Source organism: Equus caballus, chromosome 1 (genome assembly GCF_041296265.1).
Source record: "Equus caballus isolate H_3958 breed thoroughbred chromosome 1, TB-T2T, whole genome shotgun sequence".
NCBI classification, from domain to species: domain Eukaryota; kingdom Metazoa; phylum Chordata; class Mammalia; order Perissodactyla; family Equidae; genus Equus; species Equus caballus.
The window spans coordinates 52,403,128-52,535,954 of NC_091684.1; the positions used below are offsets into that span (position 1 = coordinate 52,403,128).

General features: G+C 36.4%; 1 protein-coding gene across 2 annotated transcripts; it reads right to left on the minus strand.

The window, feature by feature from the left end:
- Window positions 1-2,464: 2,464 nt before the first annotated feature.
- RTKN2 (rhotekin 2) lies at window positions 2,465-81,141 on the minus strand. 2 transcript variants are annotated; one of them, XM_001502301.6, is made up of 12 exons: window positions 80,766-81,141; window positions 74,169-74,365; window positions 63,281-63,339; window positions 57,813-57,866; window positions 56,346-56,463; window positions 53,479-53,673; window positions 33,665-33,759; window positions 24,536-24,642; window positions 23,467-23,598; window positions 11,814-11,979; window positions 7,635-7,742; window positions 2,465-6,369 (listed from the first exon to the last, which is right to left on the minus strand). In XM_001502301.6, exons 1-12 carry the CDS (start codon window positions 80,823-80,825, stop codon window positions 5,834-5,836), a joined length of 1,827 nt encoding a protein of 608 aa, XP_001502351.4. In that variant the 5' UTR covers window positions 80,826-81,141; the 3' UTR covers window positions 2,465-5,833. The 2 variants fall into 2 exon arrangements, with proteins under 2 accessions (XP_001502351.4, XP_014588899.3); XM_014733413.3 differs by lacking the exon at window positions 74,169-74,365 and having other exon boundaries at window positions 80,766-81,049.
- Between the last annotated feature and the right edge of the window lie 51,686 nt (window positions 81,142-132,827).

Here is a 132,827-nt window from a genome sequence, read left to right on the forward strand (position 1 = left end):
TGTTTATTAAGATGGCTAAATTCAACAAAAATGTATCTATTCGCAAAAACAAAAACAAAAATTTTCTTTTGAGTAAACAAACATAAAAAATAACTTGATACCACACTCAAAAAAGTATCCATTTGCAACAAAACAATCTATTTTGCTATCTTGAAATGTGTTTATGACACAGCATAATTATATATTTACAAGATCTTATGACTCTTTCTCTCCTTCAGTAGTTACATTAAGAGATTACCATATTTCTCAAAGCAAACTGTTGCAATTGAAAACACAATTTTCAGTAAGATTTAGAATAATTTTGCCTAGCTTTCTAATTATCAAACATGCTGGGATTGGTATTTTTTCCTATATTTAAACAAATAAAAATGTTTGTTAACATTTCTGTAATAGTTTATTTTTTGTTAATTGAACCTTAAGGTGCTTTGTTTATTTGCGCACATTGATTAGTAGGCTTCTCTCCTTAGAGAAAGGCAAGTGTTTTTGAAAAGAAATGTGAAATATTTCTGGTCACACTCCAGATTTAGGAATAAAATGTTGAAATAATATAATTGAGCGAGGATTCCTCTTTCTCTCCTCCTCCCCTGAGGTGCTCCATGGGAAAAAATTAAGTAGTGAGGGAGGTGCATTAAAATAAAGAGTCTTCTTGTAGCTAACAGCAACAGAGTATCCTAGGGCCCTAATTTGTTATTAGAGCGACTTAAGCTCTGGAGAAATTCTGTATCAAACGTAAAACTAAGTTTACATGAATGGATTTTTAAAAGAGTACACTGTAATAAGGATTACATGCAAACATTTTAATAAATGTTAGTTATACCAAGGCTATCAAATATTAGTCTTATAATGACTGACACCAGTTCTTGGTTATGTCTTTCCCTGATTAAACTGATTTCACAACACTGTTTACTTCTATCAGAATGCCCAGAGGGGGTACCTAAGGAAAAAAGCTAAAAAAGTTCTTCATGAACTAGTTCTTTTAATGTGCAGAAGTTTTATCAAATGACCTTGGCTCCTTTACCAATCTTTGGTACTTTAAAAAATACATACATAATACTTTTCAATCTAGAGGCTTGACTCACATTTAATTAAAAAATAAAAATTACAAACAATGCCAATTATACAAGCATAGAAAGTAACACACCCTATTTTCAAACGAAATCTTGTGTTTTAAAAATTCAAAAGTGGGTCAGCCTGGTGGTGTAGTGGTTAAGTTCACACACTTCCTTTTGGCAGCCCCGGGTTTGGATCCCAGGTGAGGACCTACACAATGCTCATGAAGCCATACTGTGGCGGTGTCCCACAGACAAAATAGAGGAAGCTTGGCACAGATGGTTAGCTCAGGGCCATTCTTCTTCACAAAAAAATAAAAAATAAATTCAAAAGTAACATCTTTTCTAGTGTTAACTAAGAATACGCATGATCCAGAATAAACCATTTTCACATAACTATTATTAAGAATGAAGCAGTTACAGGTAAACGTTTAAAAATAGTAATGTTTTTGAAAAGTAAGTGCAAAAAAGTCAACTCTATCTATATTATAGATTAAGACTAATAGAACACTGAAGAAAACTACTAGAATATGAGTGGTCATCAGTTAAAGTCTACTTACCATTCAATAATTCACTCTTTAAAAAGACAATGAGTTTTGATAAATTCTGACCACAGGGACAGATATTCTTCCTGCCAAAGCACTTCTCTTCTTGTTCCTGTGCAGCATTCCACCTCTGTCTAATACAGTTGTTCCTCATTCATGGTAACACAGGTGATTATATTCCAATGGCATTTAACACAAACAGCACTAAACTGCCCTATAATTTCATTTTGGACTGAATTAATTAACTTCTCAGTAGGTGGCTGAGGTGCTGAACATAAGCCTCAAGAAATATTTGACTGCTTAACCTACCTTACATGAATTGTCTCTAAATCAAGACAGCTTCCATCTTTAATAAACAGTACCAGGTAAAACACATTTGGTAGGATCCTAAAGGGTAAAGATGAGGCATGTATAATAAATGGATTGTTTTCCACATCCATGCACATCCATTTGAAAGAAGTCGGGGGCACGGCAGACAGTTAAGGAGGTTTAACAAAACTCACTAAGACTTGGCATGCCTGTTATTTTGAAAGACTATTTACTTTGGGAAGTGTGTGTTTATAATAACAAAATGCCTTCTTTCTCCTTGCTGGATGTTTAAATAAAAAGCTTACCACTTTGTAGCAATTAAAAATAATACTATCTTAATGTTATTGTAAGTAATTGACATCCAAGAGCCTGAAATGTAAATGTAACTTTCCAAGACATTGTCTTCAGATCATCAGAATTATCACAATATCATAAAGTATCTATTTTTTCTATTATGTTTCTCCAATTATAATATTATTATCAAGATCTGATAGCTAACTCTTAGTTTCAAGTTTATAGTCTTCATATATCAAGAAACAAATTGAAAGGACAAACAAGGAATGTGAAAAGCCAGCTCATAAAAAGCTGAAATGTCTTTTACTACACGGCATATTTTTCTCTGTCATAAACTTCCGCTTTAGGAAATGAGAAAACAAGCACTTCTTTGACAAAGTGTTTAACTCAGTATTTTTAGATTTTTTGGACATAATTCCAAATATAGAAAACTCTACAGAATCCAGGAAAAAACTATTAGAAATAATTAATGAATACAGTATAGTTGCAGGGTACAAAATCCACATACAAACATCAGTTGCATTTCTAAACACTAATAACAAACTAGCAGAAAGAGAACTCAAGAATACAATTCCATTTAGAATCACCACAAATAGAATAAAATACCTAGAAATAAATTTAACCAAGGAAGTGAAAGACCTATCAATGAAAACTATAAGATATTATTGAAAGAAATTTAAGAAGACATAAAGAAATGGAAAGATATTTTATGCTCATGAATTGGAAGAATAAACATAGTTAAAAATACCCATATTACCTAAAGCAATCTACAGATTCAATGCAATCCCAATCAGAATCTCAATGACATATTTCACAGAAAGAGAAAAAAGAATCCTAAAATTTATATGGAACAACAAAAGACCCCAAATAGCCAGAGCAATCCTGAGAAAAAAGAACAAAGCTGGAGGTATCACACTTCCTGATTTCGAAAAATACTACAAAGCTATAGTAATCAAAACAGCATGGTACGGGCACAAAAACAGACACTCGTATCAATAGAACAGAGCTGAGAACCCAGAAATAAAACCACACATCTATAGACAGCTAATCTTGGACAAAGGAGCCAAGAACATCCAATGGAGAAGGGAGAGTCTCTTCAATAAGTGGTGCAGGGAAAACTGGACAGCCACATGCAAAAGAATGAAAGCAGACTATTATCTTACACCATACACAAAAATTAACTCAAAATGGATTAAAGACTTGAATGTAAGACCTGAAACCGTGAAACTTCTAGAAGAGAACATAAGCAGTATGCTCTTTGACATCAGTCTCAGCAGTATCTTTTTGAATATCATGGTTCCTCAGGCAAGGGAAACAACGGAAAGATTTTTTTTAACTGTGGAAGGAAGGAAGGATGGAAGAAAGGAAGGAAGGAAGGAAGGGGAGCCCCAACTTTGTATTATACCTTTTCGGGGGAAGCGAACTAACATTTAATGAGTGCAATGTCAAAGGAAATGCAGCTAAAGACTTGAGCTCGATTTCAAAGTAACATACAGTAAGAAGGGCCCCAGAAACAGCCTGAATAATTGGGGGGTGAGGGGAAGGTGGTCTTTGGTCAGGCTTCACCTAAATGGCTCTAGGAACAAGGGCGTCAGCCTTGTTTCAAAGTGTCCCATTGAAGGCACAACTGCTAGGTAATTTCTCTATGAATAAATTCTCTTTCTTGCTCAACTTAAATCCTTATTGATATAATATGCATGAGGAGAAATGACAAGAATATAATTTGGAAGTTTTAACACTGGTTTGTTATAAGGGAGGCTTCAACTAAAAAAAAAAGAAGAGAGAGAATGCTTAGATGACAGTTTCAGAAACAATTTGCCTGCAGCATCTTCAAGTTCAATAATTTACCGGCAATAACAGTCACAAATGCTGTCAAAAACAGCAGTAAGGTTTAAAAAATAAACAAAAATTCAAAGAATATCCATTAGATTTTTAAAATGTCATTTACTGAACTGGCAATCACAACAGAAATTTATGAGAGCCTTCTAGTTAGAAGAAACAAATTAATTCTATTTCTTTTAGGTTTTCATACACATGACTGTCTCTAAATTCTATCAGACAAGCATATAGGGTTTCCTTCTCGTCAAACACTATGTCTATCCTGTTGTCGCCAGCCACAGGAGAGCTTTTATATCATTACTCCCTCGAGTCCCAATTCTTACTAGGAGTCCTGGGCAAACACAAAAGTAGCCTGGCAGTTACATCATGCTACACAAATGAAAAAAGACTCTGGTATCTAAAAATAATGAAAGGCTCCATTAAATTAATGTTATTTTTTGTCAAGTGTTCATTTTACTTTGTAATAATGTAGTTCTGATCCAAATTGAGTTCTTATGAGCTTTAAAAAGATCTCCAGAGATTACATGCAGGGCAGTAATTTAATCCTTATATTTTTATCTCATGCAATGACATTTAGGGTTCACTGTGATTTGAGATTTTTAGTGCTGTTGCTGACACCTTATGGAAACTGTTTTATTTGGAAATTCTGATTAGATTTTTCAAATTGTTCAGCTCTTGTTTACAAGAAGCACTATTATAAAAAAATGGGTTTTTTGTTCCTTTAAGGTATTCATCTTGCTATTTATTCCTCACTTGATTTCATAATCCTGTTTGGGTCACTGTGATCAGTTGCTATGGAAATTACCTCCTATGGAAATGCTTCTGATGTCATTATTGTAAAAATAGGACTTCTGATGAATAATATCAATAGCAGACATCAACCCTGACTAGAAAAGGGAAATCTAATTAAAATTTTTAAAAGGATTAATTCTGAAAATTATCACCATGGCCAACTTTTCTGATATTTTTGAATTGGCCATCTGCTTTTTAAATAAGTACTAAATGAATTTTAAGGTGTTAATCAGCTATTCATTTCCCCAAATTCCAATATCACAATGGAAATTAGCACCATGCATAGGAAAATGGAAGTAAAGAACATTTCATCTACCCTTTCTCTAAACTAATAAATGCTATGCCTCCCTTATGAGAATTAATGTCAACAGGATTTCAGGGCTCATCAAGGAAACAACTTTGAATAGCACATTACAAATTCCCTCTAAAGATGAGGAATTTAATACTCCAAAATTTATCCAGGAATTTGAAAGGTCAGTGAGTTAAACAATAGATGAGAGCCAGTGAGCCATTAGATGAGAATTCCAGAATGCTAAGGAGACATTTTCTTGGGTGGATTCTATAATTTGTGGTTTGAATAAAACTTTTGAAACATTCCGTTAGTATTAAAATTCTCATAATGAGAATATGGCTCATATTTAACACATTTTAAATTACTAGACAGTCTCTCCCCAAAGAAATTTTAATGCTTTCTTCTGCCTAGTGGTTGTTCACAGCCTGGTACTAATTTAGGAATAAATTAACCCTTCCAACAATTAGGATATTGTCTAGAAACTGCCTTTTGCACTGCGCTAGGGAAATCACTTATATGATGAAAATCAGAAGTAAAAGAGAAATCCATTTCTTCATTATAAAATATTTTTTATACCTAACAGCTTATTACTGATGTAAATCACTATCATATTTACCTACATAATTACATATTACTATATCTATAGTGTTTCTGAATTAAGCTTCACATTTAGGACTTTGTTAAATGTTTTGTACATATACTTTAAGGGTTTTCTATACTTGTGCCTGCAACCATGATCTAGGGTCCAAAAGATTTTTGATAGATTTCTGCCTTGGAGCTGGCACTGGCTTGACTTCAAAATTGGTTTTCGTATCTGTGTGTCCACCATCAGTTAAACTATTTTTCCTGGTGGGAAGAAGTTTCCGAGGAGCAGCTATTGGTTTCTGTAAGTGATGCATTAGGGTTGATAATTTGGCATCCAACGGCGAGGTCTGAGATACAGTTGTTTTTTCCCAGCCGTCTTTAACCAATTGATCTGTGTTGCTTTGTGTTTTTAAGCTGAATGGAGCTTTACCAGAAGGAGGAAGAGGAGCTCGCCTCTTTTTCCCTTTCCCATCATGTAACCGCTTGCTTACAGGAGATAACACCTCTTTCTGAATGACCACTTGATGACCACCATCAAAGAGTGTGGCCCAATGTGGTGGTGAGGATTCTTCATGCTGACCAATAAGGAACTGTCCGTTTGTCTCTTCAATTTTTTTTTGGATTATATCAGTTAAACTTTCAAGTTTTATAGGTGAATCAATGCCTGTAAAAATTTTAAGAAAAAATACATGGGAAAAAAATTCAAAAGCAGGGCACACTTTACCTAAGTTATTATTTTCCAAACCAATATGCTATCTATAATCGTCATCAAAAGCAGACTAGAATAAGCAAGTAGATTTTTCTTTTTACTGGCATTTACTTGTAAAAATAACCATACCAATAGAACCAAAAAATAAGGAAATTATGTGTGCGCACTGCACACAATGTATATATGCATAAATATAATCCTAAATAAAAATCTAGCTTTCAAAGGAGTGGAGTTACATCAGAACGTTTTTCAATTCAATTCTATAGATTAAATATTTATTAAATAACTTTTCTTGGATTTAAAATCTATCTGACATCTAGGTAAGAGTCGATTCCCTTTTTATAAAAGCCTAATATATAGACTGGGACAAATGTAACTAGATTAGTATTCTTTTCTGTAGACCAGCAAAGTCTCTGTTAATAGGGAAAAAGTCCAAAACCAAAAACCCAGGGAAGCAGAGTGAAGCCCTGATAGCACTTTGGTGATAACGCTACTGGATGAAACATTCCCTGGGAAAAATAAGACAACAGAGATAAATGTCTATTAAATGAATCACTGGTATTTTCAAGTGTGTAAACCCAAATGTATCATTTTTAATCTAACATTTTAAAGCATATGTAAGTGCAGGGACATTGTGGCAAAATGGACTAGAATTTAACATTGACTTGTGCTTGTTCACAACACTGTTCACTGAGGCAATCCTACAAAGATAAATATACTTCCTTCAAAGTATGGAAAAATGGAATATTAATGAGTCGAGAAATTTTAAATTTTCCCAAGTATGAAACCAATTTTTTGGCCTGAAATTAAAGCTTCGATTTATTAATATTCATTTTCAACATTACTTTAAAACAAATTTAAGAAAACACACAAAAAAATTACTAAACATGATTATATTTTAGAATCTGCAAGTTTACATTTTCAGAATTTTCATCAGCTACTCAGCTAATATTTATTTTCAGTGCACTCTTATTCATTTGGAAGCCTTAACATTTTTGTTTGATCTTAAGCATTCAAACTATGAAAAATATGTATTCATTAATTTTGCATTAATTCATCTATTAAACATGAGTTCCTTAGTCTATAATCATCGTCTTTTTTCATTCATTTGACTGTGCCCTGAAAATTTTAGCATTTTAATGTCAATAGAATAAGCTGCCTGAGTATGGACAATGTTGTTTTTGTTATCCTGCAGCTTAGAAAAGACAAACCCCACTTACTCATATCATGGTAGACTGAGGTCGCCTCTTTTGTCAAGAACAAAGGTGGTTTCCGTGGTGACATAATCTCAATTTTCATAAGTTCTTCACAACAATGCTTCCACTGGCCTAAGAAAGACAGAGAAAGGCAGGCTAGTTTAAAACATAAATGTGAAGATGTATATTTCATTTTCAATAGATATCAACACATTTTTTGCTTTGAAAAGTAACAGTGAATTTATAAAGCATTGCCTAAAAGAAGCCACAAAAACACAGCACTACCTAGAATTTCAAAGTCCAAGTCTGGGCATAAAGTTAATCTTTTAAAAATAAAGTTTTATGCACAGATATTAAGCTGAGAGCTCTAAGCTATTAAATAGTGTACTATTTCACCAAATGGTCAATAACAAATTTCTATTCATGGTCAAAGTTTCTTTTAAATATTAAATAAAATATCAAATAAAATTTAAATATTAAATAAAATCGAGTATTTAAGATAGTTGAAAGGTAAAAATCAACTGAAATGTAGTTCCCTAGGAGGAAGTAGAAAAAAATGCAAGGAGTAGTGGTTCTCAAAAATGGTTTTAAGCTGGAAAATTTTAATTAAGAAATAAGAACTGCTTATTTAACAATTATCTCTTCAAGATGATTATCATGCTTTTAAAAAATCATATTAACTAGAAAATGCTGTGTTTTCATATAAGTAAAAGGTATAAAAATCTTATTACTATCAAGACATATGACTCAAAATTCTAGCTGGATCTAATTATTTTGGGAAGAGTACTTTAAATAAAGCTAGTAGGCATTCAGAATAAATAAAAAAAAAAAACTCTTGAATAAGTTGTTTCAATTATTAAGTTAAAATTTTAAAGTACGGATAACATTAATTTTTCTTTTATAATTATGTTTTATTATTTTCATCTTAAAATAAAATTCTCAGATTTTATTTCCGCTGAGTGGATATAAAAAAAATGTAACCTTTCCATCTTTATTGTGCACTTGCAAGCTGGATAAGAACTATGCTAGAAACTATGTCTCTATATTCACATCATAACAGTAAGTTATTGGGCTTCACCATTCTTCTATTCTACCTTACATTAGTAGAAAAGTAAAAGTAATATACATATGTGCCATTTTAGACTGATTTATGATCTATATTTCTCTTCCTTTTATTATAGTCTCAATCTCCATATTCAATATCTAACTTAGTTATTCTCCATGGCTTAAAAATTAAAGATATTTCGTGTTTAGTCAAATTATCTATTCATTTTTCTTGTTTTAAGTCTAATATACTGTGATGGTAATATATGAGTAAATTTTAAATCCATCACCTTAAACAGTTAAGAAACATAAAAAACCTTTTAGTATGTTTTATTACAATGCTAAATATAGAATATGGTAAAAATTTCAAAATAACCCACATAGCAACATAGCAACTCATAAAAGGAATAAAATCTTGAGTTTGAAGCTTCAAAGGTTGCTCTGCAGAATGTAAATCTAGTAGGATCTGAGATCTGATAACTTATTCCTCCCCTCTACTTCCTTTTTTAGATAAATATATAAAAGACAGCTTTTCCTTCTTGGGGGCAGGAAAAAAGGCCTTATCTAATGGAAAAATAATGAAACATTTTAAACTAGCAAACATTTCTCTGTCAAATCTAGACAAATTATAATGTGCAGTATTTTTCTATATTGATAGATGAAAGCTTTTCATTGTTAAACTGGTAGCAGAATACTAATCAGGTTGAAAAATGGAATATAAAGCCACATTATCCCACGTGTTACTGAAGTCAGAGGCACAAATGTGGTACGTTCACTGGTCAAGACTTTACAACTAAAACATTTATTTTACCAGTGAATAAATCAGAATGCAGAGTTATACATGATACCAGTATGCTAACATAAAAATAAAGGCCCAATATGAAATATTAAGTGGGTATGTGTTGTTCACGTGATATCTGTATATTGAAGATGTTTCCCACAATAATATTTATTGTTATAGTGTTGTCAAAATGATCTGTTATGCTAAGCTACTTCTATAACTCAATATTTATACTATTAAATATTTGGAAAAAATTTATCTTTGACTCACCATTCCTGGCTCTACCCTTTTTGATCATCCAGAACAAGCGGCATTTCTCTTTCACAGATTTGTTAGTTCTCAAATATTAAAAATTAGCTCTTACATTCCCCTTGCCTCCTAACGTCCACTCCTCAGGCTGTTCTTCTACAGGCTAAACAGACCTAGTTCCATTAACGTCTCCTCATGATTTCTAATTATCTCGCTCTCCTGATTTTCTACTCGTAAGAGGAGTCAAAACTTCTCTAAATATTAAATTGATTTTACTTTATTCTGCCCTGGAAATCTATCCTCTACTTTGTTCTACACATCATACTTCACCTAAGACCACAAGAGGCTACACTATCTCCAGGAAAGTAAAAATTTTTAAACTACAAGTCAGCCTTGAGGATAGTATAAACACTTCCATCTTTGCTTCATCTCTTTATAAACAATGAATTCTAAAGTGCAAATCTAACTGAATTTGTACTTTAAAAATTAGACTGGCAGATTTTATCCCAAAAGCATTAAATATTAAAGAAGTAGCCAGACCTGAGAACCATTGTCATCACTTTCTTATTAGTTTGACAGTATAAAAATGTCATGAGATTCTTATCCTTGCAACTCCCCATCTTAGCATGATAAATTATTTTGCATAATCTGGAGAACGGAAACATGAGATCATCTGGCAGTAGCTGATATTCAGACTATAATATTCCAACATTTTTACCTCCTTTTACTTCTCCTTCCTTTTTTATGTATGTAAAAATTACAAAATATCAGAATCATTTCTAAAAATAATATAGTCTTTTGTAAAACAGACTAACTCAGAGCATTTAGGAAAGCAGTTAAAATTTTAGCTGTGATCAGCAAACAAAAGGAAGTTGTTGTCTTTTAAGTTACACACCTAAGATCAGCTGAAATTTTAAAGAAATGTAGTGCATGCTGATAAGCATGAACAAGTATTTAAACATCCACTGAATGCCTAGGGATAGTACTTAAGGGAAACAAGTCCTAAAGAATCCAAGAAGGACATGGAGGGAGTCCTCTGGTTCCCTGCAGCAATCTAGAAACCTCTTCCGGCCTCAATTTTCTCATCTTTAGAATAGAGGGACACAATTTCTATCTCACTGGGTTGTTATGAGAAATAAATTAAGCCACATGGTATGTAGAAAGTAATCAATAAATTCAGTTCCCATTTTTGCCCCCTCCCCAACCATCACTGTAATACTTGATCAGGCCATGGATCAGAGTAGGCTTATAAAAATTAACCTGGGAACTGCAGGTATTACCTCTTTTATAAAGTTCCCAAAAACAGCTCATAAAAAGTCCTAAAATGTCTCTAAGACTATTTCTAGGAGTTTCAGAACTAACTTTCTATTGTTTGGAAATGGCTCTACTTGGTAATTTTATAGAAGAGCATTTTAAAGACATAAAATACTGGTTGAATCTAACAGTAGGCTTAGTTTGATTAGAAAGAGCCATTATCACTAGTCTGCATTTTCAATATACAATTTCAATATTTTCCTGTTGATAAAATTCCTTCTTAAATTGAGAATATTAGAACCTCACATCTTCTACATTCTAGAACTCTGTTATATTACTATCACATTGTTTTTATAATCCATGCCGTTGGACTGTATTATTGAAACTGAAAAACCATATGTATGGTTTAAAAAAAATCTCTGGATGATGCCCAAGATTATATTATAATGAGTCTGGAGTTAGCAGAAGGTGACATAAAAATGAGGCTCCTCCTGAACATTTTAGGATCATCACTATCCTAGAGAAGTTTTTTACTCCTCAAATGACTTCTTATCCCTTTATCAAACACTCTGCCTTAAGTAGTTAAATACTAATATTTTGAAAAAATGTGGTCTAGTTGTTTTAGAGACAAGAGGAACTTAAAAGTAAGAGGTAGGGATACTAGGAATTCAAAGGTATACTATACTATAGTCAGTCAGGCACTGGGGGAAGGAGGAGAGAAAAAAGCATGATGATACACTACCTTTTGATTCAAGAGCATAAAAAATTCCTGATACAAACTATAAGGTAATAATATAATTTTAATATTTAGATTGCTGTGTGCATCCTTTCACGCTATATGAATATACTACTAGGAAATCCAGACACTGACTTACTAAGATCAAAGAAATGCTGCCAGAAGGCTTCCATCCATTTTTGAAGATCCTCTCTATTGTCAGCTGTAAAAATATGAGTTACAGCCTGTCCAGCAACAGGGTTGATGACAGAGAAATTATGAATTCTTTTCTTGGCATCCTTATCCATTGCCCGAATTCTGGTTTCCTAAAAATTAAGACAAAATTGGTGTTTTACAAGAAAATATTTCTGTAATGATCAAATAAATGTTTTATTGCTTAGCTACCATGCTTTACCTAATGTAATTATAACTTTATTGCTGATCATTTGAAATTTAAAATAGTAATTTTGAGAATTTTCAATATTCAAATTCAAATACAGAAGGTTTTTTAGGTTTTAAAAAAATGCTTCATATTAAAAATAATTTTTTAAAATATGCTACATATGGCATTTATGTTAAATTACATGAGATAAAAATATAACTTGTTTTGATCTCTCAGTTTAAGTAGGAGTTTGTTGTCTTTTATACACATCTTAAAACTTGCAATAAAACAAATACAGTGTTGTCATAACTGTAACGTGAATTGTGTTAACTATATTTCCAACAATAATAAAACAGAAGAATCAGTAAAGTATGATTCTTATTATAATATTCATTCATAATATACAGTGCTATCAGTTAAAGCAGTAAAACCATAACTTAGTGTTTACTGCAGCAAACAGGTTTTCCTCATTAACATTTATTTCATATGTAACATTCATTTACAAAGCTCATAGCTAAAGATCCATAAAGTAATATAACCCTCATAATGGTAAAAATTATTTTTAAAGTGCTGAATATGACACTCTACAACAAAGGCAATGGTTTCCTTCATGTTGATAGTCCAAAGCTTTTTTCTGAGTGGTACCAGGTATGGTATCGTGGTGATGCCTATCGTGTACATGTGTAGAAGAGAAAAGTATTCCCAAGTCACACATGTGACAAGCCATGTCACAGATAAGCTAGCAACTACATGTAGTTTCCAAGGCATCTTGGGGAAAAAAGCCTGGAATAGTACTATTTATTATGCAAAGACAGACATTTGGCTGCCTGGATAATGACTGATATTACATTATTCTAGAGCAGTGCTATCCATTAGAAATATAATGAGAGACACATATGTAAACTAAGACTTTCTAGCAACCACATTAAAAAAGGTAAAATGAAACTGGTGAAAATAATTATGTAATAATTAATTATTACATTTTAAAATAATGCATTTTATGTAACCCAACATATCTAAAATATTAACATGTAATCAATAAAAAAATTGAGATATTTTACATTCTTTCTTCATACTAAGTCTCCAAAATTCAGTCTATATTTTATAATTATAGCACATCTCAATTTGGACCAGCCACATGTTAAGTACCTAACAGCCGCTAGTGGCTACTGTACTGGGTAGAGCAGTTCTAGAGGAAAATGGTTAAGCCCAGTGTAATGTATGCAGAAGAGTATTTGGCTGGCAGTTACAAAAGCTGATTAAGAGTGGGAAGAAATTCTTCACTTCATTGAGTATGGAGTGAAGAGAAACTGTATGTACAGTCACACACCAAAACCAACATTCACATATGGACATTATGGAAGTAGCAAAGAGTCAGGAAGAAAAGCTATCCATTCCCTGAAAAATGGGTAAATATGAGCAGGTGAACACCACATATACTACATAAGAAGTTCTTTGCTGAAAGGAGAAATTCTTATTCAAAATTCACATGAGAAAAAAATGTATGCTATATAAAGTAGCAACATAACTTTGAAACTTTGGAGTATCACAAAATATAAAGACTGGTAACCATCTTTTTCTTTTTTTTTTTTTTACGCAGGTAATTTTTCGTTTCTTCCTACTTTGTATGTGGGACACCACGACAGCATGGCTGATGAGCAAACCCCGGGCTGTTGAAGCGGAGCACGCAAATTTAACTGCTAAGACAGGGCTGGCCCCCAGATTGGTAACCATCTTAAAGTCAATCTATCCTGTCCTTTTTAAAATGTAGGAATGTGACTTCAGAGGACTGTAATGCACTTATGGCCAGCACTATAATTTTATCATAATAGGGTCTTTTTACACTCCAGTGCCTTGGTAATAAACTTCGTGAATTAATTCTTTTAAGTAATTATTTATACAATATAAAAAAATGCTGCCCTAAGTGGCATCCTTGGAGCCCAAGAATGCATGTAATCAACCTCTTTAAATATAAAGCTTATTATCACTACAGAGAATGACTTAAGCTCTAGGAAGGATCTTTGATGTACTTCTCTATCAGACTAATTGAATGCTGATTCAGTGCAGGGTTGGGAGGGGGTACCCTCTATTTCTGTTAGTATTAAAAAAAAATCCAAACAATAACATATGAAGTATTCTTGCTGCTGAAACTGTGCTTCCCTCCACCCAAATTCATTTTAATACAAATTTCCGACTACCTATTGTATATAGGATTAAAATGGATTCAACTTTCAAATAAGGCAAGTGTGATTTTTATAGATGAATATGTAGTTTAAATAATACCAAGATATCATTTCCAATGAAAATAGCCCTGTAGAAAATCTGATGAACTGGATCATTTATATCCTTCTTAGAAAATATACTGCAATAATATATAAATACTATACATTTCATTAACTCTGGTAACCACAAAAACTGCTAAATTTTTAAAACACGAGAGGTTTTTAAAAGGTGCAAATGAAATGCAGAATAGATCATTTGAATTAACTTCTATATTTTATCACCCCAAATAATTTAACTCAAGGGAAATTTCTTCAACCAAAAACTGCATGTCAAAGAAAAAGTGATTAAACAAAGTTTCTAATACTGTCAAAAAGTTCATGCAAACTATTTCTCAGTGTGGGCGAAGTGTCAATAACAGTGCTCAGGACTTCACTTCTCAAACAAGAAGTGGATTAGAGAAAAGAGGTGAGTTTCAGGACTGTTGCCATCGTGGTCTCACAATGTACAGATGAGGAAGGTATATCTTCTTAGTTGGGTATGAAAGCAAGAAGCTTGAGTACTTTAGCTCTCATTTTTACCGCCTAAAGTATTGCCTGGTATCCACTAAGTAACTGAAAAATATTGGATGAATAAATGAATGAGACAGGAAAAGAACAACTCAGATAATGACAAAAAGTTTTACATTGATAGACTCAGATTCAAGAGGCAATCTCTAATGCAACTCTTTAATTTATAGACGAGGAAACCTACCCAAGGCAAGAGTTTTCTGTTTTACTTTTGCTAATCTCAACCCTTTTAGTTGCTTTGGGAGGCTTTACGGTCAACTTTCACTGATTTGTAGATAGATTTGAGACTACCTGCTATGAAATTTTAATCCTTGGCTGGCTATATTCTTACCAATCAGCACATATTGAACTGCAACCTTCCACTACATGAGATGGTGGGCACCCAGAGAAGGCCAAGTGAAATCAATGACAATATAAACTGAGAAGTAAATTTTGTAACAAAATATAATGAACTCTAAGGTCAAAGGAAAGTTTCTTGTAGGTTGTTCATTATTTTGATTTAAAACTGTACTTCAACCTCTCCATTTCTGTGGTAATGGAAAATTATTAGATCAGGACTAGATCCATGAACTGTTTCTTACCTTACTTTACTTTTGACTATATAACCTTTAAAAAGTCTATTACGTACCCAGATTACGGTTTCCAAATGCTCTTTCTTACTAAAAGGAATCAGAGCTCTAGAGAAATGGCTGATTCCCAGCCTGGGTCAGGAAATGTATTGGATGATCCTGGAACATCTTACGCTAACAAATCAAAGATTACCAGGGTTGATCAAAAAGACTCAAGAGCCAACCTGAAGAGGCTTCCAGTAGCCAAAGATGGGACAATCTGAACATCTATAAGAATAACAATGGTAATGGATTGATGCATAAAAATGTTTTTAAATTGCTAATGATATTTAAAAACTAACTCGTTGGTCACCTTTAAAGGATGCTAGGGAACCACCTTATTGTTTTTGTAACTAATATATAAATCAAGCTCTTATCCTTTCCTGTAAGAATTGTACCTCAACCAAATAGCTGATGAAGTTGAAGTATTCCGGGTAATAAATGAAGAAAGAACGTTAAAATATCACCAGTTTGCAATCCCTAATTAAATAAAAGATCTAAGCAATGCTTATCACTGGATGTTAATATGAGTGGAAGACTCAGACTTACTATATACCTCTTGATAATATTTCCTAAGACATATTCTTACTAACCAACCAACCAACAAACAAGTGCACACCTAAATCTGATCCAAAAATAGAAGAAAAAAGACAACTCAAAGATGCAATCACCAAAGTCCAGACTATGGACTATGGAAAACCATAAGATAAATGACCCAATTTCTTTAATAATATGTGATTACCTATGTTTGTGTGTGTGTGTGTGTGTGTGTGAGAGAGAGAGAGAGAGACAGACAGACAGAGAGAATGAAAGCCAAGAGATTAAGAGATTTGAGACCTAACCAATCAACTGCAACGTATGGCCCTTATTTGGATCCTGATTCAAAAAACCATTGAAAAATTACCAGACCGGGAAAGCTGAATGCTTTCTGGACTTTTGATGATATATTGACTGTATATATGGCTATAAATTTTCTCAACTATGACAACTGTAATACAAGTAAAATGATACAGTATCTAGAATTTGCTTCAAAATAATTCTATGGTGGGGGTAACGTGTGAGGGTACAGATGGGTTCATTTGTATTATTCTCTTTGTAGATTATCTTGAAATTTTCCAAAAAGACAATTAAAAGAATAAAATACGAGTAGATGGGGCCAGCCCAGTGGCACAGCAGTTAAGTGCGCACGTTCTACTTCGGTGGCCCAGGGTTCGCCGGTTTGGATCCTGGGTGCAGACACGGCACTGCTTGGCAAGCCATGCTGTGGTAAGGATCTCATATATAACGTAGAGCAAGATGGGCACGGATGTTAGCTCAGGGCCAGTCTTCCTGAGAAAAGAGGAGGATTGGCAGCAGATGTTAGCTCAAGGCTAATCTTCCTCAAAGAAAAAAATAACAATAAAATAAAATACAAGTAGAAAAAAATAAGTGCCTGCTTTCTTATCTATAATGGAGAGATATTATTATTTCAGTCACATCTTCTTCACAAACATGTTGTAAGGATAAATGAGTTCTTTGAAAGGTGTTTGGTCTAAAGTCTTGTTAATTAGAGATGAAGACAAAATGTTGCTGGCTAAAAACAAGCTTTAGACCTTATATAGACTATAATGACAAAGAAATTATATCTTCACAATACATGGCAAGGAAGGTTTTGAAATGTGTAAAGCATAACCATAAACTAAGCCAAGCATTAGGTATGATTAGTATTAGTGTGATATAATTATTTGCAATTTACGTCAATGAAATCAGATGTAAACTCCTACAGGAAAAGGCTGTTTAAAAAATTATTTTTACCGCATTTAATAAGGGACAATCTGAAAAGTTGATAGGGTTCAGACATTACGAGGACCAATATAATCAGAAGAAAATCCCATATGCTTCATAAGAATTTTGCTTGCTAGGGTCCATGATAAACATAATGGTTAAAAGCAATTTCAAGACAATTTAACAAAGGTATATCACACCAAGGAGTTATTGACTTGTTTAGGACAGATTTTATTATTTATTAAAATGAAGTGATGCATAGTATTTAAATCAAGAAAAGACTATTGATCTCAAAGACCCACACTTCTTTTCCATTCCACTCCCCACCCCATTGGCAATGGATAAAACTCTGGCTAATCAAATGCTTTCTACAATGTATAAGAGAGTCAGTGGCTCCAGTTAAGTACCCCTTATTGAGAATGTCTTGCTCAACAACATTCATAGGGAAGTTTTTTGAAGTTGAAGCAATCACTTTGAAGTAAATCATCCTTTCAAATTTGGATTGAAAAGGGGAGGGGAATAGCTTTTAGGCTTTTCTTTGCCTAATGTGACTATTTCCACAGATGGCTCCCTATGAAAATTAATGAACTGACTTAGCCTTACAGGAAATGCCATTTAGAAGGACAAGAATTATAGTTAGAGAACAGATTCTGTGATCAAAATAACAGAACTATTATTTATATACCTTAGCAACTGCAAAATTTATGCTTTCACATAATTTTTAAAGTAGCATTAAGAAAATTATTATTTTCTAAATCATGAGAGAGGAAAGACAATCAAAAGAAAGGAACTCTGATTTTTATTTATTATTTAACTTGATTAAGCATAAAAAGACCTTAAAGGCCTAGCATTCGAAATATACTAAAAACTGAAATAAAAACACTATTCTTAAAAGTTTTATTTGATGCTTACTCTACATATCAAAAAATACAAAGTTGGCATTTATCAAAGATACTGTTTATGTAAGAATACACTAATAGCATGTGTCCCTTAGAAATTTTCAAAGTAAGCAAAACAATTAAAACATCTACCTTATATTTATTTATTTATTTATTTTTGGTGAGGAAGATTCACCCTGAGCTAACAGCTGTTGCTAATCCTCCTCTACTTTTCGCTTGAGGAAGATTAGCCCTGAGCTAACATCTCTGCCAATCTTTCTCTATTTTTTGTGGGTGGGATGCCTCCACAGCACAGTTGATGAGCAGACCAGGTCCGCATCTGGGATTCGAACCTGTGGAACCAGGCCACTGAAGTCGAGCATGCTGAACTTTAACCACTCGGCAATGGGGCCAGCCCCCATTTTATATGTAAAAGCCAAGCAATTTAAAACACTGAATAGATAAAAATTTATGAGTTTATCATAATATGGCGGGGGTGGGGGGGACAACAGACATGGCATTCATTTGCTACCTCTGCAGGGGATAATAATACTCCAATACATATTGCTAATATCAATACAACACCAATATGTAATACCAACTCCTTACTCTGAAAATAGGTAATTAAAATATTAAACATCTATCCTGTCTTTTCAGAAAGGACAGTAATTCATTCCCAGTTGATGAGAGAAAGTCCTTCTTTACAAAGGAATGCCAGCTAATGTATGTAGAAGAAAGGACAGTATGAGAAAAACATATGCAATCTCCAATGCAATAACCAATTCAGGCAAGGGCAGTCTGGTCACTAAAACCTTTATGTGAAAGACTGTTGGATGACAAAGATATTCACACAGTGCCAAGTATCACCTCACTGACTACTTGCTAACTGTGAAGAAGAAAGCCTACCTTTATACTGGAGAGAGCTAGTGGTCACCACCTCAACCAAGTCACTAAACTTGGCATTGCCAATACTGAGACAAGCTGATATCATGTGCCTCTGAACAGGATGCTCTATAAACTATCTGTCTTTATCCATGAAATATTCTTGTAAGAAATGTTTAAAATGAATATAATCAAGCCTCTAGAACTAATTTACAGTTTAGAAGAAGTACAAAGGATGCACAATCCTTGAATATTCCTAGATTGAAAGCAAAAGCTAAAAGGACATTTTGGGAACGAAGGAAAAATTTGAATACAAACTGGATATTAGATGATATAAGGGAATTATTGTTAATTTGCTTAGTTGTGATAAGGGTATTGCAAATTTACATGTATATATACATATACACATGTCTGTGTGTAAATATATAATATATATATATTTAAAGGCCCGTATTTTTAAGAGTTACATGTTGAAGTATTCAGAGATGAAGTGTCAGTGTTGGAGAGTTATGTTCAAATGGGTCAGCAAAAAATATAGATCAGTAAAGAGATTTTACAAACTTTCAACTATAAGATGAATAAGGTCTGAGGATCTCATGTAAAACACGGTGACTATAGTTGATAACACTATTGTATAACAAACTTTCTGAGAGTAGAATTTAAACGTACTCACAAAAAAGATAAAAAACACAAAAAACCTATAATCCAATAATAATTGCAGTAATGATTACACAACTGTGTATTATTTGTCAAAATTATCAAATTGTATACTTAAAACTGGTGAATTTTATTTTATGTAAACTATACCACCACCCAGCTGATTAAAAATTAAATAGATGGGCCAGCCAGGTGGCATAATGGTTAAGTTTGTGGGCTTGGCTTTGGTGGCCTGGGGTTTGCACATTCGGATCCCGAGTGTGGACCTAGCACCACCCATCAAGACACACTTTGGCGGCATCCTACATAAAACAGAGGAAGATTGGCATAGATGTTAGCTCAGCGACAATATCCCTCAAGCAAAAGGAGGAAGATTGGCAACAGATGTTAGATCAGGGCCAATCTTCCTCACCAAAAAAAATAAATAAATAAAATAAATAAGTAAATATAATATAAAGTGTTTAAACTACCCCACCCCCGCAAAAAAAGATAAAGCAAAGATGAGAAAATGTTAACTGGTGAATCTAGCTAGTATACAAGTGATCATTATAGTATTTTTTTTCAACTTTTCTGTAAACTTGAATAATTTTATAAGTTGAGAAAAAAATGAGTAAAAATTACATTAATAGGAGACATAATTATATAAAACTTGTGTTTTCAGAAGTAACAAATAGATTTCTCGACTGAGATAGCGTTTGACATATTTAAATAAGGAGACCAGTGGCAATCACTGTTAAGAATGAAGTTTTCAGGTGAATGGAAGGGCTCAAAGGAAATCTGAGGTAGAAGCAGGAACTGCAAGGAGAAAAGTTTCTACAGAGAAAGGGCAGGAATCAGTGCTGCAGAAAATTAGATGGTAGTATCACAAAGCTAGAGAATGGAAGATTTTGTCATGAGTGTAATTTCTGATGAGATCAGCAACTAAATTACATTAATTTTCCCAACCTTAATTCTTACCTCACTGTTTAACCTTAAAATTCTCTTTTCTATGTTAGGCAAAAGTTATGTACAATGGAAGAGATATTTATGCCAATAGTTCTCAGGGTCAAATATAGTCCATTTTGTCCCCAAGTCTAAGGCTGAGACTATACAAATTACTGGATTAATCATTTTCCTGTAAATTTGTAATGATCAACTGTGAAACCACCCTGGGATTGCTAAATATGTTGATTTCACTCATCTTAATAATGGAGCAGATTGACTACAGAATCCCATCAGTCTCCAGGCCAACAGCCTTTATTACCACAAGGAAAAATGAGTCAACTGAAAAAAAAAATCAATTCACTCAGGCTATGTAAACACTGTTAACCACTTTTCTGGAATTTGATCCTTGTCATTGGACAAGAAAATAGAGATGCATTGGCTACAATAACAGAGGAGTTCCATTATAACTGTTCTCTTAAATTTAAATGGTGAAGATTCAGTATATGCCCAGGCCATTGCCTATACGTAGATCACGGCTTCAGGCTCAGAATCTTATTTCAGGGCTATTTTTCACTTTCAAAGCTGATTCAATGGGTATGGAGATAGGAAAAAGTCTAATTTTGCCTTCCAAATCTAGTCTAGCCGTATATCTATAAGGAAATAGAAAAACAGTCCATGAATTTCTAAATTTTCCCTAGTCATTAGGAAAAGAATGAGCTATATAATTTTACTTATTAGCTGATCTCTGAGTCTGTTTCTTCACTTGTAAATCACAAATAATATACTTGTAAAACAGGTCTGACATACCTGTTCTGCCTACCTTAAAGGGCTGAGATAAGGTACAATGAATCCCTTGAAGACTGTTTTCAAACAAAACAAATGACTTTAAAAATGTCATTTGTTTAGACTACATTTTAATTTGGTTTATGATTATCTATATTTCATTGTACAACATGTAAGAAAAAAAATTAGTAGGATTCCATTTTTACTATCTAGCTACCTAGTGTAAAACAGATTAGACAAAATCATCCATGTAGAACTCTTGCCAAAACTATTTAACCTGAATGTAGTGAAACAATTAGTCAAATACAGATTTGGAAACTGGCCCGCACTTTTCAAAAGTCTCAATGTAATGAAACACACACACACACACACACAAGGCAGCGAGAGAAGGGCACAATTTAGATGAAAAGGAAACAAACAAAAGAATGGTGACCAGATGGAATTTGTGATCCCAGATGGGGTCTTGGATCAAACAATAAATAAAAATTAGAAAGAACATTTTGGGGACAACTGGGGCAATTTGCTCTATATTTAGATAATATTGTTTTATCAACAATAAGTTTCTTGAGTGTGATAACAATGTTATGGTTATAAAGGAAATGTCCTTGTTTTTAGGAGAAACATGCTAAAATATCCCAGGGAAGAAATCTTGTGCTGTTTGCTACTTACTTTCAAATAGTTCAGAAAAAAGTTTTTAAACTATCTAGAGAGAAAGCAAATATGGCAAAATGTTAACAGCTGAAGAATCTAGGCAAAGGGTATACAGGTGTTCATTATTCTGTTATTTCAACTTTTCTGTATATTTGAAATTTTCAAAAGACTAAGGTGGGGAAAAGTAAATGGTGTATAAACAAAACAAAACAAAATGTTGGCAAGTAATGAAAAAATTAGATTGATTTTCCAATAATAAAATTATATTTGCTTAAACAATTTTCTAAACCAAAATAAACTATGTTATAGTATTGAGGTATATTATTTAAGAGCAGTATTAATCTTTCTAATACACAAAATGGATAAATTAAGTGGACTTAATTACATCATAAAAGGTCTCACTGAAGGATTCCTTTAAGTAAAAAGCAGTGTAATTTCTAAAAGCAGGATATAAAAAGATCAAATGCTATTATTGGAAAAGATGACAGAAATTAACTCAAGTCTTTACAGGTTAGCAGACCAATATCCACATGTTTTTCAGGACATAGAACTTTACAGTTTTCTTCAAAAGAAAATTTAAAAACAAGGTAGAATATGTACAGTTAAAAGATGTGATGGGTCAAATTTTATCATATCCTTTAATTCAACCACTCCAAAGGCAAGCAAAGTACAACAACGAGAAACAATGAAGAGCACTGCACAGGCAGAAAACATGACATTCTGCTCTAGAAATGCCATTGAAGTATTTTAGAGCAAGAATGCCGTAGAAAGGGGGAAAAACTCTCTAATAAACACTAGACTTGGATGACAGATGAAGATAAATTTAAGATCATGGGATAAAAGGAAATAAGTCTGCCTTATATTGAAAAGTTTTCCTACAGATTTTTGGGTGAAAAATTCGTAACGAAACTTTAATAATCTCCTTTGTATCAAACCAGTACGTGTGTGTGTGTGTATACACACTCATTGGATAGACTCTCTAGGTGTGTAGTACTACTTTTGAAATGCAGGGTAAGCACTCAAATATTCTGAACCGACTGTCAGGCTTTCCTATTCTGACAGAAGGTTGGACAACTGCCCATCAATCCTGTAAGAAATCAGAAAGCATACTCAGGAATGTCTTTTTATGGGTTCATTTGAATATTAACTAGAAAGAGCATCACTGTAACAGGAGCTAACAATTTATAAAATCTCTTACTTAAATAAATTCATGAAAAATGTAAATATCCTGTTAATGTGGAGTTACATTCTCTGCTTTAAAACCTATTTACTGATACAGATTTCCAATTTACTACTGTGTGTTCTTAGGAAATATACTATTTCCTTTACTGGATAAGCTCTATAATGGACGAAAAATAGGACTAAATTATCTTTATGAACTAACCTATTTTTAGCAGTCCTCTTTTCTTTATAAGATGGCAACAATGTGAGTTATGGACAAAAACAAACTTGATAAAACGTTTTATCTTTATTTTCAAAATAGCATTTTATTTACCTTATTAATGGACACTACCAAAACTGGTTCCACTTTAGCTTCGATTTCCTCAGGAGTATAAAAACAATAGAGTTTACCCCCTCTTAAAACACAATACAACCTTCTCCAACTAATCAGACCTTCCACCATTTGCTGAAAAAAAAAAAACCAAGAAACTATCAACCTTAAATCAGTATTTATCATCTTAATTCTAAATTCAACAAAATATTTATCAAAATTAAATTAGTTTTTTGAAATTTTTAAATGTGATAGAGTTACCCACTAATTTACTGCACGAGTCAATTAGCCCAAAATCAAGAAGTACGTTAATATCAGAGAAGAAAGGTTTGGAATTCTCAAAAGCATTAAGCAAAATGGAAGTAATAATTACCACATAACTTTTATACACATAAAATCATAAATCAACCGAGTTTTAGAGAAGATACTCTATTAAAAATTAGTGCTTAGAATTCCACAGCAATTCACCTAATGACTCAGGAAAGTTATAAAAATAATTCAATATTCAAAATATAATTTTCCCTTACTGTTCTCAGAACACTGGGAAATGATGACTACCCTGTAAAGAATGCAAATTTTCTTTCCTCTTAATGGAATCTTTTAGAAAAAGATATTGATTCATTGAAGCCCATAATTAATTATTTACTGAATATAAATAACTATAGTTATAAATAAGTCAGGAGTAGGTGGCACAGAGGCAGCTTTGGAAGCCCAGAGGCCTAAACTGTGGCAAAAGCTGTCTGCCAGAAAGGCCTTTATGTGAAAGGTGTGGCGCGGTCTTCAGTTTCCACAAGGAGCCCTCTGGTGCTGATTATCTCGTTACTGCTTTAATGAGGCAGAGGAACCTGGAGAGGCAGCTCCTTAACCATCAGAATTGCATTAGACCCCTCTCCTTCCCACCTTCTCACCCCAGACCGCCCCCCACTACATTCTAGGTCCAACAGTGAGAAAACTGTCATTTAAAAGAAGACTTTAAAAAATACTTCTCAATACCAGAAGTCCAAACAACTGCCAGTATATTAAAATCTAAATTGGAGCTATAACTGTTGTAGGATATTTAAAGTCCTCTAACCTGCTGATTAAGAAATCCTGCAAATGCATCCTCAGCCATACAAGCTGGCTGGGCGACTAACCGGCAGCACATGTTGCCATATAAGGGAAGCCAAAATGAAGACTCCTCTATTTAAACGAGAGAGAAAAATCAAGTTACATATATGTGTTTATTTAAGGTCATTAGACATTGTGATTTTTTCTTTTTATAATTTTTTTTTGCTTTATATAAGAACATAGTAAATGTGCATCTTACTCAAATACTGGTACCATATTCAATGACAAAAATCACATAAGAGAAAGTAGACAGGAAAGGATATTAAACCAATAGTTTATAGCATGCTATCACCTGAAATAAACATGGAACTTTTAATCTCTTGATCTCACTCTATCTTAAAGTTATTAATCAATGGAGGTAGTTCAGGGCATATAAGTAAACTCATTTAATATAAAAAACATTCCAATAAAGTGATTTTTGTATGTCAAATTCTACTTCTTGCTCTGATTTTCACATAATAATTAGCAAAGTGATCCACTGAACAAAGCATTTCAGAGCACAACTTTAAGATAATAATAAACCTTTTGGCCCTTTCTCTTCCCTTACTGAAAAATTCAGTTGTAAGCCATTAGGTGGAGCCCGACCAAGATGGGCATCTGTGCTAGGGAACTGGGGGAGGAGCTGTGGTTTGCACAGCAGGGAGCTGAAGCCAGGCAGGATGAGCAGGGTGAGTAGGAGCACTGCCCAGCACCAGATGTCAAAGCCTGAATGGACTGAGGAGGACGAATCGCATGGGGCACAGCCTAGAGCCCAAAGGGGATCTCTGCTGAGGGGATGGCCTGGCCTGAGGAGTCAGGGCACAAGCAGAGTGAGGAGGGTGTTTATGTGGGTGGCTACCCAATGAGAGGCGTCAAAACCCAAGCAGAGTAAGGAGAGTGTGCACATTTAGGGGTGGCCCAGCCATAGGAGTCAGAGTCTCAGAGCAGCAAGGAAGCCATCCACACATTCAGTGACCCAGAACAGTAAGTCAGAGCTCAGTGAGAAGGGCATCCAAGCAGACAGGCAGCTGGGCACGGGGTGTCAGAGCACAGGCAGGCTGAAGTGGGTATCCACATGAGGTGAGGGTGAGGGCAGCCAGGCTCAGGGAGTTAAAGCCTGAGCAGGGTGAGGAGGGCAGCCCTGTGTGGATTGTACGAGTCTGAGCAAAGTAAAGAGTGTCCACATTGCGCAAGGGGGCACACACAATGGAGAGTCAGAGTCCCAGAAAGAAGGAAGCATCCATGTCGAGGAGGTGGGAGAATGGTTGCTTTCAGGGAGACTGATCAAAAAAGAAAAAGCATTAAAGACAACAGAAGACAGATTTCCTACTGTCAGAGAAAGGAGTTAAAAATGTGTAGAACGAAATCTGTGGTGTTGGATTAGAACTAGATGTATTGGTGTGAACTTATGGTTTTCAACATAGAGAGATTAAGAAATACATGACAAAATATAATGCATATATTTTGAGGGCCGAGGAACAGCAGGACCATAACAGTGACACTTTAATAGCAATGGATATACCTAGAGCCCAGATCATGTCTTCTGAATATTATTTCCACTAAAAAGAACCAGCATTCCTGGAGAAACGGCTGATTCCAGGGCTGGGGCAGGGAAAGTACATGATGAGACTAAAATATCTTGTTATGCCATAAATCAAGGAAGTCCTCAGTGAAGGATGAATATATGTCAAAAAGACACAGAAGCCATCTTGAATGTGCTCCCATTGGCCAAACTGGAGACAATTTGAACCTCAAAAATCTGATATTAACAGATTATGATGCACTGAATAGGAAAACATGAGTCCATATTGATAAAATCAATGAATAAATTGAAAGTCTAATAAGAAATATCATACTTAACATAATTTCAAGGTACTCCCCTCTCACACACAAAATATGTATTAATTACAAAGGGGGCAACAAAAGAGTAACTTTTCAGGAGAGAAGCTTGGCAGGCACCACCCTAATCAAGTGATCAAAGTGAACATCATCAGTAATGGGATGAATCAAAATTACATGGCACCTGATAGGACGCAATGAGAGCATAGCATCACTTCTGTGATATTTCTGCCAAAGACACATATCCTGAATCTTATCCCAAGAAAACATCAAACAAACCCAAATTGAGGAACCTTCTGCAAAATAATTGATGTATGATGTTTAAAAATGTCAAGATTATGAAAGCCAAGGAGAGACTGAAGAACTGGTCCAGATTGAAAGAAACTAAAGAGCATGATACTTAAACGCAATGCATGATTCTGCACTAGATCTTTTTGTCGTAAGGTACATTATTGGGACAATGGGCAACATTTTTAACGGAGTCTGAGGATTAGATGGCAACAATGTCTTAATATTCATTTCCTGACTTGGATAGTTGTAGTGATGCAGCCGGACGTCCTGTTAGTAGGAAATAAGTATTAACATATTTTGGAAGTTCTTTCAAAAAATATTAATATAATCCTTTAATGCAGTGTGTAGGTAGGTATATAGCCTTCATATCTGAATGAAAGGAAAGCATTGCATAATTTATTCTGTGTATCAGGGCATAAATAAAAACCCAAAATATGGCCCTTTGTTCACACTGGACCACACAAAATGATTTTTAAAGTTTTCACTGCACCCCTGTTGGTAGTGCCTCCAAAATAGCTAGCCATCAGCTATTACTATTATTGACCAGAAATCTCAGTAACTCTGGAAAACAGAACATTTTCTGTAAAACACAATTATTTAATATACAGATGCAATATAGCCAAGGTTTGGTACATCAATTAAATGAAAAAGACCAGCCAAGTGAAGAGTACAAAGTAAAACAAAAAGTTTTTATCAACTTACCTGTTCAACATTCTACTATAGAAGAACATGCAATGAATTGTCTGGGACTATTCAAATCTTTTATATTAACACCTTGTTAAAGCTGCTATCTTTTAGAAATAAAGGGTTTGACCTGAGAGAAATAAATGTATAAATACAACACAGGCAATGATTGCAAAATGCAGACATAAATAAATAAGAATCTCCTTTCCTAAAATAGGCAGGAAATGAAATAAAAATTCTATAAAAGCATGGATCTGAGTAATACATCTGAAATCAGCTTTGTGATTTATGAATTTAAAGTTTGAAAGCAAATTTCTTTATATAGCAACCCCAGATTTATGAATGGCTTATGTTCTAAATATCTGTAAGCTGGTTGTTTTTAAGTTAGGATGCACTTCCTAAAGAAATAGGATCATAAATGATTAGTTTTTCAGACCAGTTCATAAACTTTGTTCAATCAATACTGTATCTGGAACCTAAATACCAGATGTAACCGTGCGTTTCTCTGGTAAAATAAGTTCAGATTTCACGGGACACCAAGAAAAATAATTCCTTCCTGATTGCAGTCCTTGGAAAGGGATATTGGACGTAGAATTCCCTGCTCTCCAGACTCCTTGCCACACACCCTGCAATCACCTGCTACTTCTAATCTAGGTTCCCTTCCAGCTCAGGGCCACTACGGAACAAATGTGGAACCACAGCTTCTCTCTAATTCTGATAAGAAATAAGGCATCTAGGCTAGTCACTTAACCTATCTATCAATTTCTCATTTTTAAAAATAGTACCTTCACTTAAGTAAGAGGGTTGTTGTGAAAATCAAACAAGACGATGTGTATACGACATCTAAGATAGCGAGGCACATGATCCACGCTTCACGTCCAGGGCAGTCTCACCGCTTTACCACACCCTTTCCATTTCTCTTGCTGTCTCTCAAGTCCTTGTGCAACACATTTACTCAAAATACTTAATTCTTCTTTTCTAACCAAGGGAGGTGGTAGGACAAGATGAAATGAAACAGGAAGTGAAAGAGCAGTTTGACTTTTCATTGCTTAAAGGTTTTATCTAATTCATTTTCTTTTCAAACAGGGAACAAAATGGAGTTTAAAAACGACAGGAACAACAAAAACAAAACACAGGCAAAAGAAAGAAGCCAGATAACATCTCACTTCCGTGTGAGTCAATCTTCACAATGTGGTTTCATTGTTTTATAAAAAGCATAAAAATTTCTTGATGACAAATATAAACCTTAAGATAGCATTTTGGCTTTTCTCTTCAACTAGCAAGAATAATAAAGTTGAGTTCCAAATTTCCAAAATCTTTTATTTCCTCTTGATTTTACAATATTTGGTAGACACTGACATAACCTTATTTAGGAAAACCCATTATATTAACATAGATTTATATTAAAGAATAAATTAGAGGGTGTTTTTTTTACAAAAAATTTTCTTTTTAATTACAAGCTTTCTTCTTTTTCAAAATATAATTGATTTACAAGATTTTAATTTATACATACTTCTAGGAATATACCTATTATATACAAAGAATTAGGCATATAGTTAGTGTTTCTTAAAATTTTTTCTGTGGAATCTACAAGTTCCAATGTCAGCAGTTTTAGGTCTTTTCACAGTCTTTAATATGTGAGTCTGTATTGTGTTTCTCTAAGAAAGAGGTATACCACACAGTCCCCAAGCTTATTTGCCCGTGAGCATTTTATTAAAGGGGAATCTAGCACCGTCTAATAGAACACGGAAGACAGCTGAGGACTCGCTGCTAAATTGGTGCTTCCTTTGTGAATGCTATTCCTTTCCATAACTTTTCAGGTGAACTGGTTCAAAGAATAGAGCCTTTCATCATAATTCCATTGTCCACTCATCAGTAGTATTTTGAGTCTTTAGGTGCTCTAACAGGAATCCTGCCTGACCAGGAAGCATAGCAGAAACAGTGCAGCCTGTCCTGGATCATTCGTCCTGGATTATAACTGGCTTAACCACTTGCTAGCATGTTATGCTCTCTAAGCTGTATTTTACTCAACTGTAAAATGTAAATGATAGTAAAATGAGGAACTTGGGAAGGTCACAAAGCTGGCCAGTGGTAGGGCTAGAACATGAATCCAGGGCTGATGGCTCTACAGTGCCTACTATTAACCACTTTATTGCAATGCTCCCTTAAAACTATAGCTCAGAGACTAAGAATAAAAACTGCTTTAAAAGTGATTATTTATTTATATGTTATTGTGGTAAGAACATGTAACAGGAGATCTACCCTCAATAGATTTTTAAGTGTACAGTAGAGTATTGTTAACAACAGGCACTATGTTGTACAGCAGATACAGAACTTATTCATCTTGCATAACTGAAACTTCACACCGTTGATTAGCAGCTCCCCACCCCCCACTTCCCCCAGACCCTGGTAACTGCCATTTTACTCTCTGCTTCTATGAGTTTGACTATTTTAGATACCTCAGATAAGTGAAATCACACAGTATTTGTCCTTCTTGTGTGACTAGCTATTTCAATCAGCTTAATGTCCTCAAGGTTCATTTATGTTGTCACATATTGCAGAATTTCCTTCTTTTTAAAGGCTGAATAATATTCTATAGAACAGTGCCTGACACATAGTAGGCACTCAACACATGGTGGTAATATTGATAATTCTAGAGAACTGACACAAATGGGATGACAACAAACTTCATTTGCCAGATTTTCAGATAAAATTGATAATGCTAATAGTATTGCAGACTTCAAGTTTTGTGTGATGGAAGCCTAAATTGTTCAGACCAATCCTCCCACTGAAAACTACTGAAAATGCTGAATCAAATATATTTAAATTTTTTTTCCAGGAGCAACAAAGAGGTAACAAGACTGTAAGAAATTACCAGTACAAACCTGATAAATGAGAACCAGTGAGTTAAGTGAGCACAGAAGCTGTTTTTGTTCTGAGAGCATTTGTTAATCCCAGCAAATCTGAATGTATGATTTAATGATCCTGCACAATGAGGGAAGCAGAACAGAGAACAAATTCTAGGGCTTGAACAATGTAAGCAGTTTATGGGAGATTCTCCTCACACTAAGCTGACATCTAAAAGAGATCACCAACAGGGGAGTGTTGAACCAGAAGTAAACTAACCTCGCTGCCTAGGATGCCCATTGCCTGGAGGTAGGGATGGGAGGGGTCCAGAGAAACTCAGGCATGGTCTTTGGATAAAGTGGCCTAAACTGACAGTTCCTGCCAGAAGCAAATAGAAATAGTAAGCATCAATTTATTCCAATATGTAAACTTTCAGTTACAATGACAAGTGCATGAGATAACCAGACATGCAAGGAACTGAGACATTATGAGTGAGAATCAATGGAAAAAGACAACAGACACTGACCCAGGAAGACTTTATATATCTTATTGGCCGTAGACTATAAAACGGCTATACTTACTCTTTTAATGAAGACCTAAAATATAACGTTAACAGTGTCTGCTGGGAATACAAAGTGGCATAGGAGATTTGAAAAAGTCAAGCAGAACTTCTAGAGCTGAGAGATACAATAACTGAAACGAAGAACTTGGCATCCAGGTCTAACAGCAAATCAGAGCTGTAGAGATAATAAAGGAAATGGAAGATAGTTTATTTTAAAAATCCAAAAAAGAAGTAAAGACAGACAAAAAGATGAAAACTACAGTGTAAAGGGTAATAAGCAGAGTGAGAAAAACTAACAGAGGTTTAACAGGGATGCTAGAAAGAGAAAAGGAAGAGAATGGAGCAGAGGCTGTCAAGTGAGATTTTGTCCAGAACTAATGAAAGACACCATCAACAATTTAAAGAAATTCAAAGAGTTCCAAAAGCAGGATAAATAAAATCAAATTCTAAACCTATATCATAGTGAAACTTCAGAAAACCAAAGACAAAGAGAAAATAAAAAGTTACCCTTCAAAGAAGTGACAACTGACAAATGATTTTCAACAGCCAGTAAAAGAAGCCAGAAGATAGTGGAACTATCTCTTTAATATTCAGAAAGAAAAAAAAAATTAACTGCCAAAGTTCTATACTTTGTGATAAATCTCTCTCAAGAATGAAGCAAAATAAAGTCATCTTCGGACAAACACAAAGAACCAAGAAGTATGACACCGGCAGAACATACTAAAGAACTTGCAAGGATTATACTTCAAGCAAAAGGAAAACAGTCCCAGACAGAAAGGAGTGCACAGAAACAATGCAGGCAAATCTACATAAATACTAAATGTATAAAACATCTTGTAAAATTTAAAAATCCAATAGAATTATAATACACAACAGTGACACATGGGTCAGAGAAGTGGAGTTCCACTGTTCTAAAGTCCTTGCATTGCCTGAGAAACGGGTAAAACTATCTTTTAATTTTAGACTTTAATAAGTATGATTAATGAAATTTCTAGAGGTAATTTCTAAAAGATGAGAAAAAGAATTATAACTTTAATTAGAACAAGGAAAAACTAAAATGATAAAACTATCAATGCTTAACAAGGCAAGAAAGAACAAAAAAACTACCATGGAAGAGGCAAACAGAGAACACAGAATACGATGGTAGATTTAAATCCAAATATTTAATATCATATAATATGGGTTATAAACAATTTGATATTAAATGCAAAATGACCAAACGCTCTAATAAAAAAAACACAAAGATTATCAAATTGGATAAAAATTAAAATTCAATATACAATCCTATTTGAAGAGGCACATCTAAAATGTAAAAGTAGCACAGTTTGAAGTAATAATAGTATTTAATAATTAGTAAGAAAATACACAATTTAAAAATTGTGTGTATCAAATAGTAAAGGCTCAACTTATATAAAACAAAAATAGACATAACTATGAGATCTAGAAAAATCCACTATCATAGCAGATTTTATCATACTTCTCACAGTAATATAGAATATGTAGACTACAACAATTATTTCTAACAAATAATTAGCATATACAGAACATGCCACTGAAACAGGAAATGGACAAACCTACTGGAAGACTGATAATAAAAAACAGAGACGGTACAGAAAACAGTATGAGGAACGGAAAGGCGGGACATCACTACAGGTGCTGCGGAAATTCAATAAAGTGTCACGAAGAAGTGAATGTTTATAAAACCCGAAGTTTAGATTAAAAAATACATATGCATAAAACTATAACTTACTGAAACTGACTCAAGAAACAGTAAACCTGAAGAACCCTATATCGATTAAAAATAATTGAATAAGAAATAAATATATAGTGATATAATCATACAATGAAATACTAAAAGCAATGAAATGCATACATATTGAATGATGAAAGCAAGTCACTAAGAAGACATAATGTGATTCTATCTATATAAAGTGCAAACAAGGAAAAACTAAATTATATTATTTAAGAATACATAGGAGATAAAACCATAAAGAAACATACTAAGCGAATACCATAAAAATTGGGACATATTTACACCTAGGGTAACTGAGGGGAAGTAGTGTTGACAATGTTCCATTTCTTGACACGGTCATCTCATAATTATTTGTTAAACTGTAAACTTACATTTTATGAACTTTTCTCTGTTTTTAATGTAATTTTTTTAGTGTAAAACAAAAAATATTGTTGCAAAATCATCCATCTCATCAATACAGAGCCACCCATCTTTACAGCAAAGGTAGTACATAATTTTATACATTGTTTCAGAATATGAACAAGAATAACCCAAATTATATTTCCAAACTACTTTACCAACACCACTGTATATTTTTCATCATAGATAAAATAATCTGGGAGAATGGAGTGTGCTCGTGCCAAGTTTTACAAACCTTCCTAATCACTTAACTCCCTTATTCTCTTTGCTATATATTTCTTTTGGATAAATTACAATTACCAATATCTTCCAGAGTGAAAAGGGTTAAGATTAATTTAGCCCTACCTTTTCTTATATCCTCTGTTTCCTACCAACAGAAGGGCTGGCTTCCTCAATTTCAAATTTAAAAATAAGACAGGTCTTTGACTGCCAACTAGAAGGATGGTGAAGTCATTAATTTCAAGCCAAAGGCAAGGACTCAGAATATGCAAAACCCTTCTGTTCTCACTAAGCTAGCCTCACAAACAAATCTCTGGTAAATAGCATGAAGGAAAACAAAGTTTTCTCTTTTGGGGAAAAGGGATGGACATATTTGAAAGAATCCAGAGAATTACTCATGCCTACATTATTTAAGTCAATATCCACTTCAGGGTAACATATTAAAATTAGAAATTATTACCATCATCATATATATATATCAACATAACATATATAACAAGTAAAATATAGACTGTACTTACCATTTCCATTAATGGACAAATTATGGGTCTTGAAGCTATCCTCAGCACTTTCCAAGGTAAGGGTAGTGTGAGCTAGCAAATTATACTTTGCACCACTAATAGTGAGAAAGAAGACATGTTTTACTTATTTTAGTATATTTTCTATTCCATAAAATATTTAGATGTTCAACAATGAAAAAATAAATAACCTTATTGCAAAATGGGCAAAGGTCTTGAATAGACATTTCACCAAAGAAGATATACAAATGACCAATAAAAACAGGAAAAGATGCTCAAAATGACTAACCATTAGGAAAACCCAGTCAAAATCACAAGGAAATACAATTCACACTCATTAGAATGGCTATTACTGAAAAAAACAAAACAAAAACCAGAAAATAACAAGTGTTGGCCAGAATGTGAATAAACTGGAATCTCTGTGCATTGCTGATGGGAATGTACAATGGTTTAACCGTTATAGAAAACAGTATGAGGTGTTTCCTCAAAAAATTACAAATAGAATTACCATATGATTCAGCAATTCCACTTCTCAGTATATACCCAAAAGAACTGAAAGTAGGAACTCAGATAGATATATGTACACCCATGTTAATAGCAGCCTTATTCAGAATAGCCAAATAGTGGAAGAAGCCCAAGTGTCCATTCAAGGATGAAAGGATAAACAAAACATGGATACATACAATGGAACGTTATTCAGCCTTAAAAAGGAAGGAAATTCTGACACATGATACAGCATGAATGTACCTTAAAGATATTATGCCAAGTAAAATAAGCCAGTCACAAAAGGACAAATATTTTTTTTTCTATTTTATTTTTCATTGAGGTTATGATAGTTCACAACCTTGTGAAATTTCAGTTGTACATTATTATTTGTCAGTCATATTACAGGTGCACCACTTCACCCATTGTGCCCACCCCCTTGCCCCTGGTAACCACTAATCTGTTCTATTTGTCTGTGTTTGTTTATCTTCCACATATGAGGTGAGTCATACAGAGACTGTCTTTCTAGATCTGGCTTATTTCACTTAACATAATACCCTTAAGGTCCATCCATGCTGTTGTGAATGGGACGATTTTATCCTTTTTTATGGCTGAGTAGTATTCCATTGTGTATACATACACCATATCTTCTTTACCCAATCATCAGTTGATGGGCAGTTAGGTTGCTTCCACGTCTTGGCTATTGTAAATAATGCTGCAATGAACACAGGGGTGCATGGGACTTTCAGAATTGCTGATTTGAAGTTCTTTGAATGGATACCAAGTAGTGGGATAGCTGGGTCATGATATTTCTATTTTCAATTTTTTGAGAAATCTCCATACTGTTTTCCATAGTGGCTGCACCAGTTTGCATTCCCACCAGCAGTGTGTGAGGGTTCCTTTTTCTCCACAACCTCTCCAAGATTTGCTACTTTTTGTTTTGGTTATTTTAGCCATTCTAATGGGTATAAGGTGATATCTCAGTGTAGTTTTGATTTGCATTTCCCTGATGATCAGTGATGATGAGCATCTTTTCATGTGCCTATTGGCCATCCATATATCTTCTTTGGAGAAATGTCTGTTCATATCCCCTGCCCATTTTTTGATCAGGTTGTTTGATTTTTTGTTGTTGAGTTGTGTGAGTTCTTTATATATTATGGAGATTAACCCTTTGAAGGACAAATACTTTTGACTCCACTTATATGAGGTACCTAGAGTAGTCAAATTCATAGAAATAGAAAGTAGAATTAGAGGTTGCCAGTGGCTAGGTGTAACAAGGTGTTACTGTTTAATACAGAGTTTCAGTTTGCAAGATAAAAAAAGTTCTGGAGATAGATGGTGGTGATGGTTGCACAACACTGTGAATATACTTAAATGCCATCGAACTACACATGTTAAAATGGTAAATTTCCAGAGTGAAAAGGGTTAGGAGTAATTTAGCCCTACCTAAATATTATGTATATCTACCACAATAAAAAAATGAAAAAGAAAATTTAGATGTTATAGATGACAAGTTATAGTCAACATAAATTATTAATCAACTTAGCGTGTTTATCTCTTTATGCTATTTTATCTCAAGAAAACCTGTAAGTTACTTGGGTTAACTCACAAATGTTTCTGTAAAGGATCTCCATTCATTCAAAAATATTAACTGAACACCTAATATGTGCCAAGTCCTATGCAAGGTGATGGGCATTAATGGTAAACAAGACTCAGTATTATATCCTATTGCAGCAGGGAGGAAAAAGAGAGTAAGTAGAGGAGTAAATCAAATATTGGCATTTGTAAGTTATAATGCAACTATTTCTACGAAAGGAATAAAAGAAGATGAGAAAAGTGAGGATCTGTGTTAGGTAGGGGAATTGGGAAGGGACTCTGAGGAGGTAACAGATATGAAGTCATAAAAAGATCAAGCCAAGCAAAGAACACAGGAAAACATTCCAAGCAGAGAGAACAGCATGGTCAAAGAGAGGGCTGAAAGAAGACCAGTGAGGCTGGAGCACAGAGTGCAAGTGGGAAGCATGGTACAACACAAGGCTGGGAATACAGGCAGGGAGTAGATCACTTAAGACTCTGCAAGTCTTGGAAGAATGGATTTAATTCCAGGTGTAATGGGAAGTCATTGGAGAGGTTAATAGGAAGGGGAGTGAAGGGATCCGATTCATATTTATTTACCAGGGAGTAAGAATGAATCTCCTTCTGGTTTACCAACTTCAAAGATTTGAGGTTTCTATTTACAGTATGGGAAAATGGAGGGCTTCATTACTAATTCCATTTTTTTTCATTATAATTATAGTTCCCTTTATACTACTTAGTTTAAAATAGCACTCTTGCAAAGTATCTAAAAATTCTGAGGATAAATTTCATATCCTGGCACTTCATGGTGATAAAAAGTGAAGTTGTATTCAATAATAATTGTATTTTCTGTGCTACTTTTATTTTGTTTCAAGACTTTTTCTTGACTTTATTATATATTTTACAAAATAGTAAAATTTCAACATTCAAAATATCAAAGAGCATGTTAAAAAAGGAGAGAGACAGACAGAAAGAGACAAACTTTGGAGAAGAGAAGTCTGCTGGGAATTTTTATTAATTGTGCCAGATGATATGTTTCATAAACATTCTTTGTCTCTTATTAAATCTTTAATAAAATCTCTATTACAAAGAAAAACTAGGTATACGTGTAGCAAGTATGAAATGCATGCACGCACGTCACTAGTGAACATTGGCATACCCCATAGAATGCGACTCCCTTGGAGAACACCTCTTGGGTTTTTCCCCCAGAAGTTTTATCGAGAAATAATTTACATACATTATTATATAAGTTTAAAGTGTACAGTATGGTTTGATTTACCTTGACCTTTTTTGGGGGGGGCGAAGAAGGCTGGCCCTGAGCTAACATCTGTTGCCAGTCTTCCTCTTTTTTTCTTTCTTTTCCCTCCCCAAAGCCCCAGGACATGGTTATATATGCTAGTTGTAAGTTGTTCCAGTTCTTCACTGTGAGCCTCTGCCCAGCATGGCAACTGACAGACACGTGGTGTGATTCCACAACCGGAAAATGAACCTGGGACGCCAAAGCAGAGTGCACTGAACTTTAACCACTAGGCCATCAGGGCTGGTTCCTGATTAGCTTTATTTTGTTTTTTGGTGCTAAGATTCGCCCTGGGCTGACATCTGTTGCCAATCTTCCTCTTTTTGCTTGAGGAAGATCTGCCCTGAGCTAACATCTGTGCCAGTCTTCCTCTATTTTGTATGTGGGTTGCCGCCACAGCATGGCTGCTGACAAGTGGTGCAGGTCTGTGCCCAGGAACTGAACCTGGGCCGCTGAAGTGGAGCATGCCAAACTAAACCACTAGGCCAGGGGCCAGTCCCCTGACTTGTATCTTTAAATGATCTCTCTGGTTGCTGTGTGGAGAGTAGATCACAGAGGCCAAAGTGAAAATGGAGACACCAACTAGACAGCTATTGCAAGTAACCAGTCAAGAGCTGACATAGGATTGGAATAGAGTGGTTGTTGGTGGGGTGGTGAGAAGTGGTAAGATTCCTGATCTATTCTTAAAGTTCACCCAATGTGGACATGGGATTTGGAAAAAAGAAAAGAATCAAAGACAATTCCAAGGCTTTCAGCCTGAGCAACTAGAAAAATGGAATTGTTACTAACCACAATGAGGCTGAGTGAGAGAAGAACAGATATGGTAAGTAAGAATTTAGTTTTGGACAAGTTAAGTTTGAGACTGTTTTAGATATCTAGATGGGTTGTAGGGTAGGCAGCTGTGTATACGAATCTGGAGTTAGGAGAGGAACAAGTATTGGAGAATAAAATTTGGGAGTTACCAGTATATAGATTAAATTGAATGAAAGCTAAATGAAGTCCAAGGACTGAATACTGGGCACAAGCATTCTATCATTTCAGATTAAGTTGAAGAGCAATGAACAAGAGGACAGGTGGGAGCAGTCACTAAGGTAGAAGAAAGACCAGGAAAGTAGTGTCCTAGAAGGCAAGTTAATAAAGTGATTCAAGGTGATGTCAGAAGCATGGCAGAGTAAGCTTGCCCAGGACTGTCTCCCCTCCAACATACAAAAAAAAGGAGCAACCATATTCCAACAGAAAATATCCTAATAGCACAGGAATCCTCAGAGAGTCACGGCAGCCAAATGATGGAGGACAGAGAGACTGGAGCCCCCCTTGGAGGAGCTGGAATGGGGTAAGAAAGAACTTCGCTCCCTCCCCTAAACACTGAGATCACTGCTGTGGGAAGCTCTGTGAGGGAAGGAGTGGGGGAGAGCTCATGCATCCACAGGATCACCCAGGACTCCCTAGCGCCCTTGCAGCCTCGAGAGAAGCCCTCTAACAGTGTGAAACTTTCATGTGGGGTGACCTCATCAAGCCAAGATCCCAGGAGACCAGATAGCAAGAGCTAATCAGGAAACCGGGGACTGCGCACAAGAGAAAGCGCCCCCCCACCACCTGTGCTGTATCACCCCATCTCAGCTGAAGGCAGAGGGCTCAGAATATGCGGCTCTCGACCCCCATCCAGTGAGGATAGGCTGTAACAGCAACCAAATAACGTCACAATGGGAAAAACCTGTGCTTCCAGCATCAAGAAGTTCATCAAAACAGAGAGAAAACAAATACCCAGAATTCTGTCCTGAGGACTCAGAAATGAGTAAACTAAATGACAATGAATTCAGAATACCCGTCGTCAAAAAACTCAATGAGGTAAAAGAGAATATAGAGAAACAAGTCAACAAGTTCAGGAGCTACTTTGCAAAAGAGGTTGAAACTATAAAGAAAAATCAATCAGAAATACTAGAGATAAAAGACACAATGGAAGAGATAAGACAAAATATGGATTCTCTGAATGCACATGTGGACACCATAGAGGAGCAAATCAGCATAATCGAAGATAGACATGTTGAATTGCTCCACACAGAGGAGGAGAGAGAACTGAGACTAAAATGAAATGAAGAAAGTCTCTGAGAAATATCCAACTCAATGAGGAAATGCAACATAAGAATTATAGGTATTCCAAAAGGTGAAGAGAAGAAGAACGGAGCAGAAAGCGTGCTGAAAGAAATAACAGCAGAGAACTTCCCAAATCTAGGGAATGAGAAGGAAATGTGTACGGAGGAAGCTTTCAGATCTCCTAGATTTGTCAATGTAAAAAGACCTACTGCAAGACATATAGTAGTAAAACTGGCAAAAATGAATCACAAAGAAAGAATACTCAGGGCAGCAAGACAGAAGAAAATAATCTATAAAGGAACCCCCATCAGACTTTTAGTATATTTCTCTGAGAAACCTTACAAGCTAGGAGAGAATGGAATGACACATTCAAAACTTTAAAAGATAAAAATCTTCAGCCAAGAATACTCTATCTAGTGAAAATATACATCAGATATGAGGGAGAAATTAAATCTTTCCCAGACAAACCAAAGCTAAGGGACTTCGCAGCCATGAGACCCCCCCCCCAACAAGAAATTCCCAAGAAGGCCCTCACACCTGAAAAAAAAAGGGAGAAATGGGTCACAAAACACAGAGTAAGGGGACAAATAGATAGAATCAGAATAAAATAGCAAATATTCAACTATAGCATTAGGATAAAGGGAAGGAAAACACCAAAAACAAAGACAATCTTGTCACTTTAACCACAAACTCACAACACAAGTTGCAATAAGATATGAGAATAATAACTTAGGAGGGGAGGAGGAAAGGGACTGAATCAGTTTAGACTAAGGCAAGAAGAGGCCATCAGAAAATGGACTATGTTATGCACGAGATTCTGAATATAAACTTCAGGGTAGCCACTAAACTAAAAAGCAGAACAGAGACACAAAAAATAAATAAGGAAAAAATTAACAAACACAGCATAAGAAACTGCAGAAGTCAATGGGTAGATGAAAACACACAGAACGAGAAACAAAGGAAATGTAGGAAAACCGGAAAATGAGTGACAGAATGACAGCATTAAGCCCTCATACATCAATAATCACCCTCAATGTAAACGGACTGAACTCTCCAATAAAAAGACACAGAGTGGCAAGATGGATTAAAGAACAAGATCCAACAATCTGCTGCCTCCAGGAAACACATCCCAGCTCCAATGACAAATACAGGCTCAGAGTGAAGGGGTGGAAGATGATACTCCAAGCTAATGGCAAATAAAAGAAAGCAGGTGTCACAATACTTATATCAGACAAAGCAGATTTCAAGATAAGGCAGGCAAAGAGAGACAAAGAGGGGCAATATATAATGATCAAAGGAGAAGAAGAAATAATGTTTATAAATATTATGCATCCAACACAGGAACACCAAAGTTCATAAAGCAACTATTAACAAACCTAAAAGAAGATATCAAAAATAACACAAAAACAATAGAGGACCTCAACACCCCACTCACATCATTGGACAGATCATCCAGACAGAAAATCAACAAGGAAACAGTGGAATTAAATGAAAAGCTAAAATAGTTGGACTTAATAGACAGATATAGAACACTCCATCCAAAAACAGCAGAATACACATTCTTCTCAAGTGCGCATGGAACATTCTCAAGGATAGACCACATGTTGGGAAACAAGTACAGTCTCTATAAATTTAAAAGAATTGAAATAACAACAAGCATCTTCTCTGGTCATAATGCTATAAAGCTAGAAATTAATTACAAGGAAAAAGCTGAGAAAGCGACAAAGATGTGGACACTAAATAATATGCTATTGAACAAGCAATGGATCATTGAAGAAATTAAAGAAGAAATCAAAAAATATCTGGAGACAAATGAAAATGATAACATGCCATAACAACTTATATGGGATACAGCAGAAGCTGTATTAAGAGGGAAATTCATAGCAATACACACACACCTTAACAAACAAGAAAAATCCCAAATAAGCAATCTTAAACTACACCTAACTGAATTAGAGAAAGAAGAACAAACAAAGCCCAAAGTCAGCAGAAGGAGAGAAATAATAAAAATCAGAGCAGAAATAAACGCTATAGAAACAAAAAAGGCAGTAGAAAGGATCAATGAAACAAAGAGCTGGTTATTTGAGAAGATAAATAAAACTGACAAACCCCTAGCCAGACTTACAAAGAAAAAAACAGAGAAAGCTCAAATAAACAAACTCAGAAATGAAAGAGCAGAAATAACAATAGACTCCACAGAAATACAGCGGATTATAAGAGAATACTAAGAAAAACTATATGCCAACAAAATGGGTAATCTAGAGGAAATGGATCCATTCTTAGACTCTTACAACCTCCCAAAGCTGAGACAAGAAGAAACAGACAATCTGAACAGACCAATCACAAGGAAACAGCTTGAAACAGCGATCAAAAGCATCCCAAAGAAGAAAACCCCAGGACCCAGATGGCTTTCCAATTCTACCAAACTTTCAGAAAAGATTAAATACCTACACTTTTCAAGCTATTCCAAAAATTAGGGAGGATGGAACACTTCCTAACACATTCTATGACGCCAACATCACTCTGATACCAAAGCCTGACAAGGATAACACAATAAAGGAGAACTACAGGCCAATATTACTGATGAACATAGATGCAAAAATTCTAAACAAAATTTTGGCAACCCAAATTCAGCAATACATCAAAAGGATCATACATTACAATCAAGTGGGATTCATACCAGGGACACAGAGATGGTTCAACATCAGCAAATCAATCAATGTGATACACCACATCAACAAATTGAGGAATAAAAACCACATGATCATCTCAATAGATGCACAGAAAGCATTTGACAAGATCCAACAGCCATTTATGATAAAAACTCTGAACAAAATGGGGATAGAAGGAAATTACCTCAACATAACAAAGGCTATATGTGAAAAACCCACAGCCAACATCATACTCAATGGGCAAAAACTTAGTGCCATCCCCCTGAGAACAGGAACAAGACAAGGATGCCCTCTACCACCACTCTTATTCAACATAGTACTGGAGGATTTGGCCAGAGCAATTAGGAAAAAGAAAGGAATAAAAGGAATCCAAATAGGGAGTGAAGAAGTGAAACTCTCACTGTTTGCAGCCAACATGATCTTATATACAGAAAACCCCAAAGAATCCATTGGAAAACTATTAGAAATAATCAACAACTACAGCAAATTTGCAAGGTATAAAATCAACTTACATAAATCAGTAGGATTTCTATACTATAATAACAAACTAACAGAAAAAGAACTCAAAAACACAATATCATTCACAATCACAACAAAAGAGTAAAATACCTCGGGGTGAATTTAACTAAAGAAGTGAAAGACTTATACAATGAAAATTACAAGGCTTTTCTGAAAGAAATGGATGACGACATAAAGAGATGGAAAGACATTCCATGTGCATGGATTGGAAGAACAAACATAGTTAAAATGTCCACTCTACCTACAGCAATCTACAGATTCAATGCCATCACAATCAGAATCCCAATGACATTCTTTACAGAATTAGAACAAAGAATCCTAAAATTCATATGTGGCAACAAAAGACCCCAAATTGCTAAAGCAATCCTGAGAAAAAAGAACAAAGCTGGAGGCATCACAATCCCTGACTTCAAAACATACTACAAAGCTACAGTAATCAAAACAGCATGGTACTGGTACAAAAACAGGTGCACAGATCAATGGAACAGAATTGAAAGCCCAGAAATAAAACCACACATCTATGGACAGCTAATCTTCAACAAAGGAGCTGAGGGCATACAATGGAGAAAAGAAAGTCTCTTCAACAAATGGTGCTGGGAAAACTGGACAGCCACATGTATAAGAATGAAAATTGACCACTCTTTTTCACCAGTCACAAAAATAAACTCAAAATGGATCAAAGACCTAAAGGTAAAACCTGAAACCATAAGGATTCTAGAAGAAAATATGGGCAGTACACTTTTTGACATCAGTATTAAAAAGATCTTTTCGGACACTATGTCTTCTCAGACAAGGGAAACAATAGAAAGAATAAACAAATGGGACTTCATCAGACTGAAGAGCTTCTTCAAGGCAAGGGAAAACAGGATCAAAACAAAAAAATAACCCACCAATTGGAAAAAATATTTGCAAGTTATATATCTGACAAAGGGTTAATCTCCATAATATATAAAAACTCACACAACTCAACAACAAAAAATCAAACAACCCAATCAAAAAATGGGCAGGAGACGTGAACAGACATTTCTCCAAAGAAGATATACAGATGGCCAATAGGCACATGAAAAGATGTTCATCATCACTGATCATCAGGGAAACACAAATCAAAACTACACTAAGATATCACCTTACACCCACTAGCATGGCAAAAATAACCAAAACAAAAAGTAACAAATGTTGGAGAGGTTGTGGAGAAAAAGGAACCCTCACACACTGCTGGTGGGAATGCAAACTGGTGCAGCTACTATGGAAAAGAGCATGGAGGTTTCTCAAAAAACTAAAAATAGAAATACCATATGACCCAGTCATCCCACTACTGGGTATCTATCCAAAGAACTTGAAATCAGCAATTCCAAAAGTCCCATGCAGCCCTATGTTCATTGCAGCATTATTTACACCAGCTAAGATGTGGAAGCAACCTAAGTGCCCATCAACTGATAATTAGATAAAGAAAATATGATATATATAGATACAATGGAATACTACTCAGCCTTAAAAAAGGATAAAATCATCCCATTCACAACAACATGGATGGACCTTGAGGGTATTATGTTAAGTGAAATAAGCCAGATGTAGAAAGGCAATCTCTGTATGACTCCACTCATATGTGGAAGTTAAACATGTAGATGAGGAGAACAGATTAGTGGCTACCAGGGGAAAGGAGGTTTGGGGGGTGGGCACAAAGGGTGAAGTGGTGCACCTACAACATGACTGACAAACAATAATGCACAACTGAAATTTCACAAGGTAGTAAACTATCATAACCTCAATAAAAATTTTTTTAAAAATTAAAAAAAAAAGAAGTGTTCCGAGAAGAGTGATAAATTGTTTTAAATAATGTTGAAAGGTCCAGGAGGAGGAATTCTGATAACCGACCATAGGCTTTGACAACACGTAGATCCCTGTTGACCTCGACAAGAGCACTTTCTGTAGGGTGGGATGGAGGTAACATGATGAAAGCTGATTGAAATGGTCCAAGTGAGAACGTGAGGAGAGGGAGTGAAGATAGGGAGTATAAAAAACTGTTCTGTAAAGGATAGCTGTGAAAGGAGGCAGTAGAAATGAGAGGAATTTCAGCATGTTTATATGTTTGTGGAAATGACAGTGGAAGAAACTGATGGTGTAGCAGAGGAGGGGACATGTACAGCAGGAGTCTACTTGGACCTAGTGCACAAGTAGGTGGCCTTAGATGAGGCAAAGGCAGTTCACAAGGAAGGAAAGCAGCAGATAAAGATACAGACACAGCTAGGCTGGTAGATTTGGTAGACGGAGGATATGCAAGCTCTCTTCTGATTGCGTCAGTAGTGTCAATGATACATGACCACAAAGTCATCAGCTTTGAATAAGGAGTGGAGAAGAGAGGGTATGCGGTTTCAGAAGAGAAAGTAACATGATGTGAAATACTCTGAAGCGATGTGAAGTGGAAGGCTATGGAAACTCAGTAGGATTTTTGCTCAGTCATATTGAAAATCACTTAAGGGTGGTGATCACGTGTGTAAAGTGAGAGCAGTCACTATGACTTTTTTTCTCCAGCTTCCTCATCTATTCCTCATGAGTGCAGGTGCAGAAGAGCTAAAAGTAGGATTTAACCGAAGTTGGAGTTTTTCCAAGGTAAGTATGACAAAAGGAGAGAAATGCTAGGAAATAATAAAATGGTAAATCATGGAGTCTGAGCTAACGTGGCATCAAAGCAGGGACGGGAGCAAGCTGGAAATGCAGGAGGTGGTGGGTAGACTGGGATACCTACTACAAAAATTTTAGCTTTGCAATTATTAGTAATGACAAGATCCAGGGTATAATCAACAGGGGGACGGCTGAAACAGGTGAGAGGACAAGATCGCTGGAGGCAAGGAGGTTATATGAAACTGAGAGGTCAAGGTATTAGATGAATAGTCACATGTATTTCAAGTCCATCAAGAAAAATATCTGAAATGATGGGAGGCAGGGAGAGGGACAGCAAGGGAATGAAGAAATTTTTGGTTTTATTTTTAGAAGTGACACTGTAATTTATTCTCACTGACCACTAAAAACATTTGAGTATTCTTCACTTCAGGAAAAGCATCATTTCGATACACAGTGGAATATAAAATGCTGCTATTGGTGTGCACAGGAGGCAGCTATGTTATAGGCTGTGCCTTTGCACTGAGTGCAGTGGAGAGGCGGCATGTTCAGAAAGCAACTTATGGGGTAGAATAGGCTAAAATTATGTGATGACCAAGGTCTATGTTTAAATTTTTTTCTCAGGCCTTAAGAAATAATTGTGATTAAGACAGCTTTTCCTCAACTACTTGAAGGTAAAGATGTAAGACATTTGCCTCTATTTCCAATGAATGACACATATGAAAATAGCAATACAAAAAAAAGTTAGTGACAACCTTCTCTAAGAATGATTAAATAGACTATGATATAATAGGGCCAATTGATAAACAATGTGGTCATTCAAATATTTATGTGAAGACTCTGTAATAACTTCAGAAAAATGTTGAATGTATAGCATAATTATGAATATCTAAATATCTCCCAAAGCTAGGTATTTAAAAACCTGGAAGAGGGACCAGCCTGGTGGCATGGTGGTTAAGTTTGCGTGTTCCACTTTGGCAATCCAGGGTTCGCAAATTTAGATCCCAGGTGTGGACCTACACACTGCTCATTAAGCCATGCTGTGGCAGTGTCCCACATACAAAACAGAGGAAGACTGGCACAGATGTTAGCTCAGCAACAATCTTCCTCAAGCAAAAAGAGGATAACTGGCAACAGATTTAGTGGAGGGCCAATCTGCTTCACCAAAAAAAAAAAGGGGGGGGGAATATCAGTTCAAAATTAATAAAGAGTATTTGACTTAGGGTGGTTGAACTTTGAATAACTTTTTTTCTCTTCTAAATTCTATTTTTCAAGTTTATATTACTTTTTAATGAAACGATAAATGTGGTAAAGTCATGCCAGGATGAAAACCTCCTCTAAAAAACAGAGACACACAAAGCATTATAACGTTACTACATCTACCTATGTGTAATTTAAGGCAGTTTGACAAGCAATATCTTTTTAAAGGTTCACAAATAATAACTACTCGAGGTAGACAGGGCAGATATTTTGCTCTACATAATCAGATGAAGAAACCAAAGTTCAGAGCACGTAATTGACTTGCCCATGGCTAGCAAGTGGTCTACTGGACAGAGAACCCCACTATACTATACTAATTACCTTTATACTTCATTAAAAAATAGTTTAAAATTAAGGTAGTTTTTATGCTAAAACAGATACATAATGACCATATTTTACTACTCCAAGAATTTTGAGTGCAAGAAACATGACCTGTAAACCTTTGAGTCCAATGTATCACATGATATTACTGCTGAATAATCACTTCTAAGATGATTAAATGAATGAATAAATTATACTCAATAGCTGAGTAATTCGTTAGTTATGTTCGAACACTGCATCATCTTTCACACTACCAAACCGTTAACACCACTGTTCCTCAAAACATAAACGATCCATTTATTCTGGACAAGTGTTAGGACACTTGCTTTGTTAACTCCAATCTAATTTTAAATGTGCTATAGTGGCTTTTTTTAAAAAAGTTAATACACCTTTCTGTCGAGTAAATAATCATTCTCAATTTTACCAGTTTTCACAATGATGCATATTTATACAATGAAGAATAATGTACTAAATAGTTCTCGAGAAGCATAAAATAGTTAATTCAGCTATCAGAGGCACTGGGAAAATCTAGCTAAAGGAATTTCAGTAAGCTAAATTCCACAAATACAGTGAATACATGAATCACATCAGGGAGCATGCTAAAGATTACCAAAAATGTTCACTGTCTTCTTTCAGATCCAATAATACTTTATGATGATATGTCAAGTTACTTCATTTTTAAACCATGACTAATTAAAATGCCAATGCTTCCAAAACCAACAGTGATCTCACTTTTAAAGCATTCTTGTCAGGATAACATTTTCTTACTAAAACATTACACTCATTCCTTCTAGCCAACCCTAATATTGAGTTCCCAAAAGTTTAATCAGCTACATTTTTTTAATCAAATAGGCCAATTGTTATAACATTTTGGGGGGGAGGGGTGTCCAAAAATGTTATGAAAAAATAAATGACTACTTTAAATGGAAGTCTGAAAAAATGTACTCTTTTGTCAGAAACAACAGCTATATTTGGTCACATGCCATATTACTAGAGAAGATATATATTGCCCAAATTTGATGATTTATGCTATTTTGGTTAAAAATTAAAAGCTGCATTAGGAATCTTCTCATTGAACTAGATCACAATTGAAGAAACAAAACTGATCCCCTTATGCTTTCCGATTTCTAACGCTGTTCTCAAACTCCTATCACGATGCTGAAGTGGTCAGTTAATGAAGTTATCAGGTAAGAGTGGTCCTGGGCTATGAGTTTAACTCAGGACTCACACCAGATGCTCATCAGAGTGCTAGTACTAGGAGAACAGGATTTGGTGAAACGTTGTAAAAGGTTTTACTCTTTTAGCCAACTTTAATAGTATAAATAAGCAAAACGGCAGGCAAATTTCATGGTAAATGTTCATAAAGAAAATTAGTGCTTGGATTCAGGTATAAACCAAGTAGAATGACAAATGTGAATAAGAAAACAAACACTTCAAGACAAATGTCAGTCCCTATTAAAAAAAACTTAATACCAATAATGTTATTCTTAAAAATTCCTCTAGGCTTTGAAGAGGAATGCAGGTTACATACAAGTTCTAACATCACTTAGATTATCTTCTATGAAATTATAAACAATGGTTTTAAATTTAAAAATATCTGTCTACATTTTATAATCCCATGTCAAGTTTCTAAACTGCAATGCTTCAGCAGGAGTTTGGGAAAAAAGTTCAGAAAAAGCACTGGTCCTAGAACAGTAAAAATAGTGCTACATTTACTAAATGCTTATTATACACCAAGTTCATGAATTATCTTTTTGAATCTCATAATGATGCTATGGGGTTATAGATTATCACATTATTGTTATTCCCATTTTACAGAAGGAAAAACAAAAACCCAGAGATTTAAATTAAGCTGCCCTGGGTCAGACAAATAATAAATGACAGGATAAAAATTTAAGTATTTGCTGCCAAACAATGAAGTTTTAATCTGTTTGAGAGCCCCACTCATTGTTTTCATATGCTTTAAAGGTGTATGAAACCCTAGAATTATCTCTAAGGAGCCTTCTAAAAAGAAATGATTGTGTGTAAGCATCCTTACCTTCATATGATAAAAGTGAGGTCCAGGGAATAATGCAATTTGTCCAGGACACTACCAGTCCTGTCATTTTTTAAATATGGAAATTTTTCTGCTTAAAAATGTTTTAGAACTACGGGACTTGGGGATTTATCTCAAAGGTCTCTTTCAGCTCTAAAGTCTATGTTTCAACCTTGAAATAAAATTGTTCATTTAATCATCAAAAAGAAATAGTTCCACTACCTTATGGTTGAGTTAAAGTATCTTTAATTTAATTAAAGTACCTTTAAGCCATAATCTTAATCTAGAAGAGGTTTAAGATGGCCTTAATTCTAAAGGAAGAAAATTAAAGGGTCCCCTTCCTCTTTTTTAATGACATTTATATTAGGAGAAACTTACGTCTTCTATGACTGTTTTTCAATGGATGATATCCATTCATGAATCATGAAATCAATTTAATGATTCATAAACAGCATTTTCAAAAAATTAAAAAGAATTAGAATTAAAAGAAAGTCTGATACCTACAAGCATACCTCATTTTTTTGTGCTTTGCTTATTGCACTTCACAGATATTGCATTTTTTACAAATTGAAGGTTTGTGGCAACCCTGCATCAAGCAAGTCTATTGGCACCATTTTTCCAACAGCATTTGCTCACTTTGGGTCTCTGTGTCACATTTTGTAATTCTCACAATACTTCAAACGTTTTCACTATTATTATACTTGCTATGGTGACCTGTAGTAGTGATCTTAAATGTTAGTATTGTAATTTGTTTTGGGGCGCCACAAACTGTACCCATATAAGATGGCAAACTTAATCAATAAATGTTGTGTGTGTTCTGACTGCTCCACTGACCAGCTGTTTTCCTGTCTCTCTCCCTCTCCTCGGGCCTCTCTATTCCCTGAGACAAAAAATATTGAAATGAGGCCCATTAATAACCCTACAATGGCCTCTGAGCGTTCAAATGAAAGGCAGAGTCACACATCTCTCACTTTAAATCAAAAGCTAGAAATGATTAAGCTCAGTGAGGAAGGCATGTCAAAAGCCAAGACAGGCTGAAAGCTAGGCCTCTTGCACGAAACAGTCAGCCAAGGTGTGAATACAAAGGAAAAGTTCTTAAAGGAAATTAAAAGTGCTGCTCCACAGAACACACAAATGATAAGAGAAACAGCCTTATTGCTGATATGGAGAAAATTTTAGTGGTCTGGATAGAAGATCAAACCAGGCACAGCATTCCCTTAAGCCAAAACCTAATCCAGAGCAAGGCCCCAATCTTCAATTCTACGAAGGCTGAGAGAGGTGAGGAAGCTGTAGAAGAAAAGTTTGAAGTAAGCAGAGGTTGGTTCATGAGGTTTAAGGAAAGAAGCTGTCTCCATAACATCAAAGTGCAGAGTAAAGCAGCAAGTGCTGATGGAGAAGCTGCAGCAAGTTATCCAGAAGAACTAGCTAAGAGAATTCATGAAGGGGTTACACTGAACAACAGATTTTCAATGTAGATGAAACAGCCGTCTATTGGAAGAATTGGAAGAAGATGCCATCTAGGACTTTCATAGCTAGAGAGGAGAAGTCAGTGCCTGGCTTCAAACTTCAAAGGACAGGCTGACTCTCTTGCTAGAGGCTAAAGCAGCTGGTGACTTTAAGTTGAAGCCAATGCTCATTTACTATTCTGAAAATTCAGGGGCCCTTAAGAACTATACTAAATCTACAGTGCCTGTGCTCTATAAATGCAACAACAAAGCCTGGATGACAGCACATCTGTTTACAACATGGCTTACTGAACATTTTAAGCCCACTGTTGAGACCTACTGCTCAGAAAAAAGATTTCTTTCAAAACATTACTGCTCATTGACAATGCACCTGGTCACCCAAGAGTTCTGATGGAGATGTACAACGAGATTAACATTGTTTTCAAACCTAACACAACATCCATTCTGCAGCCCATGGATCAAGAAGTAATTTCAACTTTCAAGTCTTATTATTGAAGAAATACATTTTGTAAGGCTATAGCTGACAAAGGTAGTGATTCCTCTGATGGATCTAGTCAAAGTAAATTAAAACCTGAAAAAGATTCACCATTCTAGATGCCATTAAGAACATTCACGATTCAAGGGAAGAGGTCAAAATATCAACATTAACAGGAGTTTGGAAGAAGTCGATTCCAGCCCTTATGGATGACGTTGAGGAGTTCAAGACTTCAGTGGAGGAAGTAATTGCAAACGTGGTAGAAATAGCAAGAGAACTAGAATTAGAAGTAGAGCCTGAAGATGTCACTGAATTCTGCAATCTTATGATAAAACTTTAATGGACGAGGAGTTGCTTCTTATGGATGAGTAAAGAAAGTGTTTCTTGAGATGGAATCTACTCCTGGTGAAGATGCTGTGAAGATTGTTGAAATGACAACAAAGGATCTAGAATATTACATAAACATAGTTGGTAAAGCAGTGGCAGGTTTTGAGAGGACTGACTCCAATTTTGAAAGAAGTTTACTGTGGGTAAAATGCTGTCAAACAGCATCACATGCTACAGAGAAATCGTTCATGAAAGGGACAGTCAATTGATGCAGCAAACTTCATCGCCGTCTCATTTAATGAAATTGTCACAACCACCCCAACCTTCAGTAACCACCACCTTGATCAGTCAGCAGCCATCAACATTGAGGCAAGACCCTCCACCAGCAAAAAATTTATGACTCACTGAAGGCTCTGATGATTATCATTTTTTGGCAATAAAGTTTTTTTTGTTTATTTTTGCAGGGGAAGATTTGCCCTAAGCTAACATCTATTGCTAATCTTCTTCCTTTTTTCCTTCCTTTTCCCCCTCCAAAGCCCCAGTACATAGCTGTGTATAGTTTTAAGTTCTTCTGGTTCTTCTATGTGAGCCGCTGCCACAGCATGGCTACTGACAGATGAATGGTGTGGCTCTGTACCTGGGAACCAAACCTGGGCCGCCAAGACAGAGTGTGCGGAACTTTAACCACTAGGCCATCAGGGCTGGCTCAGCAATAAAGTATTTTATAAGTGAGGTATGTACATTGTTTTTTTAGACATAATGCCACTGCACACTTAATAGACTACAGTATAGTGTAAACATAACTTTTATATGCACTGGGAAACCAAAACTTGTATGTGACTTGTTTTATTGCAGTAGTCTGGAACTAAACCCACAACATCTCTGACGTACGCCTATATATTGTAATTAGCAAGGGCTAAGTATTACTTCATGAAATCTATCTGCTTATGTAGCTGTGTACTCAGTCATGATGTCAAATGTGTTTCTTAGTGTGAGTCTCAATGAAAATAGACTGAAAGCCACAATACTAGAGTTCCAAGGCAGTTTTCATACGTAATATATCTGATATGAAAGGAGTTATTTATATTTTGATGATTGACATTTCCAGGATCTATACCTAAAATATTTTGCTTTTTGTAATTATAGTAAAATTACTGACATGCTAAAGAGCCAACTCTACTAAGACATGCAAAGAAATACTAGGAATGTAGCCTCATGAACAGTTTTCCCAAGAAACATAAACATAAAACTATTTGTAAAGAAACAAACACAATGTTTAAAGAAAGTATCTGAAAGAAACCAGGGTTCTTTGAAGAAATGGTGAGCAGAAAAATACAAAATGACTGTGGAACATCTTGTGTCAGAAAGCAAAGAAGCTACCAGAGATTAGATTGTGTCAAAAGGATGCAGGAATCAGGTTAAGGCTTCCCACTGATCAAAAATGGGACATTTGGCTTCAAAGAGAATAATAACTATAATAGACTAAAACACAAATATATAAAAATTCAAGAATTCAAATAAAACAAAATATTGATCACCTCCATGGTTGCTAGGATATCAACTTATTATTCTAAAATTGGGCAAATAAAAGAATCAAGTATTTTTTCCTCCATCAATTTTTTGCATTTATAACAGAGAGTTCATGAAAGGAAGTTCTTCTTTGAGAGAATCTCAGGTTTAAAAAAAAATGCAGAACAAATTTAGAAAGGTCACCGAATTATAAACCCTAATGGAATAATGAATGATCAGTAATGGCTGCTAAAACCATTAGATAAAAGACTGATAGGGAACTTTATAATGGATGGATCAAGCTGGCAACACCTGAACCCACTGACCAATTTTAATATGACTAAAAGTGGGACAAGGCCTCCTAATGGGAGATAGTAGGAAGTACATATAACCAATATGAAGCATTATTGCCCTAAAAGAGAACCTGAATCCAATTGGTCCTCTAGATCTAACTACCAGCCATAGGAAATACAGGGGATAGAAAAAGATGTTTAAAAAGACCATAAATATGCAATCAGCTAAATTCAAAATATTGGAAATTCTACAAGATCTGCTATCCTCAATAAATAATGGCAACAAAAAAAGTAAATGGGAAACCATTAAAGATTAAAAGAAACTTAAAGACTCACTTAAATGCAAGACTGTAGCCCTTGTGTGGATCCTGATTTGCCCAAAGAAATCACAAGAGGACTTTTTCAGAACTGGGGCAATCTGAATATAGACTAGATATCGATGATATTAAGGACTTATTTTTTATTTTGTTAGGTGTGATCATGGTAACGTGGATTTATTATAAAGGAGATAAAATATTTTTAAAAATCTATCAGAATAAAGCATGGCACACATATTAGAAATCCAATTAGTAGAGTGATCGGTAGCAAACACTTTGACATATAGATAGTCCCTTTCCAAGAAAAACATTTCATCTTTCTGGTAGATAGTGGAATTCCAAATCACTAAAAACACTGTCACCCAATTTCCTACTTTCAAAAGAAGGTATTAAGGATACTCAGTTGGGTAAATGTCAAAACAACCAACTTTTGTTTCTGCTTCAGGATGTTCTTTCCATTTAAAATGTAAACATATACTCTACATAGAATACTTAAAAATGTCATAAATACATAATTATACTATGTCACTATAAATATTGTATTAGAAAACTTACAAAATAGCAGAACTGAAGGACAAGCATGTTTCATGATCTTCTTGAAGCACTGAATTTATTTTCTTCCCCGTAGCTTTACTTATAGATGTCTTCAGTTTTTTAGCTAGTTTTTTTGGTGTGTTGGTTATAGAAGATTCTTCTGTACAGCAACTATATACCTCCACCTTTATCTGAAAGTCAGGCCGTGCTTCATTACTGAAAAAAGGAGCATTGATAATGTTAGAAATTTAACTCAGAAGAAAAAAAAGTTACAACATCCTTTGATGTTTTCAGAACATTCAAAATCAGCATTTAAAACAGGTTTATGTTAATATATGTTAATGAGACAGAATCTCCCTGTGTTTATTTATTATCTAAATGACCTGAGAAAGTCACTGCAATTTCCAGAGCTACTAGCTTCTAAAGTAGGACAGTCTTAACTCAATTTAACTAATATATACAGGCATATTACTTAAAGAAAAGAATAAAATGCCCTGGTCATTTTGTTGCCAAAACTATTTCTCTTTGTCATTCCTTTAATATAGCTATTCTCAAGGTATTGACATTATACATACGACTTCCTGAAATGACTATTCCTTCAAAAGAAAAAGGTTTGAAAACAAAAAACGAAAAAACAAAAAGAAACAAAAGACTGAATTCTTTAGTTTTCAGAGAGTTACTCACAGAGTCCACTCATCACCATGCCCTCCCCCAACCTTTGAACATAATAACTCTAAAATAACATTTCACTATTTGGTTACATACGGGAAAACAAACAAAAAACAGTATAAAGAGACATACTTCAAGGCAGGAACTCCTTGAGGGCAAGTGCTGTTTGGATAATCTTTGTATTTTTAACCTAGCATAAAAGGTACTCAATATATATTTATTAAACCAATATGCAGAAATTCTGCAATTTTAGCGAGAACGCTAAAATAGGCTTTGCCCTTTTTCAGATACAATAAACTACCTTTACCATAAAAGATTGTGTTGGTGTTACTAACAACGAAATACACTTCAAACTGCAAAAGAGGTCTATCAGTAGTAGGTGTTGCCTATAGAGGGAAGCACCATCAGCCTCAGAGATTTTAAAAATACTGCATAGACCTTTAAAGATTTAAATAGCCAATCTATAGTTTGGATAAATCCAAGGAACAACTTCCAGATATTTTTGTAGTTTATTGTTTGGCAACTTCTAAACATACAGTATTCCTGGTAATGACTAACAAATGTCAATATTTAGAGAAAAACCAGAGATTCATAAATATTGAATACTTATTAAAAACAATCATAACAAAAAGCACATTTTTAAGCATTTAGAACATTTGTCAGTATTTTTAGAACAATTTAAAATATTTACAGAATTTCTAAAAAATTATAAATCATGTGTTGTCTTCCCAAGTAACTTGCATTGTTCTTTCCCTGAAGAAAAATTATGACTTTTGTCTTTGTGGTAAAAACAAACAATAGAAAAGTGACGTGAAGAAAAGAGCCCATTAACAGGATGATTTTGGCAGGAAAAAAAAAATTCACTAGCAATAGTTGATAATGGAAATAAATGTTTTAGATAACTAAAGGAAATGATTTTAGTCTCAATTATGTAAGCATTTGGTGATATTTTTGGGATCCTAAATAAATCCCTTTGGTTCAACAGAGCTTGTAGGGAGGCCTGCACTACTGCTAACAACTCAGAATGATGCATTTTATTTTTCTAAGCAACACAATTACTTATGCGACACTGGACAGAGGCCACAAAACACGGTTTGCAATTGTTTTTTCAATGTTATGTGAGGCACAAAACTAGTACTCTCCAATCTCAACTGTACAGCTCCATAGCGGAAAACTGCAAAACACGTATACTGATTTTATTTCAATAGTTAAGTAGGTATTAATATTTAGATATGAAGATAGTAATGTTTGAAACCCTGAAAGAAATACAACACATACTGATTTAGGCCAATAGAACCTTTGAAAGAAGCCAGGAAAAGCTTACGTTAGTTAAAAATGATTTCTATGGCTACCTGAAGAGTTCTTTCTGGTTCTGTATTATGACCACTATAAAACGAGCTTGTAAAAGAGCAGGGGCAATAAAAACAGCCCTGAGGATCACCCAATTTTTTATTGTTTTGGAGAACATGAAAGAAGTACACTGTAAGAAAAAGGACATCTCAAAATTTTACTAAAGTGCTTTTCCTATGGTACATATTTCAGGACTATCTTACAAAGTATTTTAGTATTTCTGTAACTAAATCTCCTATGTGAGATATAAGAACCTGTGTTATGCCCAAATTCACTCTATATAATGTTATAATGAAATTCCACTGTATTCATAGCTTAGTTAATAATGAAATTACACATATTTATAAAAATTAATAAAAATTTATCATATCAAATGAGCCAAATATTTACTACTAATATTACATGATTTTTCATTTTATTTTATTTTCGGAAAATTGAAAATGCAGAAATAGGCTTCTTTTGAGTAAAGTAATTTTCAAAATCAATTTAAACATTTAAAGATCTTCATGCTTCAAAAATAATCCAAAGACCCAGGGGCCGGCCGCATGGTCGAGTGGTTAAGTTTGCGTGCTCCACTTTGGTGGCCCAGGGTTTCGCTGATTCGGATCCTGGGCGCAGACATGGCACCACTCATCAGGACATGTTGAGGTGGCGTCCCACATGCCACGACTAGAAGGACCCAAAACAAAATATACAGCTATGTACTGGAGGGATTTGGGGAGAAAAAGCAGGAAAAAAAAAAAAAGATTGGCAACAGTTGTTAGCTCAGGTGCCAATCTTTAAAAAAAAAGACCCAGTAATTTTGCCTTCTTTTAAAAAAGGTAGAATTTTAGATTATTTTCATTCTTTGAAGATTAAAAAACACTTACAATATAGTTACATTTTCAAAACATATATCTGTGATTTTTTTATCCACAATCACCATGTCAGTATCAAAAACTTCAGCTCCCATTTTGAATAAACAAAAAATGGCATAGCGCTGTGATCCTAGAGAAGAAAAACAACATTTTAAGCAATGATCCATGTGATCAATCACGCTTATGTTAAAAACTACTTGAAAATGAAGAAAAGTAGCTTATAAATATCTGTTAATAGATTCTTATTTTCATACATTGTAATCCTTAACTGTTTATAGCGACTGTTTGGTCAGTATATATCAATACCCTACCCAACTAGAACATAATAATTAAACCAGGGAGCATCAAAAAGTAAAGTTAAAAATATAGGCCTCTTAGCAGCCTAAAGCAACCACCAAACTCAGAAATTTTATTCCTAGAAAACTTCTTAAGCTTTAATTAATAGCAAATGTATTATTATATATATACTAATACTTCTGTCATTTTGGTTTCCAAGTCTATTTAAGAAAAAGAAGTTTTCTATTATAAGAGGTTAAGCGCAGGCACATTAACAACAGCAAAACATTTTCCACCAAACTAACAGCAAGGGAGGAAACCACAAAAATAATAAAAAGTAGACATGTGAATACCAAAAACATAGCTGCTGAGCCTTTTAATTTGGTGATATTTTAAAAAAGTATTAGGTGATTAAAGGACTAAATCCTCATTATTGAGAAAATGTAGCTCTTTAGAAAAACTTATTCTCTATAGTAATCAGAAAGATGTACTTAATTCCCACATCTATTCCTTTGTAAAGTAAATTAAATTTCCTAATTGAATAACAAATACACTAACCTGATTTTGGAGTCTTCATATAAAACTAATTATGCTCAATATGATTCAGTTTTTACAGTATGAGGAACAAAGCTATCACAATAGACAAGAAAGATAAAGGATTATCATATCTTTTCGGCTTTGCCTCTAACAGCTAGAAACCATTTGAGGTTAATTTTCATGACCTAAGCAATACATGGATTTGTGAAGACTATACAAAGCCATAAAATGCTGATGGAGAAAGAAAAATCAGATCAAGCTAAAAATCTTTCCCTCTTCCATTCTGTTAAATAATCTAAAATAACAAAACAAGGCAGAAAAAGATATACCAGATTCTGGTCAAATAGAAGAAATGTTGTCTTCATCTTTACTCCTTACACATTTTCTTTTGTTCCACATGCATGTCCTTTCCCCACAACCCGTTACTTACTGTTCTTGCACAGGTTCCTATCAATGACTAAAAGTACATGAGATATGCATTATCTTAATTAGTATCAAGCAATTACAACATAGTTATACTAAAAATCAGAAAAACAGTTCAGCAAGATTCTGCTTATTCTGTCAAATGACATCAATTTATTTCAGTATGGAAGCAGCTTTTTCTCCCAATAATCACAAATTTACTATACGGTAAACATTTCAATTACCAATTAAAATCATACATACGTTCTTTATTGCTGAAATGATCAGAGTCTTTCCACATTAATGGTATTCGAATATCTATAAGAGAGGGGGAAAAATGACAAGTAATAATTTTGGTAAATTAATTTCTTAGAATGAAATGAACCTCTGGATTCTATAATAGATTCTGACCATTAAAGCAAACATACAATTTATTATTTAAATATTCTAACACAGGTGATATTTTCTCTTAAAAATAGCTTAGACTAGGAATATAAAATCTGTTACACTTATTTAAATAATTTGCTAAAAAACCACCAACTATAATTCAAGAACTTAATTTATTAAGTAAGGTCTGTAATAAGCTTATGCCATACCACTTCCATTTTGACCTATGTTTTTGAAATAGGTGAATTATGGGGTACCCAATGTTAAATTTCTATTTTGGGTAAGCAGTAGCAGCAAATGTAATCAAATACATTTCAAAATCATAGAATAGTAGAAGGAGAAAGGACTTTAGAACTTTTATTCAATATGCAAACTTTAAAGATGAAGAAAATTAAATGACTCGTGTAAGATCATTGGTTTTTGGGAGACCGAGGTCTTGAAAAACAGATCCAAGCTCTTTCCAGTAAGAAGAGGGAACTTGTCTACAAAAGAATCTGCAGATCTTTGTATATTCAAGTTACAAACTGTGGCATTTCCCTTAAGAAAGAAAACTAAAAAGAGAAATGCATTACTTCTTTCAGGCCAAGAAAAGGGCATATGTTCTAAAAGTGATCTAAACATATTTTCTCTCATTCACACATTCTTCAACCTCTAAAGTAATTGCTAACGATCCTTATTCCAGAAGTTAATCTAGAGGCTTTGACATAGTTTTTCCTTCCTAGTTTCCTTCATTCTTCCCTTGACTTTTAATACTAGTTTAACAGTAATAACGATTTTCCTCTGACATTCCTACGCTATCTACACATTTTCAAAGTTAGAGGATCAAGGTTCTTGCAAATAGATTAATATGCGTGAATTACAGTGTAACTCAGCAGAGTAGAGATCTCAAAGGTAAGTGAAGTTGTTTTTAATTCCTGAGACAGTACAAAAACTCCTCAAACCTTTGTGGAAAATTTCTCTGTTGAAGACACTTCCCTGTTACACTTAGGAAGTTTAGGTGCATGTTTTTCATACCTATTAATTATGCCACTTTCAAATAATTACAAATCTTTTTGAACATAAGCTACATTTATGTTGTGCTTCCTTTTCAGGATCCCAGGATCCTTGTCTGCATTTTTGTTTAGAATTCTATTTTTAAGGTTCTTAATGCCTATTTCCAATTTCCTTTCTAGAAAAGCCTTATATCACTCCTTCATCCTACCCTGCCCAACCAGGTAGGTGTGTATGAGTGCCCTTCCCATTGCTGCCTTAGCAGTTTTGATTAAAAATTATTACTTATTGAGTTCTCCTCATGTGCCACTTTACATATATCTCGTCCAACAATAATTTTTAAAATATATTTACCAATTTAATAGTCAAAAGACAGGATTTAATTGTTTAGATTTGCATTTTGTCGATTAACGTTAAGAAAAACGTTAATACATTTATTGGCCAGTTCAGTGAATCTGTTTGTATCCATGGCCTATTTTTCAACTTTTTTTATGATTTGTACTTTTAAGAGTTAATTGTTTAGGGGGCCAGCCCCATGACCCGAGTGCTTAAGTTCACGCACTTCATTTCGGCGGCCCAGGGTTTTGCTGGTTCCTATCCCAGGTGTGGACATGGCACTGCTCATCTAGCCGTGCTGAGGTGATGTCCCACATAGCACAACCAGAGGCACTCACAACTAGAATATACAACTATGTATTGGGGGGCTTTGGGGAGAGGAAGGGAAAAAAAAAAGGATTGGCAACAGATGTTAGCTCAGGTGCCAATCTTTAAAAAAGAAAAAAGTTATTTAATCTATGTGAGAATTTTGGGTATGTGAGGTAAAAATATAAATATTCTTCTTATAAAAATAATTGTCCCAGCTCAATTTATATATTTAGGAGGCCTTCTCCTCCCCACTGATTTAATGATGCCATCTTTATTATATATGCCACTCTGAGTGTCTGTTCCCTGGTTATATGCTTTATGGATATAATTGAGTCATTTATCAATTACTATCTATTCTAATACCAACACCATACTACTATAACCATTGAACCTTTATATTGTACTATGTTAGAAATATATTCTTCCAAAAATATTTTATTCTCACTTGCAAATTTCTTAATGTGAATTTTAGAAATATTTTGTCAAAATTCCCCTTCCAAAATGTTTTATTAGAATTCTATTATCAAAATTAATTTGGGAACTGATAATTTGGTAACATTCTGTCTCTACACAGAGTAGCATGATGCAATTATCTGTACATTTTTATTAAGGTTATTCTTGGAGGTATTTAATGTTTTTGCTTTCGCTGTCTTTATTGTAAAGGAGATCTTTTTTGCTACCATATTCTCTAACGAGTTACCGCTGGTTTTGAGAGCAGCTACCACTTTTTGTATATTTATCTTGAATCTAGCCACTTTTACTGAATTCTTTCTTAATTCAAATAGTATTTGAGTAAATTTCCTTGGATTTTCTAGGTCTGCAATCTATTACCTTCAAATAGTATTCAATTTATTTCTTTTCAATAGTTTCATCTTTTATTCTTACTATTTTAGCTAGAATTTCTAAAATGTGTTAAATTATATTGATATAATAAACATTATTATTTTGTTCTTGATTTTAAATGGGATTGCCTTATTGTCTTATAATTACGACTTGGCTGATATCTTGTCAAAGAGCCTGCTTCTTGCTTGACCGCAGTTGCTGACTCATTTCATTTCACAACTGTCCTTGTTCACAGCTGTTCTTCTTCTATTAGGGTTGTATTAACTATTTACACTACCTTGGAGGAGCATGGGCCCTGACTTTCTTTGCTGGGCATCCACAGCCTGGGGGTCAGTCTTGCCCTTTCCCACGCAGAGCTATGTCAGATCCTCCAGAGGAGAAGGTGGACATTTCTCATCTTTTTCCCAAGTGGTCATGTACTGTTCAGATGGCAAAGGATGTGTAACCCACTGGCTATGTTTCTTAATTCAGCTTCAAATAGTACAAATTCCTTCCAGATTCTAGCAAATGCTTGACTCAGTTTTAGTTTACAGCACTCTTACCTTTGTCTTTTTTTTTGTTTGTCTCCACTGACATTTTAATGGTAAACTGAAATAGCCATAATAGGATGGCTAACTTGATGATATTAGGTCCTAGAAGTCTATCATTTTCAAAAGGGAGAACTGAGGCACTTTTGTGAACTGATTTGGCTTTGGTCATTGAATTAACAGTCAAGGAATAACCTGAGACAATTATCACGATGCAATCATTCGGTGTTTAGCAGAAATAATCAGGATAAATCTCAATTATTCTTTTTACTTTTATAAAGATCTGATCCTTGAGTGGTGAAGCTGGAAATGGAAAACCAGGTATCTCCTGGCGATCAATGTACTCTCAGAAACATTATGAAATTTTTTTCAACATTATGAAATTTTGTTGCAAATATTCATTTTGATCAAAACAAGTCACATTTTCATCCCATCATCAAAAGAAAATGGACTTATAAAGGTGAATTCGTTTTTAATTTCCTTTGTTTTTATTTTTTACAAATACACAGACAAGATATAATTAAGTCTAAGCAAAGATGAAACAAAATTACATATGTATCCCATTTTCTGAGACTTTCAGTTCCTTAATTTAAAATTATCTTTTGGAAAGAAAGAACACATGCAGAAATAAGCTTAATTTCTACACTTGAGTATTTTGTGGTCAGGAAAATAGCTTTTTCTTACTGTAAATGCTTTTACTTAAGGACTCTTCTAAATGTACAGTTATGCTAATACCATGAATTGCTGCAGTCAATAAACTGTTAAGAAATGACAATAGATGTTATTAACTCTATCACGCCATTTGAGTCTTCAACAGCAAGTTAACATATCCCATTTGTGTACTGAGTGGTACTACCTCAGAAGAAAGAAACGAAGGATTATGTTTAAGTATTTTTAGAAAATCTCCTTTAAAGATCTATAATTTCTTCACATTAAAATCTATTGAACACAGTGAACAACTACTATGTAAAAGTACTATGTGCGGCATCAAAAGGATATAAGATAAAAAACATTTTTTAATTTTTATTTCAGTCTTATAACTGGGAAGATAAAAACATGAATATAAATAACTACAAAACAAGCAACAGAGTTTTATATAGTCCAGTTATTTTTCTGAAGAATCTTTTTGCTGAGGGCAATTCCTCTGATTTAGGACAATATGTCCTATGTAAAATTCAGGTCTAGCCTTCCTGTATGAGAATTTTTGTTTATCCATAGAGACATTTTTAAAAACAGTTCCTTGGGTGAGAGGGCCTGAAATGCAGCAGCAGGCTCCCTGGAGCTAAGAGAACAGGGCTTTTGGTCAATGAAACAACCTAGCTATTACTTAAGGACTGATGGAGGTCTGTTGTTTCCAAAATGTACTTATGAGATAAGATTTGTAAAAGGTGCATTCTCTAACTAGTGTATACCTGAGTCAGCCACGTATTCACTTCAATCAGTGGCATCTCCAAGCCATTGTCTTTAGCTTCCTTAACACTTTGGAGAAACTGAGACAACACAGCATAAGTGCCATCTAGTGGTAAAGGGTCTTCTAACTGCATCAGGAATTCAGAGAAGGGAAATCTCATTTCTAGCTGGAATGATAACAGAGAAGGCTTTATAGATGACCAAACAGACCCTGAAGATAATATTGTTATTTCAAAAGCTAATTGGGTGTAAGAAGCATGGGGTGTGTTGACAGAACAGGGAGAGAAATGTCTTGCTAAAGCAGACAGTTTATGTATAGGAGTAGTGGAAGATAATGGCTGGAAAAATAGCTGGGTCAGAATGGAAAACTCTGGGGGGAACAGTTTGGTCTTTCTCCTACAGGCAATGAAGAACAGTCATCCATCCAATCAACTTTCGCTGAGCAATTACTATGTGCACGCACTGTGTTGGCTTCTGGGTATATAGTGATGAACAAAATAAACATAGTTCCAACCCTCATGGAACTTCTAGCCTAGACATGAAAAACATTATTGAAACTTCTCAGCAGGAAAGGAATGGAGAGTCAAAAGACTTGAGTTTGCAGCCCAGCTCAACCACTTACAGGAAGTCCTTTAACCTCTGAGTTTGTAGAAAAGAGCACTACCCTGCTTATTTCACAAAGTTGCACTGAGAAGAAAACTGCATATCATATGTAATGTATATGAAACAGTTCTCCCAAACTGTAAAATTCTATACAAATGAAGAGCATAATGATGAAAAAAGTGTTTTAGAATAAATATTCTGATAGAGGTATACAAAACAAAAGGAAGGAAGAGAATGGACACAGGGAATTAAGAAAACCCACCAACTCTAGAAACTTGCTTTATAGACTTTATTCAGCAATATAAAAACGATCCATCTATAACATACCTGATATGGCAATCTTTCCTTTACATGCTGTTCGTTCCTCACTTTCAAAATTCGCATCACTGTCAAAAGGAAAAAACCTAATGAAAAAAAGATCTTTTCTAATAAGCAATTATTTTAAGAATCTTTCACAAATGCCTAAATATTAAAAACAAACATATATCCATGAATAATAATGATTTCCAATTAATATAAATTGCTTGACTCAAACTTTAAGATGTTTCGTCAACAGCTAGTCAAACTTGAAGATGTTTAGTCAATAGTTAACTGGCTCTAAGAGAGATATAATTAGCCATTCTCTTTGATTTTTCATATAAGCTTTACATTCCCTGATGATTATATACTGGTTTACTCTACAATGAAATTTCATGGTCACCTACATTTATAAACAAGATGTACAATACTTGTCCAGGTCCCAGGATCTATTAACATCCTGGATCACCATTTCATAAATTACATTACTAGTTTCCCAGATTATAGTTGCCTGAAAGAGCTAATGAACTTTCCAATCATGAACTTCCTGCCTAGGAGTACCTTGTCCTCATAAAATCTAACAAATGTCAAAAGTTACTCTCTGCTACATATTTATATGCGGTAATATCATATTTCATTTCTTTCAAATTCCAAAAAGCTAAGCATAAACTAAAACAATAAATTACCTAAGGTGGGAAAGGAAGGGAGCGGCTCTGTAGAGAGAATAAAATGTGGAGAGGAAAATATTATCATGACAATAGAAAAAATCTCAAAGGAAATTCTTGGGATATAAGACACTTCCAGATTTGACTTTAGAATATACTATTACCATAAAAAAAATCTTCCAAAACAGTTATCTCCTCCTAGACCAAATCAATCCCATCCTTCAGTATTTCTCCAATATCCTATTTCCTAATAAGCTGCATTTAGAGATTAGCATTCCATTTCTAGCGTAATATTTCCAAAAGTATTCTTCTTTAAACTTTTTTTGGTCTTTATTTAATCTGGTTAGCTAATTTACTGTTGGTTAATTTAATTAGGTACTTCAAATATGTGATAAGATAGAAACTTTTCATTTGAATACTGTTTGATTCTAAGAGGGCTTTGGAGAAAGACTGGGTGGGAGTTTGAAGTTTATCTATCTAATTTTCAGAAGAGTATGACACCACCTCATTGCATTTCAGTAGGTTTGTTAAAAAGATCTCATACGTATTCAATATCATGTGTCCAAATTTGAAAACAAACTATATCAGCCTACTTTTTTGTACTCCCTTACTGGGTTAAACACACAAGTATTATAGGCGAAATATACCCCAAATTAGCTAAAGTAATTTACTTACGTACTTAAGTTGATAACGTTATATGGGACATTAATATGGTATTTACAGAATCGCACACGAGTTATAACTAAAGTAATGTAGTAAACTTAAAGCCATAAATTCTCAGAATCCTATCTAATTAGTTTATGGTCATAGTGGTATTTAAGTTAAAATAGGGAATTTACTCAGTGAAAAATAAAAGTACTCATTGATTATTTCAAAATAATGTTACATTCAATCATAAATTCAAAAAAGAGTCAAGTACAATATTTTATACTCAAGTTTAGTTTGTCATGTTGGAGAACAGTAGCTTGCTTATTAGTTCATCAGAGTAAAAAGTTCAGTTGAATAGTCTACTATATTTTGGTGAAAATAATACACTTAAAAGACTCACTAGAAATCAAACACAAATTTGAATTTCCTCAAATTGGCACAAGAAATACAATATAAACACAGTTGGTTGGCATTTGTAAGTAATATTTCTAAAAACACCTTCTATATGAGTAATGCATAATACAAATTCTTAAAATACTTACTTCACTGAAAAAATACAAGGAAGCTCTAATATGGTGAGTAATTTGAGTATTATGGAATAGGTCATAGATTATGCTAAAGCTGAGATTCATTAGGTATTATTAAATTGGATTAAACTTGAGACTTTGGCAGGCAAGTGAAATTCTGAAATATTAGAACCACCAAAAGCAAACGCTGAATATTTACCAAAAAAAAAAAATTTCCCCTCCAAACTATGCAACTACCTGGCAGAGTACAGTTTCCTTCTCTGTAATTATAAATTATTTGCAAAGGATTTCCAGGACCAGTCAAGAAACTTATTATATACAAATATTATCAAACATATAATCATACAGAATTAAGTCTGTCTTTGAAAAAATGAGAGATGAACTGAAGTAATTCAGCCTGATTTTTCTGAAGCTTGAATTATTTTCAATTCAAATAACTCCTCAAACTGTTATTTAGGGTGCTAAAATGTGATGTTTTTCTAATTAACCCAAATTGACAATAAAATTGTTAAACATTATCTGTTTAATAACGTGCTACTGTAGCTAATAGTTTGCTACAGTTAAATAAATACTTGTTTGAAAATCTGCAATGTTAATGCCAATTCTAAACGCTACAATTAGTGAGCCAGCCTGAGGAAAAAGAAATAACCACAAAATTATCCAAACAAAAGCATAGCTAAATAACAGTGTATCTTATTCTCATGAACCCAGCTTAGAGTACTATTTTGGTGAGATTTATAAATGCTAATTTAAAAGAAAACAAAAAAGTATAAAAGACAAACTTTTAACTTTGTTTTATTAATTTTATTTCTTCCTGTAGGTAAATAAAATGACCAACAGAGGGTGCCAATCAGCCACTTTGTTGCTCAAAAATCTGTATTAAAATTGACTGAGTAAATACAGATTATCTAATTCAATATTGTTCCATATGAGAATTTAAAATAGCATTTCTTTGCCAAAATTAACAAGCTATAATGAGAAACAGCATAACGATGAAAGTATTTTATATTTTCTTAATGAAGTACTAAAAGCATTCTAAATGAGATTCTATTATTTGAAAGCAGGTTATAACATCCTTCACCTTTTATGCAAATAAGTGAGAACTAAAACACTCAGAAATGCTTAACATGGAATTTTAAACCATCCTAAAACTATGTGGTACAAAATTAATACCGTCATAAGTATCTTATATTGGGAAGATGAGCTTTCTCTTTCAAACCTTGACCTAACAAACTCTTTTCAACAGACAACAAACAACATAAAGTTTTAAAAATAAAATCAATAATGTCTTTACCATACCATGTTTTATTGTAGAAATACCAGGAGTATACAATTTTCACTTGTAACCTATATTTTTTCTTTTCTTTTTTTAAAGTTATAGTATATAAGCAATAAACTAGGCAACTGGAGAAACTATATTGTTATTATGGCATTATTAAAAATCATAATTCTGTTGAATAATAGACATAATTAGGTCCTATAAATGACTTTGACTAGTATTATCTTTACAAAGCCAAATAAAGTATCTCAGAAGTTAAGACAAGAGAGAGATTGACAGGCTGGGGCAGGGGAGAATATCATTGTTAAAATGTAAGTTCTAAGCATAGGGATTTTTTTTTGGTCTATTTTGTTCACTGTTGAATCACCAGTGCCTGGTATACAGCTCAGTGCGTTCTAAGGCACTCAATAAATACTTAGTGAATACTGAATGAAGTAAAATAGGAGATGGTCATTTTGATGGAGCAGGCAGTAGATTTAGTAGATTTAGGCTAAAGTTTTAGGTTTGACTCTTACCCATCAATAACTATTTATGTTAAAGAGTTGCTCTTAACCTCTTAGCCTCAGTATTCTCATCTGTAAAAGGGGGGAAATATCTTCCTACCTTAGCTTCTAAATGAAACAATATTTTATATGTATTCTATACCATTCTTAAAATATTACACAAATACAAAGATTACTTTGTGAGTACAATCCTCCCTAGGTAGCCACTAAGGATTGGTTCCAGGATCCCCCAAGGATACTAAAATGCAAGGATGCTCAAGTATCTTATATAAAATGGCATAGTATTCACATATAATCCATGCACATCCTCCTATATACTTTAAATAATCTCTAAATTACTTATAATAGCTAATACAATGTAAATGCTATGTAAATAGTTGCTATGCTGTGTTGTTTAGGGAATAATGACGGGGAAAAAAGTCGGTACATGTTCAGTACCAAGGCAACCATCACAGACCTTTCAATTTATGGGTTACTGAATCCACAGATGCAGAATCTGCGGATAGGAAAGGCTGACTATATTTATATTTTTGTCCTCAGTATTTAACTTGGAGCTTATGTGGAAGACACACATTTGCACCTTTAAAGCATTTGTTAAACTGATCAGAGTATGACTTCCCAGTTCCTGCAAAATAATGGTAACTACCCAAATCAGAATCTCTTCAGGCATCCTACAAAAGCTTTCAGGTCAACAAGGAAAGCAAATAAAATCATCTATATCCCACACTTACAGGATAAGTGGAAAACAGAGACTTCAATTTACATGTAAGTGGGGAAATTAACTATTGAAACCATCAAAGCCAGCTCCTGAAGGCCTTACCCAAGTAAAGAGTCAGGTATGCATTGCAAAACACAAATAATATGAGCTTGTGTTCTCCTCCAGAAGAAAAGAGAATGGATATAAGACTTGGTGGATACCATAGCATTGGTTCCTGGGGAGTAGACAGGAAGGGGCTCCAAAAGAATTCTGGTTCAGAAGAAGTTAGTCTTGTGGAAAAGAGACACACACAATGTGGGAGGTAAACTCTGAAAGCTTGGCCATGGAAAAACAAAAAGAAGAAAGCAATTGAAACTAAAAATCCCAAGAAACAGAATAGTATCAAACAATCATAAAACCAACCTACTAACATCCCAAAAGGCACCATTTATTAAAGAAGCAGCTGTTCACAGTTCCAATAATAGAAAACACTCTTGAACTAAGAAATCAAGAAGCTCTTCTACCTACTTCCTCATCACTTGGCCCAGGAAAATCCTACATCCTATATATTTCACTAGGGACAAAAAAAGGACCCAGACATCCATAGAAAGGTACTATAAAATGAAAGTAGAAAGAATCAAAATGCTTTAGCTGATAAAAATACTCTACCAACCACTCTCTGAAAAATATAAAATAACAAAATTGTAACACAATACTCCAAAATGAATTAACTGCAGTTAAATAAGCTATTGCAAATATGAAGGAAACCAGAGATCCGAAATCTAAACTTGCAGACTAGTAAAGGACAAACAACAGGTAAATAGACAAAAAGAAGAAAAAATGAGAGGAAAGAACAAGGAAAGAAATCAGAAAAAACAAAATCATTTCTGAAATGAGGAGTAAAATACAAGGTGCCCAAGGACAAAGAGATAAAACTGAGAGTACACTAAGAGACATAGTGGATGAGGATGAAAAGAACCAAAAGAACAAAAATGAAATAAAGGGTTTAAAAACATCAAAGAGAAAGTGATAGACATTGAAGATAGGCAAAGAAGATCCAATTTAAGTGCAACTGGAGTCCTTAAATAAGAGAAACAAAATAGTGAGATAAAATCAATGTTTTATTGGGGCCATCCAGTGGCGTAATGGTTAAGTCTGCAGACTTGGCTTCAGTGGCCCAGGGTTCATGGGTTTGGATCTCTGGTGTGGACCTACACACCGTTCATCAAGCCACGCTGTGGTGGTGTCCCACATACAAAGTAGAGGAAGACTGGCACAGATGTTAGCTCAGTGACAATCTTCCTCAAGCAAAAAGAGGAAGATCAGTAACAGATGTAGCTCAGGGTCAATCTTCCTCAGGAAAAAAAAAACCACATAAATGCTTTATTTTGGGGGCTTTAACTCTGGGAAAACTTTCTGAAAGTAGAAGAACTGAATCTACATATTGAAAGGGTCTTATGCAAGCAAAAATGCTCAGTCTTAGACATATCCCAGTAATATTATTGGACTTTAAGATACAGAAAAGTATTTTCAGCCTCCAGACAAAAAGACTAAGTCATTTACAAAGGAATACAATCAGTTGTTTAAAAAGGAAAAAAAATTAGACATTAGATTTGTTGATAACAAGACAAGAATGGAGCAAGGTTTTCAAGAAACTCAAAGAAATAAAGTGCTGGCCAATGATTTTGTATCCAGCCAAGATGCCCTTTAAGTACCAAAACTGAAGAAAAGCACTTTAAACATGCAAGAATGTGAAGAAAACTGTACTCATGTTGAGGACTCTACTAGTTCATGAGCTCCCTCCAAGCAAGAGATGATTTTGAAAAGTACAACAAAAGGATAGGTAGTGAATCCATACTTAATTGCAGATCAAAGACTAAAACAAAGGTGGAGACACAAGTACAAGATTAGTATGTGAATACTATCCACTCTACCAAAGGAGAAATAATACAACCTAGAAAAAAAGGTAGAGCCAGCCCTGATGGCTTAGTGGTTAAAGTTCAGTGTGCTCCTCTTCAACGGCCTAGACTTGGCTCCAGGGTGCAGAGCCACACCATTCACGTGTCAGTGGCCATGCTGTGGGGAGAGCTCACACAGAAGGACTAGGAGGACTGACAGCTACGCACTGGGACTTTGGGGAGGGTAAAAAAAAAAGAAAAAGGTAGCAAAGTAGAGAAGGAAGAAATGGGAAAGTAGGATAAGTTCATTGATCTCCACACAGATAATAAGTGGGAACAAAACAAAACATTTAAAGCAGAAAAACAAAAGAGTAAAAGCCTAAGTAAGGAAAAAAAGAGCTAAGGTCATTATAAAGTTATTAGTACATAGTTTTAAAATATAAAGTTCTAGAAAGTACTATGACCAATAAAACTCTACTTAAAAAAAAAATTTAAAAAGAGCAAAGAAAATAGACCACATGGTAAAAGACAAACCATAATTATAATACACATAACTTAATATAAAAGAATATGACAAAGCTGAAACCAACCATATCAGTAATATAAAAGTAAATAGGCTTAACTCTTCTAGTAAAAGGATTTTCAGATAGGCTCATAATGTAAAACCCAATTTGGGGATGAATACAAGAAACACATCTTCTGGGGCCGGCCCCGTGGCCAAATAGTTAAGTTCATGTGCTCTGCTTCGGCAGCCCAGGGTTTCACCAGTTTGAATCCTAGGCGTGGACCTAGCACTGCTCATCAAGCCATGCTGACACAGCGTCCCACACAGCAGAGCCAGAGCCAAAAGGACCCACAACTAGAATATACAACTATGTACTGGGGGGCTTTAGGGAGAAGAAGAAAAAAAAAGAGGATGATGATGACTGGCAACAGATGTTAGCTCAGGTACCAATCTTTCAAAAAAAAAAAAAGAAACACACCTTCAACAAAGTGATTCATACAGGCTAAAATAAAGAGATGGACAAAGATATACCAAACAAATGCAAACAATAAGAAAGCAGAGGATAGGATCTTGTTATCAGGCAACTGTAGAACTCAGGTCCAAAAGCATTATGAGACAACAACAAGAAAAGGACACTGTACAATGCTAAAGGCTGCAGATGACAATGAAAATATAACAAGTACTAAAGTACCAAATGTTTCATAAAAGAAAAAGTACAGGATATACAAGGATAAGACAGCAGAGCCTTAATAACAAAAATCTTTTTTTTTTTTTTGGAGGAAGATTAGCCCTGAGCTAACATCTGCCGCCAATCCTCCTCTTTTTGCTGAGGAAGACTGGCCCTGAGCTCACATCTGTGTCCATCTTCCTCTACTTTATATACAGGACGCCTACCACAGCATGGCTTGCCAAGCAGTGCCATGTCCGCACCCGGGATCTGAACCAGCGAACCCCAGGCCACCAAAGTGGAATGTGCGCACTTAACCGCTGTGCCACTGGGACGGTCCCACAAAAATCTTAACTTAGTTCTTTCAGTCCAAGATAGTTCAAGTGGTCAAAAAATAAGCAAGGCTACAGAAAACCTTAAAAACAATCAATAACAGATCTTCTGAACATATATATCAAATTTGGTACTGTGGGAAAAAGAATATTTGACTTCAAAAGCTCATGAAAATTGACCATATGACGTCAGAAAGAAAATATCAAAATACTCCATAAAGTAGAAAAAAATAAAAATTTATTTGATCAAAATGCAACAAAATGAATTCATCTTTTGGTAAAGTTAGAGAAGCTCATATCAGAGAAGCTCTCCCACAGAAAAAAATATAAAATCTGGAAAAACTATTCAAAAAAGAACTGCCTGAAGGGACCAGCAAGCAACTAAAAGCAGGAAGAAACCGGAGAAGAGTCAACAGCAGAAGAAGGGAATAGATGCATTCATACAATGGAATACTACTTATCGATCAGGAGGAACAAATCAATGACACATGCAAGTTACATGATGAGTCTCAAAAGTATGCTGAAGAAAAGAACAGAGCACAAATGGACAATTCCATTTCTACTAAGTTCTAGAACAGGCAAAACCTATGGCAGAAAAAATTCAGAACGGTGGTTGTCTCTTGGAGTAGGGGTAGAGACAAGTACTCCTAGTTGGGAATTGGGAAAAAAGAAACACAACATATCCAAAAAGTATAATTTATTCAAAAGCAAAAAAAAGGCAAACCCGAACTGAAACAAGTAACAAATGATTCAGTTTATGAAACTGATAACATGACCATACAGAGAGAAAAAGATTACATCAAGTAACTTTTAACGTAGTCTCCTGATTCACTAACTACAGGAACGTATATATATATTTATATGTATACACACACACACAGACACACACAAAAAGAACTTTCCTTGAAATGCATCACAAAACATAAGATGAACTGATGGATGAATAAAGGAAAGATACAGGATAGAGCAAAGACAGTAAAATATTAATTGTAGAATCTAGGTGGTGGGTATATGGGTCTTCACTGTACAATTCTTTCAACTTTTCTATATACTGGAAAACTTTCATAATTTCTGTATGTTGGAAAGGAACTGCAAAGAAATCTTGAACTTACCTAGGTGCATTTACTGTCAGTAATTACACTAGTACTAAAATGATGAAACTATTTTACATAATCATAGTATAAAACAAATAAGGAAACATATTACTATTATTTAGAAATTAAGATTTTCAGCATAAGAGATATAAATATAAAATAAAATAATTCAAGAAAACAAAAACCTATGAAGATCATTATAAACTCATGATTGTTTTAAAAGTCTCTCCCAAAGCTACATCCACCAAAAAGGCATAAAAGCAGTGATCCCCAGTAACAATGAGTACACCTAACGCCCAGATTTTGGTTTCAAAACACCACTCACCATTAAAGGGAACCTGGACTCATTAGAGAAATAACTGATTCTAGGTCTGAAGGCACAGAAAATACCAGGTAAGCCTGTGTTATCTTTATGTGCCAGAAAGTAAGGAAGTTCTTAAAGACTATAAAGGCAAGTCAAAATAACAAAGAAGCCAGTTTGAAAGAACTTCCATTGAACAATTCACAATGCATTATAAATATGGAGGGCAGATATGATTCCCAGAGGAATTCCATATAACTGAGAGATGATATAATACTGAGTGTTTAGTCCCACACTGTACTTAAACCAGTACTTCTCGAACTTGTCCACTGAAACAGCCCCTCCTTGACAAAATATCCTTATAAAGTCTGGTGAGAAGGAACATATATCCCCATGAGAACATAACCCATAACTATGCCACAATTCCAAATTTATCATGCTTTATCTTAAAAATTCATGCCATATTTATTCTATGGCTTTGCATATCTCCTGACACATAATCATGTACTCTCAGTGATACATGTGACTCAGTTTCAGAAGCACTGACTTAAACCAATGTATGTCTATCTGAAAAATATTTTTCTAGATTATGACACTGGAATAATTTCATTTTATAATGCCAGGGATAAATAATAATGAAAATTACTCAACATTTGTTGAGTACTAATTATGTAGAAGGTACTACGTTAGGTTTTTAATTATATAATCTTAATTTTCAAAATGTAAATATTATCATGCCAACTGTAATGAAAGAATTGAGGCGGAAAGAGATTAAATAGCTATCCCAAGGCAATACAGCTAATAAATATTAGGTACTTTGTACACAAGTCTTTATTATATCATGATCTCATCATTATTTTATTTTTACAGAAATCTCTTTCTCTGACCTGTGTTTTCAAGAATTTAATGGAAATGCACCATGAACAGCCCAACGGCCACTAATGTCTAAAAAGGAACTTTTCACTAGTGCTAGAGCTTTATGATTGATCAACAATGGGTGATGCAGGACCATTTATATTAAAAAAGAAACCAAACCTCACCACTACATTGAATCAATTCTTAGGTCCAAATAAGATTTGGCATTATAAACAGGATAGCATGTAAATTTCACACACAAATCCTAGACCTGATCCAACAGGGCAGCATGCAGTGACAGAACACAGGATATAAATTTCATTAACAAATCCTAGACCTGATCCAAAAGGGCAGCAGGGAGTGACAGAGAGAACAAGGATCAGAAGTCACTTGGAAAATCCTAAGTAACCTCTCATTAGCTTCTGTCACTAGCTAGTTACATGTCCTTGAATAAGTCACTTGCCTCTCTGGGACTTATGTTCACCATATGAAGGGGATAAGCTGGCAGATTTTTAAGTTCCCTTTCATTCATAAGGTTTTGTATCTTTTTAATTTTGCTGCCCATTCATTTCGATCTCTACATCTAAGTTTCCATTACCCTCAGACAGTATCTTCTTTATTGGACCATTTTCAAGCAATTAGGTTTTTTTTTACTTTAATTTCTATATACTCAATTATCAGTTTTGGTCCCTCTTCTTAAAATATTCCCTCAATCCTTGCTTCCTAACCACTTCACTTAACAACGAAGCTGCCTGGTGAAAAGTGCCGCCTTAATAGTAAGTTTACTCTGAGCTCTGCTGTCAAAATGTTTACGATATCAGAGGCTACTTCAGGGACTTTTTAAAAGCTTTGGTGATTTGATATTTGACCTCAAGCTTAAATTATATCGTGTTTTTAATTCAAATATTTAAGTACATTAGAAGCCACTGGTAAACTATGCTACTAACCATCTTCCAGTTTGATTTGCAATCTGCTCTTCTAATTTCCGTAGCTCCAGTGTGTAAGCCATTATTCGAGCATTGCACACCATAAGATTCTTAACTGCATGCAAAATCTGGTCTTTCTGAGTGCTCAGAGAAAGGAGTTTCCATATTCCTTCCCGCATTCGAATTTCTAAATCTATTTTTTCTTGAATGCAGCAGTCCTTAAAAAAGAGAGAGAGAAAAGCATTTTAAAAGATAGCAAAAATCCAAAATTACATTTTTTTTACTCCTAATAGATGGAAAATATACCAGATATCACTACAATTTTATACCATATTGGGAAAGTAACAAAGTTTTAATGTATGATAGTATATTAAAAATATAGCTATTTCAAAATGGTCTTTGCAAAACGTTAATCTTTTTTTTTTTTTGCAAAACGTTAATTTCTTGCTTTATTAGAAAGTCTTTATAATCTACCGAATAAACAGAACAAAGATGAGAAATATACACATTCTTATCATAATTGTACGAGATTGAATAGTGTCTCCCAAATATTCCTGTCCTCCCAGAACCTCAGAATGTGGTCTTATTTGGATATAAGGTTTTGCAGATGTAATTAGTTAAGATGAGGTCATACTGGATTAGTGTGGACCCTAAATGCAATGACTGCTCCTTTTGGGAAAGCCATGTGAAGACAGAGACACAGAGAGAACTCCACATGAAGACGCAGGCAGACATTGGAGTAATGAGTCTACAAGCCAAGAAGCACCAAGGACCAGAGGCATGAAAAGGTGAGGAAGGATTCTTCCCCAGGGCCTTCAGTGGGAGAACACCTTGATTTCAGACTTCTGGTCTCCAGAACTATGAGAGAATAATTTCCCTTGTTTGAAGCGACCCAGTTTTGGTAATTTGTTATGGCAGCCTCAAGAAACTAATATGATCATATACTAATTAATGTAAACAATACAGCACACGTACATATTATATAAGTTCCATTGTGAAATACCAAGAGGTGGTGATGACGCTGAATTAACCAAGGACAAACGTCCTAAAAGAGCAGATGCTGAATAAAGGAACTAAGCTTTAGCAGCAGGGAGGTAATAGGCTATTTGTCATGGTAACAAACATAAAAAAAATCTCAGAAGCAACAGAGTGAAAGCACTGGGCTTAGAAAATGCCAGAAGCTTTAGCTACCTGGAACAGACATTTAGAATATAGTTGAATATATTTATTTTAAAGAGTCACCATCAAACTACCAAATCATTTTAATTCCGAAAGTCTTTTATTCCATACAATGATCTTGTAATGGCCTAATCCTATAAACTAATTTCATGTGTAATATTAAAATTCTATAAACTGAAACATACTATTCTGATTTAACTCACAGTGGCTTTTTAAAAACTATAAATCATCAGATACTCTTTACTATACTACAAACATGTAATAATGCTCCAGTACATCTATTTCTAAAAATAAAATGGTCATCCTGGCTTCTGTGGGAAAAAAATGAATGCTATCATTTACTTTGTAATTGGATTAAAATCTATATCAAAAAATGTAAAGGGAATCTAATAACAAAACTTCCAGATATTAAAAAGACAATCTTTTCAAAAAGGAAAGCTGTAACTTAGGAGAGCAATAGTGTATGAAGATTACCCAAAAAGAGCAACTGCCGTAGATGATTTAACTTGACTATCTAAATCAATCAAATGTACTATTCACATGCAGAAAACAGATCTGTTTAATTACCTTGTGTAATTACATCATGTAATCACCACATAAAAACCTTCTTCTTGTAGTCTAACTCAAAACTGGCGTACTATATAAATGTAGCCATTTGCTGGTTTTCCTTCTTTAAACATGACTGAACTTCAACCACTCCATTTCATCTTTTTATGACTTGTCAGACCCAAAGTAAATTCTTCTTTAATGTAATTAGTAATTAATTACAAGAATTATCTATGTGATCCATATGTCTATAGAAATAAACTCTGGCAGGCTGGTTAGCATTGGAGAGTGCACACAGGGAGCAACTTGAAGCTGGGATGAATAGCTTTACCCCACAACTCAAATATAAACAAATACCATCTGGAGCCATTAAATTCAATTTTGCTTTTTAAATGCTACAGTGAGGCAGCAGTTGAACCAGCGCAGTGGTTCTGAAAGCCAGCTGCACATTAGAATCATCTCGGGCAGAGACAAAGGGCTTTATAAAAGTAACTAAGCTTATGACCTACCCCAAAACAACTGGATCTTTGGAGGTGGAGCCTGAGCACTTTTTTCTTTTTTCTTTTTTTTTTTTTTTACAGTTCCTCTGGTGATTCAAAGTGCAACCAGGGCAGAGAAGCACTGCTGGACTACTTGAAATATTCCACAGCAATCTGGAACACTGCAGCAACCTTAAGGGACCAGTAGGTGGCCACAGCCACATTAAAAGGAATCGGTTTGGGCTTCTGGGATTTTCATCTTGTAAATGAAGACTGTCTTCTCATCATCACTTTTTTTTTTTTTTTGAGGAAGATTAGCCCTGAGCTAACATCTGCTGCCAATCCTCCTCTTTTTGCTGAGGAAGATCAGTCCTGAGCCGACATCTGTGCCCATCTTCCCTGACTTTATATGTGGGACACCTGCCAAAGCATGGCTTGCGAAGTGGTGCGTAGGTCCACGCCCAGGATCTGAACCAGTGAACCCCAGGCTGCCTAAGTTGTGCAGAGTGCACAAACTTAACCGCTGTGCCACCAGGCCAGCCCCTCTTCATCACTTTTTGATACAGACTTCATAAAATTATAGAGGCTTGGGAAATAGTAGAGAAAGGAAATGTAAAGTCAGCGTTTAAAAAAAAACTTTGTAAGGTTAAATATTCATTAAAGAAATGAGAAATATCTAGCAGACGTTAATATTAGCATTCCATCCGTGACAGCAGGGTCCAGCAGACTACACCCTGGCCAGTGCCTTCTTTTGTAAATAAAGCTGTACTGGAGCACAGTCACACCCATTCATACTGTCTACGGCTATTTTCAAGCTACAACAGCAGAGCTGACTAATTTCAACAGTGACCGTGTGGCCATCAAAGCTGAAAAATATTTACTATCTGTCCTTTTACAGTAGTTTGCTGATCCCTAACCGAGTCGGATTAACATACATAGTGAAGTATGACCCTTCCTCCCCTGCTCTCAGGTGAATGGATGTGGATCTGGGAGGGCTGACACAAGCAGGATGAATTGTTGAGTGTATGGATGCTTTTAAACGTATTGGGGTCTTTTAAAAAAAGGGCTATTGTGCTAATAGTTTTGTGTTCTCCATGCAACTTCCTTTAGTACACGCCTGTACTTTACACACAGAGAAAACCTCTCTGGTCAGACGCTACTACTCTAGCCAACAAAGGCTTTATGGAGTCAAAAGACTTGTCTTTAGTTAATAAGGAGTGCAAAGCGCACCTGGGGCAGTAGTTGATGTCTAGTGCTTTACACAGTGAGAACAATGATCATGTAATGAGGGCACCCATTGAGCATTCAACGGTGATGCTTACTGACCTCAAAGAGGAAGGTAGGGAGCTAAAGTCATCACTGCTGCAGGCTCAGCCATAGAGGCAGAGCCAAGACTGATTAGGACCCATGACAAAGGCGTGTTTCTCCGTACCCACCCCTCCTAGAAGTGTCTGAATGCAAGTCTCCAGGAAGAGCAGAGAATGCGAGGAGAGCCATCTTCTAGCTATTTCTTCCACAATTTTCTGAATAAGGGCTGGCTAGTAATCAAGTTAAACAGAAGCCTACAGCACTGTTCTGATCTGGAAGGTACTCAAAGTCAGGCTAATAAAGATAAATGGACAGGGCAAGCCTAAAAATGAAACAGGGAGATGCCTTAAAAGTGAAAATCTAGATTATGTAGAAAACAGATACATACTACTAGGTTTTAAAGCTAGAATGGCACAAAGGAAGTGTAAAGAAAATGGCCTTAGTGTGGATACGGTTAAACCATGTTAGCTAAGAGACCAAGGTGAAAAAGAAGATTGCAGAAGAGTCTGTACAGTATACACTCTTTTAAAAGAAATTGTGTGTATTCTAAGAATTGTTTAGGTACAGAAAAAAGTCTAGATATTGTTAATAGTGATCATTCCAGGGGATGGAATTGGAGAAAGAATTCGTAAATTCATGTTTCTGTATAGATTCACTTTTCTGCAATGAGATAGTATTACTTCTAGAGTTTTCTTTTTATTAAGACTTCAAAAGCTTACACATTTGTAAAAAAAAGGCAGGTGGGCACCCCAATTGCTCAGAAGGATGAGACAAAAGATAATAACAAAAATAGCCATCTCTCAAGCATGTTCTGAGTGTCAGTTACTGTACTAAGTACTTTCAAGAGGCTCTCAAATTCCAACAACTTTCCGGGATAGGCATTTTACCCATTCTACAGCTGTGGAAACTGAGACTTAGAAAAGACAGGTAACTTATTCAAGGTTACACAACAAGCAGAGTTGCATTTGACCTTAATCTGACTCCAAAACCAATATTCTACACTGTGCGTAGTCACAGATGACTCCAAGTTTGACTAGAGGTGTTTCACTAGTGTACGACCACCTCAAACTCTTTGCTCCTATCCCTATGAGATGGCAGATTCATTAATCTCAAAGGAAGTACACCAAACAAAAATTCAGCGTTAGTCAAGCGTAAAATTCTCTTACTTACCCTCAATACTCCTGTTAGGTTGCAACCTATTACTATTTTGCTATTTTTCTCCAAGATCCAAACCAAAGGAATTCCACAACTCAATCTTTTGAATTTCTTGCTGCCTAAGAAATCATTAAGATTACCATACGACCCAGCTATCCCACTACTGGGTATTTATCCAAAGAACTTGAAATCAACAATACAAAGAGACTTATGCACCCCTATGTTCAGGGCAGCATTATTCACAATAGCCAAGACACGGAAGCAACCCAAGTACCCAATGACTGATGATCAGATAAAGATGTGGTACATATATATGATGGAATACTACTCATCCATAAAAAAAGACACAATCCTCCCATTCTCAACCATATGGATGGACCCTGAGGGCATCATGTTAAGCGAAATAAGCCAGACAAAGACAAACACCATATGATTTCACTCATATGTGGAATATAAACAAACACTGACAAAGAGAACAATTTAGTGGTTATCAGGAGGAAGTGGGGGGAGGGTGGGCACAAGGGGTGCAGAGGAACATTTATTTGATGTTTGACAAATATTATTGTACAACTGAAATTTCACAATGTTATAAACTATTTAGACCACAATAAAAAATGTTTTTAAATCAATAAGCATTGTACCTTCCCAAATGTAAATAATCCAGCCCTTAAGTATATTTAAACATTTAGTCTCATTCCATGTAGCCAAACTTCTTTCACGACCTATCTTCTTGCCTCTTTTGTACCATTCCTAAATATTACTGCTGCACAGAGCTCAATAAATATTCTCGAACAGCTACACCAACACCTATATGATATGCACAAGAACCTCAAGAGATCGCCAACTCACTAGAAATTTTTTGTTAATTGTGTTAACAATCAGGACAGCCAAAGTACATAACAGGATAGGACAGAAAAGAAATACTGTACACCAAAATGTTTGAAAGTTTTGAAAATGCTGGCATAAAACAGCATAAATTACCAATAAAAGTACTGGACATTTTTGCATAATGATTCTTAACGTCTCGCTTTTATTTTTCCCAGTATCATTGAAGACTTCCTAACAATTTTGTATCTGTTGAAGTTCCTAAGGCTTCTAGAAAAGATGATAGGTTTCCAAACAAAGGTTTTGCCAAGTTTCTAAGCAAAGATAATAGGTTGGACCACACGAAATAACTAACACTCCCAATTCTGACCTACAAAACTGGCAATTTCATGTGGTTGAACCTACTTCAGAAGTAGATAAAAGAAGGTGGAGAATAAAATGGAAATGAAGATCCAGCCTAAAGACATCAGTTTTAAGACCCTAAAGTTATGGTTAAGACTGGAAAGTACAACATTTTAATAACTGATTTTGCCAAGAAATAACGCACATCTATATTAAGTAAAAAGGTTTCTAACACATTTTACATGGCTAAACAGCAAACATCAAATTTCTCTCCTAGCCAATTCAAAAAGAATCCACTATCAAACCAACTTCTAAAGTTCAGAGTTTGCAGTTTGTTCATCCACCCCGCCCCCTCAAGGTATGCTGGGTGGAGACATCGCTCTGGTAACCGTGCTTTCCATAAAATCCAGTAGTAAGCAAACTGTCCTGCACTGGCCTCGGGGAGATTCTTAGAAATCCCGGGCATCCCCCTGCCTCACCTACACTCGCAAAGTATCAGTGTCCAAACCGTGGGGCGCAGAGGAGTGGACAGGTGCGCTCGGAAACGCGCGACGGGACGCTGGTATCGCTTCCCCATTGCGGCCTGTTTCCTTCCTAAGAAATCGGGCTTCGGCGGAGGGGGCCGAGAAGGGGGCTTCCCAGCTCCGTTAGCCCCTCAAAAGTGCAGTCTCCTACTCCTTCCCTTTGTTTCTGGCCGCGGCTGAAGACGAAACGCGGAGCGAGGGCTTTCCCGACAAGACCAAACAACGGCGGGAGGACTGGAAGCTGGGCCCCTCTCACTCACCTGCTGGGCGGGAAGCCCCGCAAGGCCGAGCTCGGGACCCCTCAGGGTCTGCCCCTCCATCTCCAGCGCCGCAGCCCGGCCGCCGCCACTCCTCCAAAGGTATGATTTGAAAAGCCCGCCGCAGGCTGGAGCCGCGGAGGACGCCAACCGCCCGGCCGTACCAAGTCGGGCGCAGGGGGAGGGGGCCCGGCGCCGGGAGCTGGCGCGCGCACGCGCAGTGGGCGCCCCGTGCCCCGCGCCTCCCGCGCCGGTTTGCGGAGCCCGAGTTCTCACTGCGGGCTGGGAAGTGGGGAGCGGCGGGCCGACTTAAGGCAGTTTGGGACGTGGGCGGAGCTGCACCACAGTGGGCGGGGCTGTAGTGAAAGTGTCAATCGCTGAGCTCGCCTGACCTAGCTCAGGGTTTAGGCTGGTGGTTTTTGAGGCACGCCCTCTGCGCGGGGTGCCTTCTGCCTGCATCCCTCCCAAGGCGGCCCAAAGCGTTTGGGGGCTGGCTGAGTCAAAGCTGCAGTCCCTGGGCTCCTGGAGGCAGCTCACTCACACAGTGTCACTGCGAGCCCATGGCCTCGCTCCCAGAGAACCAAGTGACCCTCTTCTCAGCGCTCACTCTCTCACACAGCACAACATTGTCACCCGGGGTCACTCAGATCACGGACTTACTGATCAGGCTCGTGAGACACCGTGACACATTTCACAAGGTCTTTGCTTTTGCCCCCAATGTTTCTTTATAATTCCAGATGCTCTCACCCACGTAGTCTGTTCTTTCTTGCAAAAAACTTCTTTCATTACTTTGGCCACCAACAGGCAAGGTGACAGCACGATGGGGTATTATTTCTCCAGAGACCCATTTCTCATTGTCCCTAAAGACAAACACAAAGACTCTTTTTCGTTAAGGAGTTTTGTTATTAATCGTAGTGGGAAAGTATAGAATCTTTAAAAATCAAAATTCTGGTGCCAAAGATTTCAGGCCCTTGAAAGGTGCTTAAAATCCATTCTCCCTGGCCTAGCCTGACTTCTCCTTGAAAAGGCAACAGGAAGCCTCTGGCTTCTGATATTTTTTCTTCTGAGGGAGGAGTCCAGCAAATCAGCCGGTCCACCCTCACCTCATAGAAGGCCTTGGACACTTTTCCTTCTATAAACAGGGCGACGGTTTTTTATTTGCTTGAAGCAGTCCCTGTTTGCATCTGTCTCAGTGTCTCACTGGTCTTGCACTTGTCCCAAAGTGGATATTAAATTATATGGTCACGTTATCCACAAGACCCTTTTTAAAGCAGTTGGTTTGAAGATGTACTTCTAAAAATATAGTGAGTGCCCTTACTCTCAAATGGATAATTTGCGTCTTTGAGGCCCTTTGAACTACATGATACTAGAAGCTGCCCAGCTAGGAATGACGGTACATTAGGAATGTATGGGTCATTAGAAATGACCCATATCCTTACACACAATTAGAAAATATGTCCAGCTCAAAATTACCAACACGGAGTTCACCTCATTCTCTCCAAAGACACATCTGAATTCCAGAGTCATTAGGTACCCTTCCCCCAGTGCACACTCCTCTTTTGTGCTTACCACTTTGTGGTATAATTATCCTCTACTCAAACTGAGCTGCATGAGCCTAGTATAGTACCTGACTCATGAAATAAATACACACAGGGAGCTCATCATCAGACATATATCATTTCCATATAACACACACAGCTCTCAGACTCAGATCAAAATACTTATAGAAGGCATTGTTTCATGAAAATTGACCAGCCAACCAATTTTAAATTGGACACCAATGAAGAATATCTGATGAGTAATTATTGGATATATAAATGGAGATGCACTTATTTATAATACTTGAAGAAAGAGATCTAGGAAAGATCATATTTAGTAATTATCTGTAGTTTGGACAGTTGCTATTAAAGACCTTTCTCTTTGGAGAGGAAGATATGATGTGGCCCTATCTCTTTATTATTCATCAAAGGATGTGGCCAGGAAGTGCTTAAGATAAAACTATTATGTGATGATTAAAATACCTCAGAGTAGGAATGCTGTTTCCTTATATATTCCCAGGCCTTTTCTTATTACTGCTAGCTTCATCAAACGTAGTCTTCTCTGGTGTATGTGATGTACATAAAAATAGAATAATCCATGGAAAGTACCAAAACGTTAAAGATTTCGTATGCAATAGTTTGATTAGCTTGAGAATGAGTGAATGAATGAATAAATGAATTTAACGATGCCCAGAAAGTAAGAAGTACTACCTTTCACCATCTCAAATGTTTGAGAGATAACATTTGGTCATCTCCCATTTTCGATACAATATCCCACCCTCCTTGGGCTCCCTCAATAGGTGGATGTCCACCCAACCATCCCTGTGTAGGAGATATAGCTGGAGGCTAAGTGATGGAATTACTGTCCTACCAATATTACTTCCATTATGCATTTAATGCTAATTATAAATATTAGCATATATAACAAATATATACTATTTAATAATTAAATAGAAAATCAGTATTTGATGTGGATAGAACAGCCAATTTAGAAAGTAATACTAATAAATGTTAAAGTATATTTGTCTACTCTTTATTCCCTACATTCCTCTTTTTAACTCTCTAAAAGACCAAAAGAAAGGAAAATACTGAACTTGAAATCAGCTCTCTTACATAATAGACCCGTTATTTTAAAAAATGCAGTTTGCCCCAGAACAGGTAACTGTTGTGGTTTCTAATATCCCCTAGACTCACTTTTTTTCTTTTTAGGAAGATTAGCCCTGAGCTAACATCTGCTACCAATTCTCCTCTTTGTGCTGAGGAAGACTGGCCCTGAGCTCACATCCGTGCCCATCTTCCTCCACTTTATATGTGGGACGCCTACCACAGCATGGCTCGCCAAGCAGTGCCATGTCTGCACCCAGGATCTGAACCAGCGAACCCCAGGCCACCAAGGCAAAACATGAGCACTTAACCACTGTGCCACTGGGCCGGCCCCCTAGACTCTAAGATAAAAAAATATATATCCTATTAAACAATTCTCTTGGTGCTTCCTTTACTTATCTGTTATCTTCTAGGTAATGAGTTTAGAATGAACTTCACAGGCTGGAGCTGTATTTTGAATTATATGTAAAGAAAAGAAGAAACTGAAGTAAAGATGCTAAGCAGAGGTACAGCATTTGCTCAAATGAATAGGCCATCATCTACAAACAGCTGAAGCATCATGTAATCATACAGAGGATATGGAATGCAGAGTCTGGGGACTTATTAGCCCTATGACCTTGGGCAAGACACTCAGTATCCTCAGTATCCTTATCTGTAAAACGAGTATAATAATACCCAGCTTGTCTTTTACAATTTGTTAGGAGACTCAAATGAGATGAGATTTGTGAGAGTGCTTTGTAAACTGGTTATGCCACACAAACGTGAGGCATTGCTGCTGCAGGAAGAAAACATCACTACCTTTGGCAAATGTACAGGACTGCAGAACCCTGAGAACTGGGTAAGAAAAGCCAAGTGAATAGGGTTGGATATATTCAAGATATAACGCCTACCACTGAAAAGTAATTAATACCTAGATTATACATAAAGAACTCCTACGAATCAGTAAAAACCCAACTGGAAAGTGATCAAAAGTTACTGTAGGCATATTGTGGGAGAGTAAACCTAAACGGCAAATAAAATGTGAACAGTTGCTCAACTTTATTGTTAGTTTAATCTGTAAATTTGAAAATTTGCAATTTACAGATTAAGACCCCAAAGAGAATATTTTATAGTCACTAGATTGGTAAATATTAAGAAATTTGATGATACCAAATGTTGGTGAAGATGCAAGTTAAAAGGATATTATACACTGGTAGTGGGGATATAAATTTGTTCAATCATTTTGGAGAAAAATTCAGAACTATCTTATAAAGTGAAAATATGCATACCCAGCAAGTCCACTCTTCAGGATATATATCCTTAGGGAAATTCTTGCAAATGTGTACCAGCAACATTGCCTGTAATAGCAAAAGTATTTAAAAAATCCAAATGTTCATTTCCGGAGAATTGATAAAAAAAATTCTGGCAATTTACTGAGTGGAACATTATATATCAGGAAAAATGGATAAATCATAGGTACATGTACCATCATGGCTGAATCAGAAATATTAAACGAAAAAAGCAAGTTGCAGAGGAGTAAAACAGAATATATAATTTTTACAAAGCTGAATAATGAGACAATCTAAGTACATCGTTTAGGAATACATACCTGTGATAAAAGTTTATATTTAAAAACGAAGAGAGTGCTAAAAACAAAATTCAGGATAGTGACTATGTCTCAGAGAAGGGCAGGGGGATGGGATGGAGACAGAGCATACAGATATAAAGCTACTCGTAATGTTTTATTTCTTAAATTGAGTAATGGCTTCTTGGGTATTCACTTTAATGTTTACCTGATAACTTACATATACAGCACATATATTCTTTTGGATGCCTCAAACATTTCATAACCAGAAATAATTCTAAAATATTCTCGTACAAGTTGGACAATGGTGATAATATGTGGTATTTTAAAAGAAGCTTATTTGACAAAATAGTAATACATTTTTTGGCTTACAAAATGGAACTTACCTTTGATCAAATGAATCATCAAAATTTGATTCATTTCCAGTTGGAACCTGTCTCATTCTAGCATTATTTAATATTCACCCATAAATACATAAACTAGTTGAAGGGAAAAAAGGGCTCATCCATCGCACTTCAAGATTCATTTCCAGGGAAATTTTACTTTTGATGTTTAATATTGATCCATTATGATTTGTAATATACTTATTTTGTTTTTATCAACTGTGTACTACTATTGATTTTAATAATGCAATCCAAAGGAAAACTCATGACAATTAAATCTTATCACATGAAATGTAAAACCGTATAAAATTCCAATTTACATGCATGTGTTTATTGCAGAGAAACATGATAAGATAAGCAATAGACCTCTCAAGCACAAAAATATTTTATAGTAGCATAAAATTCTGTGGAGGAAGTGGAATAAAAATACAAGTTTAAGTAGGAAAAAGAACAATGTAAAATTTCCACCTTAGAGATAAAGTGGTTCGTATATGTTTTAAGTGGATGATGGTGGCCGGGTGCCAAATCTTTAACATTTTGGATTCCACTGTATACACTTAATACAATGTTTTAAATTTTACATCGTAATTATTTTCAATACACCAGCAATTACATCGTTTGTAACTATTTAAACGCAGACTAAAACAGTACAGATACCACCCTAAAAATATATAAGGAGTAAAAAGTTTTTTAAAATTGTTTTTAGTGTTGTGCACAAAAATTTTTGAAAATTGCTGATTTAGATAACCAATAACAACTCTAGAGGCATCTATGTCTAACAGAAGGGCACACTTGTGGACTCACTTCCTCAAATTTTTCTCTAATTCTGCTCCCTCCGCTTCCACCACCTCTCACGGTCTCTTATATGCACCTCCAGTTTCCTGGACAGACTCAGCTCCTTCTCTAGGTAAGCTTTTTCTTGACGTGCACTTCTACCATCAATTAGGGTAAGGACAAATTCTTCTCTTCCTGCTTTGGTTCTGGAAATGTTCTCTTCATAGATATTCGCCATCATTTTCTCCTTCTCAAGAGTGTCTTGGCTATTATTGGGCCTTTCCTCTCTCGTGTAAAATTTTGAATCAGCTTCTCAAGTTCTGAAGAAACAAAAAAGAAGCCTGTTGGGATTTTTATCAGAATTGCATTGAATTTAGAAGGGAATTATATATTTAGGATATTGGGCATTCCTATCCATGAACATCACATGTGTTGCAAATTTAAATCTTTGATGTCTTTCAGTAAAGTTTTACAGTTTTTTCCACGTAGACCTTGCATATCTTTTGTTCCTTATATTTTTGAATTCTTTATATCTCTTCTTGCTATTGCAAATAATGCTTTAAAAATATGTCTTCTGTTTTGTGGCTAAGGTATAGAAATAAAACTGATTTTTGTCTATGTTTTTATATCCAAATAGCTTGCTAAACTCTTATTATTTCTAATAAATTGTCTGTGGGTTTTCGGGAGTATTCTATGTAGACAACTAAGTGTGAATAATAACAACTGTGTTTCTTTTCTTTCTAATAGTTGTTATTCTTTTTACCTGACACTCCAGTGGTTAGGGCAGGCAGCCAATACAGTGTTAAATGGAAGTAGTGGTAGTGGGCATTCCTATCTTCTTCTTGCTTTTAAAGGAAATGTTTCTAATGTGTAACCATTTCTTTAGCTCACTAAGAATACATTGTTCACCGTGTAACTTTGGATTTATAACCTTCATTCTTAAGCATTAAGTCTTCAAAAATTGCCTCTCCTCTATCCTTTTGGTCATTCAGGGACCACAATTGGACATAGCTTAAATCTTATTCTATTGTCTTTATCTCCTAACATTTCTTTTATATTCTCCATTTTCTTGCCTCTTTGTGCTGAATTCCAAGTTGAAGTAAGTAAAGTGTAAAATAGTATATAGTATCAAGAAACTTTTTGTCACTTGTAACCCAAATAATGTGGCTCTGACTTCTTGAAAGGACATTTGTGCATGCTAGAGAACATTGGCATCAGATATACATCTCTATTTTTTGTGTCCTAACCATACCTTCATCTTTTGGAATTTCATGTCTTTGCCTTGTGGATGTTGCTATAACAATGTCACTTTCCCTAGCATAGTATAAATAAAATGTGAGGGGCCAGCCTGGTGGCTGAGTGGTTAAGTTTGTGTGCTCTGCTTCGGCAGCCCAGGGTTCCACTGGTTCGGATCCTGGGCATGGACATGGCACCACTCATCAAGCCATGCTGAGGCAGCATCCCACATGCCATAACTAGAAGGACCCACAAGTAAAAAAAGTATACATCTATGTACCGGGGGGCTTTGGGGAGAAAAAGGAAAAATAAAATCTTTATAAAATAAATAAAATGTGAGATTTTACCTGCAGGTGATGCTTCCACTGACATTTACTCATGGTGACTTGTTCCCTTGTGTTTTTTAGCCTTTGATTCAGTGTTCATATTTAGCTAACGTCAACTTTCTTCTAGAGAAGATTTGCGCATGCTTCTGCTGGGAACCATAAGGGTCTAGATACCTGAGACCTGTTATCCCAGATTCCTAGGTTTGATATAAGAATTTCAGGTGGAGTTCTTCTACTTGCCACTGGAAGAGCAAAATCATTTGTGCATGTGCATTTGCACTCATGCACGTATAGCTCACAGCTCTGGTTTCAACTCAAGATTTTTTCATTTGGTTAGTTGTTTTTGTTGTTGTGTTATTCTATTTTTAGTCTCTTAGAGATTTTTCTTCTTTCTTGAGATCCCAGAAATGCTACAGAAGTTATATTTTATGCATAATTTATGTTTTATGTAAACTTATTCAATAGTGAGAGGAACCATTATTCGCGAAGACCACCATACAGCCGATACAGAAGTCCATGAGAAAGGGTATTTTAACACCAAAAATATAAGAAGTACATAACTGCAGAATAAAGAGCAGTCTCAAATTGCACGCATTTGGTTTTAAGGGAAACTCACCATATTGTCTTTGTTTTTCTCCTTCTGCAAATATAGTCACCAGAAAAAGCTGCTCAGTGTCCCAACAAGGTCCTATTCCCCGATGTTCACTTCGAATGTGTCCAAGGAGGAAATGGAACAGATGAAATTTTTCAGAGGGTAGAACAAAGAGCCATGGAGACTAAATGGACTGGAAAGCCCCTTCCAGGTCTAATCAAAGAACATTTCTCTCTCCTTGAGATAGAGGATCCTTGCAATATCTGCCCACTGGGATTTCACACCTGTTACAGACCAGCAACTGCTGTGTCTCCCATTCTTCTCCTTTCTAAAGGGGAATAGTTATTGAGGTTACCTGAACATGTTTCGCCAATGTATATTGGATGTTTGGAGAGCAGATCATTTGCGTTTTTAGTTCATAGATTTTTTGGTTCAAGAGGAGCCACACACAGACATCAAGGTTTCTCCCTGATGGGGATTACAATGTATCACCCATAGATCCTGCTCTTTGAGCTTGGTGTCCTTATTATATGACATTTTTGGGTTTACTCCTTCAGAGAAGGCTGAGAACATATTGCCTATAGGAAGGTGAATTAGTTGAATATTTACTATGTAGAAGGACTTACTGTTGTAATCAATGACATTCAAAAATATTTCTGGTTTGGTTCACTGCATCATAGGTTTGCATGTTTGCAATTAGCCATGGCTACGAGGCATTTTTTGGCTGATGAATCATGAGCAGAAGTGTCTGTGCAGCAGCTTTAAGAGCAAGTGTGTGATATGCTGTAATTTTCTTTCCCTCTGTCCCAGTGACAGGCAACTTTCCAGATAATGAATGGTACAATATCCTGGGTTTCAGAGTGAAAGAACTGGAGAGAGTTCCAAGACATCTTGTGATAGACATCGATTAACAGCAAGAAATATATCTTTGTTGTTTTGAGCCTTTGGATCTGGGGACTGTTTGTTGCTACAGCATTACCTAGCCCATCCTGACTGATACAAGTACCAAACTGAGAGACAGGATTTAAAGTATCGTCGTAGCCCTGCCACCTAATATCTATGTGCCGTGTCACTTGACATCTCTAAACCTAAGTTTCTTCACCTGTGATGTAGGACTAAGTATTCTTCCCCTGTCTGCTTCATGGGCTTGTTGTTGGTATCCACTACTTGTGAAAGTGTTTGAAAAATGCAAAGCATGTGCAAATGCATGCCAGTAGTATGATTCACAACATTGAATTGGTTTATTCATATCTATACAAGGTCAAACCCAAGAAGAAAACATTAGAGAAGTTATGAAAACTCAAGATTCAAGTTAGATAACAGTGGAATGAGTGACTTGATAATTTCAGCATGAAGTAGGGATATTTGCATCTAAAATATCTAAGTAACTACACACACCCTGTCTTATAATCATAAACCTCTTTGAAGAGCCTTTAATGCTTTGGAAGTTTTATTGTAAGATAAAGAGTTGTGACTAGCAAAAATAAAATCAAAGGTAATTTTAGAAAAAGAGTTTATTTTGGCCTTAGAAAGTATTATATTTTTATTTTGTGTGATATCAGGGTGAGCATTGAATTGGCTTGCTTACCACAAATTCCAGAGTCAAGCTTATTACCCTACTTTGTTTTCAAGCTCCATCTGCCTTTCCTTCACCCTCAAATACTGAGTTCCCAGGGGTTAACCCTTGTCTTGCACTGAGATCACCACATTAGAAAGAATAAATCATAGAGTCTTGTAAAAATGCCTTATTATTTGCTGAACACCTAAAGGCAGGAGAACATCCTGTGACCGCTGTCCACAGAGCGTGAGCCTGTTCAGCAGTTCTGCATTGGTTAACGAAGACCGTAAACGATCACTAAAGCTGTCCCTGAGAAGGAACTCTGGGTCTCGTGGGACTGTTGTTTTTGGCTTGCCATTTGCTGTGTTATGAATGGCCAGGCAGGTAGGGCAGGGATCCATGCTGATTCTATAAAGTGCTGTGTTGACTGGTGCTATCACAGTAATGATGATGATGTGTGATGGATAATTATACATGAAACACTGAACTTCTTCTCTTACGTAGAAGACGCCTGCAATGGATTACTTATCTCTGTCCTTTCTAGTTTTGCATTGAGAAATCTAAAAGATTCAGGATTCATTTTCAGCTGTATAAGCTTTACTTATTAGTTATGCTTAAATTAGATGTTAAATAATAGTTGCTGCTAAAGGAAAGCTTGCTTTGCTGATCACTCTTCTAATTTCTTTCTATTGACTCTGCCATGAATATAATTTCATTGCTTCAAACTATTTCTCTGCTACTTACAGATAGTCATTCATTTATAAAACATGAACTAAATTCTTGAGTTGAAATAAGTAAATAAAGTGTAAAATAGTACACAGTATGAGTAAGAAAATTTTTGTCACTTGTAACTCAAATATTGTGGCTCTGACTTCTTGAAAGGGCATTTGTGCATGCTAAAGAACATTGGCATCAGATATACATCTCTATTTTTTATGTGCTAATAATATCTTCATCTTTTGGAACTTCATTTCTTTATTTTGTGGATGTTAGTATCAAAATGTCACTCTTTCTTCCTAGCATAGTATAAATGAAATGTGAGATTTTTACCTGCAGGTTTAATGTGTCACTCTAAATACTTTGAAGAACTCCATATAATTCTAATCATGCACGTGATTCATATTTGAAAAATGTCTAACCAAAATATTCTTTTAAAATGTTACCGTGCGCAGAAAAATGTACTCATATTAAATAGAAAAGACCAGGTAATCCCCCTGCTGAAAGAATTTTCTTCCGTGCCCAAGAACTTACTTTTCTGCATAGTTTTTATTTAACTGAATTCTTCTCTGCGTTTTTGCTTAATGGTTTCTTATGTTCAAGCTAATTATAGAAATTACATGCAAAGTGATATGTATTTTATTATCTAAGATGAACTCAGGTTCTGCTTTTGGACATTGCTTATTTATAAAACTAAATTTACCTTTATTAACTGTGCTTAAAATTAATAAAATAAAAAGAGTGGTTAAAGAAATGAGGATTATCATAAATTACTCTTTAACATAATGCAGTTTTAACAAAAATGAGTTTTATATGTTGAAAATGTCTGTAGAAAGGAATAAAAAAATTCTTAAAAGCCTTAGTATATCTTACTAATTTTTTTCTATATCTAATTCATTTATAGGGGAAACAAGCTAATTATTGATTAAACATGTTAATCACCTTTTATTATTCAAGCTAAGCATTTCCCCTGCAAAAATTTACATTGTCCCAGAAAATTCATTTTAATAGAATGACTGGTTAGATATGTTAAATAAATAGAAGGTTTTACCATGTGTATTTTGAATATGAGAATGATTTAGTAATTATCACCAAATGTACAAGGTAGGTGCTATACTATGTTTTTCTTAGGGTACAGAATAAAATCTATTGTGTAACAATGTTAGCAAAGAAAGATCTAGGTTGATGTCAATTCTTTATGGCTTAATCAGGTCAGAATTTTTGTGACTATTGGCAAAATGTATAACAGGACTCTCAGAGCAAAAAAGATTCAATCACAGAATTTTAGAAATTAGAACAAACCTTACAGAATCTGTCTAGTTCTACTCTACAATTTTATAGAAGAGGGTAGAAACAATGTAATCATTATAAAATGTTATAAAAATAACAGAAGAATTTACTACTTATTAAGTACCTTTGATGTGCTTCTGGAGCGTATTGGCAATCTCTTCCTAAAGATCTTTAGTAATATGATAAATTGCTGGCTTTAATTTATTATGTATTTGTATAAACATTAATATATACTACATGGCATCTTGAGGTCCAATTCCTACATCTGATAAGTGATTTTCTGATGTGGCCTTTTCGATGACAACATTTACTAAAGGACATGAATTGGTTGTTATTCGTGGGCTCCCACAATATTTCTCCATCATTTAAAAATCACTGCTTACAGTATCGGCAAAGGTTTCACCCAGGTGGCAATACATGATTTCCCCAAGGGCCATCTCCTTATGTTTATCAACAGAAATATGTGAACGGGTTTGGCTATGGTTTGTCTTTCCAGCTGTGAGCCTAAAAGTTATAGTGCTGTTGGACATGTAGACAGTTAAATGGAAAAGAAAGTGGGAGCAAGAAAGAAGAGGTGCCCACTACCGAAGATCCTACTGTGCAATTTGTTTGTCTGCCCTCCGTATCCAATTGCCAGGGTTTATATAAGATTCACTAATCAACCAGGAGCTCAGTGGCTGTGACCGTTGCAACGTCTTTTAAATAAAATGCTTCCTTGACTGCACTGTGGTATAGCTGCACCCGCCACAGAATAAATGCATTCATTCGTCCGCTGAGAAAGTCATTTTTTCCTTCCTTGCAGTAGCAGCAATTTTCCTCTTCAAAAATAAAGCAAAATACAGCTTTTAAGATTGGGCTCTTGAACGATAGTCACATCTCTCTATCGAAAGCCAGGAGTTAGCCTCAATGTTGTTGAATTCATTCTCAGGTTTCATTAGAGAAAGGTTACTGTTAGAAGGATAACCAAACACAGGATTTCAGTTGCTGAATTTTGTCTTTAATTTTTCAGATGAAAAGTAGAACAGAAAGCCTTGCCACTTCCAGCTCCGCCTCAATACTCCCATATACTTTGTAAAATTCTGTATGTTGAATTAAATAATTTCTCAGGATCATTATTATTTATTTCTGTTGCTACATTTCAAACCTCAAATTAACAAGATTAATATCAAAACATTATACAACACTAGGTAAAATGTCAGACTGATGCCATAGTAATCAATTTTAAAAATGAGACTACAAATCGGAATCTATTATGATCGTCATATTTATGATTGTATGAATAAAGTTATTCATTCCAGAACGTTAACAAGATGTCTTTCATGTATCATTAAAATAACATGTCAAATACTTGGCTAAATTATTGAGGTACTTTCAATATTAATAATTTCATACAAATGTCTGGCAAGAATAACCAATCAAAATTAATTGATGATCAATTAGGATAGATTATTTCTCTCAGCTCTCATTTGCTTTCCTAATAACCAACTTGCTTCCTTCTAAAATAGGTCAATAAGAAATAAGTCCTAGTCACTTATGCTCCTATTTTTTAATAAACCAACACTGTTTAAAGAAATGAGTAATTCTCTTGTAAGTTATTAATCCTTACGGATATTATAAATCATGTTTTCATCCTTTCAATTTGATATGCTCATTTTAGCTTTAATTATTGCGTACTAATACGATAATACTGCAGTAATTTTATTAGTTCTACTTCTAATACATTTTGTAAAAATTGATTTATTCTAAAATTAATCATATTTGACTTCACAGTACAAACATCTCTCTCATTAGTACAGTATCGATTAGAGAAAACTTATTTTCAAGATGATTAGCTAAAAGTATGAAAGGGGACATTAACATCTTTAATTTTTTAATTATTTTGTACTCTGGTTTAGATTTTTGGTACACAAATCTCCCGTTAGTTTGGGCTAGAATCCAAGAGATTCAGAATCAAACTCTTTGATTTTTCTTCTAGAGGAGGATATAATATTAGCAAAAGTCATATTATGCAGCAAGCCCTAGTAAAGAACACAGATCTGAAATGTCAAGTGAGAATTAAACCTTTGAGTCTCAGGCATGTGGAAGAGATGCTGGGTTTCTGACAAAGGGTTAAGCTCTTCCATGGTTACTATGTTTGAGAAAGGTCATTTCCTTTATGTATTTGTAGAATTTACTACTTCAGTTAGCAATTACAAAGTTACAGATGAATATTAAAATAGAAAAAAATGTGAAAATGACTGCAGAATAAAGCTAAGTGGAATCATTATGCTGAAAACACAATTATTTTTTTGAAAATTCTACCAACCAATTATTCTTAATGTTGAGTTTAACTTAGTTAGGGTCAATTTTTTTCTCACCTACATTATTGAAAAGTAACATGTGTATATTTTCCTAATAGCTTTGATTTCATAGCTTGTGTTCCTACTCAAATTATTTCTATGGACCTTAGTAAGTTAAATAAATGGTAAGCTTAGAAAAGCATGCCATTTTTTAAAAGCATTTTCTACATCTAAATATTCTCCCCATTTAAAAATGGAATTGGAGGGGTGGCCTTTGGCCAAGTGGTTAAGTTTGTGCACTCTGCTTTCGAGGCCTGGAGTTTCGCTGGTTGGGATCCTGGGAGCGGACATGGCACCGCTCGCCAGGCCATGCTGAGGTGGCATCCCACATGCCACAACTAGAAGGACCCACAACTAAAATATACAACTATGTACTGGGGGGATTTGGGGAGAAAAAGCAGGAAAAAAAAGAAGATTGGCAACAGTTGTTAGCTCAGGTGCCAATCTTTAAGAAAAAAATGGAATTGGAGTCTATTTGCTTAGATAATAACTATCTTTTCAGTAGCCCTGTGTATAAAGTATGAATTAGAGACTTTGCATAAGATAATGACAGCAGCAGCAGCCGCTAATATATATGTGGTATTCTTGTTCTGCAGTTATGATGCTTAGTGCTTTATATGTTCTATCTTATTAATCCTCACACCCCTGAGGAAGATAAATACAGTAGAGGAAAGAAGGAAGACTCACAGGGTAAGAAACTTGCTTAATTCACACAGCTAATAAGTGGCCAACCTGGTTGGGACTTACACCAGATCTGTTCATTTCTAGAGCTTACTACACTACCTTTCCAATTGGAATAGGATAGAATAGAATAGAATACAACACAATACAATACAATAAGAGAGCCTGTGTCTGATAGAGTTTAGAACCATACTTATATTGCTATAAAGAAGAAATGTCAAAACTCTGGTCTCTACCAGAAACAAAAGATTTGAAGAGATGTATTGTAAACTCTGAAAGGCTTCCCCATAACCACTCCCTAATTTGATCAGATTCAACCAGTTAGGAGAGGTGAAAAGTGCAAGAAAGAGCTAAGAGAGCTTAGAGAATGTGTGTCCCTGGGAAGGGGATGTTGACAAAACCAAAGACAGGTTGGGGATCCAGGATCAAGAGGACCTGAGCCTCATGCCTAGATAGAGACTGGAGAAGCAGTAAGGCCCCAGGGAAGAACTAGCTGTGAGGTGGCAAAGTAAATAGATTCAGTGGAGAAGGGCTCAACAGTTTCCCTTGCCTCTCTGCATGAATGGAGAAGGATGCCCAGAGGGAGAAGTCCTTGACAGCCCTCCCAGAGCCCAGCAACTTGGGAGCAGCACGCTGATGCCAGGGCACCTTGAAAGAAGCACTGAAATTGTAGAGAGCGCCGTGGACCTAAAGGAACCTTGCAGATGGGCCCAAAGGGACACTCCTTGCAACTGTGTGGCCCTGCAACTAAGGAGCAGGCAAGACAGTAGCCATCTTAGCAGATATCACTGGAGGTAGAAATTGCTGGAGCCTGGGACCCCTCCCAGAGGCAGTGACACTATATGAGACTGCCACTCGAGGGAAGAGGACAAACCTGAATTGTCTGATCACCACACAATGAAATTTTAAAACTTACTAGAAATATGTAGACCCTGTTCACATAAATGGAATCTTTAAGTAGAAGCTATAATGAAGATTGTTTTTTTCTTCCTACTGGTAACCTAAGTGTTCCAACCCTAGATTAAAGAGCTTACTTGATTTCATTCTTTTATTATTTAACTGGTGACAATATCAGCCTGAGGATTTTAAATATTCTGTCAACTGAGGAAAAATTACTGCAATTTAAACAGCAGATATTTATTTGGGAAATTAGAATTGCAATTTGGGAGACAAAGATTCAGGTAGAAACCCAAACGTGTTCCACTAGGGAGTAAAAATCAGAGACTTTTAAAGGTAAAGAAGGGAGGTCGTTTGACAGAGAATTTTAATTGGAGTTGGCAGCATACGGTTAGTCTTGGCTTAACATTGATTGACTATTGATTCTATCTTCACAAAGTCCACAATCATCAGACTTTGTGATCAGGATGTCATTCTCCTGCTGACTTCTCAAACAATTGCTTGTAAAACAATTGCCATTTTGGCCCAGTCCAAGTTTCAAGACAGCAAGGCAGTTTCTCTGGAAGGGCAGCTTTGACTCCATTTTAAAATGGCTGCACTAAAGTCAATTTTGACAATTCATTTTGCCAATTTTGTGGCGCAGGGAGAAGGTTTCTGATTATTCTCGTTTGCCCACCTCCATCAGCCATTCACTGTCTTTGCCCTGCTCTGTGCTGTGGAGGCTGACCTCTGTGACAGGCATCTCCCAGGCTCCTTTGCTGCTGGCTTCTGGCTGGTTCAACCAATGGGAGGCACTGGCAGTAGCTGGAGAATGGGGGCACAGAGGGACTGGTGTTTCTTCCTAATTCCCTCCTGTTTTGAGTAGAGGTTGTACCCTTTCCAGGCTCAGCCTCTTTTCCAAGTTTCCAACTGCCGCTGGGCTTCAGTAGCATCATTTCTCTCTTTGCCCTGTTAACCTAAAAAGGAAGAACTAAAATGAGAGGCAGAGAGGCATTTAATTTAGGATCAAAGAAAGGTAATTAGGGGTATACAGATTCAAGTAGCAGCTCAAATAGTGTCCCACTAGGGAGTAAGGGGCAGGGACTTTTAAAGGCAAAAGGCAGAGGTTTGCATTACAAAGAATGTTTATTGGAGTTGGGGCAGAAGGCTAATCTTGGCTAAACATAATTGATCGCTAAGACTAGCTAGAGGAAGGCAAAAGTTCGTCCCTGTGACGAGTAGCAAGTTTCTTGTAGCATTCTCTACAAGAGTATTCGTGTCTTGACTCCGTTCGAAAGTTCATGCTCTGCCCATGAGTACGTGCATAAGATCCATTTCCTTAATGGCTTCCCGGCTTCATTTTAAAGCCCTTTGACACAAGCGACCCCGTTTAATTTCACATTTCACAGCCCCCTCGTGTGTAAGGGCACCAGTGGCTTCCCCCTGTTGTTGGACACTGGGTACTTCATCATACCTTGTTGTTGCCCTTCTCTCTGCTCACATCCCAGGGAAGAGGCCCTTCGTTAGAGACTGTTGAATCTTCTGAGTTGGATTCTCTTTTCTGTGGGTATCCTGACTGATTAAAAACAGGTGTTATTATTTTTTTAATCTCCAATTTAGAGTGACTTGGTGGGACCTAACAGAGATTCGGGTGGGAACTAAAGCTCCTGTAAACCACTCCTCGGAATGGTCTGGGCATATAGTTGTGAACAAACCAGACATGATTCCTGACCTGACAGGACTTCTATCTAGAGTGAAATTTCTAACGTTTCCTCGTTTCTCGAAATGTGATCCTGCCCCAGATGTGCCTGGTGTGTTTGTTCAAAGCTGATGCCAGGCCTCACCTGACCTCCTGATTTCCTTTCCACATGGACATTGATATTGAAACTTCTTGTTGTAGCACAACCATTTTTTCAAATGTATAAAGTAAATAATTCAGCATTTGATAAGTATAAAATTATTTTAGGACATTTAAAAACATTTTCATAGTATTATGTTGATTAAAGATAACAAAAAATTAATATTTGGATATTATGATTACAAGCTGTGGTCATAAAGTACTTTAAATATTTACATTTGGGGGGGATTACAAAATGTTGAGAAAATTTGGATTCACACAAACTAGTACATAATGGAAATTGTACTATTTTTCAACCATACAATCTCAGGGTGCTCTTTATTTAATTAAACAGTGACAGCAGAAGTAACTTCACTCTGTGACATCTTAGGAAAATCTAGATAACTTGCATACATGGTAACAGGTAGGTAAGTCGCCAAGTTGGGTTTTTTAAATGGTAGTGTTAAAAAATAATTGGAAAAAATGTGTTTTTTTCCTCAAAATGTCACATCTTCCTAATTCTTTTTTCTTTTTAAAGATTGGCACCTGGGTTAACAATTGTTGCCAATCTTCCTTTTTTTTTTTTTTAAGGATTGGCACCTGGGCTAACAACTGTTGCCAATCTTTTTTTTTTTTTTTTCTGCTTTATTTCCCAAAGCCCCCCGGTACATAGTTGTATATCTTAGTTGCAGGTCCTTCTAGTTGTGGGATGTGGGACGCCGCTTCAACGTGGCCTGACGAGCGGTGCCATGTCAGCACCCAGGATCCCAACCCTGGGCCGCCACAGCGCAGTGCGCGAACTTAACCACTCGGCCACGGAGCCGGGCCCGAAAAATGTTTAAAAGGTGAAATTTGAATCAAATATTTCTGAAGTACTTCTGTGGAACCCCAGAGTCAGTGAGGGGCACTACTTGAAAGCTACCATACTGGGCATTGTGTCAGACTTTGCTCTGTCTACTTAATATAAAATAGTGATTTAGCGATACTTTTGTTAAGTGGATTAATAGAGCCAGCAGATTTAGATTAAAGCAAATGCATTGTGTTTTTCTCTGGGCAATTAACTTAGTAATCAATAACTTAAATCACTCAGTAAAAAAATTAAGCTCTTAATACAGGGATAGTGTATGAGGCTAAAACTAATAGAAAAGACTTGTCTAAATATTTTAAGTTCTTATTACGGCAAATATTAAACCTAATTCAAAGTAAAGAGAATAATTTAATGAATTCTCATGAACTCATCACCTAGCTTCAAAACTATCAAATCATAAGCAGTCTTTGTTCACCTGAGTTGTCCCCCTCCTTCCAGCCCCAGCCCTGGATCAATTTGAAGCAAATCCCAAACAGCACATCATTTTCTCCTGAAAGTATTTCAGTAGGCTCTCTAACAGATAAAATCTTTTTTTGGGAACATAACCACAATCCCACAATTCCAGTAATTCCTCACTATCATCAAATATCCAGTTAGTGTGTTCATAGTTCTCTTATTGTTGCATACTATGTTAATATTTTGTTTGTATGAATCAGGGTTATATATGTTCCATACATTGCAATTGGTTGATATGCCTCTTGAGACTCTTTTAATCTCTTTTTCTCTATTTCTTGCAATTTATTTGTAGAAAAAAACAGGTCATTTGATCTGTAGAATTTCCCACCTTGTAGATTTTGTTGATTGCACCTCCTCCTCTTCTGCCCTCTAATTTCTTGTAAGTTGGTAGTTGAATCTAGAATAGTGGTTCTCAGTGGGGGGCAATTTTGCCCCCCAGGGGAACTTTGTCAATGCCTGGAGACATTTTTAGTAGTCACAATGGAAGGAGATGCTACTGGAATCCAGCAGGAAGAGACCAGGGATACTACTAAACATCCTACAATACATGGGACAGATCCTTCCCCCAACAAAGAGTTATCTAGCTGAAGAGTTGATAGTGCCAAGGTTGAGAAAATGTAGAGGCATGGTCAAATTCAATTTTTGTTTTTTCCCCAACTTTTCCCAGTGGATCTAAATATTTTTATATCTTCACATTTTAGGCACTATTTGTTTGCATTACTTCAATTTGAATTATTTTTAACATATTATTTGAAATATACCATAGGTTAAAAAAAGGTTTGAGTAACATTAGAAAGGGTTCAAAAGTGCAGCTAAGATTAGCATTCACCTTGGTTCCCAGTTCAGATTATGTTTTTATTCACTCAAATATAATTATTCTCAGAAGAGTTTGATGTCTCAGTATAACTGTGATTGGGGTACAAGGCTCATTTTTTTTATACTAATCATTCCAAATTAGTCCAGCTAGCCTGCTGATATCTATTTTCTGACCTATTATGAAAGCTGAGAAAATTTAGTTTTTGTAAAATTGTGTGCAAAATTTTGAGAAAATTCATGCAAACGGCAGTAACAAGTTTTCTTCTCATATGTACAGCTATAATTAAATTTGAAAATAAAAAAGCCATCTGTCCTGGCTTTTGAAAAAAATAAAGCAACATTATTTAGAAAAAAATTGGAAAGAATATCCAATTTACAAATGGTTCAAATCTTTAAAAGTTAGTCACTGAAAAATGCATTAAAGAAATACATTTTTTACTGGAAGTAGCCTACTTTTTTTGTGAAGAGAAGAAAATTTGTGAGTCCCAATTCTGCCAGTCAACTGAAGGCAGCTTTTATGTCTTTATGTTCTATGCTCTTTTTCTGTAAAATTTCTTTTTTTTTTTTCAAACAGTGAGTAATGGAATGACATGCATTTGCCGAAGGGGTGGTGGATAAAAGAGCACATTAGTCTTAAATTCTAAAAATATTTTTATCTCAAAGATTGAAAACCAGATAAAGATGAAGAATCCTATAAACTATTAACTGATTTCATGTTGAAATTATACCAAAGCCCTGTTTGTGAGCTAATGGCTCAGTTGTCTTCTCCACTTAACAAACATGAACGTTTGAGTCACCCTTTATGAAAATATGGATGGCAAACCCATATTCTAAAAATGAATAGCGTTTGTACTTTTTTATTTCTTTGGTAATAGTACACTACTTTATAAGAAATTTCCGGGAAGTATTGTAAAACTTAGGATAAAAAGATAACTTTTAAAAATGAAATATTTTATTATACATGATTAGTTGCAAAGGACAGATGATTAGTTGTGAAGGACAGAAACTAACTCAAAGTAGGTTAAATAAATGAACGATTTTTCCTCATGCACCTGAAAAATCCATGGAAAATGAGGTTGATAGACCCTGCAAGTGGTTTGCTTCCCTCTACAACCACTTTTTTCCTTGCTGGGAGGGCCTATCTTTCACTGTGGAGGTGAAAAATAACAGATCTGCACTTACACAGCCTCCCTTGCAGCTAGGGTATGGTCAGGTGACCCAGTCCTGTTCCATAACACATAAGGAGAAGTCAACCTGGGACCCTTGGAAAAGACTTTCCTTCCTGATAAAAAGAGAGAGGCCTTGAGGAGAATCCACTTTTCTTTCCTGTCCTTGGTCATGGTTGTATGAGGATGTGACGCTGAAGTGGTTGGACAAGAGGTGTAGGCCAAGAGCCCTGATTTGACCTACCAAATCAGTGCTGGAACAATCTACCCCTGAAGTATTTGTAATATGAGGAAAAGGAATGCTCATTTTAATGGAATGTTTTCTTATTTGTAGCTAAGGACATTCTAATTGATAGCACTGATATTGGGCATGCCTAGGCTCAGAAGCTTACCAAATCTTCATCTGTTTTTCTCACAACTCTGTTTTTCTCAGTGTTGGCTTCACTATCAGGCTCCAGGTAATGGCCCCGGGAAGGTTCAAACTAAAATCAAATTTACTGAGAGCAGTTTTAGCATCAGGAGACCTTCCTCCCAAAGAGTTCCAAGAGCAGTCCTGGGATTTAGTCAGATTCATCTGACTTGAGTTGTATAGTCTTCCCTGCAACAACGTCTCTAGCCAAGGGTGTGAAATATAGTGATCAGGTTTCCTGAGCACCCCCAGAGCTGAGAGTGGGGTCCATCTTACCCAAACCACACAGGGAGTAGAGCGTTTCCCAATATCATTAACTGAAAAATGGAAGTGTATGCTTTGTCTAAACAAAGCAACAAACAGATCCAGATATTCAGTGCAATAATAAAATAAATGTTTACTTTGCCTAAGTACAGACCATATAATGAAAAGTGTAGTCTTCAAAACAAGGAGACTGATTCTATGGATTGAATCTTTTAAAGACATAGATCTTTAAGTGCCTGATGTAGCCGGAGTATCATGTAGGTGCGGAGAATACAGAGATTCAGACACGCAGGACCTGTCCTCCCAGTCTAATGAGAGAGAGAGAGGGAAATCAGTGATTACAACATAGCAGACAAATGCCATGTGCACTGTGTCATGGTTTTGCAAAGGAATGGCAGAGGAGGGACATCTAACTCGGTTTAGGGTTGAGGGGAAGGTTTCTACAAGACTTTCGAACATTGAAGAAGACGATAACTGAGGTTTAGACAGTTGATGTGGTGAGAACGTCATGAGCAAAATCAGAGAGACTGGTGAACTGTTCGTACATTTGGCTAATTCCAGGCTACTTTCAACTCTGCCAGTGGCCTTGGACAAGTTTTCTAGCTTCTCTGTTTTCTCATCAGTAAATAAACAGGGGAGTAAGGAAAGGGTGGCTAGGGTAGAGCTTCTCTGAGACTCTACAGATTTTAAATCTGATTATTCTATTATAACTCCTTGTTCCAAATATCTCCAATTGATGTGACAAAGGCCTAAAAATAAAGTTTTTAATTTTGATCAATCGTGAAATTAACAATTGACCCAGTTTTCTTTTCTTTTCTTTCCTTTTTAATGCTTTTTGGTGAGGAAGATTGGCCCTGAGCTTACATCTGTTGCCAATCTTCCTCTTTTCTTTTTTCTCCCCAAAGACCCAGTACATAGTTGTGTATCCTAGCTGTAGATCCTTCTAGTTCTTCTATGTAGGACACTGTGACAGCATGGCTTGATGAGCGGTGTGTGGGTCCGTGCCCACGATCCGAACTGGCAAATCCTGGGCTGCCAAAGTGGAGCACATGAACTTAACCATTCGGCCATGGGGCTGGCCCCCCAGTTTTCTAACTATTGCCAGAAGAAAGACTTTAACATTGAATAACAGATAATCAAAGTTAGCATGTTTAGAAGATGTCCCCCTAAAATTAACTGCCTTCTAGTCAACAACACACTTTCTAGGGATACATTTTACTATTTTTCTCTAAGTGAGTTCACCCAGAAGCTATCCTACTAAGATGTTGTTCAAGTTAAAAGTTCATCTGGTGCTTTCCTGAGTTGTTTTGGTTTCATAACACTCACGTCTTTTTAAAGCTAAAAGTCTCTTGGCCTTCCTTTGAGGCTTCGAGGACTCATTCACAATCAGTTACCCCTATGCTGGAACATGTTTACAGTAATTATTGTGAAATCTGAATTACTAAGCCCCTATTCCACCCCCAATGAATAGCACAGTAAAATTCAGAAAATTAAGAGGAGAAAGTAAAGGAACAGAAATTTCCTAAGGAGGTTAAGTTGATGAAAGAAAATTTCTCCTGGGATAGGTCCTATGATAAGAGGTTACTGGTCATCCTGATCTTGGCGCTTCTTTGTTCTTAAAAAAAAAAGATGCATCATTTTATCTCTTAATGTCTTTTGTCTAATAAATACGAATTTATTCTTCTTGACTTTTGACTGTAGCCTTGCTATCAAAGTACTTTTGCAAAATAACCTCCCCATTAAACTGATATTTTTCTAAAATGTGTCCCGATGTTCATGTTAACTTGGGACAGACATACATTTATAGATGGCTTGAATTTCATCTTAGAAAACATTTTCCTCTGTAGAAATAAAGAAGATTCTCATCTCTTTTCCACCCTCTTTTCATTGCTCTAAGACATTAACAGCAATGGAAAATTCTAATGTCTATTAAAGTCAACATCTGAACATGAGAGAGAAGCTAATATTTGTTGGATAAATATTGAAAGATTTCAGTTTTGAGGCTTAGCATTTTTAGTATCCTATATTTCTCATTAGATTCAAGAAATTATATTCAGGAAAGGAGGCATTTTTATGCTCCTGTTATTTTCAGAAATTAGAATGGAAGGAATAGAAATACGCTTTGAAAATATTTGAAACTGTACAGATCTATTCTGCTACTATGGGCCTGTTTATTTCAAAATTTGACAGCAAATTTATAAGAAAACAACAATATCATACATGTTAACTGTGTGATACATTAATTTGAAAATATTCATTATGACAAGTAATGAGAGGAGCAGAACGCTCTATTTGTTTAAGTGATCAGAAAAACTCATTTGGAGGAATAATGGGCTTTCTCTGGGAATGTGACATAGGAAACTAAGAGAGGACACATACAGCTCATTTAAAACATGTCTTTTCATTTTCTTTTATTGGAAAGTTTCAACCTTTTGTAGATGAACCCAGGTAATTATTTTGGAAGACAGAATGTTCTTAGGTTGTACTGAGCTAACTGGATGATATTCAACTTGCTGAAGTCAGTGGAGTGGAACACCTAGGACAGGAAAAAGGGAAATGACTACAATTTAATATATGTTGGGATCAAAGAACTCACCTGAATTTACCACTCTGCACGAGAGGGATCTCCCCCCTCCTCTGAATTCCACCTGTTAAGGGAAATTCTCTCAAGCTTTGGCACTCCATAAACCCCAGCTGCTATTGCTCTGATCCATTCTTCACTCTCCATCTCAGCTGCTGCTATGTGCTGTTCCTGTGCTTGGACTGCACTTGGAGGGCAAGACCTTTGAGATGACCACTTATGGTCACACAGGCCTCCTTTCACTGACCCCTACAACTGTTACTACAGACACCCCTGGCACCACAATGCCCTGAGGTTCTCGGGGGACTGCCATTGCTTCAGCCATCTTTGGCAGTACCACCAGCATTGAAGTTCTCTCTCAAATTAAAAACTTTTGCTTGGTGAAGGATAAAGTTAAGAGGATGAAAAGACAACTTACAGACGAGGATAACATATTTTCAAATCACATATCTTACAAAAAAGACTTGTATCCATATATACAAAGAATTTTAAAAACTCAACAATAAGAAAATAAACTCCACAAATAAAAAAAGGAGCAAAAGACTTTAGTAGACCACCGAAGAGAATATACAGAAGGCAAATATATACATAAAAAGATGTCCAACATCATTGGTCACTTGGTAAATGCCAATTAAGACCACAATGAGATATCACGTTAAACTGTTAGAATGGCTCAAACAACAACAAAAAGTCAGTATCAAGTGCTCTGTCAGTGGAACTCTCAAACATTGCTGATGGGAATACAAAATGGTACAACCACTCTGGAAAACAGTTTGGCAGTTTCTTATAAAGTTTAACATACACTTCTTACCTAACAATCCCACTCCTAGATATTTACCCAAATGAAATGAAAACCTATGTTCACACAAAAACCCATACACAAATGTTTATAGCAGCTTTCTTTATAATCGCTAAAAATTGGAAACAACCCAAATGTCCTCCAAAGGGTGAGTATGTACACAAATTTGGTACATCCATACAATGGAATACTGCTCAGTAATAAAAAGTAACAAACTGTTGACGCGTACAGCAACTTAATGAATATCAAAGACATTGTGCTGAGTGAAAAAAGTCAGTTTCAAAAGGTTATATTCTGTATGATTCCATTTATATGACTTTCTCAAAAGGGAAAAACTCTACCGATGGACAACAGATCAATGATGGCCAGAGGTTAAGAGTGGAAGAAAATGTGGCTACAAAGGAATAGCATGAGAAAATTTGGGGGTCATGGAACCGCCTATATCCTAACTTGGGTGGTAGTAACATGAATCTACACTTGTGTTAAAATTCATAAAACTATACCCCTCAAAGGAAGGTCAACCTTACCATATGTTTATTTAAAAAATAAAATTAAAACAAAACAGAAAACCCTTTAGCACCATTTATCCCCCTAAAAAATCAAGTAAAAGAATAGTCAAGACAATTTTGAAAAAGAACTAGGTAGAAGGACCTACTTTACTAGATATCAAGACATATTATGAAGTTACATTAATTAAAACAGTATGATCTGGGCCCAAGAAGAGACAGGCTAATGGAACAGACTGAAGCCCAGAAATAAATCTATGCATAAATGGACATTTACTTTAAGAAAAAGGTGGCATTGCAGAGCAATGGAGAAAGGATGGTCATTTAAATGGTGCTGGGACAGCTTGGGTATCCACGTGGAAGAAAAATTCTCTATAGTTATATTGTAGATCTAAATATGAAATCAAAACAATAAAGCTTTTAGATCATAATATAGGAGAGTATTTTCATTACCTCACGGTAGGAAAAGATTTTTTTAAACAGAAAAGTAGGAATACAGATAAGGATATTATTCGTCACAGTTATTTCTGGAGGCAAGAAATTACAAGTAATCTAAGTGTTCAATAATCATTGAATGCTTAAATCATGAATAGAAAAATATTACCATGCAAGTAATATTTTCAAATAATAGTTAATAATATAGGAAAATATAATATTAAGTGACAAAAGCATGATCCAAACTGTAAGTGTTAGTTACTGGAAATACAATGGAAATAAATATCTCTGGTTTATCAGTCAGGTTGCTGCCAAGATACGGCTGGCAAACTCAGACTGGGTGCTTGAAGGAGCCTTTAATAAAGGGACTATTTACAAGGGTGTGAGCAGGATTTAAAGAATAGTTGTCAGAACTCAAAGAGTGGCTGTACGGAGAGGGCTGCCTGACAGGAGCTGAGTCCTTTTATAGAGAGATACAGCCAATCGATGGAGAGCCAGCAGGAAGTGACAAGGACAATAAATACCCCAGTCTCTCTGTCCTCCACCCCTCCAATCTCTCGCCAGTGCCTCCCATTGGCCAAATACAACAGGAAGCCCCAGAGGCAAGGGGTCTGGTTAACGCAGCCCACACAGATCAGGCTCCCAGGGATCAAAGCAGGGCTAAGGGGTGGAGAGAGGATTGTCAGAGGCAAAGGGAAGGCACCCAGCACCTCTGAGTGGTGGGATACTGGTGATGCTGATTTTCTTCTTTACAGTTTTTTCCTCCGAATTTCAAGAAAGAACATGTATTACTTTTAAAATGGAAAAACACATTACCAAACCTTGGATATATTTTCTTCATATTTAAACATAGCACGTGTTAGGGGCTGGGGGTGGGGTATGTGTATCCAAAGGAGTTAGAGAAGTGAACAGGCACCCTTCCATTATGAAATCCTTCATTATAGCCCTGGAAACATTTCAATGCCCATCAACAATTGAATGGATAAATAAAATGAAAGCATATTGCTACAATGAATCCTATGTGGCAACCCAATGGAATAAAATCCAGATTCCTTTTCTCAGCTTTCAAAGCCCTGGCCCTGCCCATCTCACCAACATTGCCTCCCTCTCTCCCTCCCTCTCCCTCTCTGCTTTGGCCACTGACCTTCCTGTTCTTCAAGTGTGTCACTTATTCTCCCTTCGAACCTCTGACCGAGGGTTCCCTCTTCCTGGAATGAAGATCTCCCTGAACTTTCTGTGGCTGGCTACTTCTTGTCATTTAGCTCTCATCTTAAATGATACCCCTTTGAGATGGCTTCCTTACTACCCATGTTTTTAATTCTCTAATACAGTATATAGCATTCATCTATATCTGATATTTTTTCTGCTTATTCATTTATTGTATGATGGTTATTTATTGTCACATCTCACCAGAATGTAAGCTCCCTGAAAGCAGGCACGTTATTGGCCTTGAACATTATCATCTCACCTGCAGAGCCCAGCTCATAGTAGGTGCACAAACTCTATTGGGTTAATGAATGTATGCCCACCACATACATCCCGAAATACATGTGTGCAACCGGGAACAGAGCAGGGGGTGGAAAAAAAAGCCCACCACCTTCATTTATTATCTTAAGACCAAATGAGTATGAAACACTTTTAGATCTGTTTTGAAATCCCATGCTGAAATGATAAGAGGTTATCTAATCTTATACAAAACTTCAAAAGTCCCACTGCAAAGAGAAAATTGTTTGTTTTCACAGAGCATACTATTTCTTTTGAACATTAGCTACCCAATTACACCTCAGAAGTTGGTTTGTCGTGCTGTGGTGAGTCTGATTTTCCATTTAGCATAAAGGAACAGATGTTCCATTTGTGCGGGGACAGGGGGATCTGTCCTCCTCTCTCTTGTCTCCCACCCACAAGCCCACTGCCTGTTCTCCACACTGTGGGCACAGCACTCTTCAAACCGTGCAACACAGGATCGTACAGAATGCTACCGATTTCCCGACATTTGATCATCATTTTGCTAAAAAACAATTTTAGGCTAATAATAGAGGAGAACTCCTCATACAAGTTTGTAACAACCCAGGGAGAAGTGGAGGCTGAGTGATAAAGTTTAGAGGCAGAAAACAATTTGTGAGAGTTAAAAGACCAATTTAGAATGTGTTATTTTGAACCTAATTACATTTCCAGTGGTGATCGCTGACTGAGGATTAAAATCTTGATTAGAATTAGTACTAAATAGAGAATTTATCTTTTAGGAATTCTACTTAAGTAATTTTGAAGTTATTTCACTCCTGTTTTATGCATCTACCTTCTAATATATTTTCTTTCAATGTATCTAATACATTTCGTTTCAGTTTTGACTGATGTGTCAATAGGATTTATTGATGGTCTGCTTCTTAGGAATTTACACTGAAGACATATAGAAGAGTGTTTTATTTGTTTGGGTTCCATTTTCCACAGAAGGGGGATCGGATGTGGAGGAGCTGCCCACAGGGCAGCCCTGGAAAGTGGAGGCTGTCAGGGGTCGACGGAGAAGGTGGACAGCTGAGAAGTGCACCTGGAAGAGCTGTCCAACTCAGAAGGGGAGAGGAGCTAGCTAGTGACAATCTTCCTTAAGCAAAAAGAGGAAGATGGGCAACACGTTAGCTCAGGGCCAATCTTCCTCACCCCCCCCTCCAAAAAAAGGTAGGGAGCTAATAATGTTGGTGACCAGAAAGGTATCCAGATACAATAATTTTGAGTTGGACTTTTAAAAAAATGAGTGGAATCAACAGAATGTTTTCAATTTCCCAAGAATATGTGGCAGGCACTGCCTGTTACCTACTCAGCAGCCTTTTCCACCCTGCTAGGAGTCAGACTTGTTCAGTCAGAGAGGGAACATCCCTTGATCTTAGGAAAGATAGGTCTCTACTTCAAGCCTAAGGGTGAATTATGAGACTCTAGACCAGGATGGTCATTCATTCATTCATTCATTCAATGTCAATAGAGCACGTACAGTGAGCCAGGCACAGTTCAAGCATTAGAGATACAGCAGGGAACAAAACAGGCAAAGCTCCTGCCCTCAGGGAGCTTATATTCTAGTGGGAGGAGACTGACGATAACTAAACACATAAGCAAACAGAGTATGCCAGATGGTGGGCTAGAGAGAAAAATTAAGAAGATGAGATAGGGAGTGATGGCGTGAGGCAGAGGATGGCTGCTACTTTACAGAGGATGGTTCGAGATGGCCTCAGTGAGAAGGGAGTGAGTCATCCTGGTGTCTGGAGGCAGAGGACGTCGCAGGCACAGAGCCTTGAGGAGGAGATGCGCTGTGTGTGTTCAAAGAACAGCAAAGAGGTCGGGTGTTTGGAACAGAATGAGTGAGGGGCAGAATGAGGCAAGATCAGACAGGGATACAGTGGGGAGGTCGATGGTGTAGGGCCCAGTAGACTTTGGCTTTTACTCTGAGCACAGTGGGGAAACCTTTGGAAGTTTGAGCAGAGGCATGACTTGATCTGGGATTTATCTTTCATAAAGCTCTCTAGGGGGCTGGCTCCTTGGCGTAGTGGTTAAATTCAGCATGTTCTGCTTCTGTGGCCTGGGTTTGCGGGTTTGGATCCCAGGTGCAGACCTACACCACTTGTCAGCCACGCTGTGGCAGCAACCCACATATAAAGTAGAGGAAGATTGGCACAGTTGTTAGCACAGGGCTAATCTTCCTCAAGCAAAAAAATGAGGATGATTGGCAACAGATGTTAGCTCAGGGCTTATCTTTCTCAGCAAAAAAAAAAAAACAAAAAACAAAAGGAGCTCTCTAGCTGTCTTGATGTCCCCAGGTCAGTGATTGATCTAAAGATTTTTATGGAACCCCATTCTTTCTAATGAAATGTAAGAGTACAACTACCAGAAAGGGCTTCTTTTGCCAACTTTGAAAAAAAACTAAGCATTATGAATAGAAGACCTTTGCCCTTTCCCCTTTCTGCCTGGAACTTGAATGTCATGCCTGGAATTGCAGTAGCTCTCTTGATACCGTGAACTGAGGAGGTATCATGCCGAGGATGATAGAGTAGAAATAAAGAAGGAGACTGAGTCTTTGCTGACCTCACTGAACCATTGTAGCAGCCCTGACCACCTACTTCCAAACTTTCTGTTAGACCTATCTTAGTGGGTTATTGTTCTTCTAACTGAATTTGAAACTGGAACTGACATTGAAAAATAAAACAACAACCATTACACACTTGAAATGACATTTAAGTACCAAAAAGAGTGGAAAGGGCATAACCTCAGAATATGACTCAAATTTTTAAATTGAATTAAATCTCATAATCCGGTACTGATTATTCTTATTTCCCTGGGGACCAGTAAAAGCTTCATCACAGAATAAACTCTAGAGCACAAGAACGGAGCAGCTGGACAGTTCAGCAGACTGGGTCCTTAATCGGTGGTCACGATCTTGATGCCCCCTAGTAGGGTTTGGGTAACACTTCAAGGTTGGGTGACCATATGTCAAGGTTTGCTAAGGACGTTCCTGGCTTATGCTTGCTGTCCCTGCTTACTAGTACCTTCTTTCGCCATCAAAAGAGTCTTGATTCAGATAATAAATTATAACATGACATATACACACACACGGACATGCACCTGCACACAAGAGTAAATGAATAAAACCTTTCTGAAAGGATTTACAAGGAACTGAAAAGAAGTTTCCTATGGAAATGGGACCAGGTTTGGGGAAGAGCTGTATTTTATATATTATTTGTTTGAATATTGTGTCAAGTGTATGTTTTACTTTTGAAATTAAAAGAAAAAGTTTAAAACAATTAAAGCAAGCACCTACCAACGAATAAAAGGGATTTCTTCCTCTGTAGGAAGTCAATCATGGATGAAAATGTCAGATTCTATTGAAAACAGCATCTGAGTGAGACAAAAAGCTAATACTGGAGAATGAATGTCAGTTACTTGGCTCTGATTGTGTGGTCAATACACGAGGGTAGGTCCTAGGTGCCTGGTTCCAGTTCAGGCTGTGCCCTTTACTCAGTGCTCCCTACCCCCAGGGTAAACGTGCTTCCTACACTGTTGTAGCTCAGGGATTGAAGACAGAATGGAAATATTTTCAGTAACATTCAACAAACATCATCGCATGTTTTCTGAATGCTTGCTGTGCACAAGGCTCTGGGTTGGGCTCTGGGTAATTAAACCAACCAGCCCCCTTGCCCCTGTGGAACTTACGATCTAGTAGGAAAGACAGACAACAAACAAACAAATATATATATAGGGAATTACAAACTGTAATAAGTATTGTGAAGCAAATGAAAAAGACAGAGTACTAGAGGATAAATGAATGAATGAACTAACACACTGCAACATACTATTTTGCTGGAATAACAATAATAACAACAACAACAGAAAGCTGAAAACTTTTTTTTTTTGGTGAGGAAGATTGGCCCTGAGCTAACATCTGTTGCATATTCCTCTATTTTATGTGTGCGACGCCTGCCACAGGATGGCTTGCCAAGCGATGTGTAGGTCTGCACCTGGGATCTGGGCCTGTGAACCCCAGGCTGCCGAAGCAGAGTGCATGAACTTAACCACTACACCACCAGGCCGGCCCCCCAAAAATGAAAACTTTTATTTCCTTCTTCTATGAGGGGAGGTAGAATCCAGGAGTGGAAAGGAGACAAGATTTAGTCAAAAAGGTCCAATTCTGGTTCCACCACATAATAATGCTATGTCTGTAAAAGTGACAAATATTCTAAGCCTCATTTTTTTAGTCAATCTTTTTCAGTCAAAAGGTTCTTGGGAAAAACAAAACAAAACAAAATTAACCAATGCAGGGGCTGGCCCCGTGGCCGAGTGGTTAAGTTCTCGCATTCCGCTGCAGGCGGCCCAGTGTTTCGTTGGTTCGAATCCTGGATGCGGACATGGCACTGCTCATCAGACCACGCTGAGGCAGCGTCCCACATGCCACAACTAGAAGGACCCACAACAAAGAATATACAACTATGTACTGGGGGGCTTTGGGGAGAAAAAGGAAAAAAATAAAATCTTCAAAAAAAAATTAATCAATGTAAGTGAAATGATGTTAAGTACTACTCATTATCTATAATTTCGACAAACATTTATCGAGTACTATCTTTGCGTTGGGGTTCTGTGCTAGGAGCTTGATAAATAAAGCTCCAAGATACGGGCCTTCGTCACAAAAAGTTCATCTCTGATTTGGGGAGATAGGTAAATATGTAACTATGTGTGTGTGCTTGTGTGTGTAAAGTTTATTGTTTTCTTTTTAAGGATTTTTTATGCAAATGGGAGTTAAAAACTCACATAAAAGATTGATTTGAAAAGCCTTTTGAAAGTGTTACTCATGCATTAGTGGAGACCCAGGCCAATATTTACCACCATTTATATCTGTTGTCGTAGACAATGAGAATAAATGTTTACAGTGTGAGGCTGAGGCTCAATCTTTGTTGTGTCATTTGAATTACCAAAGATTAAATAATCATCAGTATAAATTTGTGTGACATATTTTTGTTTGTATTTTATAGATGTAAATAATTCACATGTAATAAAAATGATCATTCTCTGGAATTTTAGTTTGCCATAACACACCGTTCCATGATGATGATGCCAGATAAATGAGCTTTCTCTATTACAAAAGGAAAATACTTTTGGGTTTAAATTACGGATCATGCAAAGTAAAGGATTTATGGATGAATTGAAGATGATTTTGCCAAAACTGGAGTCTTTAAAGAAGAGAATGAGTCACAAAGATTGGTCCTACAGCTTGACCTTTCTAAAGAGTTTAAACGGAGCCTTTATATAAATTAAAATTAAAATAGAAAGTCTAAAATATCCCTTTTACCCCGTTAATAATGAAGATTCCACAGTGTTAACTCAGTCATTAAGAATTATTTGGTTCACAAACTCTATATTTGGTTTGCCTGAAGAGATTGAATTTATATAACTGAATTGGTGAGATATTTTGATTTGTTATCTCTATACCTGTACATGCTTAACAATCACCCACATCAGGGCCGGCCCTGTGGCCGACTGGTTAAGTTCTTGCGCTCCGCTGCAGGCGGCCCAGTGTTTTGTTAGTTCAAATCCTGGGCGCGGACATGGCACCACTCATCGAGTCACGCTGAGGTGGCGTCCCACATGCCACAACTAGAAGGACCCACAACAAAGAATATACAACTATGTACCGGGGGGGCTTTGGGGAGAAAAATAAAATCTTTAAAAAAAAAATCACCCAGATCCAGGGCCCGGCCCAGTGGTGGAGCAGTTAAGTTCACACGTTCCGCTTTGGTGGCCCGGAGTTCCACGGTTGGGATCCCGGGTGTGGACCTAGGCACTGCTCGTCAAGCCACATATAAACTAGAGGAAGATGGGCGCAGATGTTAGCTCAGGATCCGTCTTCCTCAGCAAAAAGAGGAAGATTGGCAGTGGATGTTAGCTCAGGGCAAATCTTCCCCCCAACACAAAAAAATCAGCCACATCCAAGTACTCTCTCAAGTGGTCTGTATCTTTTTAAAAACTGTCTCACATTCCTACCTGTGTTTACTTTGATCTTTATAAAGCATGTTATATGAATGCTACCCGAAATGTAGTACTTACATTTTGTAGTACTTACAAAAATTCTTGGAATAATTAAGGAGATGTTCTCAAATTTGAATCAACAACACAAAGAAGTGGGTAAAACTTCTTGAAAATTCATTTTGGCAGTTTTATAGCAATTTGAAAACTCTATACAGCCTTGTGCTTTTATACACATGACCCTACTCTGCTATGTTGGGACCTAATTATTCCCGTTTCCGGATGATTATAGTTCCCTGCTCCTTCCTTTCCTCTGTTACAACTTGACTTTTGTTCTCAGCAAGAGACTAAATGATATAACTTTTAACAATTTCTCTATTGATGGTTCTTGTTATGAATATGATGGAGACAGAAGCTGAAGCCATTTATAGAAAGGAAGCTCATGGATTATTGGTTGATAATTATTTCCTGTCCAGTGGTAACCCCAGTGAAAGCAACAACCACGCCCATGACATTCAACAGCACATCTCTAGGACCTGGTATAGGGACCTGGTACCTGACAGGTGTTCAGTAAATGTTGATTGGATAAATTAACTCATCTCAGTCTTGGGTCTTGCTAATGTGCATGACACGGGGCCAATTGTTTAAACATGGTAAAATCACTGTAATAGGAATCATGGAGCTTGACTGGCCAATAACTAATATAAGACTGGGTAAGATACTTTGTTTCTGAAGATTTGGCTTTTTAATTTTAAAATAAGGATTTTGGACTAGATCATTACTTTGAAAACATTTTTGTTTGCCAGTTTTGTTTTAGTAATTAAACACATTTTTCGAAAGATATCTTAAGTGGAATATCAACAGGCTTTATACAGCTACTAAAAGCAGAACCAATTTGGTTTGAAACAGGGCCAGAACCTCCCTTGCTTGGCACTTCTACTCCCATTGCTTCCTCTCCCAGAATGACCCTTGAGTCACCATTTTTGGAGACCTAAGTCTCCAGAGGACACAATTTGAAAGTCAATGGACTTAGTTATTTTTAATATCCTAATTTGAAAGTTTTATGACCAACATGAAAAGATGTCATAGTGAAGGAGGAACACACAGCTCTCAAGTGAAATCAAGCTGTAGCCCTGCATTTCCGTGTCACTCGGTGGTTCAGTTCCTTGTCTATCAAACAGAGCTATGCTGCTTAATAGTAGTGTGCTGATCAATGACTACGCTACTTAGGAGGTAACTGTTCTGGTTCCCTATGCTGTAAGATAAACTTCCCAAAATTTAGTGGTCAAAATAGCATCCCATGATTTTGTGGGTCAGATTTCAGGCCGACTTTGCCTGGGGGATTTTTCTGTTTGCCCGATGGTATTCAGCTGGAAATTTCGTGCTGGTCTGGAGGGTCCAAGTCAGCTTCATTCACACTTCTGTCTCCTTGGCAGGAATGGATGTCTGGGAGCCTGGACTCAGCTGGGATTGTCAACTGGAGTGCCTACTCCAGGACTTTCCAGCATGGCAGACTCAAGGCAGTCAGATTCTTACATGGTGGCTCAAGGCTCTAAGAAGAACGTTCCAGCAAACAAGGCTTAAGCTGCATGGCCTTTTATGACCCAGCCTTGGAAATTACATAGCATCCCTTCTGCTAGTAGTCAAAGCTGTTGCAAGCTTGTTAAATGCAAGGAGAGGGGCTGAGACCCCACCTCTCAATGGGAGGAGTGTCAGAGAATTTGCAGCCATGTTTTAAAACTGCCAGAGTTATTCTACTCTTCAGTATCTGTCTTATAACTGCAGAAGTCAAGGAAAATTGGTAGGAGTCAGTAATACATTTCTCTGCACCGTCATAGGAGGAGAATATTGCAAGGGATTCCATAGTTTCTTGAAAATTTTATATTGGGATTAAACGTACCAAGCCAAATCAAATGACTACTGGGTTTCTTGAGTTTTATACTTCAGGCAAGCTCATACCTGTGCTATAGAATGTTTTTGGCAGAATTCTTTGCTATCGGTATCATTCAGTATAAACAAGTCATCTCTGGGCTGTACTAAACCACTCAAGCATTGTTTGGATAATGGAAACAAGACGTGCACATGTGGAGGGCTGCTTTTGGAATTGTGACGCTGGGAGTTCCTGGCATGTAGGTTTTATTATGCAACTAGAACCATTTGGATATTTTTTTTCCTGCCTCTCCTGTAATACTAGAAACAAATCAGTAGAAACTATAGAATGTATGTTGTCTGGGAACATAACGAATGCACTTTTGGACATAGCTTGTTTTAAAAAATGTGTTATAATGTGGAAAGAGAATGTGAAAGTGTTTAGGAGGCTAAATTACCTATTATCCTTGATAATGGTAAATGGACTTGGCTGGGCTTTTCTACACATATGAAAGGTAAGACAGTATTGTTTCACTGCCAAAAATGATTTTCTTTTTTACCTCTGTTAATTCCATACGTTGCCTGGAGAATTCCTCTCCTAGTGTGGAACATATAACTCAAAATTTTTAAAGACACCTAAGGGAAAACAATTTCAGGAACCAAATTACTTTGGTGGAAAATTGCCATAGAATTTTTTCACGAAACTAAATATGAGAGGTTTTTTTAGTGTCCTGCACAAAACCGCTTTATAACCAAGTGGATCTGCAATCAATAAGGACATAACCACCAAAATGTCTCTTTCAATCATCACAGCAGTCTCCAAAACTACCAGTACAGGTTAAGCCCTTGGTTTAAATTAAGGGAATGGGTCAACGAGAGTTCTTGCTACCCCTCAGAGGGGTGAAAACAATTATCAGTGAGTGCTGTAGTATTATTATCTAGAAAACTTACCATTACTGAAGGGAAGGGAGGACCGTGTTCTGAGAGCTTGTGGCACAGGAAAGGTAACTGCGGCTGGAGCAAGGAGCACTGCTGAGATGACAGAGAGAGGCACCACGGAAGGGAAACTTGAACCCCAAGGGCCAGCCCCAGGAGCTGTGAGCAAGAGGCACAGAAAGGAAAGCTGGTGTAGGGAACAAGATGGAGGGGTATATCCATAATAAATGCTGATTGGACTGTTTATATAAGGGTGAGCCTATCTCTGTAAGTTTTCTGGTTAGAAAAATAAAATAACCTAGTTAACAACTTGGTTATAGTTAATGTTTATTCTTCAGCATTACTGGGAAAGTGTGAACAAGACTGTAAAGATTCAATGAAATGGCACACCCAGCAACGTCTGGCACAAAAGGAGTTCTTAATAAATGATAGCTGTGTCGTTAGTGTCCCAGAGAGATGGCACATTCCAGTTGATTAATTTGAGGAGAGTTTTGAAAACGACCTCTTTATAAAGGCATGGAAAGGATGGAGAGAGACCCCAAGCTTAGTACACTGGGCAGTATGACCACCCAAGGCCTGAATACATAAGAAAAGGGGACAGTTACCAGCATCTGGAGACAGAGAGTACAGCTGGAGAGGGCTGCCTGACAGGAGCTGCGACTTACAGTAAAAGGATGATGCCAGTTTATAGCAATCCCACAGGGAGGGAGCTGGAGAAACAAATAAGCCAAGTGGAACTAAAGAGTAAGGGAGCTCAGTAATGACATCCATATGGGTCAGCCTCCCGGAGTACAGAGCAGGGTGCATGGAGAGTGGATTTGGAGGGGCAAGTGGAAAAAGGACTCAACATAATATGCATAATAATAATTTTTAAAATTTTTTCATAATTCCAATATATAGTACTAGAATATTCAGTACTTAGCATAGTCCCTAGAACCTGGGTGCTCAATAATAATCTGCTGAATGAAGGAATAAATGAATGAACAAATTCCCACCCATGATTGTATCAGTTAGGAATTAAGTCAAGTTGTTATTAAAAGAGACCCAACTGCAGAGGCTTAAAAGCATCAGAATTATTTTCTGCATAAAAAGATCTGGAGGCAGACTTTCCAAGATTTCCAAAGAGCTGACATTTTTCTGAGTGCATTGTTACCTTGAATAAAATCTGCTTTCACTAAGGAAGGAGGTCAGCATTCTCTTGACCAAACAGAATGGACATCACAAACCAAATTTTGAGACCAAAGAAAAGATAGTTACAGAAGAGCCACTTAAGTTATCTCCCCTACCTGTTTCCTAGGCTGAGTCTGAACTAGCCAGATGAACTGGTGATCTGAGACAATTATTGGGATAGTGGGAGAGGAAGAAACAATGACTGAGCTATTGTGTGTGTGTGAGTGCGTGTGTAGGGGGATTTTATCTTCCATTTCTAATTTTCTAAACCCTTCCCCACCTCACTTTTTGTGCCGCTCACAAACCGATCATGATACTGAATCAAATCCCAGCTTGTCCTGAAAAAACAGGTCTAAAAATGGCCCTGAAGCATCATTAAACCTAAGGCCGAACAGAATTCTTTTACTTAAAATTAAAAAAAACAAATAGAATTAAGAAAAACAGTCAGGAAGGTACAAAGGACAATATATCAGACTCCCATGTTCCTGATTAGACCCAGGGCTTCCTGAAACCAGATGCAGGGAGTCAGGTAGGGGGTGAAGGCCCAATCAGAAGATTGCTCCGTGGAAGTCAGCAGGCCTGGGCAGGATGATCTTATAGCAGAGGCTGTGGGATGAGACTCAAAGCAGAGCCAGACAGAGGATATGGGAGAGACTCAGGAGGTCTCGAGCACGAGCAAGTGCTAAGGTAAGACCAAGTCAGCCTGGTAGCAACACTGGGCCTGACCAAAGTAAGAAAGACCAGAGAGTAAAGGACACCAGTTTTCAACTTCAGCTGCGGATGCCAGCAGGGAAAGCATGACCAAGCAGAAAAGAGAGGTCACCAACAGGGATCCAAGTTCCCCTCACTCCACCACCCTGAGATGATTTAACCTAGCCCTAACCAGATACTAATTAGGGGGAATTAGGGTAAGTCTGAGGAGCTGATATTTCACCCAAAGTCACACAAAAGATACTATTTAAATCACTCTCATAGGCAGTCGAATGTTATTACTTTATAAAAATATGCTTCATTTTTATAGTAATATATTCACACTGTCCATAAATTGAAACGATATAGACAGGAAAAGGTCTTGCTTCCTATCGACACTATTCCTAGTCCCCCAGTAGCACTCCTCCCAAAGGACGCAATTTAAATTGGCTTCTTGTGTATCTTTCCAGAGTTTCTTTATGCTATTGTTAGCAAATGTGAATATATATTCTTATCCTTGCTTTTTCCTTTTCTTAAATCAAAGATGGTATAAATATTTTTAACCCTTTTTTTCCCCATTTAAAATATATCACTGGGATTTCCATATCAGTACAGTATATAGTGCACTTTTTTATTTGTTTGTTTGTTTGTTTTGTTTGTTTCTGGAGAGTATTTCATTGTAAAGATGCTTCATAATTTATTTAACTCTTTCCTTATTGATGGACATAGATAAAATTTTGATATTATAAAGAATACTGCAATGAATACTCTTATAAATATGATATTTTGTCTACATGCAGATATATCTTTAACAAAAATCTAGGGGGTTGAACTTAAATGAATGTGTAAACTGGATGGAGACATTTATGCCACAGAAAACTGGAACATTGCCAGGCACCCAGTAGGACGTATCTTTTAGGTGATCAGATCAGTTAATGGAGAAATAAAGAAGCCACATATTCTTGGTACATGTAAGAATATTGTTAGTAAGTTTGTCACTCTACTTCAAATGCATACATATATATAAGCACACATGAAACACATAAAAATGAGAGGCCAGCCCAGTGGCATAGTGGTTAAGTTCCGTGCTCCCCTTTGGCGGCCCAGGGTTCATGGGTTTGGATCCCAGATGTGAACCAGCACACAGCTCATCAAGCTATGCTGTGGTAGCATACCACAAACAAAGTGGAGGAGGACTGGCATAGATGTTAGTTCAATGACAATCTTCCTCAAGCAAAAAGAGGAAGATTAACAACAGATGTTAGCTCAGGGCCAATCTTCCTCACCAAAAAGAGAATATATGTGTGTGTATACATAATATATATGTATTTGCAGTATATATATATAAAATTGAGCTCATGCTCCAGCCCAGTCCACAAGGGCTGTGCTCTTAGATTTCCAAGACAATTTCCTTGTCATTCTTTGTAAATCCTTTCACTAAGGCCTTCATATGGACTGGCCTCAGTGGATCTCTATCTTGCAACTGTTAAAAGAGTGTGTAGACTATGAATCCAATTTTATATTTTTAATGTGTGCTTACATGTATAGATTTGAAATAGAGTTAGGGCAGCCCCCTTGTGGACCGGGCTGAAGTGTGGGTCTGGATCCCAAGCGGCTGCCAAGACCTCAGACCAGGAGCTGGAGTCAGCCCTGCAGAGCTGGGCTGACTACGTGGCTGGCTGCCCTCCGTCTGTCTTTTTGCCCAGCTTCAACTCTGCTTTGTGACCTTTTAATTGAGCTCTCACCCTTATTGTCTCATACTCTCTGGGTTTTTAGTACAAATTTCAAACTTTGCCCTGCTCATTTTTCCATCGAGCCAGTACAGAGAGTAGGTTGCTGGCAAGTCTACTGATTGGTTACTCTCGGATCCATTATTCACTCCTGAGCCAATCAGCGGTAGTAGAGAGAGGAGCCATGTGGTGAAACAAGGTCCCCACTTCCTGGCTGCAAGATGGGTGAGTGGGACTGATTCCCTTACACTGGGGTGTGGGCAGGGCAGGCACATTAACATTTCCAGTATGGGTATACAGAATCATGATAACATTTTTCCATGTCTTTTAATATCCCCACATGATCATAAATAACTGCATAGTTGTCTATCACATGGAAATTCTGTAATTTATATTATGAATTCCTATTGCTAGACATTTAGATTTTCTTAAATTATTTTGATAACCCTGTTAAAATAAAATAAAATAGAGACCAGGCTTGAAAATCCCCCAAGCAGACAAAACAATTTAAGCCTCATAGGCAAAACTAAATCTAGGTTATTTCATAAACAAAAGTGAAACTTAATTTAGGTTATTTCTTGTCAATGCTTCTGATAATCATAAACAAAACTTAAGCCATCTTCCTAAAATAGTATAGGATAATCACTTTTTTTTTTTTTTTGGTGAGGAAGATGGGCCATGAGCTGACACTTGTTGCCAGTTTTCCTCTTTCTGTTTGAGGAAGAGTGGCCCTGAGCTAACACCTTGTCCCCATCTTCCTCCATTTTGTATGTGTGACACCACCACAGCATGGCTTGATGAGTAGTATAGGTCCATGCCGGGGATTCAAATCTGTGAACCCCAGGCCACTGAAGCAGAACGCGCAGAACTTAACCACTGTGCCACCCAGCTGGCCCCTAAGATAATCACTTTTAACCAAACCCATGCCGTCTGGAAACCCCATTGAAATAACCAATCATTGTAACAAACAGCTTGTTTCTCACTCAAAAAATATTCATATCAAGTAAAGCTCTCTGAATTTTCTTTTGACAAAAGAAACAAAACTCCAATAAAAATCAAGGAAAGAGATGCTTTAAGGGGTAGAAGCAGGGCCAGCTTCACAGATATAACCTGTGCAATTGCCCAGGGCCACTGTGTTCAGAAGGACCCTGTATTTGGTTTAATGTTCTGCCATAGGCGTCTTGAAATTGCTAATAATTTTTGAACGTGGTGCCTTGCCTTTTTATTTTGCACTAAGTCCCTCAAACTATATAGCCAGTCCTGTTTAGAGAATATACGCAACGAAGAGAAAGGGATGAAACGGTGATGAACGTTGAAAAGAGGTCAAGAAATTGATCAGAACTTGATCAATATTTCCCTGTATGCATGTGTAGAAAGATACAATGTCAATGTATTAACTGATGTGTTTTTTCCCCCATCCTCCTTTGTCCCCTGTGACTCTCCTCACCTCCACTGAGGCAACGTCTAGGAGGAGATGACCCAAGAGAAGGAAGAACAAGTAGGCAATTGTTCACACTTTAGTTTTAAACAGGCCTTTGGAATGATAGTAGAAACAACTGTCTTGGGAGAAAAGGTGTTTTGAGTTGCAAGAGCCTGGATTCTGAAGGCTTCAGAATAGAATAATGGTTTAAGAAGAAAATATTCTCAGTTCAAGACAGTTTTCCCATCTTCTCAATTACAATATCCATAAGAAAGAAGAATCAGAGAACACTGACACTGATGTTTTCTAGAGCGGGTCCCTGTGCCTTGGTCCCTACTGCTGGAGAAAGCTTTGGGAAGGGATCCAGCAACAGAGAAAAGCTCTGCCTCATTTCCATCATGGAGCCAGGAGAGGTAGCAAGCTTTATGGGTCTTCTCTCAGCACATGGTGGGGAAGCAATAGAGTAGATGTGGTGAAGGGGTGTCTGTATGGAGGAGCCTGATACACCCTCACATGGTCCCCAAACCCAAGAGGTCTGGAGGAGAAGAAGAATGCTTTCCTGAGAGACCAACCAATGGGCAAAAGCCATTGATAGAGAGCTGGACCTAAGAGACTCTGTGGTCAGAAGTAAACAGGATCCTCATGTATACCTCATGACCTGAAGCTAGGGGGGAAAGAGGATCCCATTGAGGACAAAGACCAGGGACCAGAGTTCCTCCCCAATGCCTTGGAATTGCCTAAATCCCGTGGATTGCACACAAGCATGGGCAGGAGCAAGATCCATTAGATATCAGGGTAATAGGCAGAAAAATGAAGTACATTTTAAAAACTTGCACTTGTGGCCTGAGATTCTTACCTGGTGCACATATTTTTCATTGGTGCAAATATTTGAGCTTAGATAGCCCCTTAGAGCTCATGAAACACCTGAAAAAAATGTGACTTAAGAATAAACACTCCTCTGTTCTTTTAAGTGTTTTTACATTTCACTAATAGTTGAATTGGTGTCTGGCTCCTAAGATACTTTGATAAACATCTCAGAAATGGACACACAATATTCACATTTTTGAGGAGTGATTTTTCAGACTTGGCATACTTTAGCAGTGGAACCCTTTCTTCAAACAAAATATGAAGAACTTCAATATACAAACAGCTAGGAGGGTGTTCTAGTGGGATATCAGAGGCTCCCCCTTCCTCACTGTCCCCGTTCACCTCCTGAAGTGGCCCTAGAGATACCCCCATGTAGCCCTGGTGACTTGTTCACAAGCTGGAAAACCACCACTTTATTTAGACAGCTCCAGTCCTGATGGCCTCATAAATAAGAAAGGAAATGGTGACATCACACTTAGTCGCTGGTCCTCAGTTGCCACATCTGGAAAGTGAGCATGGTGGACTGGCTCAATGGTGTAACTGTCATTAGAATCTCCCAAGTGGCTTTAAGGATGTCTATGCCTGCTCTCCCCACGCTCAAGCTGAGATGAGTCTGGAGTGGGGCCCAGGAATCTGTATTTTTAAAAGTCCCCCCTCCCATTTTAACACGCAGCCAACGTGAGAACTGTGGAGGAAGATGATCTTTGAGGACTACTATCGACAATAAAATTTCATGAATAGGAATTTGCGGAGAAGAGACGCCTTCTCACATTTCAACTGAATCTTTAAGTGATTGAAATAATTTGCTGGTTCACCTTAATTTGACGATCCGATTGGAACTAAGTCTGGAGGGTAGGAGAGTCTTTTAAGGACTCATAGGAAGTAGAAACAGTACATTTTCAATCTTGGTGGTGTGAAATCAGTCAGTGAAGCAGAACAAATTCTATTCTCCTAAGAAAGCAAGAATTTCTCTCTGGCAAAAAAGAGTCCTTGAAATAATTATTTGTCCTTGGCTCCTCGGAAAATCATGGCTCATTGCCAGGTGAGTATAGAAGAAGGATGATTTTATTCATGTGAATGTCAATAATGCCTTCAGGAAGTAGGAATGCTAAAAATGATGTTTGAAAATTTTGGAGCCTCGTTACCATATAATTAAATTAAATCTCAGCTACAATCTTGCCTTCTCTGAGAAAAGCATTATTCTATTTTTGTTAAATATTTAAAAATTAACCCATAAGGAAATGAAAATCATCATTTTAATCTTGCCTCATATTTGTTTAATAATCTCAAGTGATTAATTTTCTAATTAAGGAAATGGAATTGATTTGGGAAAGTTATCATGTAGTATTTATGGTTGAAGTGTTCAATATTTCATTCTGACATTTAGCCCAGTTTAATAAAAATTCTTCTGCAGTTTTCTAAAAGAGCATTCCCAAAATGTGTCCTATTGCTGCTGCAGGAGGCTGACAGAGGTCACATCCACAAAACATTTCTATATTGAAAGAAGTTTGGGTTTGAATTTCAATACCCTAATTAAAGTTCTTAGAAATTTCCTTTGTAATAGGTGCTTTAACCTCAAGACTATTCATAGACGTAGAATAAAAGGCAAAGGTAGATTTTTCTCAAGTTGTAGTCTCAGCCTCATCTCTATTTACTCAGAGACCACAACAAGGGAGAACACACTTCTTCTGATTCCTGGTTCTCCAAATGGAGATGGTGACTCACGATATGGTCACTCTAAGCAGCTCTCTGGGACTCGTAAGCAGATCAAGGTCTGAGTGATGAGGTTCTTCTCAGAATTCTGAGGAGGACGCAGATGAAAAGACACAACGTTGGAGTGAGTTATTGATTTTATCCCTCTCGGGTCAAGTCTGATATGTGATGGAATAGCTGCACTGTCCAATATGGTAGTCACTAGCCACACGGGGCTATTATATTTAAATATAATTAATTAAAATTAAAAGAAATTAAAAACTGAGCTCCACAGATGCACTGGCCACATTTCAAATGTTCAATAGCCACAGATGAACATTTCCATTATCACAGAAAGTTCTGTTGGAAACACATGTCTAGAATACTGGTCCCAGCCATTGAATTCTAACTCAGGACAAGAGTTCTGTACTGTCACGTTGGTCTGGGCCTTCCCCATCCATCTACACTGAGCTCCCTTGTCTTGACAATTGGTTTTATTTTATATTTCATATGATTTTCTCTCTAGGTACTATTTTAGTCCTTACCTTAGTGTTTCAGTTATCTTTTTTATTTCCATGATTCTGAGAGTTAGCTGGGCTCCGTTGGTGGTTCTTCTTCACATGGTATTGACTAGGCTCCCTTGTGTGACTGCAGTCAGCTGGGAACTTCATGTGCCCTATAAAGTCCAAGATGGTTTCACTTACACGTCAGGTACCTCAGCTAGTGTGACTGGAATGGCCGAGAGCTGGCTGGGTCTCTCCCTTTCTCTTACATTATAGTTCAATTCTTGTTTCACCCTATAAACAAGTGAAAGCAGAAGCTGCCAGACCTCCTAAGAACTGGGCCTGGAACTTGCCCAACATTGCTTCCATCACATTCTATAGGTCACAGCAAGTCACAAGACCAACTGGAGTCGAGGGGAGGGGAAATAGTCTTCATTGCTTCATGGGAGGAACGGTTATCTTTGCAGACAATCTATTACACTATCTAGCCCCTTTTTTGGTCATCACATAAGACAGTTCTTAAGGCTAAATACATAACACAACCGTATAATGAATAAAAACAAAAAACTTGTACTTTACAGTTTTTACATACAGTAATACATACTCATAAATAATATTTTCACAGCATCTAGGAACCAGAGATGGAGTCATTATGATCTGTTGTGATAAGAAAGGTCAGGGAAAGGAGTGTGAAATGAAGATTTTCCTCCAAACCTCTCTTCCACCTCTCCTCTTGGGGAGTCACAGTGCACTCAAGGAGTCAAGGAGTTTATTAAAAAATCTGAGCATTGCTCCAGAAAAGAAGCTATTTTTCAAAGGGAATTTGGACTTGTCTCCCTTCATATTTACATGAAATAATTTCCCCACTTTGCTATGAAGTGCTCAAAAGAAATTCTGAGATGGGTAGTTTGTAAGTAAAAGAAATATGTGATGCTAAATCTCATTCATAATTTAAGGATTTAATTGAAAAACAAGATATCGTATTTTACAAATTATATTTTCCATAATCATAACATCAGTAACTTCCACGAGGAAGATGTGTATGTGGAAAGGGGTGGGGTTCAGGGTAATATAAGCTTGTGGGAATATACTTTTAAACAACTTTTTAGAGTACATTTTGACAATATTTATCAAAATTTAAAAGGCATGTCATTTAAGTCAGCATTTCCACTTATTGGGATTTATCCTCATTCCAATAAATCTTTAGTCAAACTCGCCTTTTAATACACTCTATATATTTAACGATCCTTAGTCTCTTGAGGAAAAAGAGAAATATCAAACTGTGAGATAAAAATTGTTCAAAGTAAGTCATACCAGAATTGGCACGCTCCTTTCTTAGAACAACTTCCCATTATTGGCACAAATTGAACACGTTATGATTGCACAGCTTATGGAAAATCTCTTTTCAGGACTGATCCAGCATGCTGTTTAATATTACTTTAACAAGTTAGTGTGAGGGACTTGGGACACCCCAGTGATTCCATAAGAAAGGTAATTAAAAGAACCAGAACATACTGGCCCTTTGAAGATGTCACTCACCTGTAGGCAAAACCCTCCATGATCATCTTGGTAAAAAATGGTGAGTCCGGACAGCTCAGATATTTGAAAGAATCCTGCTCACCAGCCAATGTGGTAATATCTGAATATTAAATAATGTTGCTTTCAGTAGATAATAAAGATGCTGCAGAAGAATTCTTTTTAACTGGTGTGGGGACCTGGAATTGGCCACCCCAAGATATGTCTCTTTGGCATCAGGATTATTTGAGGTTGATTGCTTTTGATAAACTGGGACAGGGAAGGAGGCTCTGAGGAATGGAACTTGCCCTTCCTTAGGACACATTTACATTTGTAAGGTAAATCTCTATCTGTAAAAGCTGCCTCCCTCTCTGTACCAGGAAGAAGAAAGGAGATGACCTTCTCTCTAAAAACTCTTAATCAATACCAAAGGCAATGACTTAAAATCTGCATTTTATTGTGCTAGTCTGGTAACCTCCTGTAACTGACTTCCCTCCCCCTCCCAACTTTGGCATTCCTTAAGGATTAAGCATCTTTCCTTAGGCTAGGAACTGATTGCTGCGCTCACCTGTGACGGCCCCGCTCCGGACAGAGACTTGCCTCCTGCTACGCCCACCGAGATAGCAGACCATTACCTGCTGTGTCCATCAAGCACTGTGCCAACAGGGCAATCTTGTGACTATTGTGGGAGGTACATTTCAATCACATGTGAAACACCCCGTTTGGGGGCTATATAACCCCTCTGTGCACCCCACTTCTTCGGTGCCCTTTCTTCCTTCGGGAAGAAAGGCCCCGGGCCATGGTTCCTCATAAAGCTTTGTTTAATTTTCTCTTGCTATTCTGTCTCATGTGAATTTAATTCATTCTCCGGCCAGACGAACCCCTATTTGGGGAGAGGACATGTCCTCCTCCCCTACACTGGCTTCTGGGTCTCTTTGATCCCTGACATTTATGCCCCATTACTTATTATAACCAAAATTAGGACTTGCCTAGAGGATAATCCTTGAGTTTCAAGCACTTAATTTAATTTGACAGATAAACTCACATACATGTGCAAAGATATCCATCCACAATGGGTTGTTGCAGTATTGTTTACGATAAAAAAGGGAAACAACCCTGGTAGGGTTGGTTACCTGGATGATGTACATCCATACAATGGAATGCCAATAGATGTAGCCGTTAAAATGAAAATGTAGAACCATACATACTTATATGGAAAGATGTGCATGATATGTTAAGTGAAAAAAGAAAGGTGCAGACCAGTATGTAAAGTGTGTATTCATCCAAGTCAAAAGAAATGTATTGTGTGTTTGAATATAGACAGAAATTTTCCACAAAGGACTATGTAAGAAATTTAACAGTGGTCATCTCTAGGAAAGGTATGGGATGAGGATGGGAGAAGTTTTACTTTTAATTATACCTTTCTTATTATTTGATCTTTTTTTTTAAAAAAAAGTAAGCATTAGTTTTATAATTTTTAAAAACTAATTAAATGGCAAAGAAATAAAACAATTGGCAAAGAAAAGGAAAAGAAATTTAAGGTAACGTGTTCTAAAAGAATCCCATATGAATGTAGTTAAATGATCATTTTAATCTGAAGCACATGGCAGTCAATGGCTTTACAATACACAAGAAAGAATGCAGGGTTTGGAGCCAAAATAAAATCTCAACTACCCAGCACTTAGAGTAGAGCTTTGACAGGTTGCTCAAGCTCTCAGAAACTCAGTTTTCACATCCGTCAAGTGGATATGATCATACTTTCCTTACAGGTTCATTATGAGAACTATTACGTTGGTAACACACATGGCATACTGCCTGTCCCACAATATTTGTTCAATTAAGGGTTGCTGCAGTCATTACACTATACACAACCTATATGGACTTGAGAAAGTCTCAACTTCAGTTTCTACATCTGCAAACAGGAAAAATTAGTGCCCATTATATTGGCTATAGAGAGGTGAGATCAGGCAATTCGCAAATGCTATTTTTAATACCTCTGCACAAATTTCCTGAGAACTATACTTGAGGGTGGTTTCAACTCATAGAATAGAGGAAAAACGTTAGTTTCCATTAAATCCACTCCATGATCAGCCTACAAAAGACAATTCTAGTTGAATGATCTCCCAGTGGCATTCTCCTCTTATATCTTGCTGCTCACAACCTTGTTAGTTGATTCCTATGTTGAAGACTGCTGGCTCACATCCCTGGGCACTAATGATAGTTTACATCTTAGCAAACTTACTGTAATCAGAACTCTCACCTCAGTCTGTCCATGTTTTGGTTTCTTTTTAATTTAAATAAAGTTTTTTAGGGGCTGGCCCCATGGCCGAGTGGTTAAGTTCGCGCGCTCCGCTGCAGGCGGCCCAGTGTTTCATTGGTTTGAATCCTGGGCGCAGACATGGCACTGCTCATCAAACCACGCTGAGGCAGCGTCCCACATGCCACAGCTAGAAGGACCCACAATGAAGAATATACAACTATGTAGCAGGGGGCTTTGGGGAGAAAAAGGAAAAAAATAAAATCTTAAAAAAAAATTTTTTTTTCTTATGGGTTGTATTTGTCAAGGTTCTTCAGAGAAACAGAACCAGTAGGATATATATGGATATACATTTGAGGAGATTTATTAAAAGAATAGGGTCATGCAGTTATGGAGGTCGAGAAGTCCCATAATCTGCTGTCTCTAAGCTGAAGAACCAGGAAAGCTGGTGGTGTAACTTAGTCGAAGTCAGAGGGGAGCCCATGGTGTAACTCTCAGTTCCCCAGTGGGCCACTGATGTAAGTTCCAGAGTCCAAAGGCCCAAGAACCAGGAGCTCCAACGTCCAAGGGCAGGAAATATGGCTGTCTAAGCTCAAGAAGAGAGAGAGGGAATACACCCTTCTTCCTCTTTTTTGTTCTGTTTGGGTCCTCAGTGGATTGGATGATGTCCACCCATGTTGGTGAGATGGATCTTCTTTACTCAGTCTACTGAATCAAATGCTAATCTCTTCCAGAAACGCCCTCACAGACACACTCAGAAATAATGTTTACCAAGCTATCTGGGAATCTCTTAGCCCAGTCAAATTGATGTGTAAAATTAACCATCACATGAGTTTTCTGATTTCACTCTGAAAATATTCCCACCCATCCAAAATTGTATATATTGGAATTTTTCCCCCAAAATATTTGTTGGCTCATGTACAGAAAGAGACAGAAAAGAAAATCATCTATTATTGGTTAAAAAAATGGAGTCTTTACCTATGCTTGACTAAGGCCTCTGACAAAATTCCAGGCCAGCTTTCCATATGAAGCCAAGCAGCTTGATTTATCCATCATATATATCTTTGTGAGTAGGAAGAAGTATTTGTTATACAAATCTTAAAAGAAATATATTTCTCAGTCTTCTCAACTTACCCTACGGGCAAATTCTACAAAACATTATAAAATTTAACCCATAAACCCTTTAGTCTGTATCTCTGGTAGATATCACTACATCCAACAAATTTAACAATGATTCCTTACTATCAGCTAATAGACGGCCTATGTTCAAGTGTCCCTGGTGTCTTAAAATGTACTTTTGAACCAGAATCCAAACAAGATCTTATATTTGGCTGTGTCTCTGAAATATATAAAACAAAGCTTACAGACCAAAGAAGAGGAATATCCAAGTTTATAAAGATAGTGGAAGAATTTACATGCTTCTTTCACTAAGTGATAAAGCAAGCAGTAAAAATCCATCCTTGTACACTGTTAGTGGGAATGTAAATTGATAGAACCCTTGTGGAAAAGAGTTTCTCAAAAAATTAAAAATAGAACTACCATATGATCTAGCAATCCCACTCCTGGGTATATATTTGAAGGAAATAAAATCGGTATCTTGAAGAGATACCTGCACTCCCATGTTCGTTGCAGCATTATTCACAATAGCAAATTATGGAAATAACCTAAATGTCCATCAATGCATGAATGGATAAAGAAAATGTGGTGTATATATACAATGGAATATTATTCAGCCATAAAAAGAAGGAAAGCCTGTTATTGGTGGCAACATGGATGAACCTGGAGGGTATTACGTTAAGTGAAATAAACCAGAGAGAGAAAGACAAATACTGTATAGTATCACTTATATGTGGAATCTAAAAGCATTGTACTCCTAGAGACAGAGAGGAAAATAATAGTTGCCAGGAGCTGAGGGTAGGTGAAATGGGGACATGTTGGTCAAAGAGTACGAATAAGATGAATAAGTTCGGAGGGTCTAACATAAAGCCTGGGGACTGTAGTTAACAATCCTGTATTGTATACTTGAAATTTCCTAAGAGAGTAGATCTTAAATGTCCTCACTAAAAAAAAAAAGAAAGAAAAAAAGTGAAAAAAATCTTTAAAGGTAAAGAAGATTTGAATAATAGGATTAACAAACTTGACCAAAAGACAAATACAGAACACTCCACTCAACGGTGATAGAATTCACATTTTATCAGGTGTACATGGAAGAAACCTTAACTGATCACATTGCTTCGAAGCAATGTGGGTAGAATATGCTCTTTGATCATGGTGAGATTAAACTAGAAATCAATAATAAAAAGAAAATTAGAAAATACCCCCAAATTTTGGAGATTAAACAAATATATTTACATAACTTACGAGTCAAATAAGAAGTCACAATGGAAGCATGTGCAATATAATAAAATGGAGGCATACTTTATTAAATTTAGGGGGGATTTATTAAACTGCAAACAAGAAGCACTAACCACGACGGAAGCATTGAAAATTTGAAGTACATTAAAATTAGATGTGAAAGGAGTAAGCAGTTTCTTTTGGGAGGAGGGTAGTGTTAGTGGCTTAGAAGGAACACAAAGGAAACTTCTGGGGGGAGCGGCTGGTAATGTTCTGTTTCTTGATTTGGTTACTACTCACATGAGTATATCCATTTCCTGTTAATTCATCAAGCCACACATTGATTATTTGTGTTCTTTTCTGTATGCATATGAAATTTTACAAAAAATTATTGTAAAATATAAGGTACCTATGAATAAATCTAATGAAAAATATGCAATTTCTTTAAAGAGAAGAAATTAAAACTAAATAAATGGTGTAAAGAAGACATTGAGGCCTACACTATGTTAATAGATTGAAAGATTCAGTAATGTGGAGCTGTCAAGGATATTGATAGACTCATCTAAAAATTTTATATGGAGAAGCAGTAACTGAAAATGAGCCCAGTCACTATCTTATCACTTCTTTTTATTGTGGAAAAATGTATATAACATAAAAATTACCATTTTAAAGTTTACAGTTCAGCGGCCTTTAGTACATTCACAATGTTCAGCAACCATCATCATTATTCCAGAATATTCATCACCCCAAAAAGGAAATCCCAAATCCATTAAGTAATTAGTCCCCATTCTCCTTTCTCCCCAGTCCCTGGCAACCACTAATCTGCTTTCTGTTTCTATGAATTTGGATATTCTGGATATTTCATATAAATGGAATCATATAGTATGTGGCCTTTTGTGTGTGACTCATTTCAGTTAGCATAACATTTTTAAGGTTCATCTATGTTGTAGCATATATCAGGACTTTATGATTTCCTATGACTAAATAATACTCTGTTGTATGGATTTGCCATATTTGTCCCTTCATCAATTGAATTGTTTCCACCTTTTGGCTATTGTGAATAGTGCTGCTATGAACATTTTTGTACAAATTTTCATTTGAACACCTGTTTTCAATTCTTTTTGGTATATACCTAGGAGTGGAGTCATATGGTAATTGGTGTGTCATATGGTATTTTCTACGTTTAACTTATTAAAGAAACATCAAACTACTTTCCAGATGGCTATACCATTTTACATTCCCACTGGCAACATATGAGAGCTCCAATTTCTATACATCCTCACCAACACTTATTTTTGTTTTTAGATTATAGCCATTTTAGTGAGTGCCAAGTGGCATCTCATGTGATTTTGATTTGCATTTCCCTAATGACGAGTGATACTAAGCGTCTATTCACGTGCTTGCTGATGATTTGTATGTATTGTTTGGAGAAATGTCTATTTAAGTCCTTTGCCCATTTTTAACTTGGGTTTTTTGTCCTTTTATTGTTGAATTGTAAGAGCTCTCTATATATTCTAGATACTAGACCTTTATCAGAGGTATGATTTTCAAATATTTTCTCCTGTTCTGTAAATTGGATTTTCATTCTCCTGATAGTACCCCTTGATGCAGAAAAGTTTTAAATTTTGATGAAGCCTAATTTATCTAGTTTTTCTTTTGTTGCTTATGCTTTTGGTGTCATCTCTAAGAAACCATTACCAAATCATAGGCCGTGAAGACCTTCTACTGGTTTCCCAGGACTGCTGCAATAAAGTGCCCAAAACTGGGCAAATTAAAACAAGAGAAATTTATTGTCTCATGGGCCTGGAGGCTAGAAATCCAAAGGTGTCCACAGGGCCATATTCTCTCTGACAGCTCCAGGGGAGGATCTTTTCTTGTCTCTTTGAGCTGCTGGAGTGTGCTGGCAATCCTTGTCATTCTTTGGCTTTTAGGTGCATCACACAGTCATCTTCTCCCTGGGTGTCTTCCTATCATCGTCCCTGGGTGCATGTCTGTCTTTGAGCCCATACTTCCCCTTTTTATAAGAACACCAGTCATACTGGATTAGAGCCCACCCTAATAACCTCACTTTGACTGGATCACCACTATAAGGATTCTATTTCCAAATAAGATCACATTCCAGGATGCTGGGAGTCAGGACTTCAACTTGTCTTTTTGGGGGGACACAATTCAACCCATAACAACCTCTTGAAGTGTTGACTTTTGCCTCAACTGATATATCCTTAGTCCCAGGTGGCAGAAAGTAATTCATCTGCCTGTAAATGTTTTTGAAAAATCCTTCAATATAGCAACTTCTTTGCCCTAAGAGAGTTTCAAATTAGACAAAATTAAGGCAAGAGCTTTGTATTAGTCCTCCAGGGAGTGACTAGACAATTCAAAACAGATAACCACAATTCTTTGAGAACAAGGTTAGCTCTGCTCCCTTCATAGGCACGTCTTCAGCCCACCACTGAGCTGGGGAAGGGGGAAA

What these genes read in the sequence shown, in the direction of transcription:
- RTKN2 (XM_001502301.6), bottom strand. Translation starts at nt 80,825, where the DNA reads ATGGAGGGGCAGACCCTGAGGGGTCCCGAGCTCGGCCTTGCGGGGCTT. An exon ending in TCATTTCAGCAATAAAGAAC is followed by an intron (nt 56,464 to 57,812) that starts GTATGTATGATT and finishes TTTCTTCTCTAG; the next exon opens with GATCACAGCGCTATGCCATT. An exon ending in CTCAGTCTACCATGATATGA is followed by an intron (nt 6,370 to 7,634) that starts GTAAGTGGGGTT and finishes AAATTTTTACAG; the next exon opens with GCATTGATTCACCTATAAAA.